At 46.0% G+C, this 144,179-nt stretch overlaps 2 protein-coding genes across 13 annotated transcripts in view; one reads left to right on the top strand and one right to left on the bottom strand.

The window, feature by feature from the left end:
• Positions 1-12,056, top strand: part of APBB2 (amyloid beta precursor protein binding family B member 2) — a 556,523-nt gene extending 544,467 nt beyond the window's left edge. For all 12 annotated transcript variants that reach the window (XM_075346992.1, XM_075346989.1, XM_075346988.1 and 9 more), the window contains 2 exons: positions 3,034-3,210; positions 5,317-12,056. In XM_075346992.1, the coding sequence (XP_075203107.1) occupies positions 3,034-3,210; positions 5,317-5,484 (345 nt within the window). In that variant the 3' untranslated portion in view covers positions 5,485-12,056. The remainder of the gene's footprint in view (positions 1-3,033; positions 3,211-5,316) is intronic.
• Positions 12,057-29,051: 16,995 nt separating this feature from the next.
• Positions 29,052-131,682, bottom strand: NSUN7 (NOP2/Sun RNA methyltransferase family member 7). The gene is made up of 12 exons (XM_075333909.1): positions 131,532-131,682; positions 94,966-95,270; positions 74,426-74,484; positions 66,527-66,657; positions 61,860-62,012; positions 61,390-61,573; positions 46,539-46,749; positions 43,086-43,229; positions 39,353-39,454; positions 39,098-39,215; positions 34,661-34,784; positions 29,052-30,138 (listed from the first exon to the last, which is right to left on the bottom strand). The coding sequence occupies exons 2-12, from the start codon at positions 95,264-95,266 to the stop codon at positions 29,548-29,550; spliced, it is 2,118 nt and encodes a 705-aa protein (XP_075190024.1). The 5' UTR covers positions 95,267-95,270; positions 131,532-131,682; the 3' UTR covers positions 29,052-29,547.
• Between the last annotated feature and the right edge of the window lie 12,497 nt (positions 131,683-144,179).

The raw sequence follows: 144,179 nt of genomic DNA, 5'->3' as shown, positions 1-144,179 counted from the left end.
TGAAAAGTCCCTTGATTACAAGGGGTAGTAATGGTAAAACCAATGGCAACAGTAAAGCTATGAGATAGATATGAGTAAGGATCCTGTGCGATCCGAAATGCGTCATCTGCTCTGATTTTAATATTTGTTCTATGGCATTTTACCCAAGATCTTGAAATAAAGGTTTTTTATTTTATTTTTTTGTGGGATTGCTGGACTTTTTCTCCTTAAAGCTTGCCAAATCCATTATATGTCTATCTATCTATCTCTATCTATCTCTCTCTCTCTCTCAATTTTTTATTTTTTTTCATTGAAGACAAATTAAATGAAGATAATAATACCAAAGAATTTGTGATTGCAATCATTTTCAAGAAGAAACTGAGTATTATCTGACAGAATTGCAAGGGTGCCAATACTTTTGGCCAGCACTGTATATTATATTATATTATATATATATATGGCCGAGTGTTCTTGTATTTTCCATGGGGAGAGGGGTATAACCCACCACCAAACACTTCTAGTGGTAGATCATCTCCTGGAGAACACAAGGACTGGACATGATGAAATACAATATGCCCATTCCTTTTTTCGAATGATATCTGCCATTGGGGTGTACTCCCATGCAAGTAAGATGGTTGGCCATTCCCGCTGACATGGGTTGGTTCGCTATATACAGCATATATATACAGTGCTGGCCAAAAGTATTGGCACCCCTGCAATTCTGTCAGATAATACTCAGTTTCTTCTTGAAAATGATTGCAATCACAAATTCTTTGGTATTATTATCTTCATTTAATTTGTCTTCAATGAAAAAAAAAAAAATTGTCATAAAGCCAAATTGGATTTAATTCCACACCAAACATAAAAAAGGGGGTGGACAAAAGTATTGGCACTGTTTGAAAAATCATGTGATGCTTCTCTAATTTGTGTAATTAACAGCACCTGTAACTTACCTGTGGCACCTAACAGGTGTTGGTAATAACTAAATCACACTTGCAGCCAGTTGACATGGATTAAAGTTGACTCAACCTCTGTCCTGTGTCCTTGTGTGTACCACATTGAGCATGGAGAAAAGAAAGAAGACCAAAGAACTGTCTGAGGACTTGAGAATCCAAATTGTGAGGAAGCATGGGCAATCTCAAGGCTACAATTCCATATCCAAAGACCTGAAAGTTCCTGTGTCTACGGTGCGCAGTGTCATCAAGAAGTGTAAAGCCCATGGCACTGTGGCTAACCTCCCTAGATGTGGAAGGAAAAGAAAAATTGACAAGAGATTTCAACGCAAGATTGTGCGGATGGTGGATAAAGAACCTCGACTAACATCCAAACAAGTTCAAGCTGCCCTGCAGTCCGAGGGTACAACAGTGTCAACCCGTACTTTCCGTCGACGTCTGAATGAAAAGGGACTGTGTGGTAGGATACCAAAAAGCCAGGCTGGAGTTTGCCAAAACTTACCTAAGAAAGCCTAAAACGTTTTGGAAGAATGTTCTCTGGTCAGATGAGACAAAAGTAGAGCTTTTTGGGAAAATCCATTAACATAGAGTTTACAGGAAAAAAAAAGAGGCATTCAAAGAGAAGAACACGGTCCCTACAGTCAAACATGGCGGCGGTTCCCTGATGTTTTGGGGTTGCTTTGCTGCCTCTGGCACTGGACTGCTTGACCGTGTGCATGGCATTATGAAGTCTGAAGACTACCAACAAATTTTGCAGCATAATGTAGGGCCCAGTGTGAGAAAGCTGGGTCTTCCTCAGAGGTCATGGGTCTTTCAGCAGGACAATGACCCAAAACACACTTCAAAAAGCACTAGAAAATGGTTTGAGAGAAAGCACTGGAGACTACTAAAGTGGCCAGCAATGAGTCCAGACCTGAACCCCATAGAACACCTATGGAGAGATCTCAAAATGGCAGTTTGGAGAAGGCACCCTTCATATCTCAGGGACCTGGAGCAGTTTGCCAAAGAAGAATGGTCTAAAATTCCAGCAGAGCATTGTAAGAAACTCATTGATTGTTACCAGAAGCGGTTGTTCGCAGTTACTTTGTCTAAAGTTTGTGCAACCAAGTATTAGGCTAAGGGTGCCAATTCTTTTGTCTGGCACATTTTTGGAGTTTTGTGTGAAATGATCAATGATTTGATTTTTGTTTCATTCTCTTTTGTGTTTTTTCATTGCAAGCAAAATAAATGCAGATAATAATAACAAAGAATTTGTGATTGCAATCATTTTCAAGAATAACCTGAGTATTATCTGACAGAATTGCAGGGGTGCCAATACTTTTGGCCAGCACTGTATATATATGCTGTATATAGCGAACCAACCCATGTCAGCGGGAATGGCCAACCATCTTACTTGCATTGGAGTACACCCCAATGGCAGATATCATTCGAAAAAAGTAATGGGCATATTGTATTTCATCATGTCCAGTCCTTGTGTTCTCCAGGAGATGATCTACCACTAGAAGTGTTTGGTGGTGGGTTATACCCCTCTCCCCATGGAAAACACAAGAACACTCGGCCACCCCAGACATGAATCCATATGGGGCTGGAGACGTAATGTCCGAGAAGTAAAGCTGCCAGCAGAATGAATGCTTGGTTGACCATTTTTGAAGTTGTTTAGACAATTTTACAAAAAATCTTTTTTTTGTCTACCAACAATTTGCACTTATGGAAATACATGAATGCGTCAGTCGTACATCATAACATTTCTCTAGTGAAGTAAGATGACGTAAATCAAAGTTTACTAAAGTCTTGGGGCAAACCCTTTTCTGAGTTACCCACCTGTCATTTCTTATAAGAAAATGATAAAACAAATAGCTTAATGAGATACCCAGATGATAGTGCTGTATTATAGACAATGTATTATTTTGTAAGTTGTTTCCATATAATACAACTTTATACATTTCCAAAGTAAAAGAGCTGTAAATTGCATCATTATGGTGTCTAATAGGGGAGACAGCCACGATGGTGTTTATGGGGTAAAGTCTGTTTGATGCTATTAATGATACAATAATATGCACTGAGAAGTAACTAAGAAATGTGATCTGTTCCTTCTCGGCAGGATGAAGAGGTCTTATTAGAATGTCGGGTGCGTTTCCTATCATTCATGGGTGTCGGCAAAGATATCCACACATTTGCTTTCATTATGGACACAGGCAATCAGCATTTTGAGACTCATGTCTTCTGGTGTGAACCCAATGCAGGAAGCGTTTCTGAAGCTGTCCAAGCTGCGTGCATGGTAAGGAAACTTTCCAATAAATGTCATGTGTGTGATGGAAATTGGATGATCCAATTTACTTAATTGGTACCAAGCTGCAATACCTAGCATAGACACTACATAAAGCATGGCCTGTGCACTACGACCAGTGTAAAACCGGCCAAGTACATTAGATTGTTCGTCCGACCGCTAGTTCTTCCATCTCCCCATACATAGAGAGGCTCGGCTTGACCAAATGGTCCTTTGTTCTGTATGAGAGAGCCATCACCAGACTTATTTCCATGTCAAACAGAAGGATCAACGATTAAAATTCAATAAGATTGTATGCAATAGCTGTACAAAATGACATGAAACCGCACATCCAAAAATCATACTTTGATCTAATGCGGCTAGGCAAAAAGTTAAGTAAGTTTTATTGTATTGTATCCTTTGGGTGATGTCAGAGAATTGTGAATCGCCCTCCACAAACACAAAATGGTCGGCTGATCCCGCCAAAATCATGTAAGAACTGAATAGGCTACAGCTCTGGACTAAGCACTGTGACCCCATTAAACATCTGATTGGCAATTCCAGTAAGAAAACTAACAAAAGTAAAAAAAAAAACCAACAAAAATGTGAAGTATGAAAAATAATCAAAACATATAAAGTTTGAATAACTACCTTTTCCCCCATTAATAGTAATGAAAAAATATACTTGTGCGTTATCGCTGCATCTGTGAAAGTATGATTCATCAAAAAATAATCTTAAAGGGGATGTCCGTGATTTTTTTTTTTTTTATTATAGGCCTAAAAGCTAACAAGCAGGTAGTTGCTAACTACTTGCCTGTTTTTCCTGGTGCATATTTCTGTTGGCTCAGGGAGGTCACACACAGAGCAGCAGTTTCTCTTCCGCTCTGTTCTGTTGATGGGGCATGACTGCCAATGCCATGCTGATAAGGAACTGGGCGTTGGCTGTCAGACTGTAGAGAGCTGGCTGTCAGACTGTAGAGAGCTAGCTGTCAGACTGTAGAGAGCTGGCTGTCAGACTGTAGAGAGCTGGCTGTCAGACTGTAGCGAGCCAAACTGCAGAGAGCTGGCTGTCAGATTGTGGAGAGCTGGCTGTCAAACTGTAGAGAGCTGGCTGTCAAACTGTAGAGAGCTGGCTGTCAAACTGTAGAGAGCTGGCTGTCAGATTGTGGAGAGCTGGCTGTCAAATTGTAGAGAGCTGGCTGTCAAACTGTAGAGAGCTGGCTGTCAAACTGTAGAGAGCTGGCTGTCAAACTGTAGAGAGCTGGCTGTCAAACTGTGGAGAGCTGGCTGTCAGACTGTAGAGAGCTGGCTGTCAAACTGCAGAGAGCTGGCTGTCAAACTGCAGAGAGCTGGCTGTCAGACTGTAGAGAGCTGGCTGTCAGACTGTAGAGAGCTGGCTGTCAGACTGTAGAGAGCTGGCTGTCAAACTGTAGAGAGCTGGCTGTCAGACTGTAGAGAGCTGGCTGTCAAACTGTAGAGAGCTGGCTGTCAGGCTGTAGAGAGCTGGCTATCAAACAGCATGACATTGGCAGTCATGCCCAATCAACAGAACAACCTGGAAGAGGAAAAACTGCTCTGTTGACGAGAAGCAGCACAATTGCCAGCAAGATCTGTCAGTGACTGCCCTGAGCTTGCCCCAGGCAGAACATGCAAGTAGTTTGCAACTTACCTACCTCCTAGTTTTTAGGCCCCATAGTAAGAAAATAAAATAGTCATGAATAAACCTGTTAATTAACCTAATGGGAAACACCATAGAGCGAAAAATAAAAGCAGAAAGATGGACTCCAAAACATTACTGTGGAATTATGAGGGGGGTTTGGGATTTTGCTGCAGTTTTTACCTATTTTCCAGTTATTGCACGGTAGTGTCATTAAAAACAAGAACTCGTTCCACAAAACAACAAGTCCTCATATGGCTTTGTCGAAGAAAAAAAAAATCCAAAATTTATGGATCTTGGAAGAAAGGGAGAAAGAAAAACAAAAATCCCAAAAAACGGAAAATTACTAGTTCAGGAAGGGGTTCAATATTTCGATAGATGTGTGTCGTATTGTGTAAGATTGTATGGGGAATATTGGTTGTCTTTCTTTACTAACATAAGGACCCCTGTGTTTCTTCTAGTTGCGGTATCAGAAGTGCCTGGTCGCCAGGCCTCCTTCCCAAAAGCCACAGCCACCGCCACCTCCTCCGGACTCTGTGACAAGGAGAGTCACGACCAGTGTAAAACGTGGCGTTTTATCCCTGATTGACACTTTGAAACAGAAACGCCCCGTGGCCGACATGCCATAGCTTCACCATGAATAAAGAACACTTGACTCTTATGTGTCTACTGGAGTAAAAGTAGCTGTGTATCGGAGTGTGCCGCGGCGCAGCCTTCCATTAAGCTGCTGCTTTTCTCCTCAGAGAATCTCCCTTAATCTGATGTTTGACAAGCATGTTCTCGTTCTGACACCATGGCGTACTGCAAAAGAAGCATGAATATAAATATATATCTACTCATACTTTTTATTTTTCTCTCTCCTATACGTGGTTCTTCTTACATTCATTGGATGGTCTGTTTCCGATTTGTAAATATGAGAAACATTTCATGACAAGGTGACATTTTCTGCACTCTCTAACAAATGCCATGGAGTCCATTGTTGTTAAGGATTACTAAGCATCCCATAGCTCACTGACTCATCCCTTCATTGTGGAAAGCCACCATCACAATCATTCTTGTGATCTGCACCCACAAAAGACGCTGCCATCCTGTGACTGTGACGGCACACGTGTCGGTGGAGCAGATTCCTGGGGTCTCTATTACCGGCGCTGCCAGCACTTAATCATTAATTGCACAAACACATCATGTCGTGAACTGATGGAGTCTGGTAGACGGGCTTCCCTGGGGTGGTCAGATAATTACGTACAGGATTTGGATGGCTTGTTAGTACATTTCATTCCACACCACCTCCTGCCTAACTCCATTATAGAGACTATCTCTTCTAATATTAGCGGGCAGCTCTCCGGTGTACCAGGCCGCACCAGTCCGCACCAGTGCTATAGGCTCGGGTCACATAGCACACTGATTATATAGCCTGGCAGCGTTATAGTCAATCACAACCTTATCTAGTCCTCATGCATTATTATTTGCTCTGTATATATCACTCATATTCCTATGTGCTAAACCATTTTAGGACTTTATATCCTTAGATCTTAGCCAAGGAACCTTAAATAATGCCAAGGAACAAGCAGCCAACAAAAAACGTTGTGTACAGACATAAAGTTGGGATATGTTAAATAATCTCCATCTTTGAACGCTATTATTTTTTCAGCATGTTCTTAATTTATCATCATTACAGTCGGAGCTCCCATTTTTTTTTCCACAGAACTTTAAATGATCTGCACAGTAAGGCTATGTGCCCACGGGAGCTTGTTTGTGCAGATTTTGCCGCGGAAAACCTGCGGATTTATCTTGATTTTCCAGATAAATCCGCAGGTTTTAGCATGTACAGTCACTCCCCATGTTATCCTATGGGACATGGGGAGTGCTGTGTCCAAGCTGCGGAAAGTGCAGCTGCCGAACATGCTGTGGATGTCCGCATCCGCAGGTATAATTGCATATCAATTATTCATGCGGGATGTCCCGGCCCTCCGCTATGGAGATAGAGGCCGGGACGTCCACAGGTAAGCCGCATGAATGTCCGCATGTTTCCCGCAGCTATTCCGCTGTAATCTCGCAGCTAAAAATAGCTGCGGACGCCGGCGGGCAGCTGCGGGAAACATGCGCTCGTACCTGCGGATACGTCCGCAGGTACGAGCGCCCGTGGGCACATAGCCTTAAGCTATACCGTATTTTTTGTTTTATAAGACTCACCGGATTATAAGACGCACCTCAAATTTAGAGGTAAAAAAGGTAAAAAAAAGGGGGGGGGGGCGGTTTTATCCCTTTTATACTCCGGTGGTGTCTCACCGGAGAGGGGCGGCAGTGGTTGTGGAGCAGGGTGTAGGGGCAGTGCTGGTTTAGAGCGATGCTGTGCTGGCTGCAGTGGGGGCTGTGCTGGTTGTAGGAACAGTGCTGGCTGTGTGGAGCTGGGCAGTGTGGTGGGTGTCACAGATGTCTGTCGATGGTGCGGACTTCAAAGAAATGGAGCCCAGAGTCAGCGCCTGTGCAAATTGAGCTCTCAGCCTAATGACAAGCTAACATCTCATCTGCACATGTGCCACTTCCGGGCGCCATTTTCCTTAAGTCTGCTGCTGAGAGATCAATGGGCCGAAGGCGGCGCATGTGCAGATAAGATCTTCAGCCGAGAACTCAATCTGCGCACACGCTGATTCCGGACGCCATTGTTTGAAGACCGAACAGCCGACAGAGCATCTGAGGCACCCGTCGTACCACCCACCTCCACATAGCCCCCACCGCCGCAGCCACCACAGCGCCCATTCTCCACCTCACGGTAAGCTACATTCGCATTATAAGACACAACCCTCATTTTCCTCCCACATTTTTCGGAGGAAAAGTGCATCTTATACTCTGCAAAATTCGGTAAAATTCTGCCACTAGAGGGAGCTTAGGAGCATTCCTCATACTGGTTTATTATTGTGTTTTATGTAAACACAGTATGCAGTAAGCTCCTGAGCTCCCTCTAGTGGAGGATGCAGGAAAACAAATATGCTATTATTAGAAAAGATAAAATATATATATTTTTGGATTTAGCATTGTTTTAAATTGTTTAACATGATCTGTGAGCAGTAAATAGCACCGGTCTTGTACTATATAGACAATTAGCTGATACTTAGTGATGTCCTTCAACAGGCTATTGGAGTTGCACATAATTTCGGTTCTTTCCAAGAAAGAAAAACTCATGTAATCGTACGCACAAATTCATGCAGCTCATTGCCAGGATAACTATATTGCAGACACAGTCAATGATTATATTAGCTATTAATTGTATTTAAAAGAATATTATTAGACATTTGATTTTTTTTCTCCTTATTTGCAGTGTATTGAGTTGCCAGTTCTCAGTTTTTGGCAGTTTTGTAAATAACAAATTGACTAGCCTTCCTGCTCTCAACCTTGGGTTTCTTTATCAGACTCTAAAGGGTGCTTTACACGCTGCGACATCGCTAGCGATTGCTAGCGATGACGCATGCGATTGCACCCGCCCCCGTCATTGTAACGATATGTGGTGATCGCTGCCGTAGCGAACATTATCGCTACAGCAGCGTCACACGAACATATCTGTGCAGCGACGTCACTGTGATAGCCAAATAATCCTTCCCTGAAGGGGGAGGTGCATTCGGCGTCACAGCGACGTCACTGAGCGGCTGGGCAATAGAAGCGGAGGGGCGGAGATGAGTGGGACGTAACATCCCGCCCACCTCCTTCCTTCCTCATTGCTGGTGGACGCAGGTAAGGAGATGTTCGTCGCTCATGCGGTGTCACACATAGCAATGTGTGGTGCCGCAGGAACGACGAACAACATCGTATCAGCAGCAGCAACGATATTCATGAAATGAGTGACGTGTCAACGAGCAACGATTTTTCACATTTTTGTGCTCGTTGATCGTCGCTCATTTGTGTTACATGCTGCGATGTCGGTAACGGCGCCGGATGTGCGTCACTAATCACGTGACCTCAACGATATATCGTTACAGATATCGCAGCGTGTAAAGCCCCCTTTAGTGTTATAACATGTGGAAGGTAGCAAACACTAAAATTAGGAAACTCCTGAATCTTATAAAGTTTCTTTATTTAACGGGAATCCATAACCAGGTTTTTTTACACCTAATCTGAGAGAAGTCTAATGTAGGAGCAGAAAACCTGATTCCAGTGATTTGTCACTTACTGGTGTAGTTTTGATAAAATCAATATTTTATCAGCAGGTAGTTATCACTAGATGACTAGTAAACCTGCTGCCAGGTCGTCCTCTCTGCACGCTATATAACCCTGCCCCCACCACTGATTGGCAGCTTTTTGTGTACACTTTTGTGTATCTGGGCAGAAAGCTGCTAATCAGTGCTGTGGGCGGGGTTATACAGAGCTCAGCATTCAGAGAACTGATCAATGGGCAGCAGATAAAGCAGTTTTTAATCAAAACTGCACTAAGCAGCCCAGTAAGTGACACATCACTAGAATCAGGGTCTCTGTCTCTACATCATGCTGCTCTCAGATAGGGTACCAAAACCTGGTGACAAATTCCCTTTAAAACTTTTTCATAGATAAATTGTATGGATCCTTTTTTTTTTTATACACTTTATGGCTACTGAGTCAGTAATTTTATTATTTTAAGAATTTGTGTTTTCCATACCCTTGTATCGAGGCAGATTTAGTGCTGAGATGCATTGTTTTATCAGCTATTATTTCAGTATCTATAGTCGTGTCCAACATAACATATCCATACTGCACTTGTACAATTCTGCTTAGGTCCTCCTCACTCAGAAGTCAGTATTATTATTTGTCCTGACCACTTCAGCTCGTGTTCAGACTATATCACTGCTGATATCTTCACCACCAGCAGATAGTTTGGCGACCCTGTATAGGAATACTGAAGGAATTGTATCCACGACTTCCAGTTCCCATTAGTCTCCCCTGTGGTTTCGAGCTGCACCACAGTCACATCAAATATGCTGAAAAACATGAATGTTTAGTGTATAGGGGTTTTTTTGCATGATTTTGTGAAGGTCTTTTTTTTATTACCGAAAAGCAATATGTGGCCTTTTATGAAAGAACATCAACTATATCAGAGAATGCGGTGACGAACAGGAGTGTCCACCCGTGACCTTTCTTGAAATGTGGCTGCGGTATAAAATTTGTCATGACACCAATTCCATACAATCTCACAACATCAATAAAGACTCAGAAAAGTGATTATGCCAGAATTGTAAAACGCTTTGAAAGGTGGCAAAATGTTTCGACTTTTGGTGTTTTCACACTGGTTTCACTCAACTCCACCAAAATGGCTATAGCTGGAGTGGGATGAAGACATAATGCCACAACTTGCCTAATTGAAGATGATTTGTGGCATTCCTGATACCAGAAATCTTACTGAAGGCCCTGACGGTAGTAATATTAGTGGGAGGCCGCACGCCACTCATCAGATGCTCCCGATTCATTAAGAACCATGGGCCTCTTATCAGGACCATCTGCTCCAACACGTCCCTCTCATCAACACTGGTGAGGAAATCGCCGGTCTTGGTGATTTGGGACCAATATGTGATGAACTCCTTTGACAGAAAGCATCCAACAGCCTTAGGTTACCATGTAAAGGAGGTATAAGTCATATTTCTTAGAATATGTAGACACAAGTGAAGGAAGGACACACCATAACAGTAACAATGCACCAAATTCTTGTCCAAGGGGCCAGTTTAAGTTGTACATTCTATGAAAATAAGGGTTTTTTTGGAATTTCAGACTGACCCACCACAGTCACAGGATACTATGGGAGATCCAGGCTTTGACACACTAAAGTATCCTAACAGAGATGAGCAATTTGATTTGCGCTGCCCTGGTCTGACTTCAGGTCTGGCATCCTGGGCAGCTCTGGGGCTCACAACACCAAGCCAATCATCGCAATGTGCCTAGTAAGCCCCAGATGCACCGAGGATGCAGGGGCGCAGACCTGAAGACCGAATGACACAGAAGACCATTGAATGGAATTTCTCAGCAGGTTTTTGTTACCTAATCTGAGAGCAGCATGGTGTAGACGAGGAGATTCTGAATCCGACAATCTATCACTTAGATTACTGGGTGTAGCCATTCTGCATTTGTAGCTTTAGGCATGTAGCAGAGTGCACAGAGCTGTCCCTGCCCACACCAGGTTCACTACAGAGATTGTACATTCACTGTGGGGTGTGAAACAGAAGAGGGGGCGTGCCGGACACCATGACACGAGCCAGCTAGCCACAGCAATGATAAGGGTACGGCTGCTAAAACAAACATAGAAAGTAAACAAAACATTGGACTGTAACAACACAGGCATGCCTGAACTTTCTGCCTTAACCCTTGCAACATGCTGGCTTAAGCTTATATAGAAAAAACCTGCTTACAGATTCCCTTTAAAGACGGCACCCCTGACCATAACAATGCATATTCAATTGTTCATGGCTATGTCCTAACAGTTGGAAAGAAAACATTCACATTTAGGGTTAACTCTAGCACCAAATACTTACCACCTGGGTCTTTTTTTATGGGGTTATGTTCAATTAACCTATTAGATCGTAATGATAATGTGAGCAATGATAGCTATCAAATGTGCAAAAAATAACTACAAGAAAAAAATAACCACTCCACACCTAGAGCTTATTAAAATTACAACAAAAAATGCCAAAAAGCAACATAAATATTGCATTAATGTGAATATGGAAAATGTTCTCTATTTTCAGTGGGTTCTAACATAAAATTACTAAAAAGGTTCCATGAAAAAAATGCCTGGGATAAATCCAGTCTCAAAACTGAAACGCCACAACCTTATAAATAATGGAAGCGAGTTGTTATTATCTATAGTCTCCCTACATGTTAACCTTACGCCTCGGTTCTGGAAAGATGGCTACGTTGTACATGACAATGACGCTTATGCCTAGGTATTCCATGACCTCTCTCCTGCAGCCGCACTTCACACATCTGCAGACATACGGTGGACGATGCAGTGATCTATGGGATATTACCGATCCTTTGCAGATATTTTGTTTTAAAAATAGCTTTGCATATTTTAACTTAAAGAATTATTTTGTAAAACGAATTGTAATTAAAAAGTCACTTTTTTTTACGGCCAAAAAGTATGTATGTGGTGTGTATGTATGACGAAATGCCAACGTGTTAGTAAGAGTCCATTTATCTATGCATTCTTTGTATGCAGTGGCTCTATAAACAGCCATGTTCACTATGCCTTGTATGTCGTGAGTTTTATTCACACCTCACAGATATTTTCTTTTGTTATAAATGAACAGCCATCATTGTCTTCTTCTCTGCCGCTTGTGTGTTTTGTTTTGTATATTAAGATTTAACATTAACATTCAAAGAAATGTAACCTAAAAGCTTCAATATTCATTTTACTCACTTATATAGCGCTATTAATTCCTTAGCGCTTTACATTCATCATCACTGTCCCCATTGGGGCTCACAATGTGAATTCCCTATCAAAAAGTCTTTGGAATTTAGGCAGAAACAACTGACTAAATAGTGTAGATAATATGGAATCCCAGAAATTAGAATTAACAAAGTGCGAAAAATTCCTTTTCAAAATGTCTAACTTTATTAGATATAACAAGATTAAACTCGCTCACTGTCCTATCGAGTGCTCAGAAAAAAAAAATAGAAACGTTTTACAGCATAATTCTGGCACACCATAAGTAAAAAGGCAATCTTGATGCAAAAATAAGTTCTTTTATTGGTTGACTCAGTGTAGGAAAATATCAAAATACCAACGTTTCGCCGTAAACCTTTTTCAAGGTATTATCTAAACATAACAAAAGTTATCAAAGAACTCAGTGTTACAATTCCTCCAAGGAAGTACAGACCAAATTAAACAATTTACGAACAAAAAAGAAACAGAATATCAGCATATTTCTTGCATAAGGTAATTTAACATGTGTACAAAAAACTTGTGGAAATATTGATGGGAAAAGTTATAGGAATAATACAAATAGTTCACAAAATAGAGGGAAAAAATAGAATACACAGGTAAGGCTGCTTTCACACTACGTTTTTTTAGCATGCGTCATGAACGTTTTTTTGCTGCAAAAGCGGATCCTGTTTTTGCAAAGAAAAACGCATGCAAACGCATGTGTTATTTTGCAGGATCCTGTCACTTTAAGTTTATGGGCGGGCATTGGAGTCATGTGATTGGGAGTGAGGGGAACTGAACGTGAAAGACTGGGAGCCGACAGCTGTGGAGGCTCGTAACCAAGGTAAACATCGGGTAACTTGCTTGGATACCCGATATTTACATTGGTTACGAGCGTCTGCAGCTGCTAGGAGCAGGGCTGCCTGCTCCCTGCACACGTAACCAAGATGAACATCGGGTAACTAAGACCGCAGTTACCCGATGTTTACCTTGGTTACAAGCGTCCTCCGCTCTCAGGCGGGGGAGAGTGGAGAGAGAGGGAGGGGGAGGGAGGGAGGGGGAGAGAGAGTCTGATCACGTGAGGCTGTTTTCTGGGCATGCTCAGTAGAGCAAGCAGATCCTGTCTATCACATGCCAGCGTTCACATGCGTTTGCGTGCAGTATAGTCAGGATCCAGCAATTTGCAGTATTTGGACGCAGCTCAAAAACGCTACAAGTAGCGTTTTTGAAAAAAGTTAAAAAACTGCAAGTCGCTGGATCCTCACTATAACGCACGCAAACGCAGGTGAACGCATGTTGACGTGAGTCCATTGGAAATGCATTGAAATGAAAACGCATTTGCACTGGATCCGTTTTTGCGTTAAAAAAATGTTCATGACGGATGTTAAAAAAATGTAGTGTGAAAGCAGCCTAAGTCCATTATACCTACGGGGCTGAGTCACGTGGACAACCGTACAACTTCAAGTATAAATGTGAATGGTTATTTCCGCCTCCTTCAGGAGACCTAAAGGGTGATTGAATGAGAAGAAAAAAAAAAGAAAGATATAAAATAAAAGTAAGAAATAAAATCATTTAATTAAACAATCTTCCTCACGAAATCTCAAATTAGATAGGCATTAATAATTCATATAAAATGCAGAGGTTTTCCCCTGTTGTATACAAAAATGAAGGGTAGAGGTTCACAAGCAATCTATAAGGCCCTAATATAGACCCTAATGAAATTACTCTACCTGCCCGTTGAGATTGTCACCCTAGATTTTGCAAGTGGCGCCCCCACTCAAGGTCTGCGATCCCTGCTATTTCCCTAAACTATCCTACACCAAAGCAATACAATAACCAATACACCGTATCTTCCACTCCATCATGAGACACCTATCCTCTTGATGAACCTGGAAAGCAGGAGAAATGTGTCCACCCTGAGTCTGTATTGAGGGGCTTCATTACATTATCTAGGTCCATAGTCATTTAATTTTTTAAGACATTTTTGTGTTCGCACTTTTCTGTATGCTCACATGTTTGTATCAAGGAATGGAGCTGTATAATTGAGGATCAGTGCAACATACTGCTGTGTGTTAATTTCAGGGTTTATATACAGCTCTGGCAAAAATTAAGAGACCACTGCAAAATTGTCAGTTTTTCTGATTTTTCTCTTTATAGGTATATTTTTGAGTAAAATGTAAGTTTTTTTTTATCCTATAAACTACTGACAACATTTCTCCGAACTTTGTGAAGGACGTATGAATCAAGCCACATACAAGGTTATCCTGGAAAAACAGTTGCTTCCTTCTGCTCAGACAATGTTTCTCAACTCAGAGGACTGTTTTTTCAAGCAAGACAATGCACCATGTCATACAGCTAGGTCAATCAATGTGTGGATAAAGGACCACCACATCAAAACCCTGTCATGGCCACCAGCCCAATCTCCAGACCTGAACCTCATTGAAAACCTCTGGAATGTAATCAAGAGGAAGATGGATAGTCACAAGCCATCAAACAAAGAAGAATTGCTTGCGTTTTTGCACCTGGAGTGGCATAAGGTCACCCAAAAGCAGTGTGAAAGACTGGTGGAAAGCATGCCAAGACGCATGAAAGCGGTGATTAAAAATCATGGCTATTCCACAAAATATTGATTTCTGAACTCCTCCTGAGGTAAAACATTATTAGTATTGTTGTTTCTAAATGATTAGGAACTTGTTTTCTTTGCATTATTTGAGGTCTGAAAGCAATGCATTGTTTTGTTTGTTATTTTGACAATTTCTCCTTTTCAGAGAACAAATAAAAAATGTGTTGCTTGGAAATTGGGAGACAAATTGTCAGTATTTTATAGAATAAAAGAACAATTTACATTTTACTCAAATATATACCTGTAAAGAGAAAAATCAGAAAAAACTAACAATTTTGCAGTGGTCTCTTAATTTTTGCCAGAGCTATATGATCCTTTTTTTTTTTTTTTTTTTTTTTTTTACTTTGGCCATCACAAACTGTTGTCAGTGGATTATTAAGTGCAATGTCTTTGGAACTTTTGGTTCTCAATATCTATGCTGCAATCGTATAGCTGTGGTTTTGATTTTTTACACGGTGTATTGTTATTGTATTGCATTGATGTAGGAATAGTTTAGGGAATTAGCAGGGATAGGAGGAAAGCAACACAAACGTTGAGAGAACGAACAAACTCCCTGCGGATGAGGTCATTGGTGGGATTTGGATCCAAGGTTGCATCGGCACAAAGCAACAGTGCTAACCACTGAGAAATCCAGCATGAGAGCCAATATACCCAGCATTGCCATGTGCACTGACCATATATTATGGTACAACCATAGTTGCCAACAGTCCTGAATCTGCTGGAATTATTCTGATTTTTGATAAATCCTGGCCAATTCAGTTCCTGGGTTGCCAAGTCTGTAACTTTGTGGAAGTCTGTAAAAATCATGTGGTTTCCTCTGTCGTCCAAAGCATCCGGCATAAAAAAAGCACCGTCTATGATTTTCTAATAACATTTTCTTAGAAGGTTTGTACTGTGCATACACTAAGGAGGCTGCCATGACAAGTATAAGTGTGACCGTACCGGAAGAAAAAGGATGTCACTGCGAGGAAAGATCAGCCAATCACCATCGAGCACCAGGACTCCATTTCAGTCTTTTGTCTTCAGAGTCACAGCCAACCGCAGTTGGTGAATATAATAAGTGGGTCTTTCTTCTGGTTCATATATAGCACCATACTGCATATACAGGTCCACACTATCCTGTATTTCTGTGTACAGTATTTCTGTGTATACTATATGTATATAGTGTGTAAAGAATAGTGCTGTGTATTCACTATATGCAGCCTGTATCCTCTATATTATATATACATACAGCCAGCAGCTTGAGTCCCCTATATTATACGTATATGCAGCCAGAAGCCTGGGTGTATATAGTATGATGTTGTATACAGTGTGTCCACCCATATCCTGTCCATCGCCATTAACTTGAGAACGGCGGCAGCTATAGGCATAGAAGTGGTATCTAGGTATAGTAAAGTAGCCATGCGCTACGCAATGAAACCACCTATAGCGCCACCTGGTGGAAAACAATGGAGTTAGCATTTTTATCTCAAAAACGGAACGAGATAGAGACAAAAAGTGAATTACAAAGTTGTAGGGCATCATCAATTCAATGCGAATCGACACCTTGCATACAGAAGTGTTGATTAGAACATGTAAAACTCACAAGGCTGTGGATTTGAATTGATACCTTCCTACAATTGGAGACCTTCCTACAAGTCATTGGGTATGGTGGCTGCGTGGAGTGGCCTCTCACCTGACCTGACCCCATTGGACTTCTTTCTGTGAGGTCACATCAAACAGCAGGTGTATGCGACCCCTCCACCAACATTGCAGGATCTATGACGACGTATAACAGATGCTTGTGAAAACGTGTCACCTACCATATTGCACAACGTGCAGCAAGATACAGTATGCTGCCCAGAGTCCAGATGTGCATTGCAGCTGACGGTGGCCACTTTGAGCATCAAAATTAAATGAGCGCCATATGCGTGACCAGCATTCAATGTTTTGGGGGGGTCATGGGTTTCATTTCATAGCATTTCTGTATGCAAGGTGTCGATTCGTATTGAATTGATGATGCCCTACAATTTTTTAATTCACTTTTTTTTCTCTCTCGTTCCGTTTTCGAGATAAAAATGCTAACTCCGTTGTTTTCCACCAGGTGGCGCTATAGGTGGTTTCATTGTGTAGCACATGGCTACTTTACTATACCTAGACACCACTTCTATACCTATAGCTGCCGCCGTTCTCAAGTTAATGGCGGTGGACAGGATATGGGTGGACACACTGTATACTGTGGTCATTGCACTATATATTTATTCACACGCCTCCTCAAAACTGAAATTGCATACCCAAGATGAAATGGATAGACATATTATCTAAATAATGTAAATATGGAAACAAAATTGATTAAACCTCTTGATCTATTCAGTGTGGAGTTTGAGCCACATGCAGAAATCCCCGCACTTCAAGCCATCACTGAGGTTATTAATGGTCGTCTGAGGAAGGTTCTGCTGCTGAATACACTTGGGCAAATCATGAAGATCCCCTGCTGACAGCTCCTGTCGCCCCATATGTGCATGATGGTAGACAAAATAATAGAATTGGCGGCACTTCCTAATCTTATGGTCTGAACTGATGCAAACTGAACATAACAAATTATCCAAAATAAAAGTTGCACTCAAGTAAGGGGAGGGGAAAAAACTGAAGGATGTAAATGTGAACACTGAAATGTGAATATGCATTACTGCCCAGAAAACATGAATAAAAATTGGGGAAAAAAATGAGTTACTTTACAAATAAAAATGGCCAAATTTACTTGAGCCCAGTTACCACACTAAGTGTAACTCTCATCTGGGTCCTAACCTAAATTTCTGCATCTCTTCGTTTCCAAACTGACCTCTTATATGGGCTAGAAAAGAACCTGCAAAGAAAATGTAACACACCGGAACTAACTGGGAGGAGTGCGCAGTACTCTCCTGTACTGTACACTGGGAGTAATTCTCAATTGAAGAGGTAATCCAGCTCACCAGGTGGAATTTAGGAGAAGGTGGTATATCAGGCGGGGCACGAACGAGCAGGTCGGCTATCGAGATCTAAGAATAAAAATCAGGTATGTCCAGCAACACGTCTTCAATGAAATCAAATCATTTTCAAGACTTGAAAAAGGACTGACTGTCCGAAACGCGTCTTTACCATGTGGCAGTTCATTCTATTTTTTCTTGCTTTTGGAATTTAATTTGTATGGAAAATAAAGCTCTTGGATTTTACCTGTGGATTATCCTGTGGTCGATGATGCTGAAATCCTCTTCATTCACCTGCATGTTGCCCTCTTTCAGATTCTGAGCACCGCCATGGGAGCCTACTTCTCTCAACCCTGGTGAGCTGGATAAACATTTGCTTTTCTCTTCATCTCGGTGTAATTCTCAGTATCTGTATTATTCTGTATATATACACATGTCACAGCACCACTTCTCCTGTCCTGTACACTGGTTGTAATTCTCAGTATCTGTATTGTTTTGTATATACACTGCACAGTACCACTTCTCCTGTCCTGTACACTGGTGTAATCCTTGGTATCTGTATTATTCTGTATGTATACATGTCACAGCACCACTTCTCCTGTCCTGTACACTGGGTGTAATTCTCAGTATCTGTATTATTCTGTATATATACACTGCACAGTACCACTTCTCATGTTCTGTATACTGGTGCAATCCTTGGTACCTGTATTATTCTGTAGATATACACTGCACAGTACCACATGTCCTGTACACTGGGTATAATTCTCAGTATCTGTATTATTCTGTATATATATACTGCACAGTACCATTTCTCCTGTCTTGTATACTGGGTGTAATTCTGTTTGGACATGAACTCTGTGTCCAATCAGCGCCAGCTTCCTTCTCTCGGCCTTCGGACCTAATGCGCAATCAACAGGAAGTGAGCACAGCTGCAGCACTCACTTCATGTTGATTAGTTGGTTTGGTATGAAGGAAGCCAGCGCTGATTGGACACAGGGCTCATGAGACATCACAAACCCACGTAAGCTCTGGCACCATGAGCCCGGACACCGCTGGAAGGGTGCCAGTACGGGAGGTGGGTATAGACCTTGTTATTTTACCTGGTGAAAACACGTGGAAACAAAAGAGATTGTTCTAGTAGTGGACAATGCCTTATGACACTTTTCATTTGTGCATGTGAAGGGTCATCATCCACAGAAAGCTTTGGGCACTTGTGGACACAGCTATGGGCATTCGTATCACAGTGACCTTCAATACAAGAGGGGGGGTGGGGGGGCCTTGAGACCTTTAATACAGATTCCGGATATTATACAATGGGCATTTAGCCATGAGGGTTGGAAATGTTTCCCATCTGTTTCTAGTCCGGTGAAGATCAATATGTCCACTTCATTTCTAGGCAGCTGTTTCCATAACATTGTTTTAGATACTTTTGGTGAAAACGATATAAAACTTCCAATGTCAGATGTAATTGAAAGTCGTAACATTACAGCAAAGGAAACGCTGAATTAGGGTTTTAATCAGGGCAGGATATTAATGGACTTCAGTCCGGGGCACCTCAGTGTGGGGGCTGCGGCTGCTGTCGGGGTCCATGCAGTGAAATGTTTCCTAATTGAAATAGAAATGCTGTACCTGACTGGAGGTGACGGGGGTTAATGCAAGAAACAAACTGCTGGCAAAATACACTAGGGAATGTGAAATGTATGCAGAGGAGCGAGCAAGCCGGAATTACCGTCAGGTCCCTGCAGAGACCTAGTCTACAATTTAGTCATTGAAAATGGAGACGTTGGATTCAAGTCTTCTGGTTAATTCCAATAAACGCTATTCTGAAATTATTATGTATATGACAACGCGATTGATAATGTAATTGAAAACTGAGATTTCTACACTTATTTGTTCTTTTGCAAACAAAGCCCCCAAAATCTGTGTGGCCTAATTTCCATATATACATTTATGGCAGTCAAAGCTGCATTAAAGCCCCTTCCCATATGCAAATAAATATATTACAAAGCTGCTCCTATACTTTCAATGTTAAACACGTGTAGCACACAGACTGTATATTGATGCTGTTCATGTGCTGTACGGATTTTTCATGGACCCATAGACTTGTATTGCCCCTAGTCATTCGTGCTGCTGGGAAAAATGGACATGTGAGCAGCTCCATAGGCTATAATGGGTACATGTAGTGTGACGCCCTGGACTAGCCAGGTAGTCACAGGTAGACCCCCGCATTACACCTGTAGGTATAAGGTAACATCAGCCAACCATAAAAAAGTTGTGAGTGGGAGTTCAGTTTGAGGAGTGGAGAGTAGTAGTCAGTGAGTGAGGAGTGAAGGAGTCTGACAGATGCCGGGGTTGGAGCCCGGGCACCTTTGGCTAGGAGGCAAACGGTGGCCTTAGCCTGCAGGAGCCGGGAAGATGGCTCGATGGAACCGTGGTGGACCGGGACAGGGTAGGGGCTCGCCGGTACCGACCCGTGGAACCAACTCGGAAACCGGAGCACACAGGGGGGTACTCAGACCCTGAAACGAGGTCCAGAACTGACTGGACTGAGTTAATTGACTGATTTCGGTCGGGACTATAGGTCCTTTCCCACCCAAGTCCTGACTGAAGACAACAGCCAACCGAAGGGGATAGAAAACCACCGCACAGGCAGAGAGATCCCACGGGCCAGCGTCTGTGGGCAAAAGACCTCTCCCGACATTCACACAGCCGGGGAGCGGACTCCCGTCGCTGAAGCGCAGGTAGTTTACATCTACACTACATGGTGCAGGAGAAAGGCAAAGACCACCGAACCGGGTGGGGGACCAGATGCAGCCGGCTGCGGGCACTGACCACCATCAACTTTGTTTACCAGAGACTTGTGTGTGTCAATAACAGTGAGTACAACAGTGTCAACCAGCCCCGCACCGCCCTGCACCACCCGGCTATTACCCCCAACGGTTCCTGGGGCCGTCATCCCTGCCAACGGAGGGGTTAACATCTTGCTGCATAACTATCTCCCCCGGGTGCCCCGTAACAGCAGCGGTGGTGTCTACACCTTCACCACATCCCGTGGGTGGCGTCACGAACTTAAGCACAGCTCCGGCCGTGCACCTACCTAACCCCCACCAAAAGCGCCAGCATCCCCTTTCAGAGCGAAGTGACCCCGGGTCCGGAGGCACTCGAGCCACCCACCAACGAGCCCGGATCTGAGCGGCTCGGGTGCAGCCGAGCGCGGGGCGGTACAGTAGAATCAGTAAAAAAACGGATGCTGCACATACTGGAAACAGGAACACTTGAAGGAGGCCTAAACAATACAGATCATGATCATAAAACCTACTTCACAGACACAGAGTTAGGGGTTTGTTAAGCAAATAAAGAAAAATTCCCATGTGCATATGTATTCACTCCTTTTGCTATGAAGCCCCTAAAAATTTCTGGTGCAATCAATTACCTTCATAAGTCACATGCTTAGTGAAATGAAGTCCACCTGTGTGCAATCTAAGTGTCCCATGGTCTGTCAGTATATACACAGCTTTTCTGAAACGCCCCAGAGGCTGCAACACCATTAAGAGGCACCACTAACTAAACAACACCATGAAGACCAAGGAGATCGCCAAACAAGTCAGAGACAAAGTTGTTGAGAAGTACAAGTAAGGGTTGGGTTCTAAAAAAATATCCCAGTCTCTGATGATGCCTTGGAGCACCATCAAATCCGTTATCATCAAATGGAAAGAACATGGTATCACAAAAAACCTGCCAAGAGAGGGCCACGCACCACAACTCTCAGCCCAGGAAAGGGAGGGCAGAGAGGCAGCCAAGAGACCAACAGCAAACCTGAAGGAGTTGCAGAATTCCCAATCAGAGAATGGAGTATCTGTCCATACGACCACAATAAGCCATATACTCTATAGGGCTAGCTTTTATGGAATATTGGCCAAAAAAGCGCCTTTACTTTCAGCCATAAATTGGAAGGCTCATTATGAGCCAGAACACATGTTTGAGACTCCCCAAATGTATGGAAAAAGTGCTATGGTCAGATGAAACCAAAATTTAACTTTTTGGCCATCAAGGTAATCGCTATATCTGGCGCCAAATCAACACAGCTCATCACCCCAAGAATACCATCCCCACAGTGAAACATGGTGGCAGTATCATGCTGTGGGGATATTTTTTGACAGCAAGGACATTGAAAATGGTCCTAGTCAAATGGGAAGATGGACGGTATGAAATACAGAGATATTCTTCAGGAAAACCTGTTTCCGTCTGTCAGTGATTTGAGGCTGGGACGGAGGTTCACCTTCCAACAAGACAATGACCCTAAGAATACTGCTAAAGCAACACTCAAGTGATTTAAGGGGAAACATGTAAATGTATTGGAGTGGTGTAGTCAAAGCCAAGACCTTCATCCATTTGAGATTTTGTGGTAGGCTTGAAGATTTCTGTTCACCAGAGGAAACCATCAAACTTGATAGAGCTGGAGAAATTTTGCCTTGAGGAATGGGCAAAAATTCCAGTGGCCAGATTTGGAAAGCTCATAGAAAGTTATCCAAAGTGACTTACAGTTGTTATCTAGGGAAGAATAATGTGAATAGTAGTCAAATCAGAAATCAAATCTGTGCAATCGACATCTTCCACGACAGTCAGTCGGCCTTTTCCCCCATACACATTAAACTGTCGGGCAAACCAGTCTACAGTATATCGGTGGGTTCAGCTGACATTAGTATAATATGCACTAGGGCACTTATCTCGCACAAAACAAAAGGATCAGCAGTCCAAAATCGAACAGCGCTGGATCCTTATCTTCTCCTGACAAAATTTGCCGGGAGGCCCCAATACACATTAGACTGTCGTCTGATCCTACCAACATTGACGGAGTTGTCAAAACTTAGTATGAAGTGTATGTGAGCCTTAAAAATGTTGACCACTGCTTAGACAACCACTTCTCAATCAAGATGTTTCCCCTTGATAAAATAATCACTCTTATACTCCACTGCAGTGCCGCCATTATTCCAGCGGTGTAGGTACTTTCCCTCCTGGAATTCATGTGACGTTTTTATGTCATGCGAGTCCTAAACTCAATGGCTTCCCTCTCTCCACCTTTGGACATATTAAACATCAAGAGGATGTGACCAGCCAACCACAGTCCTGACAATCTCTTGATGTTTGATTCGTCCGATGGCAGAGAGAGTAATGTCAGCACTGTTTGGGAGCAGGACTCGCGTGACATAATGTCACGCGAGTCCTTGGAGACCGAGAGCCAACACCACTGGAACGGCATCGGCACCAGAGGTTAGTATAGGTGTTTTTATTTTCCCAGGGGCAAGTGGTGGACAATCCTTTTAAGGATTTATTTAAACTATCTGTTCCCAACCATTAAACAACCACTGATCTATAATATACTGGCCAACCATAATTTCATGATGATAGGACAATCGAGAATACGATCATTCTGTGTACATAGATTAACATCGTTATAGGCAGCACATCTATGTGCACAGATTGATGTGCTGCCGAGAACAATGGTTTTAATGTCCCCATGAATGTTCCAATCACTGGATGAACCAGTGTTGTGTTAATTTATCAGGTGATTGCCGGCCTGTTTGCACAAGCTAATAGTCAGCTCATTCTAACATTTATTTCCAATTATGTAAATGGGCCTTAAGGCTTCATGCACACTGCGGTAGTACGGATCCATGCTGTAAAGATGACTAATACACAGAGCGTAATTGGTCCATCGTTACTGTGGGACAGCACTATGGTACTGAATAGCCCACAGCCTCTGAGCACATTGTGCTCTCCATATACATGGACAGCATGTGAGGATAGCATGATGTGAGGATAGCATGTGAGGATAGCATGCGAGGATAGCATGCGAGGATAGCATGCGAGGATAGTATGTGAGGATAGCATGTGATACTTGGTGGTAATTGCCACCCACTGTGTTTGTGACATTACTGGTGTGCAAGGAATACTCCGACAAAGCAGAGATTTGGGTTATTAGCTGCAGTAATTCGCTGCTGATTGCCTGCGTGCCTGGAGGACAGGTTCTAATGAGAACAATAAATTAAACAGGCTGGAAATTGTTCACTCAGAATATCAACTAATTATGTTTCATTCTTATTATCACCCTTGAAAAAAAAAATGGTTACATAAAAATAAATTCATTCATTACTTTTAAGTAATTTGACAAAGTACAGAATGAAATGTACATTGTTTACATGCCATGTTGCCTATAAGGGAGAAGATAAAACCGAAGAGGCGGCAGCTTCTTCTAATTCATTTAGTAAAAACCACAATTCGTCTTTACAGTTTAAATCGGCAAACAATAAAGGAATCAGACAGTGATCAAAAGCAACGCAAGTCATATTTTCATAAGTTGCTAATAAATATTAAGCGATCTTAGTACTCCCTGTATGGAAGTCTGTGAGGGGCAGCTACAGCCAAAAGCTGCAGAGCAGGAAGTCTGTGGGGGGGCAGATACAGCCAATAGATGCAGAGCAGGAAGTCTGTGGGGGGCAGATACAGCCAATAGATGCAGAGCAGGAAGTCTGTGGCAGCACCAACAGCCAATAACTGCAGAGCAGGAAGTCTGAGAGGGGAAATTACAGCCAATAGCTGCAGAGCAGGAAGTCTATTGGGGCAGCTACAGCCAATAGCTGCAAGGCAGGAAGTCTGTGGGGGGCAGGTACAGCCAATAGCTGCAGAACAAGGAGTTAGTGAGGGACACCTACACCCAATAGCTGCAGAGCAAGAAGTGATTGTGGCGCCCCTGAGTGTCAGGTGCCACAAGGTACTGCATCTAACCCCGGATTCCTGGAAGACCAGTGCTGGTAATTAACACAACACACACACAAATCCACGCCCTTTTCCCCAGACTGGGTGACAGACTAGAGATGGACCTAACAGCTGGTCACCTAGAGGCTGGGAAGCATCCAATCCACTAGTCAGAGACCTGGGAGGAGGAGGGGCTAGTTGATGCAGTTTCACACAGACAGGAAGTGACAGTCTGAGGAGGGAGAGGGGAGAAGCAGACAGTCAGTTAGCACATGTGAAGTGGCTTGTTGAGTAAAAAGGAGTACAGTCGCTGGGAGAGTACGTACCAGTACTCACAGGACTGAGCACCGACGGGGTACAGGGCCCTAGTTCAGGAAGACGCTCTAGGCTCACCTGATAAAGACCTGCCCGGTGAGGGGACTATCAAGAACCTTACCGACATTAGTGTTCGGGGCACAGCAGCAGAGAGGGAACCTGGGAATGGTGACAGAGGTCAGACCCAAGAGAGGTTCAAGCTGCCTGCCATACTGGCCAGGACGGAGACAACAGGAGGGGGACCCCTAAAAATACTCCAAGCCACGGGGACCCATTAACTACTACAGACTACAGGGTGCATGGAAGTAAAGCTCACCAGTTCACTACACCGGCACTGGAACAAAGGGAATACCGGATTGGTAAAGACCAGCACAGACCGGGTTGCAGCAACTCCAAACCAGTGAGTAAAGCACAAGTTAAATCGCAGCCCCTGTGTTGTCTGAATTCTTCCTCCACGTCTGCCCCAATATACTACAACCACCATTATTCTGCCCTGGGGCCTAGCTCTACTTGCGGTGAGCCATTATAGCCAAGCTGCCCAATGCCACCAGCCCCAGCAGTGAGAGAATTTGCAGCGGCGGCTTCTCCGATATAGCCGCATATTGCACGTGGGGTCACAAAAAACTCTTTATTTTTATTTATTCCCTTGAACATAACCCCCTTTTAAGCAACCGCCAGGGTCATGGAACCGGGCAATGGCCACCCAGTAAACTGTCCCAGTAAATTACAGCCTGGGACCGAGTATCCCAAAGCCCTGGGGTGAGGCATGATGTAAAAGTGGGTTTTGTTAACTTCTGCTATGTAATGCAGTGACATCCAGTTTTTTTTTTTCATTTTGTGTTATTTTAGGAGGTGTCTGTGTGTAAGATGCATGCAGGTCTTTGTAATATAAATTCAATGACACCTTTATATTTTATACATACACATAATACACATACTATTGAAATGTATTTACTTTTTGCAGAATATTTGGTCATTTGTTTTTATCCTAGATTTTGTTTGTTAAGGACCACAGTATGAATGTGCTCCTACACGATGCACTTATATCAACAAGTAAGCCAGCTCATTTTTTCAGTTTTGCTATTCTGAAGGGGGTTGTGATGCTGGATTTCTGAAAAGTTGGTGGTCCTGGTGATATATTTCTGAATAGTTGGTGGTGCTGTTGATGTAATCATGTACTGATACTACATTAACACCTCACCAGAACCACTGTCAGTACATGAATACATCACCAGAACCACAAACATTACAGAAATACAGCATCAACAAAACCATAATCAGTACGTGCTTACATCATCAAAACCACTGTTAGTACATAACACATCACCAAAACCACTAACAGCGGTTTTTTTTATGTCAGCACATACTGATTATGGTTTTCTTGATGCTGTATTTCTGTAATGTTTGTGGTTCTGGAGATATATTCTTGTGCTGATGGTGGGTTTGATGCTGTACTTTTGTACTGTTAGCAGTTCTGGTGATGTACTCATGTACTGACAGTGGTTCTTGTGATGTGTACAGAATCAAAACCAATAATGGTAGAAAAATACATGTAGCAATTTATCAGACAATGTGATACATGGCCATGTTAATAAAGTATTGTGCCATCTGACAAGTTATGGGTTACTACATTTGTAATTATGTTAGGGGCATTATGCCAGCATGTAATATATTCACTGTCAGAATTAGCTCTGCTTGCTAGTTTCAGTGGTCACCACATGACCAATTATATGCACTTTTCATACTTACAGTCACATGCCATCAAGCTTCTCTTCCTGCTTCTCTAAATGAAGCAGGATTGTAGGGTTTTTTTACTGAACATTGAGAGAATTGGGAAAAAGTAGCTAGTTGGCATGTGACTAAGTATGTAAATCACATATGAGCGGTCACATAACTACTACTTAAACCAGTTAGGCTGTGTATAGAAGAATTTTTGCACAGGGAGCAGTAAAATTTAGATTTGCCCCTGATGTGGGATCTGCTAAGTGATATAAGTATTGAGTAAAATGATCATCACCGAATTTGATAGATTGGTTAAAAGGTCTTGTATATCGCATCACGTCTCAAACTGATGCCCTAAAATCATATGGTCCTCGACGCCCAACAAAAAAGGCACCATAAATGCTCTATGACTGCGCTGCATGAGTAGGTACTAAAATTTAAAATAAAAAAGATAAAATGTTTTAACCTGTTTGTCTGTTTTTTAAATATATTAGTGTTATTGCAGCAGTTATAAAAATTACAAAAATTGTAACAAAGTAATGTGAGAAAGATGCTAAGAAAATTAAACTTATCCTACAAGAGAGGTCAAGAGACAAATCTAAAAGTAGTTAAAATGACCCAACCAGTAGGACGTCAGCTGCCTCTTTTCCACAAAATTTTCGAGAGTCACCTCAGGCAGATGAGAAGTCTGGGCACAACTAGCTTCTTGGCCCTATCACAATTGTGACTGCTGCAACCCCTATAGCTATAACACTGGTTAGGCTTTCCTTGCACTGGGATATTTACCTGCTCCAATGGGGTTCTGTTTTTTTTCCCCACAAGAATAGTATGTAGGAGAATTCTTGCAATTAGAAATTCCAGAACTCCAATGGAAGTGCTGGACCATCATACAGTCATATGAAAAAGTTTGGGCACCCCTATTAATGTTAACCTTTTTTCTTTATAACAAATTGTGTTTTTGCAACAGCTATTTCAGTTTCATATATCTAATAACTGATGGACTGAGTAATATTTCTGGATTGAAATGAGGTTTATTGTACTAACAGAAAATGTGCAATCCGCATTTAAACAAAATTTGACCGATGCAAAAGTATGGGCACCTCAACATAAAAGTGACATTAATATTTTGTAGATCTTCCTTTTGCAAAAATAACAGCCTCTAGTCCCTTCCTGTAGCTTTTAATGAGTTCCTGGATCTTGGATGAAGGTATATTTGACAATTCCAGTTCAGTTAAGTTTGATGGTCGCCGAGCATGGACAGCACGCTTCAAATCATCCCACAGATCTTCAATGAAATTCAGGTCTGGGGACTGGGATGGCCATTCCAGAACATTGTAATTGTTCCTCTGCATGAATGCCTGAGTAGATTTGGAGCGGTGTTTTGGATCATTGTCTTGCTGAAATATCCATCCCCTGTGTAACTTCAACTTTGGCACTGATTGTTGCACATTATTGTCAAGAATCTGCTGATACTGAGTTGAATCTATGCGACCCTCAACTTTAACAAGATTCCCGGTGCCGGCATTGGCTACACGGCCCCAAAGTATGATGGAACCTCCACCAAATTTTACTGTGGGTAGCAAGTGCTTTTCTTGGAATGCCGTGTTTTTTTGCCTCCATGCATAACGCCTTTTTGTATGACCAAACAACTCAATCTTTGTTTCATCAGTCCACAGGACCTTCTTCCAAAATGTAACTGGCTTGTCCAAATGTGCTTTTGCATACCTCAGGCGACTCTGTTTGTGGCGTGCTTACAGAAACTGCTTCTTTCGCATCACTCTCCCATACAGCTTCTCCTTGTGCAACGTGCGCTGCATTGTTGACCGATGCACATTGACACCATCTGCAGCAAGATGAAGCTGCAGGTCTTTGGAGGTGGTCTGTGGATTGTCCTTGACTGTTCTCACCATTCTTCTTCTCTGCCTTTCTGATATTTTTCTTGGCCTGCCACTTCTGGGCTTAACAAGAACTGTACCTGTGTTCTTCCATTTCCTTACTATGTTCCTCACAGTGGAAACTGACAGTTTAAATCTCTGAGACCACTTTTTGTATCCTTCCCCTGAACAACTATGTTGAATAATCTTTGTTTTCAGATCATTTGAGAGTTGTTTTGAGGAGCCCATGATGCCACTCTTCATAGGAGATTCAAATAGGAGAACAACTTGCAAGTGGCCACCTTAAATACCTTTTCTCATGATTGGATACACCTGCCTATGAAGTTCAAAGCTCAATGAGGTTATAAAACCAATTTAGTGCTTTAGTAAGTCAGTAAAAAGTAGTTAGGAGTGTTCAAATCAAGAAATTGATAAGGGTGGTCATACTTTTGCACCGGTCAAATCTTGTTTAAATGCGGATTGCACATTTTCTGTAAGTACAATAAACCTCATTTCAATCCAGAAATATTACTCAGTCCATCAGTTATTAGATATAAGAAACTGAAATAGCTGTTGCAAAAACCCAATTTGTTATAAAGAAAAAAGGTGAACATTAATAGGGGTGCCCAAACTTTTTCATATGACTGTATAAGTCAAGGATTAATTAGAAGTCACAATAGCTTTTCTCAGCATAGATTGGATAGTGTCTAGTGGAAGCTGAACTTTTTTCAACTAAAACTTCAGCAAAGTAAAGAGGGCCTGGCCTGAATGTATCAATCAAAACCAGATTTCATGGATAAAGAAACTTGGAATCAAATGGAAAGATCCACAATTTAGCAGAGTAATATGCCAGGCAATGTCTTTAGTATCAAATTCGGGACATTCATGCTTAGGCTATGTGCCATAGTCGTAATGTTTAAATGACCATCATGGCTAATTCCTTATACCCAAATGTAGTGTGATATGACAGAAGCATGAGATACAAAACCCAGCAATACAAATTAGTCATTTTAGTAATAATTAGCCCGGTGTTACTACAGAATACAACCAAATGTTACATTGATAATATGAACTCTTCAATGCCACGGCTTAGGATGTTTTACTGCTGTGGAAGGTGGTATGTGCTTGGGATGGCCAGTCTGAGGCATTGTTGGTATATAAGAGACTTGTGCGGAGCTGGTGATCCTGGTTACTGGATGCCAGCGCTGATAGAAATAGCGGCCTGGACTCTGGATCGGAGTCATGGATAATGGAGGAGTTACTGGGGGCAACAAAATCTGCACTGGCTTCAACTCAATCTTCTCGCCTGGTTTTGGCCTGATGATGCTTGGTTGTCTTCCTAACATCTTGTAGATGGGTGGTTGTCCGTTTGTAATTTTCATCGTTGTGCCGTTTGTAGGTATTGCCCCAAGCTTAGTTGGCTTTCTCATTACATTGCTTTTTGGATCTTGTTGTATTCTTGGGCTGATCATGTTATTTTCCCTGTTCAGGAACTCGTTGATTTTTGTCTGAGTTACTGATGGGCCATGAGCACTTTTCTGAGCTTTTCCTTTTGACTTTTTCTTCTCTTTTTTTGATGCTTTTGGAGCTTGAATACCATCAAGAAGTCCCTTAGAAGCAGCACAAGCCAAAACATCTTTAGAAGAGATGGATTCTGATGGGTTCTTCTAAGACAGATAGAAAAAAAATAAAATCTGAGATGCCATGGTTATATTTCAGTACAAAGGGGGTCATGCATAAAAGCTGTTACCTAAAACATTCAGATTATTTTCAAACCTGTTTTGGAGAAATAAATGTAACCTGGAATGTGAATGTATGTCTGGGAAAGCACTGATGAAGGAGCTCCATCAACTGATCTCTACGGAGGCAGATAGTCATTGCAGTCACACATCCACATTATGTATTTTCAGCACAATGTGACCTACAGAAACTATATTGCACCATATGAGAACTTGACATGGTAAGTGTGTACAGAATTATATTCATACACCTGCATTTATTTTTTTCAACCTTTCAGCTGTTGGCTTACCCTTCATGGACATTGAAATAATTGGGCTTTTATGTTGCTTGTCAGAAAGTGCAGTTGTGGATACATCGGGATTACTTTTTCCTTTGCATTTCCAAAATGTTAAAATGTAGCTGCCTTGTTTTAGATTTAAATCGGGAGCACCTTTTTAACTTTAACTCACAATGATTTTTCTTTTTTGATTTTTTTTCAACCGTTTTTCTCAGAGCCATAGCTTTTGTATTTTTTTCTTCAACATAGACATATGAGGGGTTGGTTTTCTGCTGACCGACTTATAGTTTTTTTTTTTTATAACATCAATCACTTTACCTCATAAATGTAAAGAAAAATGGGAAATAAAATGTCTAAATATGATAAAATGGTAAACCCCAACCCCCACCATTATTTTTTGGGTTTCATTTTTCAGTACTCATTGTGCGGGAAGAATAACCTGGCAATTTGATTTTTCTGGTAAGTAACATTATGCCGATATGAAACTTGCATATATTTTTATATTTTAGTGGTTACAAAAAGTCCAAACATTTGAAAAAACAAAAAAAATTGGTTTGTCTAGCTATTTTTTTTAATTTTTCTGTCCATTTGTGAGGCCTTGATGTTTCTGCGTTAAGCCGACATTTTTATTGATACAATTTGGTATACAAACATGTTTTGATTGCTTTTTATTTTGAAGAGAGGGGTGGGGACTAAAAACAAATTAATTTTAAATTTTCATAGATAGTACTTTTACAAATGTGGCGATATCAATATACCACATGTACAATCTTAAATATTTTTTTAATTGTTTATTTTGAAATTGGCTTTAGTGGGTACTTACACTTCTATCATATTTTAAAAAAATGTATACACACTTTGAACTATCATAGTAAATTTATTTCCCATTCTACAAGGTTAAATTTCAGGAAATGGAAAGCTTAAAGTCCAATTTAAAAAATAAATAAAATGTAAATAACATAAATGTACTTTATGATGAAAATATTAATAGTGTTCAAAATGGTGGCCAAAGTGTGTATACATTTTTTCTTGAGCCACTATATATACAGTTTATAAATGATAAAAATGTAAAGAAAATAAAAATGATACATAATATTGTTTCTATTACTTGTCACTTTAATTTTTTTGACCCCCTTAGATGGGTGCTGGAACAGTTGTTACTTGACTGTGCCGTTTAAATGCCGCTGCCGAAGATTGTCATTGAAGTTTACAGGGTAACCTTATTGTCAAGTAACTTTTCAGAATAATCTGTATATGTACATGAGCATTAACACTTGCATTTTCATCTTTCTTTTCTTCTGCAGATTCTAGCCCTTAATTTGCAATTGACTCTGAGCTGGTGGAGACCGGATGCTATGATGTCTCCCATACACACAACAGGATTGATTTCTGTTTTTTCATTACTTAGCACACAGAGAGAAGTAGCAGCATGGAAGAAAATATACAACAATACTGAGAAATGCAGATCTGATTTTAGATGTGATTTTAGGGTGAGGTAAAGAAAAAAAACAAAAAAAACAAACACTTTCTCGAAAGTTCAACAGAATCTTTCTGTGTCTCACACTCCTTTTTATTTCATTCTGCTCATCTCCCCTCTTCATAGAAAATAATGTCAGGTGGATGTAAACTGACACCTCGCTGTGCGGGCTGTCTATCTTGTCTCAGTAAGTAAAGGTGGTGTTACACATAGCGACGCAGCAGCGATCATGACCAGCGTTCTGACCTTATCAGGATCGCTGCTGCGTCGTTACATGGTCGCTGGTGAGCTGTCAAACAGGCAGATCTCACCAGCGACCAGTGACAAGCCCCCAGCCAGCAGCGACGCGTGGAAGCGTAACTAAGGTAAATATCGGGTAACCAAGAAAAGCACTTCTCTTGGTTACCCGATATTTACCTTAGTTACTAGTGTCCTCCGCTCTCACGCTGCCAGTGCCGGCTCCCTGTTCCCTGCACTCCTAGCCAGAGTACACATCGGGTTAATTACCCGATGTGTACTCCAGCTACGTGTGCAGGGAGCAGGGAGCCGGCACTGGCAGCGTGAGAGCACACCGCTTAGCGCTGGCTCCCTGCACTCCTAGCCAGAGTACACATTGGGTTAATTACCCGATGTGTACTCCAGCTACGTATGCAGCGAGCCGGCACTGGCAGCGTGAGAGCGGCGGACGCTAGTAACTAAGGTAAATATCGGGTAACCAAGGAAAGGGCTTCTTGGTTACCCGATGTTTACCGTGGTTACAGCTTACCGCAGGCTGCCAGACGCCGGCTCCCTGCTCGCTTCAGTTCCTCGCTCTCTCGCTGTCACACACAGCGATGTGTGCTTCACAGCGGGAGAGCAACGTCCAAAAAATGAAGCAGGACATTCAGCAACAATCGGCGACCTCACAGCAGGGGCCAGGTCGTTGCTGGATGTCACACACAGCGACAGCGACGGGACGTCGCTGCAACGTCACAGAAAATGGTGACTTAGCAGCGACGTCGTTGTCGTCGTCGCTGTGTGTGACACCACCATAAGAGTTCAGATGTTTATTCAGAGTGGATGACAAGTTAAGGCGATGGAAAAGGTGAAAAGCGGCTCAAAGTGGAGAAGGAAGCAGATTTCTCTGATAAGATATATAACAAAGTTTCTTATATTTTCCTGTATTATTAATTTATGCAACCTTAGTTACATTGTAGATTCTTAATCCATTTACAACCTTTGACATATTGGTATCTCAAAGGTCGTGTTCCTGTCTTTTCTGAGGGCTCACACGCCGAACCTGCATCTTCTCCTGCACATGATGGCTGACTTAGGGGCACATGGCGGCTAATTACTATCTGCGGGTGGATTGTTCTCAGCTGTATTCTGTATGAGAGAATTATCACAGCATAATGGGATTTGACTCCAAAATCGGTACAGTGCGAGAAAAAAACCCCCAAAAAAAACAAAAACGGATGCTAGGCAAACCATCAGTTTGGCATCCGATTTTAACGGATACATTACAGTTCTAGAAGATGGGAAATTCTAAATGGTTCTGTAATAGATTAATATCTGCAGAGTAAAAAATGGAATGCATATAGACAGCACACGCATGACAAGTGTTAGAAAATTGGTCCCATTCTCATCTAGAAAAATGTCACTTGTGCGACTAAGGCCTAATTCTGTTTGACCTCTATAACAATCTAAACATTTCCTGATTTAAAAGGGGTTATCTGGGACTTTTAGTATTTTTGCATACGAGGCTAAGAACTTACAGGTATGTAGATGCTAACTACCTGCCTGTTCTGCCTGGCATGGATGTCTGTGGGCTCAGAGAGGAGGACACAGACTGCTTCTGCTGGCAATTTTGTGACTTTCACTGACATCACCTCGACAGAGCAGCAGCTTCTCTTCTGCTCTGTTGGGAGGGCGTGACTGCCAACGACATGCTGATTGACAGCCGGCTCCAGGCTACCTAACTGCGGAGTGTCAGCTGTCAATCAACATGACATCTGCAATGATGCCTTGTCCACAGAGCAGAGCAGAGCAGAAGAGAAGGTGCTGCTTTGTTGATAAGAGGTGAAATTAAGCAGTAGATTTACCATTTTTACCACCAGGGATCATCCCGTGTAGAACAGGTAGGTAGTTAGTAACTACCTGCCTATTAATTCTTAGCCCAATATGCAAAATTATTAAAAATCCTGGATAGTCCCTTTAAGAGCCATTTTCACTTGCAAAGCCTAGTTAAAGGGAATCTGTCAGCAGATTTTTGCTATGTAAGCTGAAGCCAGCATGCTGCAAGGGTTAACACAGAAACCTCAGGGATGCCTGTCTTGTCACAGTCCAATCTGTTGTTATGCTCTGTTCGTTTAAGCAGCATGACCCTTATCATTGCTAGGATTACAATGTCAAGCACACAGCAGTCCGGCATACTCCCTCCTGTGATTGACACCTCACTGTCAATGTACAATCTCTATAGAGAGCCTGGTGTAGACAGGGACAGCTTTCTCAGCTTTGCTACATTACTAAGGCTAAAACAAAACCTCAGATAGTGTCAGAATGGCTGCACCCAGTAATCTAAGTGATACATCATGTGATTCAGAATCTCTTTGCCTACATCATGCTGCTCTCAGATGAGGTAACAAAAACCTGCTGACTGATTCCCTTTATTCCAGTACCCATTTCTTGAGCATTAAATATGCCGTTTCTTAGTTACCTCTCTTGTTAAGACTGCAAGAAAACAACCATTGGAAGTTTTTGAGGTCTCCATTTTAAAAAAGTTCTCAGAGGCCGATTCAACTTCTTTCGAAGAGCAAAGAGGTATAAGAGGAGGGCTGATCCTAAAATGTAACAGAGATCATTACTGGCTGAAATGTAACATTGACAGATGCGCTATACAATAGCATTGAGAGAAGAAGAGTCTGAACATCTTTTAATCTGAAGCTACAAAATTTGAAGGACATTAAATAGAGGAGTAACTGAGATGCTATGACCGCCACCATGCAGGACACCACTCGGTTCCCCCCCCACAACCATAAGCTCATCTGGGAGTGACTTTATGACACACTTGTTAGGCTGCTCTACCACACTGACTGACGTTGTGGACTGCAAGGAATGGTTATATTTCTTTGACTCAACAAGAAATATCTCTACGGTTTGATCCTTAGTACAAACTGAAGCTGCATTTGCACTGCAAGAAAATGTTGGATGAGCCTTGTTTTCAATTGTTTCACGATTATCTTACATTGTAGACAAACTGCAAAAAGCTTGTTCAGCGGGAGAAATTATCTTTTGTGCAACGCAAGAGATCATTGTTCTTGGTGGTGCATCATCTAGTGTAATCTGGACTCCATTACAGATCGCTCAGTGCACACTGTTCACTTTAAGGGTGCTTTACACGCTACGATATCGTTAATGATTTATCATCGGGGTCACGGTGTTTGTGACGCACATCCAGCTTCATTAACGATATCGTAATGTGTGACACTTATGTGCGACCTAAAACGATCGCAAAAGCGGCCAAAATAGTTTGCCGCGGACAGGTCGTCCTGAAACAAAAAATCGTTCTCTTCTAATTAGCGATGTTGTTCCTCGTTCCTGCGGCATCACACATCGCTATGTGTGACACCCCAGGAGCGACGAACATCTCCTTACCTGCCTCCACCGCCAATGCGGAAGGAAAGAGGTGGGCGGGATGTTACGTCCCGCTCATCTCCGCCCCTCCACTTCTATTGGACGGCTGCCGTGTGACGTCGCTCTGACACCACATGACCCGCCCCCTTAGAAAGGAGGCGGATCGACGGCCAGAACGACGTCGCAGGGCAGGTAAGTATGTGTGACGGGGGTAAGCGAGGTTGTGCGCGACGGGCAGCGATTTGCCCGTGTCGCACAACCGATGGGGGCAGGTACGATCGCTTGCGATCTCGCTAGCGAGATCACAGCGTGTAAAGCCCGCTTTAGTCTGCCAGGCATTTCAACAACTGCCAATAGGTAAAGGTTTGCCCATTGGTGGTTGTATTGTGCTGCTGGTCTCTCTGTGTAAATGGACCCTTACGCCGGCATCACACGGGACGATCTATCGTGCGATCGCACGAGCGATCATACCCGCCCCCGTCGTTTGTGCATCATGGGCAATTTGTTGCCCGTGGCGCACAAAGTCGTTAACCCCCGTCACATGCACTTACCTGCTGAGCGACGTTGCTGTGGGCGGCGAACATCCTCTTCCTGAAAGGAGGGAGGAGGGACGTTTGGCGTCACAGCGACGTCACACAGCGGCCGGCCAATAGAAGCGGAGGGGCAGAGATGAGCGGGACGTAAACATCCCGCCCACCTCCTTCCTTCAGCATTGCCGGTAGGACGCAGGTAAGCTGTGTTCGTCGTTCCCAGAGTGTCACACGGAGCGATGTGTGCTGCCCCGGGAACGATGAACAACCGGCGCACAGAAGAAGAAACGACTTTTTGAAAATGAGCGACGTGTCAACGAGCAACGATAAGGTGAGTATTTTTACTCGTTCACCGTGCTCGTGGCTGTCACACGCTACGATATATCAAACGATGCCGGATGTGCGTCACTTACGACATGACCCCGCCGACATATCGCCCGATATATCGTACCGTGTGACGCCGACATAAGACCAGACAGTTTCATACTGTTTGACAAACTTAGAGCATCTTCAGCCTGCCTCGTCAAGGTTTACACCAACAACCTATACTGATCTGTTGTTGGTGTCCTATTTTCATGTAATTATCAACAGAAGAAAATATTCCAGTGTTCACAATGGCCACAAGAGATGTCATAGTAGGATGACATTTTCGGTCTGTGTAGATCACTCGCTAGTTATGCTGTATAGACTGGGAGAAATAAGCAGACTCATTATCATCACTAGTGAGTGGTCAAGTTATAGGAAACCGGCCAAATGGATTTACAAAGTTTGTATAAAAGTATTTGTCAGCTCACCAACCCAGATACCTCCTCTGGTATGCCCGGAAATCCCGCTCTGATCAGACTACAGCAATCCAGAGAAAGAAAAAAGTGGCTTCAGCTCCAGTGGAAGGTAAGTAAAAACTATCATTTTATTCCATTTTCATTTATAAAAATTCAGTACTAAACATGGAGGGGGGGGGGGGAGAAGGAAACCGGTGACTAGTTACGAACAAAACTGCGTTTTTTAAGGCTTTGAGAAAGAACGCAGTTGCGCTCAAACGTGTCACCAGTTTCCTCCCCCCCCATATTTTGTACTGAATTTTTATAAATGAAAATGGATTAAAATGAAAGTTTTTACTTACCCTCCACTGGAGCTGGAAGCCACTTTTTTTTCTTTAAATGGATTTACGCCTATGTATTCTGCTTTATTAGGCTCCTAATAATGTCTTTAATAAAGGCTGTATTGTGAGTAAAAAATACTGCAGTCTTTATTAAAAATAATGTTTAATCCCAGCTTGTGTGTGACGCCCTGGACTAGCCAGGTAGTCACAGGTAGGCCCTTGCACAAACACCCGTTCCCTAACAAGGTAACAGCAGCCAACCTGAAAAACCCTGAGTCACCCCTTTCAGGTCTTAATGTTCACACCAGGGGTTGAGCCAGGTGGTTGGCCATGCCCACCGAGGAGTTCGGATAGCCTGAGGCGGGAAAAAAAGAAGCAGATGAAGTTAGGGAGGAGAAGGGATCAGTTTTGGAGGTGAAAGAGTGTAGTAGTGGAGAGTAAACGTCTGTCAGGGGTCTGGGTCGTAGCCCAGATACCCTGTGACCAGGAGGCTGATGGTGGTTGCCGCCTGCAGGAGCCGGGAAGACGGCTGGTGGAACAGTAAGGGACTGGGACAGGGTAGTGGCCCGCCCGTACCGAACCGGTGAACCAACTGGAAACCGGAGCACCAGGAGGGGTACTCAGACCCAGAACGAGGTCCAGAAGCCATTGGACCACATCGAATTTACTGATTGAGGTCTGGACCTTAGGTCCTTTCCCGTCCCAAGACCCAAAAGACGGCAACAGCCCACCGAGGGGGATAGAAAGCCACCGCACAGGCAGAGAGATCCCACGGGCCAGCACCTACGGGCAAACGGGTTCCCCGACATACATAAAGCCGGGGAGTGGACTACTGTTGCTGAAGCATAGGCAGTCGAATTCTACAAAGCGAGGTGCAGGAGAAAGGCGGGAACCACCGAACCGGGTGGGGGACCAAGCGCAGTCGGCTGCGGGCACCGACCATCATCCTTTTGGTTTACCAGAGACTCCGGTGTATTTGTCATAGTGAGTACAACAGTGCCCTCGGACTGCGCACCGCACCAACATGCCCGCACCTAACAACCACTGGGCCGGGACCATCACCCCCTGCCCACGGAGGGGTCAACACTAGGCTGCACAACACCGCCCCCGGGAGCCTAGTTAACGGCAGCGGTGGTGCCCACATTCACCACAACCCGTGGGTGGCGTCACGAACTTACATCCCTAAACACCACGGCCCCGGCCGTGAACATCCCCACCGGAGATCACCCTCCTTCACGTATCGCCAGCTTCCCTTCAGAGCGACGTGACCCCCGGTTGCCACCCACCGAACGAGCCCGGATCTGAGCGGATCGGCTGCGGCCGAGCGCGGGGCGGTACACATGTACCTGGACTAGTCCGTGTGTGCTATCACTCAGCCCTGCAGTTTGCTGGTGTCACACCCACAGCGACATGACTGACAAACCATCATGAGGAGGGAGGAGGAGAAGAGGGACTTTTCCTCCCTGCACCCGCTGTGGGTTGATACCAGAGAACTGCAGCAGGGATGAGTAGTGGCACTCTCGGACTAGTCTGGGTATCAGTGTTCCGAGATTAAACATGTGGGATCTGCACCAATTAGCAGAAAGGGAAAATGTTATCACTGTTACAGAATGGGGCAGCAGTGTACATGCTTGACCGCCGCCCCATTCAATATGTACGGAGCCTCATAAAGTGGATCGGTGGTTGGGCATCCATTCTGCAACAACAACAAAAAATCTCCCCAGACAGGGATAACAATTTCCCATTTTGTTGATCGGTGCTGGTTCCAGTAGCCGGACCCTCACCAATCAGTATCCCGAGGATAACTTATTTTCATTGAACAAACCATGTCCAAGTTCATTGAAATTGAGATATATGAAGTTACATAATGCCCATTATGAAAACCTACCTGAATGGCAGATCTTTGATTCCTTGCATCTTGAACTGAAGGGCTTCACTTATCACATTTTCATTTTCCTCTGGATAAACTGAGCATGTGCAATATACAATTGCCTGCACTTTATTGACTGAAAACAAAAGAAAGTAAAGGAGATGGTTTATCAGAGATAAACATACGTGGCTGCAATTAAGCAGACAGACTGCGATCCATGCCACCATGGCTTAGACAGCATGAATGCGAGACAGGTTCCCTTTAAGCACTTACATTTCATAGCATGGTTGAGGTTTGACAGTTGCTGTTTGGCCAAATTGTTGAGTTTGTCAGCGGATACAAATCCCTGGGAGAGATCCTGGAGCAGAGACGTGTCTGGATGAGAAAGGTTACACGTGGTCATTATGGGTAACATGCACCTCAACGCTACAGCTTTACTTGTATCATTGTACAGATGAGAACTTTCAGATTCCAACGCAAGACCAGAAATCTGCAAATAAGGAATCAGTAGGCAACACTGATGTGAACACACAGAGACGGAGAGACCTGTGGGACTACCCGAGCAAGTGGGAAGATACCATTGGAGATGGGCCTTTTGGAATAGTCACCTCACCTTCAACTATGCTTTCCTCTGAATGCTGCAGCATTTCAGAGAGAAACATACCGTGTTTTTCCAAAAATAAGACACTGTCTTATACTTTTTTTGCCCCGAAAAAAGCACTGGGTTTATTTTCGGAGTAGGTCTTATTCTTGGAGAAACATGGTTGGGAGTAAGTTTACCCCCCAAAAATGCAGACTCCCACTTTCCAGGAAACTCATACTTGCCAGACCCCAGATGTCTGCATGGCTCCCAGGTCCTCCTGTGATCTTCAGCGGGCACTCCCAGCAGGTAATTTCCATGTTGCATCCCCTGTTTCTGGCCAACACACTCACATAGATCATGTCGTGCATACACATATCAGATCGCGCACCCACACGCATCATATCGCGCATCGACACGCATCATATCGCGCACCCACACGCATTAGATCGCGCACCCACACGCATTAGATCGCGCACCCACAAGCATTAGATCGCGCACCCACAAGCATTAGATCGCGCACCCACACGCATTAGATCGCGCACCCACACGCATTAGATCGCGCACCCACACGCATTAGATCGCGCACCCACACGCATCAGATCGCGCACCCACACGCATCAGATCGCGCACCCACACGCATCAGATCGCACACCCACACGCATCAGATCGCACTCCCACGCGCATCAGATTGCACACCCACACGCACCAGATCACACACACACACTTCAGATTGTGAATGTGATCTGATGTGTGGGTGCACAAATCATACACCAGATCGCTTACACAATCACATCGCACATACACTCACCACATCCAGCAATACCGATTTCTTCCAGCCAGCAGAGAAAGATGAGACACAGTGCAGTGGAGCGTGAGGACCTGGCGGTGGAACGCATCAATGCGTTCCACCGCAGGTCCTATGCGTTCCACCGCACTGTGTCTCAGGATTCTCTGCCAACCAGAAGAAATCGGTATCGCTGGATGTGGTGAGTGTGTGTGTGTGTGTGCGATCTGATGTGATTGTGTGAGCGATTTGGTGTGTGATTGTGTATGTGATCTGATGTATGTGGGTGTGTGATCTGATGTGTGGGTGCGCGATCTGAGGTGTGTGGGTGTGCAATCTGAGGCATGTGGGTGCGCCATCTGAGGTGTGTGAAATCTGATGTGTGTGGATGTGCAATATTATGTGTGTGCGATCTGATGTGTGTGGATGTGCAATATTATGTGTGTGCGATCTGATGTGTGTGGATGTGCGATCTGATATACGTGTGGGTGTGCGATTCACTATGGATCCTCTCGCTCAGTGCCTGGTGAGTATGATTGTCCACTTTTATAATGAAGTGTCCTGCAATATTCTTACATTTTTAGCTTCATTATTGAACCACAACCAGGGCTTATTTTCGGGGTAGGGCTTATATTTAAGCCTTGCCTCCAAAATTGCTGAAAATCCCTGCTAGGGCTTATTTTTGCAAAAATACGGTAGAAGCTTAAAATGCAGGAGCCGGTCTCTACTAACTGTGGTTTGGGGAACATATATTCGCTGACAGGTTCCCTTTAAGAAACAAAGCTGATATTCAGAATGTCATCAAGCTGTTTATAGTAATGTTAATGGCATGTTACACTCCGAGATAGAAGATATATAGGAAATCCAAGGTTTTCCGTCAAGGAGGTGTTAGAACCTGATTCTTTTCGTGTCAACGCTCAATGCCTGCATGTCTAATAAAAAGCCAGAATCATCACCGTCCAGGAAACCCAGTAACAAGAGTGACACCTGCAGGATGCCAGAAAGTACTACATGGAACACAGAGCACGTATGTTTTCTAATATCCATCAGCAAAAATTGAATAGAGTATGTACTATCCCAAAATGATATCTATATATCAATCCATCGATCTCACATATATCGAATATCTAGTAAATTTACCTCTCTATGTAATATCTATCTATGTAAAGGTGAGCAGCACTCCAATATTAATGCACAAAAAGACGGACTCCTCATTGGCCCATAAAGTGCAATGCAACAGTTTCGGCTCATGCACAAGCTGGAGAAAGCTCAATGTGTATGAGCCAAAACGCTACCTTGACTTTTTATATATTAGCTCATAAAGTGCAATCTCTTTTATGCAGCAATATTGGAATGCTGCTCTCCTTTTTTTGTTAGATATTTGGCTTTTGGTAATGCTTGGAAGGTGCGCACTTGGCAATTTCTACTAGTGGAGCTTGCTTTTTAATTTTTAATCAGTCTATTATTATTATTATTATTATTATTAATTGCTTATTTAGTGGCATATTCCGCAGTGCTTTACAGACATCATCACTGTCCCCATTGGGGCTCACAATCTAAATTCCCTATCAAAATGTTTTTGCAGTGTGGGAGGAAACTGGAGAACTGGGAGGAAACCTACACAAACACGGGGAGAACATAAACTCCTTGGCTGATCTATCTATCTTCCTACCCCTGCTATATTTGGATATTAGGGTATGTGCACACGGTCCTGACCTGCAGGGCCGCGAGTCTCCTCTGTAAGGGACTGCAGCTGCTCATATCCACTATCCAGGCTCGGGCAGTTTCAGTCATGCGCTGTGTTCTCCCTGCGGAAAACGCTTGCGCCTCTGCAGAAAAAGGATTGACATGCTGTGACTTGGGATGCCGCACCGCAGGTCAGTTTTCACTGCGAGAAAAACAAGCACAGTGGACAGGATAGAGTGATCGATGCACCATTTATGACCAGCACCAAATCACTCGGTCTACCCTGCTCTCTTAGGCTATGTGTCCACGGGAGAATGTTGCTGCGGATTTTTCTGCATCAAAATCCGCACCTTTTCAAAGGTGCGGATTTGCCGTGGATTTACCGTGGAATTGCCGCGGATTTTGGTGCAGATTTTTTTTTTTCCCCCAATTTTAAAGCCAAAATCCGGATGAAAATCCGCAACAATAATTGACATGTTGCAGATTTTTCCGGATCAAAATCCGCACCAAATCCGCCGCGGAAAAATCCGCAGCATGGGCACAGCATTTCCAAAATGCCATAGAAATGGCTGGGAAGTGCCGCTGCTGCAGATTTTCGGGAAATCCGCGGCTTTTCCGCGAGAAATCCGCGGCAAAATCCGCGCATTTTCCGCAGCGTGGACACATAGCCTAACAGGAGATTTTTCAGCACTGTAGATCTGAATGTGATTATACTCCACTCTGCATGCGAAGAAGACTAGGATTATCCATTACACACACAAGATTTTGTTGGTGGGATGAAGCTCTATTTCTGATAAGCACAGGTAGAAAGTATCGGGTGAGAAGTATTGGAATCATTTTACTTAACCAGAGAATTCTTTTAGAAACATGATGTGAATTTAGCCCTAATTGATCTGTATGACACAAACAGCAGAATGTCAATAATGTAATAATGTAATGTATAAGATGGTTACCTCCATGTTCATGTATAATAAACTGCACCGGATCACTGATGCCGGACCCTGAACACTGCGGCAGGAGAAGAATGAGTTTTGCTTTCTGCAGCCTGGGATCAGAAGACTCGATGTTGGTGAAATTCTCCTTAAGAATTTTAATATCTGAAAAGTGAAGCATAACTGAAGCTGTGACATAAAGCACACTGGCAAGGAACAGGAATGCACTAAAGATCTGACAATACACAGTACAGACCAAAAGTTTGGACACACCTTCTCATTCAAAGAGTTTTCTTTATTTTCATGACTCTGAAAATTGTAGATTCACATTGAAGGCATCAAAACTATCAATTAAAACATGTGGAATGAAATACTTAAAAAAGTGTGAAACAACTGAAAATATGTCTTATATTCTAGGATCTTCAAAGTAGCCACCTTTTGCTTTCATTACTACTTTGCACACTCTTGGCATTCTCTTGATGAGCTTCAAGAGGTAGTCACCGGAAATGGTTTTCCAACAGTCTTGAAGGAGTTCCCAGAGATGCTTAGCACTTGTTGGCCCTTTTGCCTTCACTCTGCGGTACAGCTCACGCCAAACCATCTCGATTGGGTTCACGCCAAACCATCTCGATTGGGTTCAGATCTGGTGACTGTGGAGACCAGGTCATCTGGCGTAGCACTCCATCACTCTCCTTCTTTGTCAAATAGCCCTTACACAGCCTGGAGGTGTGTTTGGGGTCATTGTCCTGTTGAAAACTAAATGACGGTCCAACTAAACGCAAACCAGATGGAATAGCACACCACTGCAAGATGCTGTGGTAGCCATGCTGGTTCAGTATGCCTTCAATTTTGAATAAATCCCCAACAGTGTCACCAGCAAAGCACCCCCACACCATCACACCTCCTCCTCCATGCTTCACGGTGGGAAACAGGCATGTACAGTCCATCCGTTCACATTTTCTACAGAAAGACACGGTGGTTGGATCCAAAGATCTCAAATTTGGACTCCTCAGACCAAAGCACAGATTTCCACTGGTCTAATGTCCATTCCTTGTGTTCTTTAGCCCAAACAAGTCTCTTCTGCTTGTTGCCTGTCCTTAGCAGTGGTTTCCTAGCAGCTATTTTACCATGAAGGTCTGCTGCACAAAGTCTCCTCTTAACAGTTGTTCTAGAGATGAGAAGGTGTGTCCAAACCTTTGGTCTGTACTGTATGAATAAAATTTTATCTGAATGGAATCTGCCTTGAAAAAATATTTGTTATGCTCTGATGTCTCTGTAGACCCCAAAGCATAATAAATGGAGAGCCAGGAAAGGATTAAAAAATAAAAAACAAAAACACTAGAATAGCCTTCCTGAGGCCCATCCCTCATCTGTCCTGCTGACGCACCTCCTGGCCTGGTCTTCTGATCACTTCGGATTAGTTTTTAAAAAGGTATAAACGGTTAAAACACAACTCGGCTTTTTCCCGAAGTCCCATAGGGAATGAATAGAGCGGTGGTAAAGCATTGCGCCATCTTGTAACAGGAATAAAATTCCCCCAATCTGCCATTTATTGTGGGCCACCAATGAGTAAGTTATCACAGGTTTTATGGATAGGTGATAACCTAGTTGAAGTGGACAACAACGTTAAAATCTTTGGATCGGTCTTTGGTCCAGATCTTCCATGGCTGACTAGGCCCCATTTAGTTACATGGGATGCTATATCTGTTACTGACTTCAGTTAGCTTTGTTGTGCTCCATGTGATCATGTGAAGCTTAGCACCAAAAGATCTGAAAGGTATCGATCGCTGTGCACAGAAAGAGAAAGACCAGTTGTGGAGGTGCTGTGGTAGATCATCTGAGGGTCAAGCCTAAGGGGTACTTTGCACACTACGACATCGCAAGCTGATGCTGCGATGCCGAGTGCGATAGTCCCCGCAGCGATATGTGGTGATAGCTGACGTAGTGAACATTATCGCTACGCCAGCTTCCCATGCACTCACTTGCCCTGCGACATCGCTCTGGCCAGCGACCCACCTCCTTATTAAGAGGGCGGGCTGTGCGGCGTCATAGCAACGTCACACGGCCGGCGGCCAATAGAAGCAGAGGGGCGGAGATGAGCGAGACGTAAACATCCCGCCCACCTCCTTCCTTCCGCATAGCCGACAGGAGCCGCGGTGAAGCAGGTAGGAGATGTTCCTCGCTCCTGCGACTTCACACACAGCGATGTGTGCTGCCGCAGGAACGAGGAACAACATCGGACCGTCGCAGCAAGGCAATTATGGTTTTCGCCGACGCTACACCGATGATACGATTACGATGCTTTTGCGCTCGTTAATCGTATCATCTAGGTTTTACACTACGATGTCGAGAGCGACGCAGGAAGTGCGTCACTTTCGACATGACCCAACCGACATCGCACCTGCGATGTCGTAGTGTGCAAAGTACCCCTAAGGCTCCCTTCACACTTTCATGTAAAAAACCCGAACATTTTGCACTGTCTGTGGTGTAGGTATGTGTGTGTGTGTGTGTGTGTGCTTTCTGTGTGGTGTCCCTGGGCTATTCATGTGACATCTGGATAGCACACGGACAGCATAAACTTGTATAATTACCTATCCCCGACGCTGCTGTCACACTTGCTTCAGGATCCACAGCAAGTGCAGTGAATATTTATGAACATAATGAGCAGGACCCAGAAGGAAGTTTGACAGCAGCGCTGGACAAAAGGTAAGTATAAAAATACATTTTTTTCTCAGTGGCATGTGCTTCCTCCGGTACGTGTCACACTGATGTCACACGGATCACATCAGTGTGTTGTCCATGTGACATCCGTGGTGCCAGCAGAAAATGGATATGTTGCCCTGTGGAGCACATGGACATGCGTGTGCTCCACTCAGACACACGGTCCGTATCAAAACACGAATGTGCGCGCAAGTCCATTGATTTTAATGGGTCTACATTTGAACGTGTCTCCGGTACATGTGAAAACAGACATCATGCGTACCAGAGACACGGATGTGTGAATATGAAGGAGGCCTAAGACAGGTGAGTATAAACCCCTTCTTGGTGCTCAAAAGAATCCAGAAAAGTGGCCACCAACTTTAGATTTATGGGAGCTTAATACCCCACATTTTTGATTCCAGCAAATGAAAAATTTATGGCAAATTGATAGTCTATGTAATTTGTTATGAATCAATTTGTTCAGGTTTACTAAATGTCAGTGTCATAAAGTAGAATCTGTGTTTTTAGGGTTTACGGGTCTGTTCACACTTTCACTTCCACCTTTCAGGCAGTTCTGATATCTTTTTGATGGCACAGTGCAATCTACTACTCTGTTCGATCAATTCATGCTGCATTTGATAATTACCCTCAACATTTGCAGACAGAGCTCTTCCATACAGCAGAAGGCATATTACATGATATACCACTCCACCAACAGAGCACCACTTTGGTCTCTGTTGGGTAACTAGAGGGAACACAACTTAAAGAACTTACTTCTACATTCCATGTGGCGAAATAGGTCCATCATATCTTCTCCTTTGGATTCAGACTGAACTCCACACACATATATATTACTATAAAACTGACTGGCCAGCACAGAAACGTGAGCTATAGTGTAGTCTGCGCAAGGGTTGGCCACTATGATATCATCATCCTCATTGAGCAAGGCCTTTACTGAATGTGCCGCTAGGCTGTGCGACTTGTCCTGTAAATAAATGTGCAAGAACAGGTTAGAGGAGATATACAGAGGATCATTATTTAATATCATGTAAAGTCATTATATATTGCTAGGGTATGCAATCACCTTAAGGCCCCGTCACACTAAGCAACATCGCTAGCAACATCGCTGCTAACGAACAACTTTTGTGACGTTGCTAGCGATGTTGCTGTGTGTGACATCCAGCAACAACCTGGCCCCTGCTGTGAGGTCGCTGGTTGTTGCTGAATGTCCTGGGCCATTTTTTAGTTGTTGCTGTCCTGCTGTGAAGCACAGAGCGCTGTATGTGACAGCGAGACAGCAACAACTAAATGTGCAGGCAGCAGGAGCCGGCTTCTGTGGAGCCTGGTAACCAATGTAAACATCGGGTAACCAAGAAGCCCTGTCCTTGGTTACCCGATATTTACCTTCGATACCAGCCTCCGCCGCTCTCACTGCCTGTGCTGCCGGCTCCTGCTCTGTGCACATGTAGATAGCTGCAGGACACATCGGGTTAATTAACCTGATGTGTGCTGTAAGTAGGAGAGCAGGGAGCCAGCGCTAAGCATTGTGCGCTGCTCCCTGCTCTGTGCACATGTAGCTGCAGCACACATCAGGTAATTAACCCCATGTGTGCTGTAAGTAGGAGAGCAGGGAGCCAGCGCTAAGCATTGTGCGCTGCTCCCTGCTCTGTGCACATTTAGCTGCAGCATACATCGGGTAATTAACCCGATGTGTGCTGTAGCTAGGAGAGCAAGGAGCCAGCGCTCAGTGTGCGCTGCTCCCTGCTCTCTGCACGTGTAGCTCCGTGCAGTGGTAACCAAGGTAAATATCGGGTTGGTTACCGATATTTACCTTAGTTACCAAGCGCAGCATCTTCCACGCTGCGCTGGGGGCTGGTCACTGGTTGATGGTGAGCTCACCAGCAACTTGTGTAGCCACGCTCCAGCGATCCCTGCCAGGTCAGGTTGCTGGTGGGATCGCTGGAGCGTCGCAGTGTGACAGCTCACCAGCAACCTCCTAGCAACTTACCAGCGATCCCTATCGTTGCTGGGATCGCTGGTAAGTTGCTTAGTGTGACGGTACCTTTAGATTGAAGGTCTGACCTCTGAGACCCCCTACTAATCCTGAACATTAAAGGGATACCGCTTTTATGGAAGGCTAAATCCACTTAAGTTTTTACTGCACAGCGACACTCCTATCCACTTGGTTCTATTGAAAACTGCACCTGGCCCCACTCATTTGGGGGTTCATATGAAGTGTTATCTATGCATTTCCATAGGAAAACAGGTATATGCCACAAATACCAAGGGCCCACTAATAACATTGATTCTCGGAACCCGGTCTTCAAATTATATGCAAATATTATTAGCTAGGGATGGAATATGCTATATAATTTGTTGCTGCTCTTTCATGTAATTGCAGCCTATACTTCCATAAATTAATAAAATAGTTAGTTTGTTAAATAAATGAAATGCTGTTGTGGCGCCCCTGACCTGGTCAGGCACCACTGAGTACTGCACCCATGCTGGGTCAGTACAACACAGGTAATCCCAGAGGCTGACTAGGGTTGAACACTAGTAACCAGAGCACACGCACAGCTAGAGGGGACCCCTGAGCAGACTCAGGTAGGGGACGTGGCCCTCGCCTCCCGGCTAGTGGTGGGTGGTGTCACTGGGAACAAAAAAGAGTTGTGCAGAGGCAGCCATAGGAGAAGGCGGTGGAGGAGTCGCTTCTGGAGGGCAGACCAGTGGAGCAGGGCCCTTCCAGACACTGCAACGTTCATGGCTGCTGGCGGGGGAGAAGGGCTACTGTTTAGTGCTGCCTGAAAACCACCTAAGGCCGGAGTGCAGAGAGGTGGCTGAGTAAGGGGACTGTCTGTAGACCCAGCCCGCACGGGTACAGGTCCCCAGAGCAGGGGCCCATTCAGTTGGCCTGCCCACCCTGCCGGTGAGTGCACTTTATGTGCCTCACCAACCTACACCGAGTCCACAGCTACAGCAGCCACGAGGTGGCCCATAAGTGACTGACGGCAAGCAGCCAGAATTACTTGGTCCACACTGCCCGCAAACGGGCCAGAAAGGGGAAAACGGCGTATGCGACTTCCCTAGGTGATCCCAACAAGACTTTAGGTTGGGGTCACCTCAAAACACGAGGGGCTAGGAAGGCGAGTCAGCAGTCACCCCTACATCAGCCGAAGGGATACCTGGTTCCACCTGGTCCACCATAGCATCGCCCGGTTTAACTCACCCCTGCCACCTGAAAGTGAGTAAAAACTCTGAAAGACATTGTTGTTTTGTGTGTGAGTTCTTCTGCGACCTGTGGTACTACACACTTACACTGGGCCCTGGGGCCAGCCTCACTCTCGGGAGGCCACAACAACTTACTGCATCTAACATCAGCCCCAGGCGCTCCCCAAACTGCAGTGGCGGTTACCCCCCCGACCGCAAATACCAAGAGTGGCGTCATGAATCCCATTGAAGTTAACCTACCTGTGACTAGAAGATTTCCAAGCCCGTGGAGGCCCTGCGGCGACCTGCACCAGAAGATAATGCGGGGCTCCACACTGTATGATGCCTTGCCTGCATAGAGTTTATCAAGTGTACTGTGCTCATATGGGGGGGCCCACCGGGGAATTCACCTGCGCCCTTGTGGGCCAGTCCAAGTCTGGTCATGAGTTTTGGCAGTATATGTAGGGTTGGCACTGTTCAGAAATTCCGGGACAACTTGTATAAATAGGGTACTTTTTTCTCATCCGCAAAAGAAAATAAATTGATGTGTCTGATTTTTAACTTGTACAAAATATTACAAATGTTATTTTTTTTGTTTGGTAATTTTTAATAATCATTTTCACACCAGAATTATGGGCTGTAGACATATAGAACTTAAAATCCTAACATAATGTGGTTTTCTAATGTCTCCATAAAAGAAGTTGGTTGTCTAATTTTTTGAGTAGCTGCACACTCAAACTAAAGTTGGCAACCTTGATTGTATGAGGGGTTTGGCTTAGCTGTTGATGTAAGCAGTCTATCGGCCCCCTTTACACACAGCTTGGTCAGGTACAAGCCACAAGATGTCACATGGAGTCCAGCTCTGAACTCACCTGGTGTCATGGCGATTTCTGACCCTGTTCACACTGCATAGCATGGCATGCCACCTAATGCTTTTGAGTTGCATAGTCAGACTCAAGCATCGACCAGTTGTGTGCTTACTAGTGATCAGTCTAACATGAGTTAATTTCTGCCAGCCTGTGTATTGCTGCTAGGGCCACAGGTTACAGGAGACCTATCAAAGTCGCCTCCGCCCTTTAAAATATTGTGGAGCCGGTTGCTCCATGCTGTTTATAGCTTCCTGTTGCGATACCAGTCCTTATGCTGTGATGAACCTATTCTGGTGATCTCCTGTGCATTATCTGGTGTGTTGTGGAAATAACCTTGTTGTCTATTTATTTCCTCCTGAGCATGTATTATTTTACCTCTGTGTGTGCAGTGAGTCTGAGTTTTGGTTTTTCCCTGTCTGTCTACTTGTGTGGGATAAACCACTCCTGCCCCGGCCCTCCCCGGGGGATATAGATCAGGGCTATTCAGGAGCTAGGGTTATTTAGGCGGCCCAAAAATAGTCACCATTAGATGTAACTTAAGGAACAGGGACAGCAAGATCCCCCCTAGCCCAAGGGCCAGTGTAGGCACCCCTATTTCAAATTACCTCATCACACCCTGTGACAGAAGAAGACCTGCTTGGGCCAAAGCTGCTTATAGCTGAATATTGGAGCAGCACATTTACTAATGGAGCACCCCACGGGGCCTGGGAGAATGCTCGTCGCGGGGCCGGTGAAGGGTCAGGGGATGTCACGGGTTGCCCTGCCCGGTTTCGTGACCCCGATGTGTCCACGGAGGGGATGGATGGATAGGTGATGGTGGGGGTGATGATGAGGATGAAAGGGGGTTGTTGTCTCGTGACGCCGCCTGCGGTGTGCGGCCAGGAATTAGCTGCCGCTGCGGGTGCTGTCCTCTGGGGTGGATGGTGTTGCAGCCGGGATGGTTCGGCTCCCCACAGGTAGAGCTTGGGCGCGAGGGGAGGATGATGGTGGTTGTAGTGGCCAGTTGTACAGAAGCACAGGACGCCGGCAAGGACGGGCTGACACAGTCTTTGCGGTTCAAGGCTTCTTTACTCACTGTTCAGTGACTACCCTGGACTACCGATGTATAGCCCCGTACGCCGTTACCTATAGGTTGCCTCAGGGTCTTCAGGGACTCCACGTATGGGATTCTTCTGGTCACAGGTAGGTTAACTTCAATGGGATTCGTGACGCCACTCTCGGTATTGCGGTCAGGGCAACTAAAGCCCTAAACTAAAGACTGATCTAGTAAATTAATTAATATATAACTATTATTTCAAAATTTTAATCCTAGGGACATACTATTTAAAAGCACAGAACACTGTGGTCTGTCTTTAAATGATATATATAATCATTCCTTGGTGGAAAGTTTCTTATTCGGACTGATTAAATGTCTGTAGTTAGTCTCTATATCATTCTAGTCATGAATGACCACTAATGTTTGCTAGTTAAAAGACAAGAGGCAGTAGCCTCACCAACATGTTTCACCACACTGGCGTCATCAGGGGGCTGAGGCTAATATTTAATCAGTCTGAATAAGAAACTTTCCACTAAGGAATGATTATCTATATCATTTAAAGACAGACCATAGTGTTCTGTGCTTTTAAATAGTATGTCCCTAGGTTTAAAATTTTGAAATGAAAGTTATATATTAATTAATTTACTAGATCAGTCTTTAGTTTAGGGCTTTAGTTGCCAATGGCAAATTGTAAATAGATGATTGATTATCCCTACGCTGACTGATAGAACGAGTTTTTCAGTAGCCACTGCAGTTTAAGGGACACCAGGGGCTGATGGTAGGCGCAGTTAGATGTGATAGCCTCCCGAGAGTGAGGCTGGCCCCAGGGCCCGGCATAGGTGGGTGGTACCACAGGTCGCCGAAGAACTCACACCCAGAGCAGGAATGTCTTTCAGGGTTTTTACTCACTTCAGATGGCAGGGGTGAGTTAACCCGGGCGATGCTGTAATGCTCCAAGAGGGGAACCAGGCTCTTTCAGGCTGACTTAGGGGTGGCTTCTGACTCGCCTTCCTAGCCCTCTTGTTTTTGTGGTGACCCAGATTTGAAGTCCTACGGGGTCACCCAGACAAGTTGCTTCCGACTGTTCTCCCCTTTTCGGCCCATTTGCTTGTAGCCTGGACAAGGTAACTCCGGCTGCTTGCCTCTTGTCACCTATGGGCCCTCTCATTGCTACGTGGCTGCAGACTCTGTGTTGGTGAGGTGAAGGGCATGAAGTGCCCTCACCAACAAGTTGAGCAGGCCAACTGAATGGGCCCCTGCTCTGGGGACCTGTAACCCCGTGCGGTCCTGGTTCACCTGGCAGTCCCCGTACTCAGCCACCTCTTTGCACTCCGGCCTCAGGTGGTTTTCGGGCGGCACTACAAGGTGACCGTTCTCCCCCGCCAGCAACCACTGCACCTGCGGTGTCTGACTAGTGACAGCCTCCAGGTTCCCTCCTTGCGACTGCTCTCTCTCTCGCTGAGCTTCACTAACTAACTCGGCTCACTACTCCCTCCCCTCTGTGCCTGCCTCCGCAACTTAGTAAACAGACTCTCTACCACACCCCTTGAGTGGAGATGGAGGCCACGCCTCCTGGATTCCCCAGGGGTCCCTTCAAATGTCAATGTGGGAGACCTGGTTACTATGTGCCTGCGTGTCCACACCCCGGTCAGCCTTCGGGATTACCTGTGTTGTACTGACCCAGCATGGGTGCAGTACTCAGTGGTGCCTGATCAGGTCAGGGGCGCCACACCAGTTTCTGCCATGATGGGCCTCAGCCAATCCCGGATCCTTCAGAGGTCAGAATGTGTGCAGTAGTCTGTGGGCCCTTCCTCCTGGCACTTTGTGTGCAGGCCCCTGGGTGTGAAGCTACTCAGGGTCCCCTTTTGTGGTTGTTTAGTTCCCGTCCCGTCTCCAGGTAGCGCGAGTTCTTGTCAGGGGCCCGACCGTAATAGTGACCCCGGCCTCTATTTGCCACTGTGTTCCGTGATCTGTGGTGGCCAGAGGGACCTGCAATCACCCTGTCCGGCAGATTCTAGTGGCGCAACCTGAAGAATGTGCCACCTTAGGGCTCTGCACCCTAGACTGCGCCGGCCCCGAGGGAATAATCAAGCTCACCCCTCGGCGACTGTTTCTCCAATGTCCCACAGGAGATACTGGTAACCAGCTGCTTCACTCTCCACTGCTCTGTCTCTACTCTCTGATTATGTGTTGTTGCTCCTAATCCCCTAAGTGGTCATTCCTCCCCCGAGTCCTCATTGCTAGTGGGTGGAAGCCCCAGTGTTTGGTTGGCAACCTTAAGACCCGACCCTAGCCCGGTCCCCAGTGGTGAGGGCAACCTACTGTATGTATGATATGGATGTGTGTGTGTGAAACCAGAACTGACCTCCTGTGGACCCAGAATAAATACTGCACCTTAAGTGAAATGCGGTACCCTGTGGCGACTGAAGCTTATGCCAATTTGGGGACAATTTTTTGCACTTCACAACTCCTTGAAGTGGGTATAAGTGGCCACTCTGCCAATCTGGAAGCTGTAGCCCCAGAATACAGCTAATAACAGTTTCTTATTTGCATTTATGCAATTTAATCACAGTAATCCGCAAAACTACTCGTCTTTACAAGCAATATCAAAAACGTTTCAAGTAGATCTCAGACTTCACACGCATTTAAGGTATCAGAAGTTCTTCCAGAGCAAAAACCTTTTAATGTGTCCTTAACAATGCTGTACATGGTGTATACATCCCTGGTGATCTATGACTTTACACCAGTTTCCATGGCAATTTATTGTGCTTCTTCACTATCTATGTTCATGCAGCAGTCAAACTGCCCAGAGAAAGGCGCAATATTTTATGTTGGGATTGTCCTTCTAGGGATTAAAAGATCAAGCTCCTAAAGCGGGCAGATTCTGTTCGCCATGATAAACTGCCTGACATAAACATGTTGCCACGCAACCCTCTCACTCCTGCAATGATATTGTTCTCAGCGTTCTCCGAGCCTCCAAGTCTGGAGAGAGCGCACAATGGAGATATAAATCACTCTCCGCTCCTGTGAATCTCCCTTTATGTTTGGTTTCCCAAAGCAGATAACAAAAATGCTGCCAAGACAAATATCACTTGTAGGATGCGAAAGGGAATGACGCAAACTCCACTGCTTGTTAATCATGGTGTCACTAAGTAGCAGAATAACAATCACTGCCCATTCCCAATATGTAGTCACATCACTATATGTTATTGCTAGCACAATGGGTCCAACCGGTGGAAAATCGACTTGACTTTTATGGAAGTTCCAGTCTGACAACGGGTGACATTCAGTGTTAGTATGAGCTCCCTAGGACTGACCACTCTCCAAAAAATACCGATAAGTGGATCAGCATCCTGTGGAATCGGTCCAAGTGTGTGTCTGGTGTAGGGAAATTACATAGTGTACCCTACAGGAGACAGGGATGGATGTGAGTGATAACCAGCTGTTTACAGCTCTGTGGAATATATTGGTGCTGGAGATGAGCGGATCGCTAAGTGTAACCTGTCCAGGTCAGTGCCATGGTTCCCCCGCCTGGTGTGAGGTCATCTGTGTAGTGTGCAGCCTACAGGTTATACCTTGCCTGCCAGGCCATCATAAGTGGACATTGGGATACTGGAGGGTAAGGAAATTTGCACAGCTAGTCCACAGCTAGAGAGCCCTGACCTAGACCATGGTTGAACCAAGCGATCTGCTAATCTCTAATTGGCGCTATATATGTGACAATAATCAATAAATTGCAGACACCAGGGGCGAATTTACCAATGGCGATACTGCACAGGGACCAACAGTTCTGTCACAGACACAAAGGGTGCATAACAGTGAGCTATTGAATTGCGAAAGGTCCATATATTGTTCTTGCACAGGGGCCCTCTTCTACAGTGCCTTGCGAAAGTATTCGGCCCCGTTGAATTTTTCAACCTTTTCCTGGTGTCCCACTTGATGTTGATTCTTCACCATAACATTAAAATTTTTATCTTTATGTTTGAAGCCTGAAATGTGGGAAAAGGTTGAAAAATTCAAGGGGGCCGAATACTTTCACAGGGCACTGTATCTGCTACAGGATACAGGATACAGAATATGCCAGAAATGCATTATAGGTCACACTGTGAAGACTTTCACCTTATGGACTAATAGGCATAAGGCTACTTTCACACTAGTGGCATCCGTCACAATGGGTTGTGTGATGCATGTGACTGATGCGTTGTAAATAGTGTGATAATAAAGGCAACGGATTCCTGTGAAATAACATGTTGCGTTCTTTTAGTTTTCTCTAGCCGAGGGAGAGAGCCCCCAGCATCACCGCACACATGCAGGCACTACCGCACCCATCATCACCGCACACACACACACCAGCACTACCTCAGTGATGTCCCCGCTGACAGCGCGACTCACTTCAGTTTCTGCGTGGAGCTGAGAGCGAGCGGTGGTGTTCTACGGCCACTCCTGTCAGCTTTCGATGTATCAGAGCTGAAAGTGTCGTGGGACCTCGTGTGGATTACGTCGGACCTGGAGGGGGATTTGGGGATTAAAAAGTGGTGAAAGAGGGTGTTTTTTTGTCTTTTATTTCAAATAAAGGATTTTTCGTTTTTTGTGTTATTTATTTTCACTACAGATTAATCATTGGGGGTGTCTCATAGACGCCTGCCATGATTAACCTACGACTTAGTGGCAGCTATGAGCTGCCATTAACTCCTTATTACCTCGATTGCCACCGCACCAGGCAATTCGGGATGAGCCGGGTAGAGTCCCGGGACTGTTGCATCTAATGGATACGACGATTCCGGGCGGCTGCTGGCTGATATTTTTAGGCTGGGGGGCTCCCCATAATGTGGGGCTCCCCATCCTGAGAATACAAGCCTTCAGCCGTGTGGCTTTATCTTGGCTGGTATCAAAATTGAGCCATTTTTTTTTTTAATTTATTTATTGTACTGCACGATATAGACCCGCCCACTGGCGACTGTGATTGGTTGCAGTGAGACAGCTGTCACTCAGCGTGGGGGCTTGTCTGACTGCAACCAATCATAGGCGCCGGTGGGCGGGGGAAGCAGTGAATACAAGATGGAATAATAAGCGGCCGGTATTTTCAAAAGCAGGAGAAGCCGCCAGAGCAGAGTGACAGCTGTGCAGCGCCGCGCCGGTGATCGGTGAGTATGAGAGAGGGGGTGAGAGGGAGAGACCGAGAGAGAGACCGACCAACAGACCGACTGACAGAGAGATAGACCAACCGACAGAGAGAGAGCGAGACCAGGAGTGCTTTTAAACGATTTAGAACGTTCTGCTGGACATGCTGAGTATGCTCAGTAGAACGTGATGGAATCCTGCACTGGAATCTGTCGCCAAACGCATGGCGACGGAATCCGGCACCATAGACATTCATTATGCCTCTTAACAGATTCCGACGGAATCCTGCAGAGTGAGTTTTTTTTACACAAATAAAAATGTTACATCATGCGTTCCTTCCGCCCGACGGACACTGACGGTCACCGACAAAACAACTGATGCACTGCGGGGCGGATGCAACGCAAGACCATCCTTTGCAATTCGCCCTTAACAGACGTCTATGAGGAATTAACGGATTCCTGCAACGGTTACCGTAATTCCTCAAGGGGTCGAATTGCAACAGATGCCGAACAACGCAAGTGTGAAAGTAGCCTAAATGATATCATTTGCTGACTTTGTATAGTCACTTTCCCCATTAAAGTCACTGGAGAGCTGACCCTTGTGCAAAATGCTTATTTTCCAGAAACTACACAGACTCGAACACAGAGGAACTTCTCTTTGTTAAGAGTCTGTGGAGTTCATGGAAAATAAACATTGTGGATGTTCCTATATTTATAGCAGCTGTCTTTGTGCATATGGTTATATGTAGGCTGAACGGTGCCCAGTGCAATATTGTCCTTTAGTGGCCTTCAGCTAATTTTTTTTCTTAGTTCCTCCAGGACATGTAGGCAGAAGGTCAATACTTATCATAGGCTAATTCTTTGGCTTTATTTTTTTTCCTCTTACAACTAAAAAACCCAGACCCAGAGCTTGCTGCAGTTTTAAAAATAAAAAAAAAAACGTAATGAAGGCAAAAACACCATCAAATGTTCATATTGCTTTTCATAATTGTCCATAATTAATGTGTAACATCTGGATGCAGCCTGCAGAAGGGGTGTCTGCTCCCTCCATCACATGCCACCCTATTTTTGATAGCCAGCCTAGGTAAAGCAGACAGCTGGGGACTGGTATTATCAGGCTAGGAAGGCCTATGATTATGTTAAATGTTAATGTAAATTTTCAGCCTTGTCAGCAATCTGTGGTTGCTGAATGGGAGCTGTGGGAGCTGCCTCCTACTTGCGGACAGCCATGGCCCTTTTTTTGATAACTGGCCTGGACAACGTCACGTGTGTGGTACGCTGTACTGATACCGTTGTGCCTGGCTGGCTAATCAAAATAAGAGATGTGGATGGCAGTAGGTAGGCAAGGTAGGAGGCAGTTATTAGAGCTGCCGTCCATCAACCACAGATTATCAGGCCATGTCAGTAATCGATTCACACCAACTCTGGTATATACACAATCACAGAATTAACTACTCCAGCACATCTGGTTGGTGGGAAAATATAAATCCCTAGTATAATCATACATGCCGTATGACAAAAGGTCATGAAATCATTAACACTAGCGTTCGCACACAGGCAACATGCTTTGCGCAGCAATTCTTTCTTACAGGGGTATTCCCATCTCCAAGATCCTATCACAATATTTAGTAGGTGTAATAATGAGAATAATATTAGCAAATACCTCCAATTAGAAATGTAGTATAGTTCTCCTGATTAGCCATGTCTCTAACCTCATGTGCAGGGCATTGCAGTAACAGGTATACATGGTTACGACTACTGATAATAATGACCGTTATTTAGTTGCTAGTGTTTGTAACCATTGATACCAAAACTACTGCAATGCCCTGCACATGAGGTAATAGACATGGCTAATCAGGAGAACTATACTACATTTCTAAATTGAGGTATTTGATAATATCATTATCATTATTATTACACCTACTAGATATTGTGATCGGATCTTGGAGATAAGAATACCCCTTTAAGAAAAAATTGTTGTGTGAAATGTGTTGACTGCGTGTGAACGTTAGTGTTGACGATTTTATGACCTTTTATCATATTGCATGTAAGAAATAATGAGGATTTATATTTTTTCACCAACCAGATGTGCTGGAGTAGTTCATTCTGTGAGTGTGTACAGTATATACCAGAGTTGCTGTGAATCGATTACTGACATGGCCTGATAATCTGTGGTTGATGGACGGCAGCTCTAATAACTGCCTCCTACCTGCTGCCATCCACGGCTCCAGCCAGGCACAACGGTATCAGTACAGTGTACCGCACACGTGAAGTTGTCCAGGGCAGTTAATCAAAAGAAGGGCCACGGATGTCAGGAAGTAGGAGGCAGCTGCCGTTCAGCAATCACAGATTACTGACATGGCAGATAATTCGCATTAACATTTAAAATAACCATACAGTGCTGGCCAAAAGTATTGGCACCCCTGCAATTCTGTCAGATAATACTCAGTTTCTTCTTGAAAATGATTGCAATCACAAATTCTTTGGTATTATTATCTTCATTTAATTTGTCTTCAATGAAAAAAAAATAAAAAGAATTGTCATAAAGCCAAATTGGATATAATTCCACACCAAACATAAAAAGGGAGTGGACAAAAGTATTGGCATTGTTTGAAAAATCATGTGATGCTTCTCTAATTTGTGTAATTAACAGCACCTGTAACTTACCTGTGGCACCTAACAGGTGTTGGCAATAACTAAATCACACTTGCAGCCAGTTGACATGGATTAAAGTTGTGTCCTTGTGTGTACCACATTGAGCATGGAGAAAAGAAAGAAGACCAAAGAACTGTCTGAGGACTTGAGAATCCAAATTGTGAGGAAGCATGAGCAATCTCAAGGCTACAAGTCCATCTCCAAAGACCTGAAAGTTCCTGTGTCTACGGTGCGCAGTGTCATCAAGAAGTTTACAGCCCATGGCACTGTGGCTAACCTCCCTAGATGTGGAAGGAAAGGAAAAATTGACCAGAGATTTCAACGCAAGATTGTGCAGATGGTGGATAAAGAACCTCGACTAACATCCAAACATGTTCAAGCTGCCCTGCAGTCCGAGGGTACAGCAGTGTCAACCCGTACTATCCGTCGGCGTCTGAATGAAAAGGGACTGTATGATAGGATACCCAGGAAGATCCCACTTCTTATCCCGAGACATAAAAAAGCCAGGCTGGAGTTTGCCAAAACTTTCCTGAGAAAGCCTAAAACGTTTTGGAAGAATGTTCTCTGGTCAGATGAGACAAAAGTAGAGCTTTTTGGGAAAAGCCATCAACATAGAGTTTAGAGGGAAAAAAAAAAAAAGAAGAGGCATTCAAAGTAAAGAACACGGTCCCTACAGTCAGACATGGCGGAGGTTCCCTGATGTTTTGGGGTTCTTTGCTGCCTCTGGCACAGGACTGCTTGACCGTGTGCATGGCATTATGAAGTCTGAAGACTACCAACAAATTTTGCAGCATAATGTAGGGCCCAGTGTGAGAAAGCTGGGTCTCCCTCAGAGGTCATGGGTCTTCCAGTAGGACAATGACCCAAAACACACTTCAAAAAGCACGAGAAAATGGTTTGAGAGAAAGCACTGGAGACTACTAAACTTGCCAGCAATGAGTCCAGACCTGAATCCCATAGAACACCTGTGGAGAGATCTCAAAATGGCAGTTTGGAGAAGGCACCCTTCAAATCTCAGGAACCTGGAGCAGTTTCCCAAAGAAGAATGGTCTAAAATTCCAGCAGAGCATTGTAAGAAACTCATTGATGGTTACCGGAAGCGGTTGTTCGCAGTTATTTTGGCTAAAGGTTGTGCAACCAAGTATTAGGCTAAGGGTGCCAATACTTTGTCTGGCCCATTTTTGGAGTTGTGTGAAATGATCAATAATTTGATTTTTTGTTTCATTCTCTTTTGTGTTTTTTCATTGCAAGCAAAATAAATGAAGATAATAATACCAAAAAACTTGTGATTGCAATCATTTTCAAGAAGAAACTGAGTATTATCTGACAGAATTGCAGGGGTGCCAATACTTTTGGCCAGCACTGTAAGCCTTCCCAGCCTGATAACCAGCCAAAGTAAAGCAGACAGCTGGGGGCTGGTATTATAAAAAATAGGGTGGTATGTGAGGGAGGGAGCATAATCAGGAGAACTATACTACATTTCTAATTGGAGGTATTTGCTAATATTATTACATTTACCACATAACAGGATCTTGAAGACCCTATTGAGCATCTGAGGGGCCTACTAAAACGTAAGATGGAGGAGGGCAAGGTCTCTAACGTCCACCAGCTCAGTGATGCCATCATGGAGGATGTAAGAGGATCCAGCGGCTCCTGTGAAGTTCTAGTGACCTCCATGCCCAAGAGAGTTAAGGCAGTGCACCACAAAGGCACAGCAGAGTATAGGGTAGGGCAACCTGATGAACGCTTCGGCTGAAACACGTGTTGGTGTGGCTCAGCAGCAGTGAATAATGGCGACAGGTAACTACCCCGATTTTGGGAATCTATGATTGTGCTACGCCTGTCTTTTCTAGCATGCATTTATGGATAAGCAGTCTGTATATATGCCTTCTACCATTCTAGGCTATGGCTATACAATCATTGTTACTGGGTGATTTACTATTTACTCACCCTTTTGAATTCTGGCATAATGATGCATTTTTGTACACCTTTTGGAATATAAAAGTTGTATACCTATATAGGGAAAAATTTTTGTGGTGCTATTTGCATTTTTCATTGCTTCATTCCTTGCAGTTTTAATATTTTTATATATATATATATATATATATATATATATATATATATATATATATATATATATATAAAGATTTTTGGTTTAATACAAATATTTCTGTTTTACTACCTTATTGTCTCATCTGGCTATTTTTTCTGTTTTGGTTTGTTGGTTTGATTGTATCAAAGTTTCATATCTTCAGTTTTGTTCAATCAAAATATAAAATATTATATTTACAAAAATGTGCGGGTGTACTGACTTTTGTGATATACTGTAAGTAATGTGAAATAAATGCGCTTTCCCCTTTGACATGTATTTCCTCACACTGTGCAAAAAACCTAGTTCTTCTTATGATTTAGGTGTCTAAAATGGAGGATGCTGACACAGTAATGTCTTGTCTCGGCTCCGTATCAGGGAAGGGCAGTGCGGAGCGGAGACCCCAGGGGCTGTTTCTCTGTGATTCATACAGTCATACGTAAAAACGTTCAAACAGAAAAGGACAAAGTAGAGATTTTTTTTTCACTCTTTATGATTTTTCTTTTTTTCCTTGCTATGCTGAAACTGTGGCTAACGAGATACCTACTGTGCCATGGTGCCCAGGAGAATATAATCCATCCATAAAGGCTAAATGATACCATGGAATGGACTAGACAGAAATATAGCAAAGTTAAAAGGAAAAATCTACCTGTAATATCAACTGATTCTTTACGACCATCTCCATGTTGCCAATTTTCTCTTTTAGATGAGGAGGAAAAATGAGCAAATCGGGGCAATGTTGGTCCAGACAGTAGGTAAACCCATCCAGTCCCGAGGTAGAGTTCATCTGGGTGAACCCTTCGCGCTTTAAGGTGTTAAAAACATCTGTAAAACTGCAAGAACAAGAATTAAAACCCAAAAAGGTCCAAAAAACTTGGAAAACAATGTCAAATAGAGTTCAGGTGTTTGCTGGTTAAATACCATCTTTTTGTCGGGAACAGTTACCGTCCTCTTGTGACCTATAGAATACCAGAAGGCAGGATCTTACCCAGCTCCATAAACTCTACTGCGTGAAATTGGGCGGTTTCCAGCCCTCGGCTACTATATAATGCTGACTTTCCAATGATTTATGTCCCAATAAACCAAACTTTTTTTATTATGGTTTCTACTAATAGTTACCTGACTTTGGCTGTGTTAATCCAGGCATAAATTGGTATTGTAGAAGCTCTTTGTTCTTGTTTCCGGACAGTCTCAGGTAATGTATACTCAATGGTTGGAGCTGCATACTTAATTCGACATTTTGCAAGTGCTGCAGCCAGTTTGGTCTTATAGCTAAATGAAACAACATAAAAGCATTAAGCTCTAGAAAAATAAAAGCATGAAGGCGTTGTACCGACATATTTTCTAACAAAGGAGTTATATCATGTGGAAACAAAGCAAGTGTTCATGGTTTTAAAAACACAAAACAGAAAAGTACCTGGGACATGCAAAATCCGGCTACATGTTCGTTGTAATTACATAACCTGCACGTAGACCTACTATGTACTATTATGCCCCAGGCTGCACAGATAAGCTAATTCTGACCCCTGCCAAAATATAATATGAGGCTATCCTTCCTGATTATATTAGATGTCCTGCAACTTGGGGGAAAAAGGAAGACTTGGGTGTATTTGTTACAAGTACGGTAAGCTAAGCAGTAATGCACAATGTCAGGCAGCACCTGCAAAAGCAGTCGTTGTAAAAAGATAAAAACATGTAATTCAAATGTAACATGGCCCATCCCTTAATACAAAAAATGGCAAGATTACATCTATAATACAAAATCAGTTTAAGGCGCCATTAAAAAAAAAAAAAAAAAGGAAAAAAAAAGAACAAATATATGAAAATGGACAGCAAGAATCCCCCTTTTAACTAGCGGTCACAGCAGGAATTCCCTTTTTCACTAGCAGTCACAGCAGGAATTCCCTTTTTCACTAGCAGTCACAGCAGGAATCCCCCTTTTCACTAGCAGTCACAGCAGGAATTCCCCTTTTCACTAGCAGTCACAGCAGGAATTCCCCTTTTCACTAGCAGTCACAGCAGGAATTCCCCTTTTCACTAGTGGTCACAAAAGGAACCCCCCTTTTCACTAGTTGTCACAACAGGAATTCCCCTTTTCACTAGTGGTCACAGCAGGCATCCCCCTTTTCACCAGAGGTTACAGCAGGAATTCCCCTTTTCACTAGTGGTCACAGCAGGCATCCCCCTTTTCACTAGAGGTTACAGCAGGAATCCCCCTTTTCACTAGAGGTTACACCAGGAATTCCCCTTTTCACTAGTGGTCACAGCAGGCATCCCCCTTTTCACTAGAGGTTACAGCAGGAATCCCCCTTTTCACTAGCAGTCTGTCAGGTTTCCGGGTTTTCCAGTTCTCTTTTGAAAGAGCTTGCCCTCGGTTAACATGGAGTTTTATGTTCTGTTGCCCTACTTCCTGTCCAGCTGCTTAAAAGGCCGCCTCTAAGCCTAGTCCAGTGCCTGAGTATACTGCTTGCTGTGTGCTCCTGCTTTGCTGCTGCTCCTTCTTGATTGCCTTTGGATCCTCCTGAAAGTCTACCGACCGACTCTGGACCATACCCCGGTTTCTTCAAGCTGTGCCCGGACTCCGTCTGCCGTCTTTGGTCAGCACGTCTGCCCGGTTTCTTCCGGTTCGTAACCATTCTGGACTTTCATCCCGTACGGACACTTCTGGACTTTACCACTTGCCCCTTGTGTCCCGGCTGCTGCGCATTTAGGCCTTCCAGGGTTGATTGCCGGACAGTCCCTGTATAGGGGTTCGCTCTGGTGGTCTCCCTGGGGGAGTCCGGTGCGTGGTCCCGGGAATCCCCTTCGCTCCGTTTCGGGAAGGTATTTTCATGTGTTTGTTATACTGTGTATTTCCGTTGTGTATCTACCGTGGTTACATATTATAAACATCTTGTACCACAAACTCGTCTCTGGTTGTCATTGCCCTAACGCTATCGAAATCCTCAGAACATACAATAGTATTACACAGTCACAGCAGGAATCCCCCTTTTCACTAGCGGTTACAGCAGGCATCCCCCTTTTCACTAGCGGTTACAGCAGGCATCCCCCTTTTCACTAGCGGTCACAGCAGGAATTCCCCTTTTCACTAGTGGTCACAGCAGGCATCCCCCTTTTCACTAGTGGTCACAGCAGGCATCCCCCTTTTCACTAGTGGTCACAGTAGGAATCCCCCTTTTCACTAGCGGTTACAACAGGAGTCCCCCTTTTCACTAGCACTCACATCTAGGCTTTGATCTGGTTTCTCCAGTGGTCTCAGCCAGGCTCTCTGCTTCTCCCGTTTTTGCTGTATGGCCGCTTTCACACTGCGCTCCTCTACCCACTCAGTGGTCCCGGAATACTCCCAAAAATGGTGCACGATAGGGCACATGGTGACTCCGTCTGCACTATAAGGCTATGTGCGCACGCTGCGTTTTTTTCTCACCACAAAGAGGCAGCGTTTTTGGCCCCAAAAAAAATGCACAAAAATGCATCCACGGAAAAAATGCATAAAAAAAGCATGAGTTTTTGTGCGTTTTGATGCGTTTTTTTTCCCTTACATTCAATGGGTGAAAAACACAGGGAAAAACACAAAAAGAATTGATATGCTGCATCTTTCTGGTCACCACAAAAATGCAGCAAAAAAAATGTTCGGACAGCAAAACCTAAATCTCAGACTTTGCTGGGGAATGAAATTCATGCAGTTTTGAGACCAAAACTGCACCCAAAAAATGTGGCAAAAAATGCAGCGTGCGCACATAGCCTAATAGTCAATGGCCCCATCGGTGCATATATGACGCCCCTGCGGTAACCAGGTGTCACAAAAATAAAGTAACAATTAAGGTAACAGCCCAAGTCCAACATAACTGTGCCAGCCACGACACATACACTAGCGCACCAGGACATTTACACTTGCTGTACCCGGCTAGGAGCCTCACTTAGCCAGATGACAGGGCTGGGGACTGTTAGATAACAGGCAGCCAACTGGGAAGAAGAGACCAGGGGAGGAAAAAGTGACCTGAGGTGTGTGGATAGTCTGCAGAAGACAGGAAGTGTTAGTCAGAAGAGTTTAGGCAGTGAAAGAGGAAGGGTGTCAAGACAGACCAGAGGCTCTTGAGACACATAGAATGAAGGAGAAAGAGACTGCAAAGAACCTGAGTTGTAAGAACAGCCACTTAGAGGATGAAAGTAGCTGTGTAGTGAGAGAGCAAGACCCAAGAACAGAGGGACCCTGTGCGGTGGACATCCAAAGCTCACAATACTTTGCACGCAGGGGTGCATATCCCCAGAACAGACACGCACTTTAAGCCCTCTTAACTCTGCTAGGCGTGTGGGTTTCCAGGACTCATCTGCCACTCTTTAAAAGGGAACCTGTCACCACTTTTTTGGCCTATAAGCTGCGGCCACCACCACAGGGCTCTTATATACAGCATTCTAATATGCTGTATATAAGAGCCCAGGCTAGGAGTATAGAGTATAACATAAAAAACACTTTATAATACTTACCTAATGGGCGCGCGGTGGGCCTAATGGGCGTCTCCGTTCTATGGTGCGGGCGCCTCCCCTTTCGGCCATCTTCGTCCTCTTTCTTAAGCCTGTGTGCATGACGCGTCTACGTCATACACACTCGCCGGTCCTGCGCAGGCGCACTACAATACTTTGATTTGCCCTGCTCAGGGCAGATCAAAGTGCGCCTGCTCAGGACCTGAATGCTGGCGAGTGTGTATAATGTCGGACCTGTCATGCACCGCAGCTAGAGAAGATCAAAGATGGCCAAAAGATGCTGCGCCGGGAATCGGACAACAGAGACGCCCATTAGGCCCACCGCACGACCGTTAGGTAAGTATTATAAAGTGTTTATGTTATACTCCCGGCCTGGGCTCTTATATACAGCATGTTAGAATGCTGTATATAAGAGCCCTGTGGTGGTGGCCGCAGCTTATAGGCCAAAAAAGTGGTGACAGGTTCCCTTTAACGTCCGAGGCATCAGCAGCAAAGCGAGACCGGGACACATACCCTTAAATAGTCCAAGCTGCCTGCGGCGGGACCCAGAAACCAGGAGGACCTCCAAGTGCTCCACGCCAGGGAGGCCCCACATACACAGGAGTGCACAGGTGGAGAGTGGCACCAGGTTGGCAGGCACAGCCATCAGGACAAGGGCGCAACTGGAATCCAGTGCGTCTCAGGGCGTCGAACCAGTGAGTAAACACCATCAAACTGCCCTCTTTGTCTGGACTGCTTCATTGCCGCGCGCCTCCAAGTTAACCCTTCACTTACCCCTGGGGAAAAGCCCTGCTCGCAGAGGGCTCCACCATCCACGCTGCCCCTATTCATCATCCCCCGTGGGAACCCGCAGTGGCGGCCCTACTATCCCTGGCCGCAAACCACGAGTGGCGTAGTCGGACTTTTATTTTTATTTTTCATTTAAAAACTGTTCGACGGTGCCCCCAGGTCCGAGAACCCCTCGAGCCACGAACTGCCCGGATCCGAGCAGCTTGGTTGCCCCGGGGTGCGACACATACATTCGAAACCAGTTTTGCAGAAGGTTCGGATGGAAGCCCCGACGAGACCACTGAACGGGGAGAGGAACACAGTGTGAAAGCGGGCCTATGGGGAGCCCCATTGAAACACCTGTTTATAGCAGCACTAAGTGTGTTCTGGGAAATCCAGCTCAAATTACATATGGTAACTGCATTTTGGAACATATGACCATTACATTGCTCACTATTTTACCAGTATATGCATGAAAAAAAACCTGAATATAAACAAATAAGCTTACATTCTCAGATTTGGACTCTTTGACTTACCTGCTAAGCAGTTTTTCTACTTCTTGAACTTCCTCTATAGCATCACCTTTATTGGACAAATACCGTGGCTGAAATTTTCGATTTTGGAAGTCATATAACATAACAACAACCAGACTTGTCATTTCATCAGGCTAAAAGGAAAAGGAAATTATGAAATATTTTATGTATTTTACGGACATACTTATGTATTTACATTTTATTTTACATTAGGCTGCTTTCACACTACGTTTTTTTAGCATGCGGCATGATTGTGTTTTTTTGCTGCAAAAGCAGATCCTGTTTTTGCAAAGAAAAACACATGTGTTATTTTGCAGGATCCTGTCACTAAGTTTATGGGCAGGCATTGGAGTCATGTGATCGGGAGTGAGGGGAAATGAACGTGAAAGACTGGGAGCCGACATCTAACAGCTGCGGAGGCTCGTAACCAAGGTAAACATCGGGTAACTTGCTTGGATACCCGATATTTACATTGGTTACGAGAGTCTGCAGCTGGTAGGAGCCGGGCTCCCTGCACAAGTAACCAAGGTAAACAGAGGGTAACTAAGCCCGCAGTTACCCGATGTTTACCTTAGTTACGAGCCTCCGCAGCTACTCAGGCGGTGGAGAGAGGGAGGGTGAGAGAGGGAAGGGGAGAGAGAGACTGATCACACCAGGCTGGTTTCTGGGCATGCTCAGTAGAGCAAGCAGGATCCTGTCTATCAGCATGCCCGCGTTCACATGCGTTTGCATGCAGTATAGTCAGGATCCAGCAATTTGCAGTATGTGGATGCAGCTCAAAAACACTACAAGTAGTGTTTTTGAAAAAAGTTAAAAAACTGCAAGTCGCTGGATCCTCACTATAACGCACGCAAATGCATGTGAACGCATGTTGTCGCGAGTCCATTGCAAATGCATTGAAATGAAAACGCATTTGCACTGGATCTGTTTTTGCGTTAAAAAATGTTCATGACGCATGTTAAAAAAACGTAGTGTGAAAGCAGCCTAATACATGAAATTGGATAAGGATCTGACACCCGACACTTTGTTGATAACCAGAAAGTCTCATTCCCCATTCACTTCAATGGAGCTCTGCTGCAATAAACAGACACAGACAGTGCTGGGTACTGCAGTGAAGTTACTGTGACATTACAGCAAGCTGTATTCCCTTCCGGCTGCTGGTCTGTGGGCGTCATCTCAAATCATGATGACATGACAATTTTAAAAGCGGGGATGTGACTATGCAGCCTCTATAAACCAAATATAAGCCAACATAGATAAATTTGAAGTATATAGTAAATGTATTAATTAAAAACAACCTAACAACATTTGTGTAAAGGTGCCTTTATGCTGAGTAAATCCTCACTTGTCTTGTAGAAATTCGTTTTGTTGTTCTAGAGAAATCAATAATGAAAATGTTATGCTAATGAGTCACAAGTGCAGTGGGCGGGCGCTGCACTTACAGCTCTCCTGCCTATCTCCCTATTCCCCGCCCACTGCCTGCCTCCTGTCAATGACTGACAGGTGACTCGTGTGTCAGTGAGTGGTGAGCCAGAGATAGGAGACAGTCAGGAGGCAGGGAATAGGGAGAGAGGCTGGCGAAGCTGGAAGTGCAGGGCCCGTCCACTGCACCTGTGACTCATTAGAATAACATTTTCAACTATGGATTTCTCTAATACAATAGGACAAATTTCTACAAGATAAATCCTTATCTATCAGCATAATAGAACCTTTACATATACAGTCATGGCCGAAAGTGTTGGCACCATTGAAATTGGTCCAGGAAATTAAGTAGTTCTCTCAGAAAATTATTACAACTACACGTTTTGTTATACACATGTTTATTTCTTTTGTGTGTGTTGGAACAACACATAAAACCCCCAAAAACTGAAAAATTTAACATCATTTCACAGGAACTCCCAAAATGGGCCAGACAAATTTGTTAGCACCTTTACATTGTGGGTAAACAACTTTGTTTCAAGCATATGATGCTGATTCAAACTCACCTGTGGCAAGTAATAGGTGTGGGCAATATTAAAATCACACCTGAAACCAAATAAAAAAGGGGAAAAGTTGACTTAGTCTTTGCATTGTGTGTCTGTAGGTGCCATACTTATCATGGAAAACAGGACTTGAGAACCAAAATTGTTGAAAAATATCAACAATCTCAAGGTTACAAATCCATCTCCAGAGATCTTGACGTTACTTTGTTCACGGTACGTAACATAATAAAGAAGTTTACAACCTATGGTACTGTACAACCCATGTAAACAGCAGAGAAACATTGGTGTAAGGTTGAAACTCAGGATAGCCTGGATGGTGGATAAAGCAGCCCCAAACCAATTTCCAAAGAAATTGCTGTCTAACATAATCAGGGAGGGTGCATCACTGTCAGCACAAACTATCCATTAACACCTGAATGAAATAAAAAAACACTATGGCAGGATACCCAGGAGGATCTCACTGTTGACACAGACATAACAACCCCCCCCCCTATACTGCAGTTTGACCAAATTTATGCGAGGAAGCCAAAATCCTTCTAGGGAAAACATCTTGTGGCCAGATGAGAACAAAATAGAGCTTTTTGGTAAAGCACATCATGCAATTGTTTATCAAAACAGAATGAGGTGTACAAAGAAAAGAACATAGTACCTACAGTTAAATATAGTGGAGGTTCAAAGATGTATAGGGTTCTTTTGCTGCCTCTGGCACTGGGAGCCTTGACTGTGTGCAAGGCATCATGAAATCTGAAGATCACCAAAGCATTTTGGGTTGCAATGTGGTGCCCAGTGTCAGATGGGTTTGTGTCATAGGCCATGGGTCTTCCAACAGGAAAATGACTCCAAACATACCTTAAGAAGCACCCAGAAATGGATGGAAACAAAGCGCTGGAGCGTTCTGGAATGGCCAATAATGAGTCTGGATCTAAATCATTGAACACATATGGAGAGTATAGATGAGCGAATCCAAACTTTAAACTTCGGTGCTCGTACCGAACACAGGCTTCACGAAAAAAAATCAGTTTGGAGTTCGGGTGCTTTAGGTATGCTAACCATTTAACCACTAGAGCAAACATCACTGTGCATGGATAAGGTGGGTGCTCGGCCTAGTGCGAGACGCTTGCAGTGTTTGAATGGCTCGCACTAGGGGTAAACCCTGCGCTATTGGATGTAGTGTATGCAAAAAAGAAAAATGTGCAACCAAATATTAAGTTGAGGGTGCCAACAATTTTGACAGGCCCATTTTTGGAGTTATGTGAAATTATGGCCAATTTGGTTTTTTTCCTTTATTTATGTGTTGTTCCAGTAGACACAAAGGAAATAAACAAGTGTATGACAAAACATGTGTAATTTCAATAATTGTCAGGGAGAAATACTTCAATTTGAGGAACAATTTCAAGCGTGCCAACACTTTCGGCCATGACTGAATGATATTAGTTAGGAGTATAAAATGCTAACCCTCTAAGTTTTACCTGAACTAGTAGACCATAAAATAATAACTACTTACCATATTTTTCGCTTTATAAGACGCACTTTTCCTCCCAAAAATTTGAGAGGAAAATGGGGGGTGCGTCTTATAAAGCGAATATAGTGGTACCTGGGGGTCCTGTCTGTGCGCTGATCGGGCGGCCGTGTGCCTGTGGCTGCGTGCAAGCGGCCAGGTACCTGTGCTTGTGTGCGGGTGGCAGCCGGGTACCCGTGGCTGCGTGCGGGCGGCAGCCGGGTACCCGTGGCTGCGTGCGGGCGGCAGTTGGGTGCTGTGTGCGGGCTGCGGCCGGCGGCCGGGTACCCGTGGCTGCGTGCGGGCGGTGGCCGGGTGCTGTGTGCGGGCGGTGGCCGGGTGCTGTGTGCGGGCGGTGGCCGGGTGCTGCGTGCAGGCGGCGGCTGGGTGCTGTGTGCGGGCGGCGGCCGGGTGCTGTGTGCGGGCGGCGGTTGGCGGCTGGGTGCGGGCAGCGGCCGGGTGCTGTGTGCGGGCAGTGGCCGGCAGCCGGGTGCTGTGTGCGGGCGGCGGCCGGGTGCTGTGTGCGAGCAGTGGCCGGCAGCCGGGTGCTGTGTGCGGGCAGTGGCCAGCAGCCGAGTGCTGTGTGCGGGCAGTGGCCGGAGGCCGGGTGCTGTGTGCGGGCGGCGGTTGGCGGCTGGGTGCTGTGTGCGGGCAGCGGCTGGGTGCTGTGTGCGGGCAGTCGCCGGCTGCCGGGTGCTGTGTGCGGGCGGCGGCTGGGTGTGGGCAGCGGCCGGGTGCTGTGTGCGGGCGGCGGTCGGGTGACTGTGCGGGCGGCAGATGGCTGCCGCCCGCACGCATGTACAGGTACCCGGCCGCTTGCACGCAGGGTGGGAGGGCAGCCTGCTGGCTGCCACTCTGTGCGTGCGGGGCGGGCGGCTGTGCAGCAAGTTACCGAGTTTGTCCACGGTCCCAGTTTCAAAATGATGGTAGCGGGCGCGTGCGCAGATGGAGCTTTTGAATGAGAGCTCCATCTGCGCATGCGCTCCCCCGGGAGTCAGCGCGTGCGCAGATGGAGCCCTTGGATGAAAGCTCCATCTGCGCAGGCACCATTATTTGAACCGGGACCGCGGACACTCACTGCACCGGCCTGCTGCATGACTCACCCGCCGACGCTTCTGCTGCCGCCGCCGCCACCACCACGGGCCCCGCGGCTCCTGCCACCATGGGTCCCCCGGCTCCTGCCACCCCGGACGCCACCTGCCACCACGGACCCCGCTGCCACTGACCCGCCGTGCCTGCCAGCACAACCTCTGCCTCCTGTGACCCCGCTTCACCACCACTGCTGCCCCCCTCCGGTAAGAGAACACCGGATTATAAGACGGACCCCATTTTTCTTTTTTTTACCTTTTGTTATGTCTAAGTTTGGGGTGCGTCTTATAATCCGGTGCGTCTTATAAAGCGAAAAATACGGTACTTCATTAAAGGAATTGGTAAAAATATATTTTTCAAAATGTAACAATAGTCACTAATATATATATTAGTGCTGCTAAGAGCAGTTCTACTATTTCATATGTGAGGCCGTTTGGCACATTTTATAAAAATATTTTAGTGTTAGGACTGCCCCAAATGAGATTTGCCGTGGAGTGGCGGGGTGGCTCAAGAAATTGCAATTTTTTGCTAAAAATCTCAAATTTATAATAAGTACAGTTGGAATTTTTAGTGCTGTAGTGCACATTTAGTGCTGGCTTTTTTGTTTTTTCTTCATTGAATTGGTCGGTGGTTGACCCCCACCTTGCTATGTACCCCATTTTGGGATGTATTCCATCTGTCTAGATTTTGGCGATTGGTGACTGTTCACATTCAGTCATCAGGCCCTGTCCACAGGCTATTTACTCCATGCAGCATTTGCTTGGACCTGTCCCATCCACAGCCATGATTTAGTCATGGGTACGGGATTGAAATAGACCAGGTGAGTGCTGCTAAGAGCAGTTTTTAGTGTTAGGACTGCCCCAAATGAGATTTGCCGTGGAGTGGCGGGGTGGCTCAAGAAATTGCAATTTTTTGCTAAAAATCTCAAATTTATAATAAGTACAGTTGGAATTTTTAGTGCTGTAGTGCACATTTAGTGCTAGCTTTTTTGTTTTTATATGTATATTATATATATATATATATATATATATATATATATATATATATATATATATATATATATATATATATATATATATATATATATAATTTAATAGAGGTGAGCAAAATCTTTTAAAATTCCAATTTTCCAGGTTTGCCAAATTTTTCTAAAAAATTAGATTTGTGACAGATCTATCCGCAGACTTGCAAAACCTCCAATTGCCTGGAAGAGATGTGTGTAAAACTATGAGGTCTCCTATCCCTTTTAATCCATATAACACAATATAGCTGTATTTCAAAGTGGCCTCACCATATGAACGGATGATAACTATATCAGAAGGAAGCTTACAGCATGTTTAATAACAGACTGCACTGTCCAGACCTGTAATGCTTTTTAAAATAAAAAAGCGGTCCAAAAATTATCCCTGCTCGGTGGACTTCTAAAACTTACACCTACCTAGGCCTGTGGTCCAAGCCAAAACTAATTTAACTATATATTTTCTAAACAATGCATGCAGGGGCAAGGACTTGAGGATAACCATGAGTACTTGTGTCCTATCAACTTTGTATGTTGCTTTCTAGGTCTGCCATAGTGTTCATACCACAAGAAAACAGGTCATGGTTTGATTCCAGATTCAATAACACCTGCAACTAGTGACAAACATTAATAGTACAACAGCTTTTTAGGTTTTCAGTCCTAGGCAGGGGCCTATCTCGAGAATTCACAACAGAGAGTAGTAGAGATGGGTTTCTAAGCCGCGCCAATGACCGACAAATCTCGGAAGTGTAGGATTAATGTTACTTTATTTTATGCACAGGTCAACATGTTTCAGGAGACTCAGCTCCCTTCCTCAGGACAGACTGGCAAAGAACATCAAATCCCTTCACAACAGACTTTGCACCAAAAATTCTTAGTTTTGTACAAAAGGAAGATGGTAACCGGTCTTACAAAAAAAAAAAACTAATACTGTGCAGGATCCTATCGGAGGTAATTTACACTGATTAAGGCTCAAAAACTCCAAATATTCACAGAAAATAATGATGATGATAAAGAATATATTAGTTATGTAAGACATTGAATTTTGCACCCAGCTCTGTGCAAGGGCCCATTTCTGCCCAAGGTCTTACCAAGGAGGTCACACCAATGAAGACATAAAAACTACTGATTTTCATAAAAAATTATGATTGTAAAGAAAATAGTATAAATAGAAACCCTTGAACTTGTTTTAAAAAAAAAAAAATAGAAAAAATGCCTTTTTCTGCCCAGCTCTTTGCAGGGGTCCAATCCTGTCCAAAAAAATCTTAGTCAGAAAAAGTAAGAATGATTTTAAATAAATAATCGTGGAAGCAATGGCTTATTTTTTCTCGCACCGGCCTTTTCAGCTTTGCCCATAAATTTTCAATAAGATTGAGATCAGGGCTTTGTGATGGCCATACCAAAACATTGACTTTGTTATCCTTAAGCCACTTTGTAACCAGTTTGGCAGTATGCTTCTGGTCATTGTCCATTTGGAAGACCCATTTCCGCTCAAGCTTTAAGTTCCTGGCTGATGTCTTGCGATGTTCTTCAGTATTGCCGCATAATCTTCTTTCCTCATGATGACATCTATTTTGTGAAGTGCACCAGTCCCTCCTGTAGCAAAACAATTCCACAACCTGATGCTCCCAACCCCATGTTTAACAGTTGGGATGGTGTTTTTAGGCTTCTAAGCTTCTCCCTTTTTCCTCCAAATGTAACAATGATCATTATGGTCAAACAGTTCAATTTTAGTTTCCTCAGACCACAGGATAGGTATCTGGAAGTTACACCCAAGGATGAATTAGACTTGTGCAAGTCCATAATTCTTTTCTTGAGATTTTGGCTCATTTCTTCTCTCCCTCCTTATCAAATGCATTTCTGTATTATTCTCTATTCTTTACATACTACACAAATTTTCTTCAATACTGCATTTATACAACATACATTATCTGTAGAATTTGCTCACTGTTTTATGCCTTTCTTATTAGAGATTATTGCTAAACTGCGAGTTCCTCTCATTATACAGATTCACCCCAAAATGGCTGCTGCATTCCCTCCCTCTGCTTTCATACAGCCTATTAAAGGTCCCTTCTGATAGCTGCAAGGTATTATGAGGAAGCTTGGCCAAGAATATGTGAGCCTTCCTTGGCTGAGGCAATCTTCTGCGCTGTGCAAAATGATGGTGGCTATTTTCTGCAATTCACAAAAAGCAAATCTCAAATTGTTTGAATTTGCTGTGTTGAAAAAAATCTGAAAAATTTGACAATTCATCTTCAATATATAATATAACCAGATTATTACACAGTATTTAGTCTACAGTAAATGGTACTCACTAGAGGTTGGGAATGATAGAAGCCACTGACCAGTAATATCGTCTCAAGAAGATCTTGATCTATAAATAAGAAATAAGAAATTTCAGCCATTCAAGGAATGTGTATGGTTTATTTATATTGGAAATTTTAATCCCAAAGTATTTTGTTTGTACCATGAAACTTCCCTTTTAATCCCTATCCCCTTTGTTGGCATGTACTTGACAACTTTTTACTGCTTTCCACTTATTACAAAAATAAGGTTGAAATCAGACGGTGCGTCTGACCGTGTGACCGAAACGCTATCTACCCGCAGTGAGCAATGACTGCACAAACATGAAACATTAAATGTGTCACCAATGGCCCTGGGTTGACTTTTTTCCGCATATCCGCTTGACAAGATGCATCGTCCGATCTTACCCTTACCGGACAATTCTATGCTGTGTATTTCGGTAAGTAGCACCTTCTCAGATATTTATTTTACTAATATCCTATATGGCAAACTTACTTATAAAAGTAATGCCACACATAGAGTATAGCATGCCATATAACATATTGCGCCCCCTTAGGTGGTGCTAACAAAGCTACTGGTGTTCAAGCATTTCCATAAAAGAGAACACTCATTTATCACAAATAGATTTATCATCACGTCAAAACAAATCGTTGGAGAAAACTTTCCCGTTATACTGCTAATTAGCAAAATATTGCTCATCATATTCCCCAATGTGGTAAACCAATTAGTTCACTGTAAAGTGGACTGATCTTTGGGAAGTCCATCCTGGCCATACACATTGTTCACACAACCATTACAGTGTTGTCACACTGTACAAAGGGCTAGTAAGATGTAGTACAGTGTATTCCACACTAGGTGTCAGCAGAGTAGTGAAGGAAATACAAAGTAACACTGTTACAGAAAGACAGATGAAGTACAGCAAAGTAACTTCAGCAGGCAGTTAACAGGCGAACACCAGGGGGCAATAGAGTAGTCAAACAGTCAGGGTCTAGCCAGGAAAGTCAATTCACTGCAAAGGGAGGATCAAAATCAAATCAGAAAACGGAACTGAGTCGGAAGTCGGGAAATCAGGTATGCAGAGGGAAACACAAACAACAGACAGGAGCGGGAAGTCAGGGACTGAGACAGGCAGGTGAACGGGGGAGGGTATAAGTCAGGATACAGTAGCAGGACAGATCAGGAACACTCAGAGCCAGTATACACGCTGCAAGGCAGAAATATCACTGGCACTGAACCATAGGTAGAGAGGCAAGATATAGCATCCTGGGATCTGGAACGAAGCAAGGGAAGTTAACCCTTGACATGACCAGGCCAGAGCTGGGTGTAACCACAGCAGGGAAAAGCCGGCCTAGATCATGACAAGTGTATTGTGTATGGGGGTTTATCCTGACTCTTTTTTAATGGCAATTGTGAAGGTAAAGAAGGGTTGGGCATGTCAGATTTCAGCATGGCCAATCCTTTGGTCTCTAGGAAAAGTTATCATTATCCTTCCTATTGAAAATACATATATGCACATTTGGCCAAACAGATTTTCTGCTTACATGAATCTAAGTGCGTTCCTCATTCCTATGTCTCCATTCTGGAATGAAATGGGTTTGTTTGGAAACAATAAAAATATATCTGAAGCCAATTCAAATGTACAATCATTCAGTATTATCAGTATTTGTAAAGTCTTATCACTCTGATCAAACACACAAATGAACTGGTAGCTAGCAACAAATATGGTTACTACCAGATAACCTCTTCACAAAAGTCCCTCATTGTAGCAACTTTTCCACTACAATGAAAGTGTTACGGGCAACCTGAGATAATGTAACTGATCTGCTGCTAAAGTACTCCACCATAATCACATGCTGCAAACTTCACTCATGTGAATCAACCTTTACGACTTATACTTGCACAAGACACACTTGGATAGAAGTAAATGGGGGAAGTCACCTGCTGTTTACCTTCACAGGACTCGCTCATGATGACAAGAACTTTTCCAAAATAGAGGTTGGACCACAAATTGGTAGATCGACCTTCTATTCCTGGAAACCAGTGGTTGTTTTTACAGTGGCCACTACTGGGGAAGTGCAGCATTACACTCAGCCATTTAAATGAATGTCCAAGACATTACTGAACTTGAAAGGGTTCAGAGGCGGGCTACTAAAATAATAAATGGAATGGGTGCATTACAATACACGGAAAGGTTATCAAAATTAGGTCTATTTACTCTAGAAAAGAGAAGACTTAGGGGAGACCTAATAAACATGTACAAATATATCAGAGGGCCATATAGAGATCTCTCCCATGATCTGTTTGTACCAAGGACTATGACAAGAACAAGGGGGCATTCTTTTCGATTGGAGGAAAGAAAATTCCTACATCAGCATAGAAGAGGGTTCTTCACGGTAAGAGCAGTGAGGCTCTGGAACTCTCTTCCTGAGGAAGTGGTGATGGCCAACTCACTGAATGAATTTAAGAGGGGAATGGATGCATTTCTTATTAGCAAAAGTATAGAAGGTTATAAATAGCATAATCTTACAGGTAGATAGAAGAGCGACCTAGATTATTAGAGGAATGGGTGGGCTGCAATACCAAGATAGGTTATTAAACTTGGGGTTAGTTAGTTAGGAAAAACAAAGGCTTAGGGGGATCTAATCACAATGTATAAATATATGAGGGGACAGTACAGAGACCTTTCCAAAGATCTCTTTACACCTAGGCCTGCGACTGGAACACGGGGGCATCCGCTACGTCTTGAGGAAAGAATGTTTAATCATAACCACAGACGAGGATTCTTTACTGTACGAGCAGTGAGACTATGGAGCTCTCTGCCGCATGATGTTGTAATGAGGGATTCACTAGTAAAATTTAAGCAGAGCCTGAACGCATTTCTTGAAAAATATAATATTACCAGTTATGTATATTAGATTTTATGACAGGGTGTTGATCCAGGGAACTAGTCTGATTGCCGTATGTGGAGTCAGGAAGGAATTTTTTTCCCCATTGGAGCTTATTTGACACATTGGGGTTTTTTTGCCTTCCTCTGGATCAACATGTTAGGCTACGGGTTGAACTAGATAGACTAAAGGCCCTGTCACACACAGAGATAAATCTGCGGCAGATCTGTGGTTGCAGTGAAATTGTGGACAATCAGTGCCAGGTTTGTGGCTGTGTACAAATGGAACAATATGTCCATGATTTCACTGCAACCACAGATCTGCCAAAGATTTATCTCTGTGTGTGACAGGGCCTTTAGAGTCTCCCTTCAACCTTAAAAAAAACTATAAGAATGTAATATGTGATCGAGATCTGTCCACCAGAGATGAGCTTTGTCTGCCTCATAGTGGTGGGTCCCAAACTGGGGAAACTCCTCTATTATATCCATAGGATTTTTTAAAGCACATGGCGAAGGGACTGCCCTTAAAGGGAAGGTATCGCGTTTTTTTATTTTTGTATTAAAAATAGTGATTATGAAATCAAGTATTTCTAATACAAAATGAAAATCGCAGCTTATTTAGTTTTTATGTAATTCTTATTTTACTGGAGACACTGGGGGCTGCCATGCTGGATTTGCCGTGTGTGTAACGACAGTAACTCCTTCCTTTATGGCAGCCCCTGTGCATAGACTCTGATAGTCGGGCTCCGACCCCATGAAGTACGTTACAGTGGGCGTCTGCTGTGACCTGGACGCGCCCCCTGGGCTGTCCAGAACACAACAGAGGGAGGAGACCAGCGCCATCATTGTGGAGCTCACAGCGTGTGCTGTTTGCTCCACTTTACCCCTGTCACCCGCCGGGATGTGTGAGTACGGGCCGCCTCCCCTCCCCTCGTTACTGTCTCCGATGACATCCCATCCCTTCGTTCTCCCCAGCCCCTGCTCTGCCCCAGCTACTGCCGCCGCCCCTCTCCCCCGCCGTTACCCTCTCCAATGACACCCCCCTCCCTCCGTTCTCCCAAGTCCCCGCTCTGCCCGCTGCCGCAGCTCCCCCAGCTCTGCCCGCCGCTTCTGTGTGTGTGTGTGTCACAAGGTCCCCATCAGAGGTGATTGATAGTGTGTGTCGGCGCCTGCGATGCTGTGCAGTGAGCTTCCAGGACCTGCGAGAGGATCACATGGGAAGCATGTGATATCTCCGGTTTTGTGAGTGTGCACGCTATTGTACAGGTATGTGCGATATCGTGAGTGTGTGTGAGTGTATGCGATCGGATGTGTGAGTGTATGCGATCGGATGTGTGAGTGTATGCGATCGGATGTGTGAGTGTATGCGATCGGATGTGTGAAATGTCGGCTGGACGCAGGGGAGCATGGCATGCAGCACAGCTGCCTGGAGCGCCCACCGGAGGTCACAGGGAGGAATGATGTGAAAGGTGCGTGTGTGTGTGTAAGTGTGTGTGTGTGTGTGTGTGTAAGTGTGTGTGTGTGTGTGTGTGTGTGTGTGTGTGGCACAAGGTCCCCATCAGGGGTGATTGTGTGTGTGTAGCACAAGGTCCCCATCAGGGGTGTGTGTGTGTGTGTGTGTGTGTGGCACAAGGTCCCCATGTGTGTGTGTGTGCGCGTGTGTGGCACAAGGTCCCCATCAGGGGTGATTTTGTGTGTGTGTGTGTGTGTGTGTGTGTGTGTGTGTGTGTGTGTGGCACAAGGTCCCCATCAGGGGTGAGTGTGTGTGTGTGTGTGTGTGTGTGTGTGTGTGTGTGTGTCACAAGGTCCCCATCAGGGGTGATTGTGTGTGTGTGTGTGTGTGTGTGGCACAAGGTCCCCATCAGGGGTGATTATGTGTGTGTGTGTGCGCGCGTGTGTGTGGCACAAGGTCCCCATCAGGGGTGATTGTGTGTGTGTGTGTGTGTGTGTGCGCGCGCATGTGTGTGGCACAAGGTCCCCATCCGGGGTGATTTTGTGTGTGTGTGTGTGTGTGTGTGTGTGTGTGTGTGTGTGTGTGTGTGTGTGTGTGTGTGTGTGTGTGTGTGTGTTTACGCGCGCGCGCGCCACTGCATGCGAGTACCTGTGTGTGTACCGGTGATACTGTCTGCAGGGTTGTGTATCTAATCCTATCCTGTGTGATACTGTCTGCTGAGCTGTGTATCTAATCCTGTCCTGTGTGATGCTGTCTGTTGAGCCGTGTATCTAATCCTCTCCTGTGTGATACTGTCTGCTGAGCTGTGTATCTAATCCTATCCTGTGTGATACTGTCTCCTGAGCTGTGTATCTAATCCTATCCTGTGTGATACGGTCTGCAGGGCTGTGTATCTAATCCTATCCTGTGATACTGTCTGCTGAGCTGTGTATCTAATCATATCCTGTGTGATACTGTCTGCTGAGCTGTGTATCTAATCCTCTCCTGTGTGATACTGTCTGCTGAGCTGTGTATCTAATCCTCTCCTGTGTGATACTGTCTGCACAGCTGTGTATCTAATCCTATCCTGTGTGATACTGTCTGCTGAGCTGTGTATCTAATCCTATGTTGTCTGATACTGTCTGCACGGCTGTTTATCTAATCCTCTCCTGTGTGATACTGTCTGCAGGGCTGTGTATCTAATCCTCTCCTGTGTGATACTGTCTGCAGAGCCGTGTATCTAAGGGTACCTTCACACTTAGCGATGCAGCAGCGATCCGACCAGCGATCTGACCTGGTCAGGATCGCTGCTGCATCGCTACATGGTCGCTGGTGAGCTGTCAAACAGGCAGATCTCACCAGCGACCAGTGAACAGCCCCCAGCCAGCAGCGACGTGCAAGCGACGCTGCGCTTGCACGGAGCCGCCGTCTGGAAGCTGCGGAGACTGGTAACTAAGGTAAACATTGGGTATGGTTACCCGATGTTTACATTAGTTACCAGTGTGAGCAGGGAGCAGGGAGCCGCGCACACTGAGCGCTGGCTCCTTGCTCTCCTAGCTACAGTACACATCGGGTCAATTAACCCGATGTGTAATGCAGCTACATGTGCAGAGAGCAGGGAGCCGCGCACACTGCTTAGCGCTGGCTCCTTGCTCTCCTAGCTGCTGTACACATCGGGTTAATTAACCCGATGTGTACAGCAGCTACATGTGCAGAGAGCCGGAGCCGGCAGCACAGGCAGCGTGAGAGCTGCAGAGGCTGGTAACTAAGGTAAATATCGGGTAACCACCTTGGTTACCCGATGTTTATCTTGGATACAGCTTACCTCAGCTGTCAGACGCCGGCTCCTGCTCCCTTCATTTGTCGCTCTCTTGCTGTCACACACAGCGATCTGTGTGTCACAGCAGGAGAGCGGCTTTGAAGAAAACGAACCAGGGCTGTGTGTAACGAGCAGCGATCTCGCAGCAGGGGCCAGATCGCTGCTCATTGTCACACACAGCGAGATCGCTAATGAGGTCACTGCTGCGTCACAAAAAGCGTGACTCAGCAGCGATCTCGGCAGTGAGCTCGCTATGTGTGAAGCACCCCTAATTCTCTCCTGTGTGATACTGTCTGCTGAGCTGTGTATCTAATCCTATCCTGTGTGATACTGTCTGCAGAGCCGTGTATCTAATCTTATCCTGTGTGATACTCCTGCTGTCCTTGGTGACACTTTAGACATTTCTGGTCACCAGGAAAATGGCTGTGCATTGTGTCCTTACATGTCATTCTATGTTATCTGTTGTAAACACTCAGATTAGGAGAGGGGAGGCGTGCCATCACACATAGGAGAGCAGACTCCGCCCACTTTACGGCAGGCTGTAATCAGCTTTTTATACAGTGGAAATTCAGTAGGATTTCAGAAGCTGCTCCCCCTAGTGTTTAAAGGCCCAGTCCCACACAACGACTTACCAGCGATCCCGAAAACGATGCGACCTGATAGGGATCGCTGGTAAGTCGCTGGGAGGTCGCAGGTGAGATGTCACACAGTCAGATCTTACAAGCGATGCAGGAATACTACAGGTCACAGTAGCGATCTGTATAGCGAGCTTAGCAGTCACTGTGACCCTGTCACACAGTGTCAAACACAGCAATGTGTCCTGCACAGCAGGACGTCGCCTTTGAAGAAAATGACCTGGACCATTCAGCAACAACTAGAGATCTCACAGCAGGGGTCTGATCGCTGGTAGGTGTCACACATAACGAGATCGCTAACGGGATCGCTACTGCATCACAGAAACCGTGACTCAGCTGCGATCTCGTTATGTGTGACAGTACCTTAACAGTGGAAAATATCAAACTTTTTATTTTTTTTTTATGTTTTGCAGAATTAAAAAAAAAATAAAAATATTTAAACAAAACATTTAAACATTATTACTTTATATTTTTTCAGTTATTATTTTTTGACGATACCTTCCCTTTAAAAAAACTATTCTTTTAACTACTACCCACAAAGATAGTATGACTTATCCATCATGTGCACCTGTACATTAATACTAAATGTGTGTGGACCCTAATTTTTCTTTGTTGTAGGACATATACATGTAATTCTCTACTAATTGGTCCCCCCCTCACTAGACTCTCTCCTCCAGTCCATCCTTAATGCAGCAGCCAGGGTCACCTATCTGGCTAGACGCTACTCGGACACTTCCTCTTTGTGCCAGTCATTGCACTGGCTGCCCATACATCATAGCATCCAATTTAAATTGCTTGTTCTCACCCACAAAGCTCTTCACAACATGGCACCACTGTACCTCTCCACCCCCATCTCTGTCTATCACCCTACGCTCCGTAAACGACTTTCGACTAACATTCACGCTAATCCAAATCTCTCACTCTTGGCTCCAAGACTTCTCCCTAGCTGCACCAATCCTCTGGAATGCTCTACCACAAGAAACTAGAATGATCCACAGCTTGCACAGCTTCAGGCACTTCTTAAAGACACATCTTTTTAGAGTGGCCTATCACCCTCCCTAATCGAATTCATATATAACCCCTCCACTATTTCTCAGAACATTAATTCTCCCTCAATCTCCACTGTACTCAAAGCATTACAAAGTTCAGCTGATGACTGGTTCATGCAGCGTTTATCTGTCACATTTTTTGGAAATGCCTGGACCGTCGTTGTAAATAAGCACTTGAAGCTACTCCACTGTAGATTGTAAGCTCCATCATCAGGGTTGCCTTCATTTTTGCTTTAATTATTGTATCTTCTAGAACTTTTACTTATGAATGTTTGTCTATGAACCTCTGAATTGTAGAGCGCTTCTGAATATGTTGGCGCTATAGAAATAAAGATTATTATTATATCGGGGGGGCCTTCAGGGCTTAGCACCCTTATCCGCCCGCCTTTCCCATTCAAGGTTTTATTTGCGAGCTCTGTCTGGTTTCACGCCCCATTCAGAAGAGACTTGGTTTGGCACATAGAAAGTTAGAACATTAGTGTTTAGGTACCAACCATAGTAAAGGTGCACCTTGATGTGGTTAAGTACCTTATGTTTTTAATGCACTTTTGGAGTTCATCCGCAGTGTTCAGACGCACAGTCAATTTATAGGTTTATACGAGCAAAGAAGCTCAACTTATATTTTTTTTGGCACTATCAAGTCTAAATTGGCAGGGGTTCATATAGAAACTTGTTGACTTTAAAGCAAAGGTCCAAATTGGGTCCCCTGGCACCCTTGACGATTTCTGTGATTAAGTTGCGGGGGTCAAATGGTGCTGCCCCTCCAACGATGTCTAATCACATGAATGCCATTGTCACTGGTCTAAAGTCATGCAATCAGAGCTAGCTCTTAAGCGGGCTTTACATGCTGAGATATCGCTAGCAATGTCGCTGGTGAAAGCACCTGCCACCGTCGGTTGCGCGTCAAGGGCAAATCGCTGTCCGTGGCGCACAACATCACTTACACCTGTCACACTATTTACCTGCCTAGCGACGACGCTGTGGCCGGCGAACCGCCTCCTTTCTAAGGGGGCGGTTCATTCGGCGCCACTAAGCGGCTGCCCAATAGAAGCGGAGGGGCGGAGATGAGCGAGCAGAACATCCCGCCCACCTCCTTCCTTCCTCATTGCAGGTGGCCGCAGGTACGGTGATGTTCCTCGTTCCTGCGGTGTCACACATAGCGATGTGTGCTGCCGCAGGAAGGACGAACAACCTGCGTCCTGCAACAGCAACGATAATTGGAATTAGAACGACTGGTCAACGATCAACGATTAGGTGAGTAATTTTCACACGCAACGACGTCGCTAACGAGGCCGGATGTGCGTCACGAATTCCCTGACCCCCAACGACATCTCGTTAGCGATGTTGTTGCGTGTAAAGCCCGCTTTACTGGTGGTTGCCTATGTTGTTAAAAAACCATAACCTACCCAATATGAAGCAGGCTCACCACTTGAGCCTATTCCATACAAATCCTCCAGACTTCGGCTGTATAGGACCAGGTCAGGGCCATTTGGAAATGGGCCCCAAAGCTCATGAGCCCACAGCAGTTGCTTGACCTGCTACTATTAGTGTTACACCCACCACTGAATAATCGTCATATAAAAGAGAAAACGTTATATCTATGGCCAAACTGCTTAACCAAGTCAGACGGATAACGACAAAGACACAAGGGAATGTTCGTCCGTCTTTCATATTTGATGTAAAAACTCTTGGTTGTCCTAGTTTTACCTCTATTTTAACATGAACGTCTTGTGAATGAAATATGGACCTTATAAAGTGCAATATGTGAATGAAATGAGGCAAGAAGTCACAGATAGAGGATAGTTAGGGAGCAACACAGACAAATGTCCCTAGGGAAGCATAAGCTGTCATCAAAACGGAGCTGTGAAATGAAAAATAAATCTTTTTTTCAGTTCTCATTGTGCATAGGTCAGATGAAGAAGAGGGAACATTATCCTGTCAGTCAGAGCCATACGCATGGAGTAATAGACAGAATTCAGCATCGGACTACAAGAAATTGCTGGAAAATGTATATTTAAATCTGCCATCAGTTTATAGCTTCACAAATGGAACATAAAATGGAAGTAACAGCACAGATAGCAGGTGTGTGCAGGTGAACTATTTCCATTAGAAGTTATCACTAATGTTGGAATTTCTTTGAATTGGCCAACTCATTTTTAAAGTTTCGTACAATAATTTTAGGAGCTCTCTGATATTCTCTGCTGATTGATGTACTAGACGCCACAGAGCTCCAAATGTTTTGCAAAGACAGTGGAGCTTTCAGACACCACTAGAGGGAGCTAAAGGGGTATTCTCATCTCCAAGATCCTATGCCAATATGTAGTAGGTGTAATAATATTATTATTATATTATTATTATTTTTAATAATAATAATAATAATAATAATAATAATAATGATAATAATAAACAACAACAAATACCTTCAATTCAAATTGTAGTATAATCTCTTGTTTAGCTATGTTGCTTACCTCAAATGCAGGGCATTAAAGTAGCTTAGGTATCCACGGTTACGACCATGCATATAGTGACAGTTAGTTGCTACTGGTTGTAACCATGGATTCCTAAGCTACAATGCCCTGCACATGAGGCAAAAAACATGGCTAATCAGGAAAACTAAACTATATTTCTAATTGGAGGTATTTGCTCATATTCTTATTATTACACCTACTACATATTGGGATAGGATATTGGAGATGTGAATACCCCTTTAAGAGCTTACCGTATACTGGTTACACAATAAAATGAATCATAAAACTGTACGCACTAAGCTCTTAAAGTCGAAATTATGACCTTATCAACTGTATATTGCTGCACATAGTACCAGGAATGTAGATGTAAACCTGTTTCCTTTTCTATTTCTTCTCCACTCCGTTGTTGACATACAGGACCAAAGTTATTGGCATTAAATATGCTAATTTTCTTCTCATTCAACTTTTATTTCTGTCAGCTCTGTGGGAATCTCCTTTCATCCCCCCTATGATGTAGTAAAAAATAAGCGACTACAGTTCTTACCCAAATGAAACGCCTGTAGAGAAGGTCAGAACTGAGCCAGCATGGTAACTGTTTGACTTGACCACACTGACAGTAATACTTCAATGCTCCGCCCTTCCGGCGGCTCCCGCGATGCTCCGCCCTTCCGGCGGCTCCCGCGATGCTCCGCCCTTCCGGCGGCTCCCGTGATGCTCCGCCCTTGCGGCGGCTCCAAAGCTGTGATGCTGCGGTCTGCCTCCTCTGACAGGACTATACTAACATTAAGTGCTGGTAGGCAGTCATTGTCAGCGAGGCCACATCAGACAGCTAACGTATCACATGACCATGGTGGCACAGTTCTGATCTTCTCTATGGGCATTTCACTTCTGGTCAGAACTGTGGGCATTTACTATTTCTTCTCTATGTTGCTGCCTTTTTATAATTGGACAGCATTATAGTGGGCTAAAATTAACACCCACAGAGGAGAATGAAATAAAACACCCAGTTGAATAAAAATAATATACTGGATGGTATGCTTTATATAAGAGTCCAGGCCGTTGTGTAGAATGTAAAAAACATTTTTATTATTTTAACCAAGGGGGTGTCCAAGTCCAATGGGTGTCGCTGGTCTCGATCCAGTGCCTCCTCCATCTTGTGTGGTCGCCATCCTTCTGCCCAGTCCCATGTACACAGCGTATCCTGTATTGTGCTCTTGCACATGCGCACTTTGATCTGTCTGGCTGAGGGCAGATCAAAGTATTGTAGAGCACATGTGCGGGTGGTCTTTGACCTTTTGTCGTGCCTGCACATTACAGTACTTTGCTCTGCCCTCAACAAGGCAGATCAAAGTGCACATGTGCAGGAGCACAATAACAACCTCTATGTGGATGACGCCAGATGCGTCATGCACATAGGGCTGGGAACAAGGACGGCGACTGCGCAAGATAGAGGAGGTGCTGGACTGAGAGCTGTGACGCCCATCAGACCAGACCGTAACCTAGATGAGTATTATAAAGGTGTTTGTTCAACAGCGTGGCCTGGGCATTTATATACAGCATTTCTGGTGGTGGCTGCAGCTTCCAACTTCTTCCAACCTTGTGATGTATTTTAATGTTAATGTGTCGCCCTGGGCAAGCCAGGGGACACGGGTCACAACACCACCACACCCCACACTCCAGGTAGGCACATCACAGCTAACCTACAAATCCTTGTTGCCTTCCTCCAGGAGTTTGATGATGCACACCAGGGGGTGGGCCAGGCGGTTGGCTCCGCCCACCGAGGAGCTCACAACTCTGGAGGCAGGAAGAAACCAGGCAGATGAGTCCAGGAGGAGGAAGTGGAAGGAGTGGAGGAGCAGTCTAGACAGGGTGAAAGTGAAAGTAGTAAAGGAGGAAAAGCAAGTAAAGTGACAGAAGAGAAAGACAGCCTGAAGGGTCCAGCTTTGTGAGGGCCAGAACAGCAAGGTCAGCAACGACGGTGACTGTCTGGAGGGGGACCGTTTGGAAGTTCCTGGAAGGACCCCGTTGGCTGTGTGCCCGGTGGTCTGGAGCAGTGTTCCGAAGGACAGTCAGCACCAGGGCAGGGGCCTCTCGGACCCCGGCAAGGCTAGGAGTCGCCAGATTTGCCAAATCCGTCAGTGACGGGGACGCAGATCCCCCAACAACCAAGTCCCGATTGGAGGCAACAGCCCAACCTGTATTGGAGAGACACCGCCACCGCCACGGCACCAGTTTCTCAGGGCCAGCGCCTGCGGGCAAAGTGTAGAGCTCCTCCGGCCCAGATTGCAGTCGGGGAGCGGGTAACCGGAGGGAATCCACCGCTACCATCAGTCAACACAGGTGCAAGGAAGAGGGACATCACCGTCACCTACCGGGAGTGCAGGTGCAGCCGTCTGTGGGACCATCCTACCAGCCGTTGGTTTACCGTACAAACTGTGTCCGTGTGTCAGGCTGAGTGAGTACCATAGTGCCGCAAGGCACAGCGCTGCCCCCGCGTCCCTGCGCCCTCCAGGCCCTACACTCTACATCTCATCACCGGGCCCCGGGATCACCAGCCCCTACCCACGGAGGGGCAACACAACACCTGGCTGCTCCGCATCACCATCCCCGGGACCCCCATACTGAGCAGCGGTGGTGCAATCACCACAACCGTGGGTGGCGTCACGAACTATAACAATTCCCACACCCAACAAACACCCCCTTTCACTCACGGGCGAGGAGTGTCGCTCGAGAAACCCCGGGATCCGGCCCACAGCTCGAGCCACCAGGAGCAGCTGCCGGACCCGAGCAGAAGGGGTGAGCGCGGTGTGCTGACACCCTCCTCCCCGCCCGCGACAACTTGGCGTCACGAACAGGATCCTACCGCTCTGCCGTCAGGTAGAGGTGCGCCTTGTTACCGCCGGAGGCATCCGGCAGAAAAATTTCAGAAGCCGCCATCTTTGGCGCGAAAAGTTCCCGCTCGAGCGTCTTCTCGAGCAGTAGAAGCGCGAAGGCCAAAACTCCGCCCCGAGAGAGGAGGGGCCGGAAAGAGCTAAGGGGGACGCGATGGCGGCTGGACGCATGTAGCTGCGGCTATAGAAGCAGGGACGCCAGGACCCTGCGGCCATTGACTGGTTCCTGGAAGAGGCCGCTGCTAAAGATGCTGAGTCCGACCAGCAACACCGTGGTCCCCGCGCCTGGCATTGCAGCGCGGGTGGAAGTCCGGACCGTCCAGCTAAGCAGCCGTCTGCAGGTCCGCATGCAGCTCCTCCTGGAGGAGTGGGAGGCCGACATGGTGGAAGCGGTGGCTGCTATGCGGAGATGCGAGGTGGAGGAAGATTTGGAGGAACGGGTAAGAGACCCACGTCCCTGTATTCCTGAGGGATCGGCCGCTGCGGCTGAGGGGCCCGGCCTACACCCGTTCACCCTGCTGCCTCTCCCGCTACCCGCGTTAGCTGCTGCTGCCCCGCCACTAGGCCCGCTACCACCACCAACGGTAGCGGTACCCTGCCAATCCGCCCCGGCGGACCGACCTGCAGCAGAAGATCGTGACCACCCTGATCCGCTTCAATGGAAGAAGCCGGAGGCTGAGGCCGTCAGCAAAGATGCACCGGAGGCACGGCGGGGATGCAGCTGCCAGGAGGCAGAGCAGGCCATGTCACAGCGGGGTCCCTCATTACTGAAGGTGCCGGTCGTAGCCGACACGGAGGGACTCTGGCTGGGCCCGTCCCCCGCACACGCTGAACCGGAGCAAACAGAAAGTGCTCCCGGCTGGGAGCGACGGCAACAGCAGCTGCGCAGGGAGATCGATGCCCGAGAGGGGTGTAGAGCGGATGTGCATGCCCGCATGAATATGGAGGAAGATGACCCGCAGCTAGCTACCATCGGGGTCCACGGCGGTGCACCATGTGAAGGTGGCACTAGAGCCCCGCGATTGAGGATGGACTGCTAAGCCGGCGGTCCTCCGACTAAAAGTTGTCCCCGTTGGGACCAGAAGTCAGTGTGTTGTTTAAAAGTTGAAAATGATAAGAAAAATGATACCGAAGTTTAACCTGATTTGCTTTTGTGATTGAACCGGCAGGAGCCGGCACCGTTGTCCCCGTGGGGACCGTTTAAGTGTTGCATGGGAACTATCCATGGACAAGCCCGTGAACTTGCAGGGCACCACAAACGTTAAGTGGCTTGTAAATATGTTGGGTACCGTTACCGTTTCCGCAATGCCGCCTCCGGAGAGGCAGGTTGGAGGGAGGGCCCTGAGCAGAGCAGGCCAGGGCCCAGCCACCAAAGGAACCGGTGGCCACCCTCTGGAGGGGAAGGACAGATCCCGCTCGGGTAACTTGTGCTGGACTGTGGGTCAAGGGGTGCTGCCTGGGCTTTAGGGGCAGCATCAGGGCCAGGTTGCTTGGGTGGGAGAGAGCGGAAACCGTGACCGTACACCATTGCAACGTTTAAGTAAATGTGCCTCCCGTCTTGGGAAGAGTTTTGATTAAAAATGTATTTATGTTTGCTTAACCCTGTTATCCCCTTTTTACAGAAAAATAAAACCGGTGTAGGACGGCAGCCCGCGGACGGTCTGCATTTTGCTAAGGGGGAATGTGTCGCCCTGGGCAAGCCAGGGGACACGGGTCACAACACCACCACACCCCACACTCCAGGTAGGCACATCACAGCTAACCTACAAATCCTTGTTGCCTTCCTCCAGGAGTTTGATGATGCACACCAGGGGGTGGGCCAGGCGGTTGGCTCCGCCCACCGAGGAGCTCACAACTCTGAAGGCAGGAAGAAACCAGGCAGATGAGTCCAGGAGGAGGAAGTGGAAGGAGTGGAGGAGCAGTCTAGACAGGGTGAAAGTGAAAGTAGTAAAGGAGGAAAAGCAAGTAAAGTGACAGAAGAGAAAGACAGCCTGAAGGGTCCAGCTTTGTGAGGGCCAGAACAGCAAGGTCAGCAACGACGGTGACTGTCTGGAGGGGGACCGTTTGGAAGTTCCTGGAAGGACCCCGTTGGCTGTGTGCCCGGTGGTCTGGAGCAGTGTTCCGAAGGACAGTCAGCACCAGGGCAGGGGCCTCTCGGACCCCGGCAAGGCTAGGAGTCGCCAGATTTGCCAAATCCGTCAGTGACGGGGGACGCAGATCCCCCAACAACCAAGTCCCGATTGAAGGCAACAGCCCAACCTGTATTGGAGAGACACCGCCACCGCCACGGCACCAGTTTCTCAGGGCCAGCGCCTGCGCGCAAAGTGTAGAGCTCCTCCGGCCCAGATTGCAGTCGGGGAGCGGGTAACCGGAGGGAATCCACCGCTACCATCAGTCAACACAGGTGCAAGGAAGAGGGACATCACCGTCACCTACCGGGAGTGCAGGTGCAGCCGTCTGTGGGACCGTCCTACCAGCCGTTGGTTTACCGTACAAACTGTGTCCGTGTGTCAGGCTGAGTGAGTACCATAGTGCCGCAAGGCACAGCGCTGCCCCCGCGTCCCTGCGCCCTCCAGGCCCTACACTCTACATCTCATCACCGGGCCCCGGGATCACCAGCCCCTACCCACGGAGGGGCAACACAACACCTGGCTGCTCCGCATCACCATCCCCGGGACCCCCATACTGAGCAGCGGTGGTGCATTCACCACAACCGTGGGTGGCGTCACGAACTATAACAATTCCCACACCCAACAAACACCCCCTTTCACTCACGGGCGAGGAGTGTCGCTCGAGAAACCCCGGGATCCGGCCCACAGCTCGAGCCACCAGGAGCAGCTGCCGGACCCGAGCAGAAGGGGTGAGCGCGGTGTGCTGACACCCTCCTCCCCGCCCGCGACAGATGCAGTTCCCGTAAAGTGATATAATAGTGTATCACAGTACTATTGCTGACAGATGCTGGCTGTTTTGCAGAATCTTCTTCTGCCTGGACTCTGCCCCCCTGAATTCACCAGATATTGTAATATAAGGTTGTGGGATGACTAAGAACGTAAACACGATAATGTGACACGTCAATCAAGTCTGATTTGGGGGCAAAATGTCCTGATCAGTGACAATCCTGAATACTGTTGCTGTACTGTTGCTGTATTATGTTCAGGACCTCTGGGTACATTTAGCAAAGCTTCCATTAGGGTCAGTCATACCGTTTCTTCTGTGCATCTGCCCTTGGAGGAAAGTCCCAAAAACATCTAAGGTAACATAAGCTCTTGAGCCTCAGAATGGCAAAACGCCTGGATGTGTCATGGACATGTATAGAAGGATAAACCCCAGGGGAATAACAACATACTGGTGGTTTAGTGGATAGAAACCTAATGACAGGTTCCCTATAAAAGCAAATATTGACTCATTAAATATAGGAACATCACAGTGATGAAGAATGGGTAACACAAAGACGGTGATAACGATGTCCACATACCATTACAGCCACAACAAAGGTTCAGAGAATTTAACTTTACAAGTGGGTACAACTACAGCCTACAGGACTGACATCAGAGAAGAGGATGAAACTAATCCTGGCAAACAGTGAGATAGCGTAATGCCCACTCAAACATGGACACCAAACATTGCACAACTTCTCCTATTTGCTCTCTCAATATGATCTGACTTTTTATTTGATCATGGGACACTTTGCTGACACAGTTTCTTGGTGTCACAGAGATAATTCACTAGATGAATCTGAACTATCTGATACTGGCACCTACAAGTACAAGCATCTGATGGATGGTGGCACACCCAATAAATAATGAACCAAAGAAATCATAATATCAAGAAGTGGGACCTGAAGATCTTAGACCTCAGTACTTGAAGGACTTGTCTAACTAAAGTCACCTCATGAAATGTCCCCACCAGGGCAATATTATAATTGGTCCCTTCTGACACCCTTTCCGATTTTACTAAAGCCAGACCAACTGCACAAGGCACATGTTACATGGAGGCCACTGAGATGGATAATCATCCATCTTATATGAGAACAGCTTGTGTCTGCCAGAACGGAAGCTGCCCCCTGTATTCTGATTCATAGAAAGGGGGCCAAGGAGTAAACATCTCAATGACGTCCATGTGCCATAAACTTCAACAAAGCCCTCACATCACTGCTCTTTTGGACCCCTTAAGTTCACCCATAAAACTTAGATTGCTGTCGGCAGAACAATGATCCAGACTGTTGTTCACACAGCAGCTATCTTGGCTTTCTCGCTTGCTCTGCCAAGTGCTCCCGTATTCTCTGTGAAAGGCATAGTCAGGCATTTCAAATTGGACATGCCAGATTCTTAGTTCTCCCAAAATCATCTGTCAGGAGCCCCCAAACACATTAGACTGTCACCCAAACCAGTCAGTATTGGCAGGTTTGGCCGACATTACTCTAAAGTGTATCAGGGCCTTTAGGTGGTGAACTAAATCCATAACCAATTCACTGCCTATAGCTAACCACTGAGAACAGTGTCCACATTTATGGCCATATACTGTCCTATGATCATGTACAGAATTTCTGGTCAGTAGTTGCTATCCAAAAAAATACCACTAAAATTATAAAAATATTCAGTTTAATTAGCTGAATCACCATCAAAGACAACTCATCTATCCACATAGACACCTATCTATCCACCAAAGGATTCTGGTGATTGACTGGAAATCAATGTTAATAATGTGTCCAACCCTCGGGACTCCTCACCTATATGTTCCAATCACTGAGATGTATGGTTTGTTTGCTCTAGTCTATTCATTCTTGGGTTGTTGTATTATGTATTTGACGCTTATTATCTTATTCTAAAGTGACTTGTTTGCTTTTTTATGACGTTTCTTATGACCCTTGTAATGTACTTGGAAGAGCAGGCTTAACCACAACCTCACATATGCCACCGGTTCACCTAAGATTGTAGGCAGGGGCTGATGGTAACACAAACCTATGTGTGTTTTTAAGTGTTTAAAGATATTTTTCTGTGTTGTTTTCAAGTTAGTGATTTTCTGTGTGGATTTTCTTATGAGTTTTCTGAAGTGGCCAATCTGCCACCGTCTCAGCTCATCCAGTGGTTCAGTGTTTATTCTTCGCCTTGTTCGAATTGCATACAGTTACACAATTGTAGGGAATATCCATTGCTGAAAAACTCCTAAATAATGGGCCCAGAGAGGTGAAAAGAAAAAAAAAAAAAAAAAAAAGAAAAAAATCACCTCCTGGACCAGCTGCGCTCCTTCATAGGTAGCACGGCATCCCCCATTGAGGTGATGGGGTCAATATATGACGGAGGACATTGTCTAAAGTGATTACCAATAAATACTCACCCGCTTGCATGAAACGGGTAGTGTCGTAAACTTCTTGATTGAAAAGTCCTGGATTTGTGGGCTTTATGCAATAGAGCCATCAGAATGTTGACCTCCAGCTCTATTGACTGTGATAACAATTTAGCACTGTGCCACCCAGTTGTACAATTCAGCAGGTACAGTGTAAAGTGGGCCTGCTTGGCACTTGCTAGATTATAGACCACTTTACATACAGCGACATCGCTAGTGATGTCGCTGGTGAAAGCACCAGTCCCCGTCGGTTGTGCGTCACGGGCAAATCGCTGCCGGTGGTGCACAACATCGATAGTTCCCGTCACACATACTTACCTGCCTAGCGACTTAGTTGTGGCCGGCGAACCGCCTCCTTTCTAAGGGGGAAGTTTGTTCAGCGTCACGGCAGCGTCACTAAGCGGACGCCCAATAGAAGCGGCGGGGCGGAGATTAGCAGGCAGAACATCCCGCCCACCTCCTTCCTTCCTCATTGCTGGCGGCCGCATGTACGATGTTGTTCCTCGTTCCTGCGGTGTCACACAGAGATGTGTGCTGCCGCAGGAACGATGAACAACCTGCGTCCTGCAACAGCAATGATATTTGAGATTAGAACGACGTGTCAACTATCAACGATATGGTGAGTAATTTTGATCGTTAGCGGTCATTCGTGCGTTTCACACACAACGACGTCGCTAACGAGGCTGGACGTGCATCATGAATTCCGTGACCCCAACGGCGATGTTGTTGCGTGTAAAGCCCCCTTAACCCCTTATGGAGATCTCAAAGATTAATCTAAAAACCTTCTCAAAAGAGGCATTTTATTATGATATACTAGAAAAACACACACACATACATATTATATATAAATTTCTGTGCTTCTTTGAATAAATACTATACTACTTTTTCTGTCTTGGGATACTATTATATTAATCTGCTATATTTGCATACTGCACATGCAGTTTTTATGTAGTATACACATATTTATAATATTCATGTATATTTAATTTTCTGCAGTTCATTTATTGGTATATCCCAGGATGATGGTATTGTTTTACATGATTATTATTTATTCTGTTATTTCCTTCTGCTGTGCCGTTTTTGTGGTGCTTGTGTACTTTTTCACTATTTTTCGTCTTGCAGTATATTTTAATTGAATTTATTAAATAAAATAGATATTTTTATGGATATCGGTATCTTGGCCATTTTTTGTGTATAAGTTAATACTAATTAATACTAATACTATTATTAATTAATATTAGTACTCGGAATGGCCTTTTCCATGCAACTATCAGGAGTATAATGGTGTATTTAACCCATTGAGCACTGTTGCTTGTATCTCCCTTTGTTTGGCATATTATTGGTTATAATTTGACTTTTACATCAATAAAAGGGAGTCTGTTAGTAGAATTAATCCTCCTAAGCCGTCTATATGGGCTTTTAGGTCATTGTGAGCTGAACAAAATGAGACCTTGATATCTGTAATCCAATTATTCCAGAGTCATTCACAAATTTCTAAGTATATTAATAAACTGTTAAAATAAGCTCTGATGGCATATTCTCAGAGAGATCTTAAGTAAAAAATTGTGTAAGACATGTAGTGACTGACAGTCTGCTCTCCTGATCTACTTGTCTCACATTGCTAATGCCACTTTCATTAAAAATTAGACCCTGGATAAAGATTCTCAAATAGATACATCCCCCACATATAGCTCTTAACAGTTCATTAACATATTAAAGAAAATGGGGATTTCTCTGGAAAAAGAGCATATCGGTGGGTGTGTCCGACATTAGTCTAATGTGTATGGGGGATTAGGTCTGCTGCACATCCAATAATAGATCAAATAACATCAGCAAGCAAACATGGGCCCAGATGACATCTAATTGAACATTGCCCAATCCACCCACTTACCAATAAAATCTCGGTTCCACTAGCATTTTTACCAGTTGTTCAAAAAGTTACGAAACCTGGTCCAGCCGGGCCTTAAAAAGACATTTCCATATAGTATATGCAGTAATATAACCAGACTATTAGAGGTGACACTTACATTTCAGAGCATTGAAGGCCAGCTCATAAGACCACCTTTGAGATTTTTCGTCCTTGAATTCTGGTGCGGCTTGCTCTTTGTCAGAACCATAGTTCACCAGGATTCTGTCAGGGGGTTTCTTCCGATAAATGCCTTGGAAGATCTTGCCGGCATTGATGAATACCCAATCAGGATAGTTCATCGTTTCAGTTATGCAGGATGTGTTGTGTAAAACTGAATCTTTAGGGCTGAACTCTGCCATCTTCATTGATGCTGAATAACTTGACATCTCCAGGTCAAACTTATTTCGGAGGTTTAACATGTGCCTAAAAATATAATCAAATGTTAAAACAACTTTAATGTAGTGCAATCACCTTAAGGCTATTCAGTTATTGTGAAACTATGGCTCCCTGCAACAAAATGGCTAAAGAGACCCAAGGTTTGAGACCACGACCTGAGAAAGCATATACTGTGCTATCGATATTTTTTTTTTACAATGAAGCTTTAATATTTAGATGAGTTGTAAAATCTTAGCTTGTGACAGGGTAACAGCAGTATAAGGGGTACTTTGCACACTACGATATCGCAGGTGCGATGTCGGTGGGGGTCAAATTGAAAGTGACGCACATCCGGCGTCGCTGTCGATATCGTAGTATGTAAATCCTTTATGATACGATTATGACGCTTTTGCGCTCGTTAATGGTATCATCGGTGTAGTGTCCGACATTTCTATAATGTAGCTGCAGCGATGGTCCGATGTTGTTCCTCGTTCCCCTGCGGCAGCACACATCGCTGTGTGAGAAGCCGCAGGAGCGAGGAACATATCCAACCTGCGTCACCACGGCTCACCCCGGCTATGCGAAAAGATGGAGGTGGGCGGGATGTTTACGTCCCGCTCATCTCCGCCCCTCCGCTTCTATTGGCCGCCTCCCGTGTTACGTCACTGTGACGCCGCACGACCCGCCCTCTTAGTAAGGAGGCAGTTCGCCGGCCAGAGCGACGTCGCAGGACAGGTGAGTGCATGTGAAGCTGTCGTAGCGATAATGTTCTCTACGGCAGCTATCACAAGATATCGCTGCTGCGACGGGGGCGGGGACTATTGCGCTCGGCATCGCAAGCATCGGCTTATGATGTCGCAGTGTGCAAAGTACCCCTTAGTACCAGAGTCATAAAAGTTTGAAAGTTGCAGAAACTTTTGCACAAGCTGAAGTTGCACAATTTTTTTTTTATTTTTGGATTTTCACGCCAGCTCTGCTAAAGTTTGCAAAGCATGGGCAGGACATGGCTAAGCCTACCTGATAGTGGCATCCAAAGTTGTGGCGTAAGAGACACCATAAACGTTACTCAGATAACATACATCTAATTCATTACGTAGCGTGTGCGTGTCATAATGAATTATTTGCATCATACTCCACCATGACAATGATTAAAATTTAAAGGGGTGGCCTGAAGGCTGAATACATTTTCATCTAAATCCATATCTGTTTATTGCCCTAATCTAAACTAATTTGGAATATGGCTACATTAAAAATGTTCTCTTTCCCTCACTACTCTATCTAGATTCTATTGATTTTTTTCCTAACTTCCTGTGAGGACATTTAGTTTAAGAATACCAGTGCATGCTGGGATACTCAAATGAAGCGTCATCAGGGGCAGAGGCTGAGATCACTGCCACAGTCCCCTCCCTGAAACAAAGCGCCATCAGTGAATATCATTTCAGGTGCTGCTGTGGTCCTGGTGCGCTGTCATTGTGTAATTTGCAGTGACTGTGTTCTCTGTGTTGCTGACTCAGAAAAATAAAGCCAGCAAAAGAGCAACAAGCACTGATTTTCACAGTACCCAGCGGCATTCAGAGACCAGCGCCACCCCCACAAGTGACATCACTTGCAGTGGATGCGCTGGTTTCTGACTGCTGTTGGGTGCTCTGACACTGTGAACTGATTGTGCACACTGCTCTGTTGCTGGCTCAGATGAGTAAATGACAGTGCGCAGGGACCAGACCAGGCCCTGAAATGAGGGTCACTGATCAAGCTTTGTTTCAGGGATGGGGCATACTGTGTGCAGACAGGAGAGCGTCCAGGTGCTCCTGCAAACACTTCTGGACATGCTTCTGCACAACATCTTTTAAAGGAGTTGTCCGACAAACTCAAAAATTTTTGGTAAACTAATCTGTGCTGTATTGTCATATAAATCACCCCTACATTGTTATTTTTTGTTTTCTAACTTTTGTTCCTCTTGAATTCACCCTTTATTCTCTGCAGCTCCTTGTTTACATTCAGCTCCAGCAAACATGACCACTTCCTGTGCAAAACCTCAGTCAGAGCTGGCACCGCCCGGCCTCAGTGTCCAGCCTCACCCTAGTGTCCAGCCTCGCCCCCTGCCCGCCCCGCTCCCTGCACATGACTCGCCCACCCCAGGCTATGGGACACCCGGTGCCGGGCCGGACTAGTCCGGTGGTAGTCAGTGGTGGCTGGGCCCGGCTCCGTGGCCCTGGTGGGTGTCAGTATAATATGTGGCTTGCTTGTTAATGGTTGTGTTCGTGACGCCACCTGTGGTATGCGGCTAATAAGCCGCCGCTGCTGTGTGAGGCCTCCGGGATGATGTTACTGCAGCAATGGTGGTACTGCTCCCCACAGGTGGAGCAATGCCAGGGCCACAGTTAGTGCTTGTGAATGTCTATGCAGCGGAATAACAGAGACCACTCCAAGGGTGCAGTTCAAGTTCTTTACTCACAGTTCTTGTCACAGCTGTAGGGACCCTTGGAGTGCTAGGACCACTGTCAGGGACCTCCGCCGTTTCTGGGTGATTCTGAGAGTGAAAGCCGGTGCCCTTCTCTTAGTGTCTCTTTCTTCTGCTGTCTTCCTTAGCCTTGCCTTTAATAGGATAAACCTGGCTTGGCCTCCACTACAGCCTCCAGGCTGGGGGTCACCTGTCGGCTGATTACCCCTTTTCTGGAAGTCTGCTATGGGTTCTGGCCCTGGGAGCTTACAACGTCCCTGGGCCTCGGTTTTTACTGTTTGGAGATGATTTTGCACTCCTCCAGTCTCTAGGGACCGTCCCCTGTCGCAGCTTAATCCCTCCACCGATGTTACTGTGGAACAGGCCACCGCAGCCTACAACTACCCGTGGCACTTCTAGGGCCCTCTCCTTGGTACCTCTAGGCCTGCTCGTGATACTTCCAGGACTACCCGCGGCCCTGCGACTCCTTCTGTCTCTTACGTGGTGTCACCTGGACCTCTGGGTCCCAGGATCTTCACCAGGAAGCGTCTCCTTCTGTTTCTCTGCTCCTGACTGACTTGGAGCTCTTTTTCCTTCTTTCTTTCTTTCTTTCTTTCTTTTCTCCTCCTTGCCTGCCTCCAGCAGGCCTCCTCCTCCCTCCTTTCTCTCGTTCTTCTCCTCCAACTACATGCTCACTCTCTGTCTCCCTGAGGTAGACTGACTTCACTAGACCTTCCTCTCTGTCTCTGCTCTCAGATGGCTCCTCCCACCTCCCAGTTGCTAAGCTGTAACCTATAGGAGCAGGGATGGGTCTTACGGCCCCTCCCAGCATGTAGCATGGGAGGGTTGCCTGCCACTTTCCCTGGTCCTAGTATGTACCTAACAATGGGTGTAGTGTGGATTTACCAGGGGACCGGAGTTCACTCTCTTCCTCTCCCAGAATGGGGCATCACACCGCTGATGGGGTGCAATGACCTGTGGCGACGGAAGCCTCAGGGGCGCCACACACACACACATTCCCTGTCAGTATTCTTCCCCAGCACCTGACCTGTTATCACTACAGCATTGCAAATAACAGCCCCACATCAGGCTCTGCACCCCATACCACATCGGGCTCTGCACCCCATACCACATCGGGCTCTGCACCCCACATCGGGCTCTGCACCCCACACCACATCGGGCTCTGCACCCCACACGCACATATGGCTCTGCACCACACAAGCACACACACACACGGTTCTGCACCACACACACGCACGCACGCACGCACATCGGACTCTGCACCGCACACTGGACTCTGCACACGCACATCGGGCTCTGCACCACACACGCACATCGGGCTCTGCACCGCACACACACTCATATGGCTCTGCACCGCACACACACACGGCGCTCTGTACCGACCCCCCTACCCCCATAGGTAACACATGCAGGGAGTACATACTCACCCGTCCTCGGTCCCCGCCGCTCCTGCACGTTCGCACGCTGTCTGTGCTCTGGACATATCAGCACAGTAGTGACGTTACCGCTGTGCTGAAGAGAGCACAGACAGCGGGAGGGACAGTGATGAGAAGCAGCGCTGTGCTGCTTCTCATCAGCGCTTTCAAATGTACCGGCATCTGTGATCTGTGATGCCGGTACATTTGAATGTGTGATCCTGAGCAGGGGGCCCGGTGCTGGCGCTGACACCACAGCAGCCGCCGCCAGGCCCCTCCCCCAGGTCACGGACCCCACAGCAGTGCAGGGGGAGGTTGCGGGGAGAGTAAGAGGAGCGGGGGAATGTGTGGGAGGGTGCAGGGAAGGGTGCGGGGCTCATCGCACTGTAGCCGCCCAGCAGGGAAGCGACATGCTGTTCCAGATTTGCATGTCAACATGGTCCTGCCCATGTTGACATAAAATGACCGGAAGCAGCAAAATTGCGGCAGGAGCGGTCACATGACCACTCTGAGTCGGGGGAGAGGGGCTGACAGCAGGGCAGGTAAGTGGTCTATATCTACTTACCTGCCCCAATGTAGCCCAATAGGGAAATAAAAAAAAAAAAAAAAGTCAAAAGAAGCCGGATAACCCCTTTAAGGGGGATCTCAAGCCTGGATCCATGGCGTTTTTTTAGTTCCTTGTGTAGCGCCCAGAGAAGGGCGATGTTATGAGCCACGGGCAGCAATTTGCCCGTGACGCACAACCGACGAGGGCGGGTACGCTCGCTAGCGATATCGGTACCGATATCGGTACCGATATCGCAGCGTGTAAAGTACCCTTTAGATTGTGTATTGGTGGAAAAGGCACTGGTACTGCAGGTCCCAGGGGATGGGGGGGTCCTGCATCCCCAAGAGGATGCAGTTCCCTGTAGTGCCCTGAGGGTCTCAGGGGCGCTACACTTGGGTCAATGGTCCTGGTATCATGTTCACTGTTCCGGACTCCTGTATCCTGGATAGAAGTAGTTGGTACATGGGCCCTGCTCTTCTTATTAGATACCTTGCAATACCCCATTTCTCCCCATATCCTCTTACCCAATCCTCATTCAATGCCCTCTAAGTGACCTAACTATCTACCCACGCCCCACGTGCTGCATACCAAAATACCAATTCACTCTTTCCTGGCCTCCTACTTTCAAACTCCGGTCATGTCTGAGCCTACAATAGCTGTATCCATTCCAACCTCATCTTTACATATGTTACAATTAATATAGAGTAGGAAAATTCCTTGGATTATTTTGTATATTTCCACTCTTACGTGAATTTTTACCACTTCTAAAGAGCTTGTGAAGGCGTGCCTTTTTCACTCTGGATTGTATAGACTAGGAGATCTGTCATCTGTAGTATCTGCTCAGAAAGACACAATCTTGGTTTTATTACTTAAAAAAAAAAAAATTGAAATGTTGGATCCTCATTAAAAGAACAAACAAATATTTGGAGTCCGTTTTTTAATCATATTAAACTTAATTATCTCTCTCTATTTTATTGTGATATTTTTAGATGAAATAAAGCAGAATGAAATAAGAATTTTTCTGAAGATCTCTCAAGTGCTGGTTTACGATTGACCTTCATTAATTTTGGTTGACTGCTCCAAGGTTCTGGCAGCATGTCCCCTCCTTATTCCTCTAGATTCATAGCCTTCTGTCTCTGTGTGTGTATAGGGAAAGGCCTGTCAGGGATGTAGTGTGGAGCAGAAAGATGCCACCATTGACCTGCCGTGGACTAGTCATCCCAGACACAGTCCCTGAGGAGTCCCAGCTCCCAGCCCATCAAGTAGTTTACACCAGAAACTCTAAATTGTGCAAACATGTTAGGACTAGTGATGAGCGAGCATGCTTGTAACTACTCGGTACTCGCACGAGTATCGCTGTACTCGGGCTGCTCGGCGGGGACCGAGTAATCTCACGATACTCGTGCTGTACTCGTGGTCTTCATTTCTGCATGTTGGCGCTCTTTTGAGAGCCAGCCCTCATGCAGGGATTGGCTGGCAGACCACTGCAATGCCACAGCCCTGTTAGTTGTGGAATTGCAGTGATTGGCCGGCCTGCACAGCGTGACCGAGCCTTTATACCGGCCGGCGCGCTGTGCTCTGCTCACAGCTATCCAGACAGTCAGTGCAGGGAGAGTGTCGCTGATTCAGGGAAAGCTTTGCGGCCCTTTATAGCTTTTTCAGTTGCAGGGCTGCAAACAGTGTGACCAAAAGTCCTTCTCAGGACTATTCTAGTTGTATACAGGCAGGCAGGGTATAGCCAGGTCGGAGTACAGTAGCAGAGTCCTTCTCAGGACTATTGTTGCTATATACAGGCAGGGTATAGCCAGGTCTGAATACAGGCTAGTGACCAGAAGAGTCCTTGTCAGGACTATTGTACCAGTATACAGGCAGGCAGGCAGGCAGGGTAGTGGTGACCATATACCAGCCTTCATCATATCTGGGGCTGGTGTACACAGTGTAAAACAGTCCAGATAGTGTCTGACTTGTCTGTAATTGTCGCTCCCCAAAAAAACCTGTTAGGTTCTTATTGCGTCCGTGCTTGGTTTTTAAAACCGCACGTGTGTGCCTGTTGGTGGCAGCGTACAGGTGCACTTGTGTGCAATTTCCACAAACTTTGATATAACGCACAAGTAGTGAATATACACGTCAGCAGTGCACAGCATTGCAAAATGCGCAAGGGCATTGGCAAGGAACAAGGAAGTGGACGTGATGGTGGTGCAGGCAGAGGCCGAGGTCGTGGGCAAGCTCTAATTTCGCCACAACAAAGGGCCACATCTAGTCGCTCGCACGTCCTGTCCCAAATTCTTGGGGACTGCAGCAGTACACCGCTCTTGAACCAAGACCAGTGTCAACAGGTTGTTAGTTGGATAGCAGATAATGCTTCCAGTCAGATTGGCACCACCACAAACACTCTGTCTTCCACACGGTCAAGTGTCAGTAGCCGTGATACTGCACCGCACATTTCTGAACCTGATCCTCCTTCCTACCACCAGGCTGAGTACACGTCCTCCTCGGACATTAATGATCCCACACTTGGACACTCGGAAGAGCTGTTCACGTTTCCATTCACACATTCTGGCCTCTCGCCAGCTCATATTGAAGTGGGTCATGAGGAGATCGTCTGTACAGATGGCCAAATATTTGAGCAGCCACGTTCTCACGAAGTTGGCAACGTGTCTCAACAAGTGGTGGACGATGATGAGACACAATTGTCAGGAAGTCAGGAGGAGGAGCAGGGTGCGGAAGAGGAAGACGACGTGGTGGATGATCCAGTAACTGACCCAACCTGGCAGGAGGATATGCAGAGCGAGGACAGCAGTGCACAGGGGGAGGGAGGCGTAGCATCACAACAGGCAGTAAGAAGCAGGGTGGTGGCCCCAGGCAGAAGTCAGGCAACCGTTCCCCGGAACAACACGACGACACAAGGTGCCTGTACAAATGTTAGGTCTTCCCGAGTCTGGCAGTTTTTTAAGTTGGATCCAGATGATTCTAAAAAGGCCATTTGCAACACCTGCCGTGCCAGCATCAGCAGGGGTACCAAAACTAGCAGCCTGACCACCACCAGCATGATCAGGCACATGTCAGCCAAGCACCCGACTTTGTGGGAAGTACAACAGAGTCGAGGAGCAGTGCTTGCTGATGTCACTGCTACGTCTTCGCTGGTTGTGCATGCGAGCCAATCCCCTGTCCATGCTGCCTGCGAACAAGCCTCCTCCACTCCTGCACCTGCAGTTGCCTACGCAGAAAGAACACCATCATCAATCACGTCCTTGTCCCAGCGCAGCGTTCAGTTATCCATTCAGCAAACCTTTGAACGCAGGCGCAAATACACTGCCAACACCCCACATGCCACAGTTCTAAATGCTAACATTTCGTGACTGCTTGCGCTGGAAATGTTGCCTTTTAGGCTGATGGAGACAGAAGCATTCCGTGACCTGATGGCGGCAGCTGTCCCACGTTACTCGGTCCCCAGCCGCCACTATTTCTCCCGGTGTGCCGTCCCCGCGTTGCATAACCACGTGTCACAAAACATCACACGTGCCCTGAACAACGCTGTTTCACCCAAGGTCCACCTAACCAGACACGTGGACAAGTGCTTGTGGGCAAGGCCGCTACATCTCGTTGACGGCACACTGGGTTAATATTGTGGAAGCTGGGACCCAGTCTGAGCGAGGGACGGAACACGTCCTTCCCACACCAAGGTTTGCAGGCCCTACCTCAGTCAGTGTTTCACCCACACTCTACAGCTCCGGAATGTCATGCTCTTCAGCCTCCTCCTCCTCCTGCGCATCCTCATCCACTGTACCCTCCACACCAGTCCCAAGCTGGAAGCACTGCAGCACTGCCTCGGCGAAGCGGCAACAGGCTGTGCTGAAGCTAATCTGCATAGGTGACAAACCCCACAATGCAGAAGAGCTGTGGACAGCTCTGAAACAGCAGGCAGATCACTGGCTCACACCTCTGAACCTAAAGCCAGGAAAGGTCGTGTGTGACAATGGCCGGAACCTGGTGGCGGCTTTGAGGCGAGGCCAGCTGACACATGTTCCATGCGTGGCCCATGTGCTCAACCTCGTGGTTCAGCGGTTTCTAAAGTCATACCCAGAGCTATCTGATCTGCTGGTAAAAGTTCGCCGCCTGTCTGCACATTTTCGAAAGTCACCTACTGCTTCAGCCGGCCTTGCCGGCTTTCAGCGCAGTTTGCATCTTCCGGCTCACAGACTGGTGTGTGATGTCCCCACGCGTTGGAATTCAACTCTGCACATGTTGGTCAGGATATGTGAGCAGAAGAGGGCAGTTGTTGAGTACCTGCATCACCTAAGCCGTCGGGAAATGGTTCAAATTCCACACATAACACCTGAGGAGTGGAGATGGATGTCAGACCTATGTACCATCCTCCAAAACTTTGAGGACTCCACCAAGATGGTGAGTGGTGATGACGCCATTATTAGCGTCACCATACCGCTACTCTGCCTTCTAAAACGGTCTCTGCTGAAAAACAAACATGATGCATTGCAGGCGGAGCGCGATGAGTTGCAGCAAGAAACAGTAGTGGGTGTGGGTGATGATAACACACAGCCCAGCCTCGTCTCATCACAACGTGCAGTGGAGGACTATGACGAGGAGGAGGATGAAGACATGGAGCAACTCTCCGGCCAAATTGAGGATATGACATGCACACCAGTCATATCCTCGGTTCAGCGTGGCTGGCCAGAGGACAGGGTAGATGAGGAGGAGGAGGAGGAGGAGGAGGAGGAGGACAGCATGTTCAGTCATCTTGTTGGTCAGGCTACTGAAGTCCTGGCTGTTAAGAGTCTGGCGCACATGGCTGACTTTATGGTAAGCTGCCTGTCTCGTGACCCTCGCGTTAAGAACATCTTGGCCGACAATCATTACTGGTTGGTAACACTGTTAGACCCACGCTACAAGGAGAACTTTTTGTCTCTTATTCCCGTGGAGGAGAGGTCAACCAAAATGCAGCAGTTCCGGAAGGCCATAGTCACGGAAGTAGGCAAAGCATTCCCCTCACAAAACGCTAGCGGCATAGGTCAGGAATCATTGGACAACCGAGGCGTACAGCCGAGAGAGGCACAAGTCCAATCCGCCAGAGGTAGGGGAACAGTCTTTAAGATGTGGGACAGTTTTCTCAGCCCCTCACGTACCACAGCCCCTGAGGTGCGGGGTAGTGCCACAAGAAATCCTAAGTTTGCCCAGATGCTGAAGGAGTACCTTGCAGATCGAACAACTGTACTCCGACATTCCTCTGTGCCTTACAATTATTGGGTATCCAAGCTGGACACGTGGCATGAATTGGCTCTCTACGCCTTGGAAGTCCTGGCCTGCCCTGCTGCTAGCGTTTTGTCAGAGCGTGTTTTTAGTGCCGCAGGTGGAATCATTACAGATAAACGCACCCGCCTGTCAACTAAAAATGCTGACAGGCTGACTCTGATCAAGATGAACAAGGGTTGGATTGGGCCAGACTTCACCACACCACCAGCAAATGAGAGCGGAATTTAAAGTTTGCCATGTACCTCCACTCACCCATGGGTACACACTTCTGGACTTTGGATAATCGCTGGACTGCTCCTCCTTCTCCTCATGCGCCACCATGATGACCGTTACAAATTGCAATACTTAGGCCTTTGTTTCAGGTATACCCCCAGTGGTAAATTTTTTCGCCCATTCTTTGCAGAATGGACATTACAACGACAGGAGACCCGCTCCTTTGCAATGGGAACAATGTTTTGAGGCCCTCATGCACGTCTCTACCCAGGGACAACGTGGAGCCTCCCAATTTTTGGCTGCCCTGCCTAAGGGCTATACTACAATAGACCCACTTCCTTCCAATGGGCACTTCAGGTTTACAGGCCATCATGCACGTCTCTATCCAGGGACAATGTGGAGCCTCCCAATTTTTGGCTGCCCTGCCTAAGGGCTATACTATAATACACCCACTTCCTGACAATGGACACTTAATGTTTTGAGGCCCTCATGCACGTCTCTACCCAGGGACAACGTGGAGCCTCCCAATTTTTGGCTGCCCTGCCTAAGGGCTATACTACAATAGACCCACTTCCTTCCAATGGGCACTTCAGGTTTACAGGCCATCATGCACGTCTCTATCCAGGGACAATGTGGAGCCTCCCAATTTTTGGCTGCCCTGCCTAAGGGCTATACTACAATAGACCCACTTCCTTACAATGGGCACTTCAGGTTTACAGGCCATCATGCACGTCTGTATGCAGGGGCATTGGTGAACCTCACAATTTTGGACTGCCCTGGCAAAGGAAAATACTACAAAGACTCACTTCCTCAAAATGGGCACATTAGACTCAAGAGGCCTTCATGTACGTCTCTTCTCAGGGACATCGGAGTGCCACACAATGTTTTCACGTAAAATCTTTCATGTATTAATCTCAAAAAGTAACATACACCAGCTCTATCTCACTATTGGGTATGTGCCCTTAACATTTCCGCCATGAAAAATCATTTTGGGGTCATTTTGGAAGCTTTTCTGGTGAGTCCGTAAAAATGGCGTAAAACGCGGACAAAATTGTTCACAGCTGTGACTTTTCAGTGATAAATGCTTCAAGGGGTCTTCCCCATGCTGTTGCCATGTCATTTGAGCACTCTTCTGAGACTTTTGTGACATTTTTAGGGTTTCTCCATGCTGCCGGGGGGTCATTTCACAAAAATACTCGTGTCTCCCATAGGATAACATTGGGCTCGTTGCTCGGGCCGAGTACACGAGTATCTTGGGAGGCTCGGCCCGAGCTTCGAGCACCCGAGCTTTTTAGTACTCGCTCATCACTAGTTAGGACTTTTGATGTTTGCACTTTGTCAAAATTGGGCAGTGTTTAGGCAGTATGGGGCATGACCAAGGATGCTCAAATTCATTATAATTTACCTAACAAAATTCATGCACAGACGTCTGGCGGTGGCACATGGCAGTTGAAAGATGCCTCAAAATCATTAAAGTAAATCTGTACCCACTTTGACCTTTTTAAACCGTTAATATTGGCATACAGGTTATAGAATGCTTAAAAAATCCATACCGTTATGTCTCATATCAGATGCCTTGATGTGGAAAAATCATCTTTGATCACTTAATGTAAATGAGCTCTTCCAGGCTATGGGGCGGATGCTGCCTGGAAGATAACTCCGCCTCCAGAGATAATTTTAAATAAAAGGGGCGTTACCAGTGTGAGACAAGTGACTGACACAGAACTGGAGAAAGGAAATGTGTCTTCTTTCAAACACATTATTTGCAGCTCCCTGGGCTCTGCTTCATTGCAACAATATTGCAACACACTGTCTGCAAGCTGGAGGCTGAAGCTGAGAGGATCCTGCAGAAATGTCAGTTATAATCACACACAGCTCTGCAGTGAGAGCAGAGAGCGGCCATCACACATCACACTGGTAAAACCCCTTTTATTTAAAATATCTGGAGGCGGAGTTATCTTCCAGGCAGCATCCGCCCCATAGCCTGGAAGAGCTCATTTACATAAAGTGATATAAGATGATTTATCCACAACAAGGCATCTGATATGAGACATAAAGGTGGGCCATTTTTCAGCAGTCTATAACCTGTATGCCCATATTAAGAGTTTAAAAAGGTCAAAGTGGGTGACAGATTTCCTTTAAGAGGTGCACACTTCCTCATGAATTTTATGCATCTTATTCCAGCGCTCCCTTCATTAATAATGCTCTACAAGTACAAAGTGCCAGTCTGAATGGATCAGGGACTCGATTTTTTCTAAAATACTGATGCATTTAAGAGTAAAGCACAAGCAGCTGTAATAGCCCAGCCAGTGTCTGATTCATGCTGCTGGTGGTTCGGATATCATGAATCAGATTAGAAGATTCTCTTTAACCCCTTCAGCCCCCGGGCACTTTCCGTTTTTGCGTTTTTGTTTTTTGCTCCCCTTCTTCCGAGAGGCGTAACTTTTTTATTTTTCCATCAATCTTGCCATATGAGGGCTTGTTTTTTGCGGGACGAGTTGTACTTTTAAATGAAACCATAAGTTTTACCATATAGTGTACTGGAAAACGGCAAAAAAATTCCAAGTGCGGAAAAATTGCAAAAAAAGTGTGATCGTACAATAGTTTTTGGGATATTTTATTCACCATGTTCACTATATGGTAAAACTGAGGTATCTATGTGATGCCTCAGGTCGGTGCGAGTTTGTAGACACCAAACATGTATAGGTTTACTTGTATCTAAGGGGTTAAACAAAATTCACAAGTTTGTCCAATAAAAGTGGCACACGTTTTGCGCCATTTTCCGAAACACGTAGCGTTCTTATTTTTAAGGATCTATGCCTCAGTGATGGCTTATTTTTTGCGTCTCGAGCTGACGTTTATAATGGTACCATTTTTGCGCAGATGCTACGTTTTGATCGCCTGTTATTGCATTTTGCGTAAAACTTGCGGCGACCAAAAAACGTAATTTTGGCGTTTGGAATTTTTTTGCGACTACGCCGTTTACCAATCAGATTAATTGATTTTATATTTTGATAGATCGGGCATTTCTGAACGCGGCGATACCAAATATGTGTATATTTATTTATTTTTTAACCCTTTAATTTTCAATGGGGGGAAAGGGGGGTGATTTGAACTTTTAGGTTTTTTGTTTTTTTTTTTATTTTTTAAAACTTTTTTTTTTACTTTTTTTTTTTATTTTACTAGTCCCCCTAGGGGGCTATAGCGATCAGCAATCCGATTGCTGATCGCTATCTGCTGATCACAGCAATACCGCTGTAATCAGCAGATTCAGTCACTTTGGTTTTCCCTCTGCTCTCGGCCGAGGGAAAATGAAAGTGAAACATCGTAGCAGCAGGCGTCATCACATGACCCTGTGCTACGATGGCAACCACCGATAGTCACGTGATAACACACGTGACTTCCGGTGGGGGCGGCGGTGAGTAACAAACATGGCCGCGCGCATTTAAATCTTGCTGCCAGACTTTGGCAGCAAGATTTAAGGGGTTAATGGCCGCGGGTGGAAGCGATTCCACCCGCGGCTAGCAGGCACACATGTCAGCTGTTGAAAACAGCTGATATGTGTGCCGATCCACGCCGCCTGCCCGCGGCAGGGGGCGGGGCTTAACGGGACACGATCCTTGACGGATAGATCCGTCCAAGGTCGTGAAGGGGTTAAAGGGACTCTGTCAGCAGGTATTTGCTATGTAAGCTGAGGCCAGCATGCTGCAAGGGTTAATACAGAAAGTTCAGGCATGCCTGTTTTATCATAGTCCAATCTTTTGTTTATTTGCTATGTTTGTTTAACCAGCAGGATCCTTATCATTACAAGACTAGAAACTCACTATGGCAGTCCAGCACACCCCCTGCTGTGCTTGACACCTAACAGTCAATGTACAGTTTCTATTGAGAACCTAGTGTGAGCGGGAACAACCCTCTGCACTCTGCTACATAACTAAGCCTAAAAATTCAGATTCTTTCAAAAAAGCTTCAGCCAGTAATCTAAGTGATACACCATTGGATTCAGAATCTCCTTGCCTAACTCGTGCTGCTCTCAGATGAGATAGCAAAAATCTGCTGACATATTCCCTTTAAGGGTATGTTTTAGGAAAATTGTATCAGTTTCTTCAGTTAGAGCCTATACTAGCAGAAACGCTGACCTGTTTAATAAAAAGCACTGGAATAATGTGAAGTTCTCAGCTAAAAATCCTCAGCGTGAAACCCTGATTTACACTAGCAGGATTGCTGGGAGGTCACAAGAATTTACAGCTCAACCTGACACTGGTACCTCCAGCTTCACTGACAGCTGTGAATGGGATTTCAGATGAATTGAAGGCCTATAAATGTCATGGCACATACATTTTTAATCTTATCAGATACCATGGGTATAATGGCATGGACTGAAACATGCTTTCTTCTACTCTATAAAGCTTAAAAAATAAATGTATACTTTTAATCCTCAGCAATGCTCAACCTTTTGAGATGCATATAAATCTCTAAGGTTACAATATTAATTTGATCAGAGTCGACCTTGCAAATTGAAAACATTGCACCTTGAGACCGCAACTATTAATTGGTTCTGAAGATCGAAAAATGTAAACATAAAATAAAATAAGAGTAAAGAAAATGAATCACAAAACGAATACACACAAAGCAAGTTCTCACATGTAAACAATATAAATCAGCTGATGGAACCTGGGAAAGAGTGTACAGAAAGGATAAAATGGTGCAGGTCCTAGCAAAAGGTAGAGAGCAGTGCAATAAATATCGCAATCAGAAAGCAGTATAGCAGATGGTGTACAGGTAGAAAGCAGTATAGCACATGTAATACAGGCAGAGAGCAGTATAGTATATGTCATACAGGTAGAGAGCAGTATAGTACATGCAGTACAGGTAGAAAGCAGTATAGTACATGTAGTACAGGCAGAGAGCAGTATAGTATATGTCGTACAGGCAGAGAGCAGTATAGTACATGTAGTACAGGCAGAGAGCAGTATAGTACATGTAATACAGGTAGAGAGCAGTATAGTACATGTAGTACAGGCAGAGAGCAGTATAGTATATGTCGTACAGGCAGAGAGCAGTATAGTACATGTAGTACAGGCAGAGAGCAGTATAGTACATGTAGTACAGGTAGAGAGCACTATAGAACATGTAATACAGGTAGAGAGCAGTATAGTACATGTAATACAGGTAGAGAGCAGTATAGTACATGTAGTACAGGTAGAGAGCAGTATAGTACATGTAGTACAGGCAGAGAGCAGTATAGTAGTACATGTAGTACAGGCAGAGAGCAGTATAGTACATGTAGAGAGCAGTATAGTACATGTAGTACAGGTAGAGAGCAGTATAGTACATGTAGAGAGCAGTATAGTACATGTAGAAAGCAGTATAGTACATGTAGAGAGCATTTTCCATGATCAGATTCTCTCGTGTGTGAGGAGAATGTAGAGAACTTAATTTCTCCATTATCTGTGTTGGCGTTAATCGGACTGTACTCGGATAGTATCCAAATGCAGTCCAATGTTTCACATGCCATTCGCAGCATGCTCCACTTTTTTTCCTCATGCACAATCAGTGTGAGAAAGAAAGCACTGGTCAGTAGAGTATAACATTGGAGTACAGCGCTTTACAGATCATCGCTGTCCCCATTGGGGCTCACAATCTACATTTCCCATCCGTATGTGTACCGCCCCGGGGCTCGGCCGGCTGCCGAGCCGCTCGGGTCCGTGCTAGTCGGTGGGTGGCTCGAGCTCCTCCCGGACCCGGGGGTCACGTCGCTCTAAAAAGGGAGTTGGCGCTACGTGTAGGGATTTTGGTGGGGAAGGTTCACGGCTGAGGCCGTGGAGTTTAAAGGTGTAAGTTCGTGACGCCACCCACGGGTTGTGGTGAATGTGGACACCACCGCTGACGTTAACTAGGCTCCCGGGGATGGTGTTATGCAGCCTGGTGTTGACCCCTCCGTGGGCAGGTGGTTGTGAGGTGCGGGCAAGATGGTGTGGTGCGGTGCGCGGCCCGAGGGCACTGTTGTACTCACTATGACAGATACACCGGAGTCTCTGGTAAACCAAAAAGGATGGTGGTTGGTGTCCGCAGCCGGCTGCGCTCTGCCCCTTTCTCAGGTTGGTGGTTCCCGCCTTTCTCCTGCACCTCTGTGGTAGAACTTGACTGCCTATGCTGGCTTGATGTGTGTCGGGGAACCCGTTTGCCCGCAGGCGCTGGCCCGTGGGATCTCTCTGCATGTGCGGTGGCTTTCTATCCCCCTCAGTGGGCTGTTGCTGTCTTTCTGGTCTTGGGACGGGAAAGGACCTAAGGTCCAGACCTGAATCAGTGAATTAGACGTGGTCCAGTGGCTTCTGGACCTCGTTCTGGGTCTGAGTACCCCTCCTGGTGCTCTGGTTTCCAGTTGGCTCCCCGCTTCGGTACCGGCGGGCCACTACCCTGTCCCGGTCCCTTACGGTTCCACCAGCCGTCTTCCCGGCTCCTGCAGGCGGCAACCACCGTCTGCCTCCTTGCCACGGTACCAGGGCTACGACCCCGGCACCGGTCAGTGTTGTTGCTGCAGACTTGAACCCACAGGCCTGCTGCACTTGAACTCCACTCCACTGTACAGACTGAACTACTCAACACTGTGCTCCCTACGGGGAACTGCACACTTTTACCTGTCTCAGGCCCTCTGGACTCCTCCGTGGGCGTGGCCAATCACCTGGTGTGACCATTGAGCACTGAGAGAGGTGACAAGGGTTTTGTAGGTTGGCTGCTGTCACCTTATTAGGGGCTGGTGTTTGTGCAGGGGGTCTACCTGTGACTACCTTGCTAGTCCAGGGCGTCACATATGTCTTCGGAGTGTGGGAGGGAACCAGAGAACCCGGAGGAAACCCACACAAACACGGGGAGAACATACAAACTGCTTGCAGATATTGTCCTTAGTGGAATTTGAACCCAGGACCCCAGCGCAGCAAGTCTGCAGTGCTAACCACTGAGCCACCGTGCCGCCCAATATGAAGCCTTATTCTCAAGGCAGTGCTTCATAGGAAAATATCTTTAGCATATTAAATGAGTTATATAATATAATGTGATGTGATGCACACAGGTAGAGAAGGTAAGATCCTCTGTGTCTTTTGTCTGGTTATCTGTATACATAGGAACACAATTATTGCTAAGGAAATTCATTTCACGCTGGTATGAGTTTTTGGACATGTAATAAATCACAATTAGTAAATGTCTAAATTGATTTATGAATATTTACCATGAAAAGGACCCCTGGAATTCATAAAAGAAGAGGCTCCTTAGCTCACATTGGCACTACCACCTTTTTTGTGTGTTGGCTCTGCAGTCTAAATACCCAACTCCACCATGGACATGCACACTTGGCTAACCAAGGCAAAAAAGCGGTTGGTGAGTTACACCTCCATAAAGCTGACCTTCTTCGTCAAGTCATCGGCTCCAGCAAACGCTGCTACTTCTTGGAGCGCAAAGTAAGTGTCTGTGTGACGCCCTGGCCTATCAGGTCGTCACAAGGGTGCCGTGCAATCTGCCCTTCTCCATGGTACCCGCTCCTCCTTGGTTACGGGTCCTGTCCCTTTGGTGTTGCTACCAACAGGTATACCTTAATCCTGAGAAACACACTGCACCACACCCACCAAACACCCATTGGGCGGCCTGAGGGGAATAGGGCCACCCAGATGGGGGGATGGTAGAAGGAGGGCCAGAAGTGTCAGAGTAGTCGGAGAGAGTCAGTGAGCCATGACAGGACAAGGTCACGCTGTGGAGCTGGGCTCCTGTACCCGTCCGAGATGCCAGACGTTGGCCTGGCCTGGAAGGAGCTGGAACCCCGGTCGCAGGGGGTAGTGACAGGGGGCACGGTACTGCCACGGAAGGCAGACCAGCGGCCTTGTGCTACAACCGGGCAGGGGTCAGGGCACGACGCGGTACGCGGACCCTAGGCTGGGAAGGAGCTTTATGCAGCCCAGTAATTCACCCGATGAGGACGGAATCTTCACGAACCGTTCTCCACCCGCTCCAAAATTGGGGTACTAGCGCAACGAGGGGGGATAAGACTTCCCAAAACCGTCTAGAAAATCCCAAGCGTGAACCCAGAGAGCAAGCTCACCTTGCTAGCCACGCAGGTGAGCTGGACCCAAGTAGTTTCAGGCAAAAGGGATTCACACAGAGAAAGCACAGTGCCAAGGGACAAGGCTTCAGACCAACCAGCAACGCCAAAAGGGCATGGACCCAGCGTGCTCACCCAAAGGTTGCAAGACATTCAAGACTTTGGTTTACCCGGTGTCAGTGTCAGCATCTCTGGACTGTGTGAGTACATTGTGCCCCTCTACCCCTGACGGGTCCCCAGCCAACCATCACCAAGCCCCGGGACACCATTCCCCTGCCCACGGAGGGGTTAACATCACAAGCTGCCATCCCATTGATCCCTGGAGCTCTCCCCCAAATGCAGCAGCGGTGGTATCCCGCCTTACCACGACCCGTGGGTGGTGTCACAAACACTATCCAATCCTTTCACCCCCCTTTTGTAAATATCTTTACCCCTTTTTCATTTCGAGCGGCTGCGCGATCCCGCCTTGGGTCCGGAGACCCTTCGAACCACTGCGGATCCGAATCCGAGCAGCCCATCGGCTGTTGCGGGGCGGCACATCTGCCTAGAGCGGTTTATGCAAAGCACAACAGGCGGCTGCTGTGCTCTGCATAGGCAGTGTAGAGTAGCATGGGGTGGTAGTCATGGTCGTGGGATTTTCTCTGGACCCTTCAGCATGCTAAATGAAAAAACAGCTAGTGGTTGGGTGTGTGGACTTGTGAAGGGTGGGCCGTTCACTCGTGCAGGCCAGATGTTGCCACTGATGGCCACTGGCCAGGACCAAATGACAACTCTTTTCCACATGGAGATCACCAGTCCATTTCAAACAACAGTATTTTTTTACTCAATGTTTCATCTTCAAAACAACTTTATACACCAGATAGCGGACACATATCTTCCAGCACGTTTCTATTGTTGAAAGCATATTAAGACACATTCTCAGTTCCCACTGGGTTGTTTCCAATCATGGTCTTATGAGTCCTAGCACAACCCAGCCCAAAGCTACAGTCCAATTTGTGATGGTCACTTTACCTTCCTGCGGCCCCACATCCAGAATCCTCATAGAGAGAGGGTGAGAAGTTATGCAGCTATGGCTACTTTCACACATCCGGTTGTAGCAGTGCAGCACAATCCGGCGCTCTGCTGAAAAAACAAAACAGTTTTTTTTGCCGCCGGTTTAGTTTTTTCCAGCATTGACGCCACACTGACTTGCGTTCCGTCCATTTTTTGTCGCATGCGGCAGATTTAGCCGATGCGGCGGCCGGATGGAACGTTCCCTGACACGTTTTTTGCTCCGGCAAAAAAAACGCATCGCGCCGTATCTGGCCGCTGCGGCGCATTTTTCAATGCATGCAGTTTCTTCCACTGCGCATGCACAGTAGCGTGCCGCAACCGGGAAAAAACGGATGGGCCGCATGTAAAAACTTATGCAAAAGATGCGGTGTTTTCCCCGCATCCGTTACATAGGTTTCACAGCCGGATTGAGCCGCAGTACTCAAACTGGATGTGTGAAAGTAGCCTATGGCTAAAGAAGAGCCTTAGGCTATGTGCGCACGTTGCGTACAGTTCACTGCAGAAATGTCTGCAGCGATCTGAAGAGCACATGTGCGCTTTAAATCGCTGCAGAAATGTCCGTAGTGAAGCCGATTCCATGCGCTCTGCCTGCAGCTCCTGCCATAGACAGAGCAGGAGCTGCCGGCAAAGCACAGGAAAGAAGTGACATGTCACTTCTTTTTACGCAGCGCTTCGGCAGTAGCCGAAGCGCTGCGCTCTAAAACGACACGTGCGCACGGCCCCTGCACAATCTCCATAGACTGTGCAGGGGACGCAGGACGCATGCAGTTACGCTGCGCTACAAAGCGCAGCGTAACTGCATGTATTTACGCAACGTGCGCACATAGCCTTACACTCTTGGAAGCATATGGAGACCCTGTTCGGAAAAGGAGACTACGCTCATGGAGCATTATTGTTATAGTCCTCTGTGCCCTTCTGCCTGGGGCCAGTTTGTTAGCCAGTCTCTAGCCTTATCGTTGTCTTATATTCGGTGTCTTGGTCAACACTATAGGATCAAGTATTCTCCTACCACAGATCACTCACTGCATGCAGCCTCGTTGAACTGCAGACTATACGAGTGTTTCTGTCTTGCAGTGAGTCTTCACTAATTTTCTTTAAGGAACCATCACTTTCTCTATCAGCAAACCTCTACCATTGTGGGCTAGTCACAACACTTAAGGGGGCTTTACAAGGTAGCGATATCGCTAGCAATTTGTAGCGATACTGAGCGTGTAAGTACCCGCCCCCGTCGCGCATGCGATTGTTTGTGATCGCTGCCGTAGCGAACATTATCGCTACGGCAGCGTCACACGTACTTACCTGGTCGGCGGCGTTGCTGTGACTGCCGAACAATCCCTCCTTTAAGGGGGAGGGACGTTCGGCATCACAGCGACGTCACCGCAACGTCACACAGCGGCCGGCCAATCAAAGCGGAGGGGCGGAGCTGAGCGTGATGTAAACATCCCGCCCACCTCTTCCTTCCGCATTGTGGCCGGCGGCAGGTAAGCAGACGTTCCTCGCTCACACGGTGTCACACATAGCGATGTGTGCTGCCGCATGAGCGATGAACCACAACGCTAAACAACCCTTACCGATTTTTGAGTTTGGGACGACCTCTCCATGGTGAACAATTTTCACCATTTTTGAGGTCGCCTAAGGTCGCTGGTAAGTATCACACGCTGCGATATCGTTAATGACGCCGGATGTGCGTCACTAACAACTTGACCCCGACGATCAAACATTAACGATATTGTAGCGTGTAAAGCCCCCTTTAATCTCTTATCCTACAGTGTGACAACTAAACGATTTATGCAATATAGATCAAGCTGAACCACACAACCTTGCTGAAGATTATACAGAAACACATAATACAATGAACATAATATCTACAAAAGGCGCAGGACACAATTCACATTACAATACAATAACGCGACTGGGGTCTTCAAGGGAAGGACTGCAACAGCAACAGTCTACCTCCTTAGGGTACCGTCACACTTTAGCGACGCTCCAGCGATCCCACCAGCGATCTGACCTGGTCAGGATCGCTGCTGCGTCGCTACATGGTCGCTGGTGAGCTGTCAGTCAGATCTCACCAGCGACCAGTGACCAGCCCCCAGCCAGCAGCGGCGCGTTGAATCGATGCTGCGCTTGGTAACTAAGGTAAATATCGGGTAACCAAGCACTTGGTTACCCGATATTTACCTTGGTTACCAGCGCACACCGCTTTGCGCTGGCTCCCTGCACTCCTAGCCAGAGTACACATCGGGTTAATAAGCAAACCGCTTTGCTTATTTACCCGATGTGTACTCCGGCTACTTGTGCAGGGAGCCGGCACTGACAGCCTGAGAGCGGCGGACACTAGCAACCAAGGTAAATATCGGGTAACCAAGCAAAGGGCTTCGCTTGGTTACCCGATATTTACCTTGGTTACAGCTTACCGCAAGCTGCCAGACGCCGGCTCCCTGCACATTCAGATTGTTGCTCTCTCGCTGTCAAACACAGCGATGTGTGCTTCACAGCGGGAGAGCAACGTCCAAAAAATGAACCAGCACTGTGTGTAACGAGCAGCGATCTCACAGCAGGGGCCAGATCGCTGCTCAGTGTCACACACAGCGAGATCGCTAATGAGGTCACTGGTGCGTCACAAAAACCGTGACTCAGCAGCGATCTCGCTATGTGAGAAGTACCCCTTACAAATGAGAAGATTTAGTATAGCAAACTGAGCTTTCTATCGGTCACTGCTTATGCAGAGCGCAGCAGCTGATTACAAATTCATGTCCACAACGGCATAAGCAACAACCAAGATGATAGAAGATGGACAGCATTGACTTAAGTGCATTGTACATGGTTCTTGGGCTTGCCTTCCCCAGGAATCAGCAAACCAAGTTAAGGGTGCTTTACACGCTGCAACATCGTTAACGATATATCGTCGGGGCTACGGTGTTTGTGATGCACATCCAGCGGCGTTAGCGACATCGCAGCGTGTGACAGATAGGAGCGACGATCAACGATCGCAAAAACGGCAAAAATTGTTGATCATTGACACGTCGTTCCTTTTCATAATATTGGTGATTGTGCATGCCGCTGGTTGTTCGTCGTTCCTGCAGCATCACCGCTATGTGTGACACCGCAGGAACGACGAACATCTCCTTACCTGCGTCCACCGGCAATGAGGAAGGAAGGAGGTGGGCGGGATGTTCCGGCCGCTCATCTCCGCCCCTCCTCTGCTATTGGGCGGCTGCTTAGTGACGTCGCTGTGACGCCGAACGCACCTCCCCCTTGGAGGAGGGATTGTCAGCGACATCGCTGAACAGGTATGTGCGTGTGACGCTGCCGTAGCGATAATGTTCGCTACAGCAGCGATCACCACATATCGCACCAACTACGGGGGCGGGTGCTATCGCTTGCGACATCGCTAGCAATCGCTAGCGATGTCGCAGCGTGTAAAGCACCCTTTATAGCACTGTGGCCAAGCTATTTACATAGGGACAAGGAAATAAGCTGCTCACAGACACCTCTGCAGCTCCCATAATATAGTATTAGGGATGATGAAATCCAAAATGTTTGATCCTTTTTTCCTCACCATTTGCCTTCATAGAAGAGTCTGATGTATATTGCTAACCGACTAAAATGTGTGGGTCTGCCATAATCATATATTGTATTGTGGGTGTATGTGGGCATTTTTATTGCCTTGATTATTTTTTTTCTATTTAATGGAATTTTGTTTTATATACATACAGTATATCATAAAAGTGAGTACATCCCTTACATTTTTATAAGTATTTTATTATATCTTTTCATGGGACAGCGCTGAAGATCTGACACTGATACAATGTACAGTAGTCAGTGTACAGCTTGTATAACAGGGTAAATTTGGTACTCTGTAAATAACTTAATACACAGCCATTTATGTAAAAACCGCTGGTAACAAAAGTGAGTACACCTCTAAATGAAAATGGCAAAATTGTGCCCAATTAGCCATTTTCCCAACCTAGGGACATGTGACTCATTAGTATTACAGGTAAAGATGATCGGATACGAACTTTAGTGTTTGTACCGAACACAGATTTCACCCCCCTTCCCAGAAAAAAAAAATCAATCAGTGATGGAGTTCAGAGTTCGGGGGCTTTACATATGCTAACCACTTATGCGAGCATCGCTGTGCTTGGGTACACTCAGTGCTCGGCCCAGTGGAAGCCGCTTGCAGAGTTTGAATGGCTCTCACTGGAGGTAAAAATCAGATGTAGTGTGCACAGAAACTAAAACAAAAAATAAAATGCAAAAACCCAGTTCTCCCTACCCCAGAAGTGCTCTGTTTATGGCTGTTTGCATGTGGGTGGAGACCCAACTTGCCCCAATCATTGACTTCCAATGAGGTTCAGGTCAAGTCCAGGTCCCAAACCAAACTTTAGGTAAAGTCCAGCTGAACCCATCAAACCGAACTTCCACAGGTTCACTCATCTCTAGTTACAAGGTCTCAGGTGTGAATGGGGAGCAGGAGTATTACATTTGGTATTATCGCTCACACACTCTTTCTTGAGAAAATGTGCATGTCCATTATTTTCCGCAGGTACCTGCGGAATACCCCCGGAATTTCACTCCATTCACTGTAATGTAATCGCGAAATACCGCGGGTATACCGCAGGTAGCAAATGATGTGCAGTATACCCCCGGTATAGCCGCGGTAATGTTCATCACTGCCTGCGTTTTGCAGGGTAGTGATGTCATTATGACAGGAAGAGCAATCAGAGCAGAGAGTAAACACACACATATCACACTTCCTGGACACCGCACAGAAGCCCTTCTGTGTGACCTCCAGGTGCCCGTGCAGTCTGTGTCTTGCTCCAGCCCCGCGGCTGCCTGCACTGCCGTGTCAGTGTCTGCCCGCAGTATCGGCAGCTTCTCACGCTGCAGTGCTGGCAGCCGCGGGGATGATGAGCGCTGCTGTCAGGAGGTTAGATGAGATCATTACCTGCAGTGACGATCTCCTGCACTCCTGACGTCAGCGCTGTCACTGCCTTCTATGCCCGTCTCACGGGCGGCCCGAGACTGTCACTAGCGGTGACGTTACAGGCTCTCGCGATACTGCTGAGAACGTGGCGGGTCCAGAAGTCAGTGACAGCGCTGACGTCAGCAGTGCAGGAGATCGTCACTGCAGGTAATGATCTCATCTATAAAAAAAAGCAACAAAAAGAGGATAATGTCCTCCAAAAATCAAGTATTACTCACAGCAAGTTGGGCTGCAGTGTGTACATCGCCCTGGCCAAAAACTGATGCTCTAGCAGGATACAGCTAAACCCCCACTAAGTGGAGGCATCACAGGTGCAGGAGAAGCAGATCACACACACACCTTCATGGAATGGAGGGGAGGTGACTGCTGGATGATAAAACTGCACACAAGTGGCTTGCATAGAGCGCTGTTCACATGCAGATGACACAGTCACAAACCCGCAGCCTATTAGGTAACGCCCTTCTATTAGATCAGGCGGGCTGCCAAGCCGTACTCCACTGTATATCATGCACGGACAGACACTCTACAATGCAGGGCCCAACAGAAAGGGGCCTGGCTGTATCCTGTACAAACAAAAAAATATGAGGTTTTTGTTGGTATTTATGGCCATAAAACGTAAGCCTACACCCAGGGTCATTGACTGGGACAGTGACTATGGTATGAATGATCGTGGGACCCCCCTTATTGGATTACGCCGGACCTGGAATTGATTGTTCTTGGGGGAGTGTTTTTTCAAATAAAACTTTGTTTGTCTATTTTTTATTTCTTACTGACTGGGTTAGTGATGTCGGGTATCTGATAGACGCGTGACATCAATCACCCCAGGGCTTGATGCCAGGTGACATTACACATCTGGCATCAACCCCATATATTACCCCGTTTGCCACCACACCAGGGCAACGGGATGAGTTGGGGCGAAGCACCAGGATTGGCACATCTAATGGATGCGCCACTTCTGGGGCGGCTGTGGCCTGCTATTTTTAGGCTGGGGAGTGTCCAATAACAGTGGACCTCCCTAGTCTGAGAATACCAGACCACAGCTGTCTGCTTTACCTTGGCTGGTGATCCAATTTAGGGGGAACCCACGTTTTTTGTTTTAAATTATTTATTTAATGTAAAATAACAGCGTGGGGTGCCCTCTGTTTTGGATTACCAGCCAAGGTAAAGCTGCCAGCTGTGGTCTGCAGGCTGCAGCCATCTGCTTTACCCTAGCTGGCTACAAAAGATAGGGGGGCCCTCACGTAGTTTTTTTTTAATTTATTTATTTTTTGGCTAAATACAAGGCTAAGCACCCTTTAGTGCCACATGAAAGTCACTAAAGGGTGCCAGCTTAGAATATGCAGGGGGTAGTGGAACATTATATAGGTCTTTCTCATCTATCTATTCATCTATCCATGATGTGTCTATCTATCGATTATCTATATTATTTATTGCAGTTACAGCATAAAAAAACCACAGGGACCAACCTGCGGAAAAACTGCGGCAACATCACAGCAAAGACGCATGCGTTTTTCCCACGGTTTTGGTGCGGTTTTTTTACCACAGGTGCGGTAATCTTCAACTCCCAGAAGTTTCTCAAGAAATTTTCTTAAGAAAAATCACTTTTCTAGTGCGCACATAGCCTAAACATGTTTGCTATATATGAACTTTCACGGACATGGAAAAATCACACTGCCAAGTAAGTTTTACCATATAGTGAACATGGTAAATATGAAAAAAAAACAAAAAAAAACCCACACAAATTGTGGAATTGCACTTTAGTTTTGCAATTTCTCTGCACTTTGAATTTTTTGCCCATTTTCCAGAACAATCTGTGGCAGAATGAATGCTGTCGTTCAAACAAAAGTACAACTCTTTGAACAAAAAACAAGCCTTCACATGGCTATATTGATGGAAAAATAAAAAAACTATATTGAGAACCGAAAAAAAATAAAATAAATTATATATTAGACACACACACAAACACTATATATAATAGATAGATAATCTAGAACAGAAGGCTTCATGTAACAAATGTAGCTCTCACGGTAAAAATAATTAAAAAAAAAACCCTCATGTTAGTTCTACAAATATTAATAAGTTAACAAGTGACTTCTAGAATATAGGTAAAATAAAAAAAAATTACATAAACACTGAGAAAATCAAGCTATATAATTGTATAAAATAATAAGGATTTGCAGGCGTTGGCTATGACTTTAGGAACCTTTTCTAGCCTATTTAGAAGTGCAGATAAGGCAATGATGTAATTTTGTGCCAAAATAGAGCAACTTTTTAAAAGCTCTAAAAACATCTTTCAAAGCAAAACACCATCTACGTTCAGAGGAAGAAACCATACTGATAGCCCTAGGTACCCAGAGTGTTAGCAAACGCTCAATATTTCGTGAACAGAGAGAGAAAAAACCCAAACCTTTAATTATAGAAAAAACAAAATCATGGGCTGGCACACCAGTTGGTATAAGTGCAATGTGTAGGTGTATATGTAGCACCCAGGGGGTAGGGGGAATCAGGCACGGGGTCTCATACCTGAGTAAGGCCATGTGTGCACGTGCACGTTGCAGGTTTTTTTTGCGTTTCTGCAGCGTTTTGAGCAGCAGCATCACATTATCAAAATGCATGCGTTTTGGTTCCCCTGCAAAGTCTATGAGAATCATGCAAAATCTGTGCGCACGATGCTTTTTGATCAAGGAGTTGAAGAAAAACGCTACCAAAATGCTAAGCAGTGCGTTTTGCACTGCATTTTTGTTGCGATCCACATGTTCTTTTTAACATAATAAACACAGGTCTTTCGGTCTCTCTCTCTCTCTGTCCATGTCGGTCTTTCCCTCCCATCTCCTCTCTCATACTCACCGATCCACGATCACCGGTGCGGCGCTGCACGGTGTTCACACTGTGGCGGCTTCTCATCTTTTGAAAAAGCCGGCCGCTCATTAATCCATCTCATATTCCCTGCTTGCCCAGCCCACCGGCGCCTATGATTGGTTGCAGTCAGACACGCCCCCACGCTGAGTGACAGCTGTCTCACTGCAACCAATCACAGCCGCGTGTCTATATCGAGCAGTAAAAAAAATAATTAAAAAAACGACGTGCGGTCCCCCCCAGTTTGGATACCAGCCAGGGTAAAGCCACACGGCTGAAGGCTGGTATTCTCAGGATGGGGAGCTCCACGTTATGAGGAGCCCCCAGCCTAACAATATCAGCCAGCAGCCGCCCTGAATTGCCGCATCCATTAGATGCGACAGTCCCGGGACTCTACTCGGCTCATCCCGAATTGCCCTGGTGCGGTGGCAAACGGGGTAATAAGGAGTTAATGGCAGCAGCCCATAGCTGCTACTAAATCCTAGGTTAATTATGGCAGGTGTCTCCCCGAGATACCTTCCATGATTAACCTGTAAGTTAAAGAAAATAAACACACACACATCCAAAAAATCCTGTATTTGGAAAGAAAGAAAAAAAAAAAAAAAAAACAAAAAAAAAAAAACACCCTCTTTTACCACTTTATTAACCCCTCAAAAACACCTCCAGGTCCGATGTAATCCACGCGAGGTCCCACGACGCTTTCAGCTCTGCTAAATCGGAAGCTGACAGGAGCGGCAGTAGAACACCGCCGCTCCTGTGAGCTCCATGCAGCAACTGAAGTGAGTTGCGCGATCAACTGTGCTGTCACTGAGGTTACTCGCGGCCACCGCTCTCAGGTGGAGGACTGCAGCTGTGGCTGCGAGTAACCTGAGTGAAAGCACAGTTAACGGCCGTTTGTTGGTGTCACACGCAACAACGTCGCTAACGATGCCGGATGTGCGTCACGGAATCCGTGACCACAGCGATATATCGTTAGATACGTTGTTGCGTGTAAAGGGGCCTTTAGGCTATGTTCGCACGTTGCGTTTTTTTCCGCGTTTCTGCAGCGTTTTTAGCAGCAGCGTTTTTGCGCTAAAACGCATGCGTTTTTGATTGCCAGCAAAGTCTATGGGAAAAGCAGAAATCCTGTCTGCACTTTGCTTTTTTTTCTGCAGCGTTTAATTTGCATATTTGTGGTCAAAAACCATGCTGAAAAAGAAGCAGCATGTCAGTTGTTTTTGCCATTTCTGCAGCGTTTCCTTAATATTGGAGTCAATGAGAAATGGCAAAACGCAACGAAAAACACAATTCCCGCGTTTTTCATGCTTTTTACCTGCTTTTCCACTGCGTTTTTGGCTCCAAAAACACATGCTTTTCTGGACAAAAATTAATGGGTTCTAATGTTCCTTTACACACACAGAATAACCGAAAATTTAAATGTTAAAAAATTAGAAACTTCACCTATTTTTCTCATAAAATGTGCATAACCACTATTTTTTCATTAACATTGATAATTTCCCATATAGTTTTATTAAAAGTTAATTTTATACTTTTTTTCTCTTTTTTCATTCTTTTTGACTAATTCAACTTTATTTCTCAGTGTCTTGATCTAAAAAACGCATCTGCAGAAACGCAGGTGAAAACGCGGGTAAAAAGCGCTAAAAACGCGGTAAAAACGCATGCGTTTTTAGCGCTAAAAAATGGTCAAAAGCCATTTGGTCAAAAACCAAGGGAAGGAAAACGTGCAGAATAAACTGCAGGTACTCCGACGCAACGTGCGCACATAGCCTAAGGCTAAGTATGGCCTAGCTCTGACTGTCTCACACCTGCCCATGGAAAACTACAAAGACTAGATGCACAGCCATGTTAGAATTGTTTCTATCCTAGGTGTGAATGTGCATGTACATATTGCACTTATACCAACAGGTGTAGAAGCCAGGATTTTGGTTTTACATTAGTTACTTGTACTTGGTACGTTTAGGTGGGCTGCACATTCAGCTGAAGCATATAGCGAAGCGTAGACATGTCGGGTACCTGCAATATACACGCAACTGGCCAATCAGAGAACAGCAGCTAAAGTCGGCGTGGCCGTGACTAGAGACGCATGTCACTGTCATGCGCCCCTAGTCACAGGCATGTCGGCGTCAGCTGCCGACGTCTGCACCGGCTATAGAAACCGATGCCGGGCGGCAGGGGAGCAGAGTAAGGCGAGTAGAATGTTGGGGGAGTTTTTAGATGCAAAACAGGGAACTTATCTACCATGAAGGGCCCATTATGTGGACATACACCTCTTAAAAAAATTAAGAGACCACTGCACAGCTTTATAAAAATCATCTTCTCTACATGCCTGACAGCCATTATATTCCAGTATCAGTTGAATTCCAACCAGAGTGCACCTCATTCTACTTAATGTGCGTCTGATTAGGTGATCATCTGAGCCAAATCTTACTTAACGAGGGAAAGTATAAAAAACACTGCTGTGGTCTTCACAATCCTATTGCAATAGAACAAGCTGTATGGCAAAACAAGTGCTAGTAATATCCCAAATGTAATAGGAATGAAAAAAACAAAGGTTATCCTGGAAAAACAGTTGCTTCCTTCTGCTCAGGCAATGTTCCCCAACTCTGAGGACTGGATTTTCCAGCAGGACAATGTTCCATGCCACACAGCTAGGACAATTAATGTGTAGATGAAGGAAAAATCAAATCAAAACTCTGTCATGGCCAGCCCAATCTCCAGACCTGAACCCCATTGAAAACCTGTGGAATGTAATCAAGAGAAAGATGGATAGTCACAAGCCATCAAACAAAGAAGAACTGCTTACATTTTTGTACCAGGAGTGGCATAAGGTCGCCTAAAAGCAGTATGAAAGACTGGTGGAAAGCAACCAAGACGCATGAAAGCTGTGATTAAAAATCATGGTTATTCCACAAAATATTGATTTCTGAACTGTTCCTGAATTAAAACATTATTAGTAAGTTTGTAATCCTTTAGAAACAACTATGTTTTCTTCGCATTATTTGAGGCCTGAAAGCAATGCATTGTTTTGTTATTTTGACAATTTCTCATTTTTAGAAAATAAATACAAAATGTATTGCTTGGAAATTCGGAGACGTTGTCAGTAGTTTATAGAATAAAAGAACAATTTACATTTCACTCAAAAATATACCTACAAAGAGAAAAATCAGAAAAACTGAAAATTTTGCAGTGGTCTCTTAAAATTTCCCAGAGCTGTATATACCAGTATGGGCCAAGGATGGGGTATGGGGACATATACACTGCAGTTCAAAAGTTTGGGGTCACCCAGACAAATTTTGTCTTTTCCATGAAAGATCATACTTTTATTTATCAAATGAGTGTCATAATGAATAGAAAATATAGTCCAGACATTGACGAGGTTAGAAATAAAGATTTTTACTTGAAATAATAATTTTCTCTATCAGACTTTGCTTTCGGCACAGAATGCTCCTTTGCAGCAATTCCAGCTTTGCAGAGCTTTGTCATTCTAGCTGATAATTTGCGGAGGTAATCTGGAGATATTTCACCCCATGCTTCCCCCCCCCCACAAGTTGGATTGGCTTGATGGGCACTTTTTGCGTACCATACGGTCAAGCTGCTCCCACAACAGCTCAATAGGGTTGAGATCTGGTGACTGGGCTGGCCACTCCATTACAGATAGAATACCAGCTGCCTGCTTCTTCCTTAAATAGTTCATGCATAATTTGGAGGTGTGCTTTGGGTCATTGTCCTGTTGTAGGATGAATTGGCTCCAATCAAGCGCTGTCCACAGGGTATGGCATTTCAAAATGTAAAAATGGAGTGATAGCCTTCCTTAAGGCTACATTACATGCTGCGACATCACTAGCGATCTCGTTAGCAATGTGAAATTCTAGATCGCAAGTGCGATCTTTCGAGATCGCACATAGGTCATTTTACGCATGTGCGATCTCGAAAGATCGCACTTGCAATCTGGAATTTCACATTGCTAATGAGATCGCTAGCGATGTCGCAGCATGTAAAGTACCCTTTATTCAAAATCCCTTTTACCTTGTAGAAATCTCCCACTTTACCAGCACCAAAGCAACCCCAGACCATCACATAGCCTCCACCATGCTTGACAGATGGTGTCATGCACTCTTCTAGCATCTTTTCAGTTGTTCTGCATCTCACAAATGTTCTTCTGTGTGATCCAAACACCTCACACTTCGATTCGTCTGTCCATAACACTTTTCCAATCTTCCTGTCCAATGTCTGTGTTCTTTTGCCCATAATAATCTTTTCCTTTTATTAGCGAGTCTCAGATATGGCTTTTTCTTTGCCACTCTGAAGGCCAGCATCCTGGAGTCACCTCTTCACTGTAGACGTTGACACTGGCGTTTTGCGGCTACTATTTAATGAATCTGGCAGTTGAGGACCTGTGAGGCATTGATTTCTCAAACTAGAGACTCTAATGTACTTGTCTTGTTGCTCAGTTGTGCAGCGCGGCCACCCACTTCTCTTTCTACTCTGGTTAGAGCCTGTTTGTGCTCTCCTCTGAAGGGAGTAGTACACACCGTTGTAGGAAATCTTCAGTTTCTTGGCAATTTCTCGCATGCAATATCCTTCATTTCTAAGAACAAGACCAGACTGTCGAGTTTCATATAAAAGTTTTCTGGCCATTTTGAGAGTTTAATGGAACCAACAAATGTAATGCTCCAGATTCGCAACTAGCTCAAAGGAAGGTCAGTTTCATAGCTTCTCTAATCAGCAAAATTGTTTTCAGCTGTGCTAACATACTTGCACAAGGGTTTGCAAGGGATTTCTAGACATTCATTAGCCGTCTAACATAGTTAGCAAACACAATGTACCATTAGAACACTGGAGTGGTGGTTGTTGGAAATGGGCTTCTATACACCTATGTAGATATTGCATTCAAAACCAGACGTTTGCAGCTAGAATAGTCATTTACCACATTAACAATGTATAGAGTGGATTTCTGTTTAGTTTAATGTTAGATTCATTGAAAAAAAATATGTGCTTTTCTTTCAAAAATAAGGAAATATCTAAGTGACCCTAAACTTTTGAACTGTAATGTATACCAGGATGGGCCAAGGATGAGGGACATATATACCAGGATGGGGACATATATACAAGGATGGCTGACATATATGCCAGGATGGGGACATATATGCTGTATATCAGGGCGGGGGACATATATACCAGGGTGGGACACAGATATACCAGAATGGGCCCAAGATGAGGGACATATATACCAGGATGGGGGGGACATAAATATACCTGGAAAGGGTCGAGGATTAGGGACATTAGTAGATAGAGGGGGGAATAAGGGGTGGGTAGTGCAACACATGTCTTTATAGTATGTAGAAAGCTAGAAGGGCCCAAACATCTGACCAAAATGCAGAGGGGTTTGAAGGGGATGGGGGGACTAATCCATATCTTGCACCAGGACCCATTATACTGTATAGAGGGGTGTGTGTGAAGGGGTAATAGTTGGGGATGGGGGGATCATCGTATGTTGAGGGTCACCATACTTTACGTGTAGAGAGTACTGTGGAGGAATTCATTATGGGTGTATCATACAGTGTTTGTGGGGCACTTTGTTGGCATCATACTTTATGGGTGCAATGAGTGGGGAATCTAGGGGCTTCAATAGGAGGAAAATCGCCCCCTAAAGGGCAGCAAAGTTGTGAGATATGCTCTTATGTGTCCCAACCAAATAATTATTTATTCTTTTTTAAAAGGATGGGGGGGGGGGCAATTAGATGTTTTGCTATGGGGCCCTATGATCTCTATGTACACCCCTGATAGAAAGACTAACGGGACCTCTTGGCAGAGAAAACTACACTAGAAATTGGTTAGATTTTATATTAAATTGCAGCGTGTTGGTGTTTTTCGCCAAAGACTTCTCTACACGGCTGCGAAACCTGCTGCGTAATAACACTGCACACATCATAGGGTGTAAGAATGTACATGCACTATAACACTGCACACATCATAGGGTGTAAGAATGTACATGCACTATAACACTGCACACATCATAGGGTGTAAGAATGTACATACACTATAACACTGCACACATCAGAGGGTGTAAGAATGTACATGCACTATAACACTGCACACATCATAGGGTATAAGAATGTACATGCACTATAACACTGCACACATCATAGGGTGTAAGAATGTACATGCACTATAACACTGCACACATCATAGGGTGTAAGAATGTACATACACTATAACACTGCACACATCATAGGGTATAAGAATGTACATGCACTATAACACTGCACACATCATAGGGTGTAAGAATGTACATGCACTATAACACTGCACACATCAGAGGGTGTAAGAATGTACATACACTATAACACTGCACACATCATAGGGTATAAGAATGTACATGCACTATAACACTGCACACATCAGAGGGTGTAAGAATGTACATACACTATAACACTGCACACATCATAGGGTATAAGAATGTACATGCACTATAACACTGCACACATCATAGGGTGTAAGAATGTACATGCACTATAACACTGCACACATCAGAGGGTGTAAGAATGTACATACACTATAACACTGCACACATCATAGGGTATAAGAATGTACATGCACTATAACACTGCACACATCATAGGGTGTAAGAATGTACATGCACTATAACACTGCACACATCAGAGGGTGTAAGAATGTACATACACTATAACACTGCACACATCATAGGGTATAAGAATGTACATGCACTATAACACTGCACACATCAGAGGGTGTAAGAATGTACATACACTATAACACTGCACACATCATAGGGTGTAAGAATGTACATGCACTATAACACTGCACACATCAGAGGGTGTAAGAATGTACATACACTATAACACTGCACACATCATAGGGTATAAGAATGTACATGCACTATAACACTGCACACATCATAGGGTGTAAGAATGTACATGCACTATAACACTGCACACATCATAGGGTATAAGAATGTACATGCACTATAACACTGCACACATCATAGGGTGTAAGAATGTACATGCACTATAACACTGCACACATCATAGGGTGTAAGAATGTACATGCACTATAACACTGCACACATCAGAGGGTGTAAGAATGTACATACACTATAACACTGCACACATCAGAGGGTGTAAGAATGTACATCCACTATAACACTGCACACATCATAGGGTATAAGAATGTACATGCACTATAACACTGCACACATCATAGGGTGTAAGAATGTACATGCACTATAACACTGCACACATCATAGGGTATAAGAATGTACATGCACTATAACACTGCACACATCATAGGGTGTAAGAATGTACATGCACTATAACACTGCACACATCATAGGGTGTAAGAATGTACATGCACTATAACACTGCACACATCATAGGGTGTAAGAATGTACATGCACTATAACACTGCACACATCATAGGGTGTAAGAATGTACATGCACTATAACACTGCACACATCATAGGGTGTAAGAATGTACATGCACTATAACACTGCACACATCATAGGGTGTAAGAATGTACATGCACTATAACACTGCACACATCATAGGGTGTAAGAATGTACATGCACTATAACACTGCACACATCATAGGGTGTAAGAATGTACATGCACTATAACACTGCACACATCAGAGGGTGTAAGAATGTACATGCACTATAACACTGCACACATCATAGGGTGTAAGAATGTACATACACTATAACACTGCACACACACCGTACACTACAACATCGCACACTATAACACACCTTGTATACTATAACACCACACACAGTACACTACATCGCACACTATAACACAGACTATATACTATAACACCACACACCGTACACTACAACATCGCACACTATATCACACACCGTACACTAACACCACACACTATAAAACACCACACACCGTACACTATAAAACACCACACACTATAAAACACCACACACTATATAACACCACACACACTATATAACAGCACACACACTATATAACAGCACACACACTATATAACAGCACACACTATATAAACACCACACACCGTACACTATATAACACCACACACTATATAACACCACACACCGTACACTATATAACAGCACACACCGTACACTATATAACACCACACACTATATAACACCACACACTATATAACAGCACACACTATATAACACCACACACTATATAACAGCACACACCACACACTATATAACAGCACACACCACACACTATATAACAGCACACACTATATAACACCACACACTATATAACACCACACACTATATAACACCACACACTATATAACAGCACACACTATATAACAGCACACACCACACACTATATAACAGCACACACCACACACTATATAACAGCACACACTATATAACAGCACACACTATATAACACCACACACTATATAACACCACACACTATAACACCACACACCGTACACTATAACACCACACACCGTACACTATAACACCACACACACCATACACTATAACACCACACACACTATACATTAACACTGTACATTATAATACCGCACACACTGTACACTAACACCGCACAGACCATACATTATAATACAGCACGCATTGTACACTAAAAAACTGCACAGTACGACACTGCACACTAACACCATAACACTGCACACTATTACACAGCACACAATAACACCACACACCACACACACTGTACACACAGCACACTATACAACGCACACACTGTACACACAGCACACTATACAACGCACACACTGTACACACAGCACACTATACAACGCACACACTGTACACACAGCACACTATACAACGCACACACTGTACACACAGCACACTATACAACGCACACACTGTACACACAGCACACTATACAACGCACACACTGTACACACAGCACACTATACAACGCACACACTGTACACACAGCACACTATACAACGCACACACTGTACACACAGCACACTATACAACGCACACACTGTACACACAGCACACTACAACGCACACACTGTACACACAGCACACTATACAACGCACACACTGTACACACAGCACACTATACAACGCACACACTGTACACACAGCACACTATACAACGCACACACTGTACACACAGCACACTATACAACGCACACACTGTACACACAGCACACAACACCACACACACTGTACACACAGCACACTATACACCGCACACACTGTGCACACAGCACACAACAACACCACACACACTGTACACACAGCACACTATACACCGCACACACTGTGCACACAGCACATTATACACCGCACACACTATACACCGCACACTATAACACCGCACACTATACACCGCACACTATACACCGCACAGCCCCACCACAGTGCAGTTTCCCCCAGTGCAGGACTCCAGCTCCGGTACCTGCCGGCTCCAGTTGTGCTGGTGTCTGCGGGGAGATGCCGGTCGGTGTCAGTGCGGAGCAGAGAATCCGGCCGCTCTGTGGCTGCACAACATCCCGGGCTGCTCCGGTCTGGACGAGGCGGGCACTCCGCGGGTAAACGCTGATGTATCACCATGACAACCAGCTGTGCGTCCCAGGATTTATCCCATAGTGGGCGGGGCGGCTCTGATTGCGGTGGGCGTGGCCCGGGACCCATCCGTCCACAATGCCCGGTATACGGTGTCCTGGCCGCTCCCGCCCTCACAACTTATTATTGCACGTATTTCATCTTTTCTCTGTGTATTTTTTGGTTACAATTAATTTCATGATACAGTAATGTTTATATTCTGATTTTAAAACAAAACAGAAGCTGAAGTGTGAAAATAACAGAAATCAGGAGTCACATGAGGGAGCCTTACATAGGAAAGCCCGAGTTCCCCCTGAGGATCACCTCTGTGGGGCGCTTTCTGCGGATCACCTCTGCGGGGCGCTTTCTGCGGATCACCTCTGCAGAGCGCTTTCTGTGGATCACCTCTGCGGGGCGCTTTCTGCGGATCACTTCTGCGGGGCGCTCTCTGCGGATCACTTCTGCAGGGCGCTTTCTGTGGATCACCTCTGTGGGGCGCTTTCTGCGGATCACCTCTGCAGGGCGCTTTCTGCGGATCACCTCTGCGGGGCGCTTTCTGCAGATCACCTCTGCGGGGCGCTATCTGCGGATCACCTCTGCGGGGCGCTTTCTGCGGATCACCTCTGCAGGGCGCTTTCTGCGGATCACCTCTGCAGGGCGCTTTCTGCGGATCACCTCTGCAGGGCGCTTTCTGCGGATCACCTCTGCGGGGCACTTTCTGCAGATCACCTCTGCGGGGCGCTTTCTGCGGATCACCTCTGCGGGGCACTTTCTGCAGATCTCCTCTGCGGGGCGCTATCTGCGGATAACCTCTGCGGGGCGCTATCTGCGGATCACCTCTGCGGGGCACTTTCTGCAGATCTCCTCTGCGGGGCGCTATCTGCGGATAACCTCTGCGGGGCGCTATCTGCGGATCACCTCTGCAGGGCATCACTGCTGTGGGGATTTTCAATGCTTTAGGGTGAAAACTGCAACCAAATCTGCAATGAAAGCCGCAAGCATCACTGGTGGATTCTGTCCGCAGATTTACTGCCGATTTGTGACTAATTCTGCAGCACAAATGTTTTACAGGGGCTGTCCAGCCTCATGCACCTCATTCCCGACTCTCCCACACCACAAATGTCCTTGGTGGAGACTGGCTGATGGACGTCTTCTTGGCGGATCAAAATAAAATATTCACTTTTTGCTCAAGATCTCTTTCTGTCATCATTTTGGTGCTGAAGTTTCTATCTGTTTTAAGACATGGACACAAATACAGAAGGAGGAGGAGGAAATGTTCCACCTGTTTACGTCTTCTTCACCTCCCGGAGGAGCAGCCCTGGTGGCCCCATAGCGCAGTGTGCAGAGGAAACCCCAGGTGCCCAGATGAGACCAGAGGCAGCCGACTAATCAGACTAAAAAATCTTCCTAATATTTTATGTATTTTCTGTGTAATAACATCCACGTGTAGAAATGTAGATTATTTCTGCCTGTAGCTGTCTCATATCTGCCTTATGGGACTGCATCTTGTAGCCTGGATGCCACATAATGATTACAGCAGTCTGTACCTTGTTGAAGGAGTGGAAATGAAATCTTGTGGGCCTGTACTGTTCCCTAGAAGGGCGAGCACCAAGTACCGATGAGCATGCTCGCCCATCGCTAGTCACCTATAAAGTACCTAGCCTTTAAATGTTTATTTGCGGTACTGACTAATTCTCATTAATACTTTGGTTTCTCTGTATGGTCCACAGTCTTATAATGGCTGGTAACAAAAACTCCCAGTATCTCCTTACATACTAGGAGCTGTAGGTTAATGCAATACAAATGTATATGGGTCTGATGTGACATTACAATTGATGTACTATGTACTGATGGTGGTTCTGGTGCTGAATTCAAGTTCAAATGGTGGTCTTGGTGCTGTATTCATGTAATTGGGGCCCTCTGCTGCTGCTGTCTGCCCCTGTATATTTACCATCAGGAGCCCATGCATACGGGCCCTCTGCTGCAGCTGTCCAGCCCTGTATAAATACCATCAGGAGCCCATGCATAGGGGCGTACTGCTGCAGCTGTCCAGCCCTGAATAAGTACCATCAGGAGCCCATGCATAGGGGCCCTCTGCTATAGCTGTCCAGCTCTGAATAAGTACCATCAGGAGCCCATGCATAAGGGCCCTCTGCTGCAGCTGTCCAGCTCTGAATAAGTACCATCAGGAGCCCATGCATAGGGGCCCTCTGCTGCAGCTGTCCAGCCCTGAATAAGTACCATCAGGAGCCCATGCATAGGGGCCCTCTGCTGCAGCTGTCCAGCTCTGAATAAGTACCATCAGGAGCCCATGCATAGGGGCCCTCTGCTGCAGCTGTCCAGCCCTGAATAAGTACCATCAGGAGCCCTTGTTTAGGGGCCCTCTGCTGCAGCTGTCCAGCCCTGAATAAGTACCATCAGGAGCCCATGCATAGGGGCCATCTGCTGCAGCTGTCCAGCTCTGAATAAGTACCATCAGGAGCCCATGCATAGGGGCCCTCTGCTGCAGCTGTCCAGCCCTGAATAAGTACCATCAGGAGCCCATGTATAGGGGCCCTCTGCTGCAGCTGTCCAGCCCTGAATAAGTACCATCAGGAGCCCTTGTATAGGGGCCCTCTGCTGCAGCTGTCCAGCCCTGAATAAGTACCATCAGGAGCCCATGCATAGGGGCCATCTGCTGCAGCTGTCCAGCTCTGAATAAGTACCATCAGGAGCCCATGCATAGGGGCCCTCTGCTGCAGCTGTCCAGCCCTGAATAAGTACCATCAGGAGCCCATGTATAGGGGCCCTCTGCTGCAGCTGTCCAGCCCTGAATAAGTACCATCAGGAGCCCATGCATACAGGCCTTCTGCTGCTGCTGTCCAGCTCTGAATAAATACCATCAGGAGCCCATGCATAGGGGCCCTCTGCTGCAGCTGTCCAGCCCTGAATAAGTACCATCAGGAGCCCATGTATAGTGGCCATCTGCTGCAGCTGTCCAGCCCTGAATAAGTACCATCAGGAGCCCATGTATAGTGGCCCTCTGCTGCTGCTGTCCAGCCATGAATAAATGAGCATTTATTTTGAATGACAAATCTTTGTCTTACCAACTACACTACCATAGTACTACTCTTTTTTTCTAGTTTTGCGGCTCTGCCACATTAAGCTTGCTTTAGTCTGGGACTCCACCCTGGCCAAACAGTGCTAGAGTTTTGTGTATCGCCCCTGAAGCCATCAGGGAGCTACAGGGTACTGCATCTGTGACGCCCTGGACTAGCCAGGTAGTCACAAATAGCGCCCCACACAACACCAGCCCCACAGAGGTAACACCAGCCAAACACATAAACCCTAGTCCCCTCCCTCAGTGCGTAATGGAAACATCAGGGGGGCGGAGCCAGGCGGTTGGCACGCCCACCGAGGAGTTCAGAGGGCCTGAGGCAGGAAGTGCAAAACAGTTAGAAGTCAGTGACAGGAGTGGAGAGGAAGCAGGCCTGTGTAGCAGGTCTGCAGGAGACTGACAGGTGTGAGGGTCGTAGCCTGCACACCTTGACTAGGAGGCAGACGGTGGCCTTAGCCTGCAGGAGCCGGGAAGACGACCAGGTGGAACCGTGGTGGACAGGGTAGTGGCCCGCCGGTACCGACCCGGGGAACCGACTGGAAACCGGAGCACACAGGGGGGTACTCAGACCCTGAAACGAGGTCCAGAAGCAACTGGACCCCAACGGGTCCCGGGGCCACCATCCCTGCCCACGGAGTGGTTAACATCTTGCTGCATAACCATCTCCCACGGGTGCCCCGTAACTGCAGCGGTGGTGTCTACACCTTCACCACATCCAGTGGGCGGCATCACGAACTCAAACACGGCTCCGGCCGTACACTTACCTACCACCCCCTACGTAGCGCCAGCACCCTTTCAGAGCGAAGTGACCCCGGGTCCGGAGGCGCTCGAGCCACCCACCAACGAGCCCGGATCCGAGCGGCTCGGCTGCGGCCAAGCGCGGGGCGGTACACATCCCCACTGGGATGCAGGGCCTACCCCCTAGGGACCCAGAAAACCAGTTCCGGTAACACACAAAGACTCCAGATAATCCCTGTTTTTCCCCAATCATCCCCCATAGAATGGTACTAGGCTAGGGTCGGACCAATGGATGGCCGTCTAGAGATGGAGCCAATCCAGTCGACTAGACAATCAGGTGGGAGGGGCAGACAGAAGAGTCAGACAGAGGAGACAGTGGAGAAGACACACAGTAATGGTGGAAGTAGAGGAAAGACCGAGAAAGTAAGCAGACATAGCCGCAAACCGCAAGTGGTGTCACGTATAAACTTTATTCAACAATCACCTGTAAATATTCCTCTTTTCAAAAAGCTCCCAGGGCTTGGAACCAGGCAACAGCCACCAAAGTGACATTCCCCAGTTATACACTGCCCGGGACCGAGTACCCCTTAACTCTGGGTATCACATTTGACCTATTAAACATTTTTGGAAAGTCTTCTTGATCATTATTCTCAGGGTACTGCACAATCATTGCAGCAAGTGAATCATGATTTATGTCTATGTATATAGTCTGAATAGGATAACTGAAGTGAGCACTAATATATATATTCTGAGTGCAATGTATGTATATAGTCTGCACTGTGGTCTATGACTGCCCTCTGCTGAGCGCGTGTCAGTGCTATGCTGTAAAGATAAGGATTTTAAAGCTTTGTTTTCGTTATTTACTGGTTTATGTGCTACGTAGAGATGAGCGGATCAATTCATGAAACCCTGATCCAGCGATCACATTAGTATTCTGTAGCTGGGCAGGAGTCCTGTGAACTACATCTGCCAACAACCCTGGCTAGTCTTAAGGCGGTGTTACACAGTACGATATATAGTGCGATCGCACCCGCCTTTCGTTTGTGCGTCACGAGCAATTCGTTGCCCGTGGCGTACAATGTCGTTAACCCCCATCACACGTACTTACCTCCCTAACGACCTCGCTGTGGGCGGAGAACATCCTCTTCCTGAAGGGGGAGGGACGTTCGGCGTCACAGCGACGTCATACAGCGTCCGCCCAATAGAAGTGGAGGGGCGGAGATGAGTGGGACGTAACATCCCGCCCACCTCCTTCCTTCCTCATTTCCGGCAGGACGCAGGTAAGCTGTGTTCGTCGTTCCCGGGGTGTCACACGTAGCGATGTGTGCTGCCTCAGGAACGACGAACAACCGGCGCACAGAATGAGGAACGACATTATGACAATGGACGACGTGTCAACGAGTGAGTATTTTTGCTCGTTAACAGTCGTTCGTAGGTGTCACACGCTACGACAACTCTAACGATGCCGGATGTGTGTCACAAATTCCGTGACCCCGACGACATATCGTTAGATATATCGTAGCGTGTGACGGGGCCTTTAAGATTAGCTGCCTTCTGCAAAATCATCATTGTGGCAGGATGCACCCACAATGTACCAGTAGGCCAGCTAGCCAAAAGGAGATGGCTCGCAGGAGTCCTTTCCAGTGGCCAAGTCAATTCTACCATGTTCATCCACATGAGAAATTCCCATGAGGCAGATATCAGTTGCCACATATTAATAAAAGACATTTCTTCCTGATCCAGATATGGCCACTAGACCTGTCTCTAAAATTACTGTCCAAAATAATATGTTTTTCAAGAAAGGCATCCAAGCTCTCCTTGAATTTCTCCAATGAAATAACCATCATATCTTATGACAGAGGGTTCTGTAGTCAAAATAATCTCTATCAGTTATTATGGTGAAATCTTCTTTCCTCTAGGTGTGGAGGATATTCCCTTGTCTATATTGTACTCTTAGAATAATTTTGTGTTGTTTGGACATAAAATTATCGAAATAGGCCTAGGGGTAAATAATTATTTCTACGGATCTCTGAACTGTTCATTCATATGTAACTATATTTTAAATAATAGTAATATATATACAGTATCTATATATATCTATATATATACTTATATACTGTATATCTACTAGCTGTAGTACCCGGGCGTTGCCCGGGATAGTAACTGTCTCTCTGTCTCTCTCCCAGTCTCTGTCTGTGTGTCGCTGTCTGTCTGTCTCGCTGTCTGTCTCTTTCCTTGTCTGTCTGTTTCTATATCTCTGTCTGTATTTGCATCAGTCTGTCTCAATCTCTGTATCTGTCTGTCTCTCTCTCTTTGTCTCTTTGCCCGACTGTCTCTTTGTCCAGCTGTCTTTTTGCCCGTCTGTCTTTTTTGCTCGTCTGTCTTTTTGTCCTTCTGTCTTTTTGCCCGGCTGCCTTTTGGCCCGGCTGTCTCTTTGCCTGTCTGTCTATTTGTCCGGCTGTCTTTTTGCCCGGCTGTCTCTTTCCTGGTCTGTCTCTTTCCTGGTCTGTCACTTTCCTGGACTGTCTCTTTCCAGGTCTGTCTCTTTGCCCATCTGTCTCTTTGCCCATCTGTCTCTTTGCCCGGCTGTCTCTTTCCCGGGCTGTCTCTTTCCCGGGCTGTCTCTTTCCCGGGCTGTCTCTTTCCCGGGCTGTCTCTTTCCCGGGTTGTCTCTTTCTAGGGCTGTCTCTTTCTAGGGCTGTCTCTGTCCAGGGCTGTCTCTTTCCTGGACTGTCTCTTTCCTAGACTGTCTCTTTCCTAGACTGTCTCTTTCCTAGACTGTCTCTTTCCTAGACTGTCTCTTTGCCCGTCTGTCTCTTTGCCCGTCTGTCTCTTTGCCCGTCTGTCTCTTTGCCCGTCTGTCTCTTTGCCCGTCTGTCTCTTTGCCCATCTGTCATTTTCCAGGTCTGTCTCTTTCCAGGTCTGTCTCTTTCTAGGGCTGTCTCTTTCTAGGGCTGTCTCTTTCCAGGGCTGTCTCTTTCCAGGGCTGTCTCTCTCCAGGGCTGTCTCTCTCCAGGGCTGTTTCTTTCCAGGGCTGTCTCTTTGCCCGTCTGTCTCTTTGCCCGTCTGTCTCTTTGCCCGTCTGTCTCTTTGCCCGTCTGTCTCTTTCCAGGGCTGTCTCTTTCCCTGGCTGTCTCTTTCTGTCTCTTTCTGTCTCTCTCTATCCATCTCACCACCGACATCTTTTTACCTCACACATAAACTTGTTATACTAACAGTTTATTTTGTTCCTTTAGCAACCACTGACAATTGCTATTTATAGCCTGTAGCTCCTACCTCCATTCAGTTTAATGGCTGCAGGATTTTTGTAGAGTAACTGGAAAGCGCGGGGTTAAATTTTCCCGGCCAAACATAGTCTATGACGTTCCCTGAGTCACATGGAGTGTCTGTGCAAAATTACATGATTGTAAATGCGACAGTGCGGATTCCTTTAGCGGACATACACACACACACACACACTCACACACATACACAAATACATACAAGGAAGGAAGAGAAAGTTCAGCTCACCCACTCTGATGGAGACCCAATTGCAGGACAGGTGCACGGGAAGAAAAGCCGGCCAGGCTGTGGATTCCAAGGAGGGAAGGAAGATTCCTGCATCCACGTCCAATGGTTATATAAAAAGTATTTCTTTATTGAAAAAACATTAAAATAAAGATGGAGACTCACATCCTGAGAAATAAAATCCCTATGAGGACAAGGGTATGGAGATGGTAGGCGTTTCGAGCGATTAGATCAGGGGTCTCAAACTCGGCTGGGTGTATGGGCCGCACACAGGAAAAAAATAATTTGAGGGGCCGCATTCTTTTCAGGACAAAGTGACATTGGTAGTGGTACCATTTTTTCTTTCTATACACCCTTGGATCACTGTTTTTGAACATTTTTCATTTGTCCATTATAACAAATGTGTAGTGTGTGTGTGTATATATATGTGTACACACTTTTTTTTTTTTTTACACTTTTTCCCCTTTTTGTAAGTAATACAGTTTTACAACAATTACCGCATAGTAATTTTGGCCAACATCTTGTAGTAATGTGCCCCATCCTGTTTCCCATTCTGTAAAAATGTGTGCATCCTTGTCCCCTTGTAGCAATGTGCCCCAGCCTCAGCTAGCAAAACACCCCCCCCACCATGTGCAGCCTCAGCTAACACCTCCCCCACCCTGTGCAGCCTCAGCTAACACCCCCCCACCCTGTGCAGCCTCAGCTAACACCCCCCCCCACCCTGTGCAGCCTCAGCTAACACCCCCCCCACCCTGTGCAGCCTCAGCTAACACCCCCCCCCACCCTGTGCAGCCTCAGCTAACACCCCCCCCACCCTGTGCAGCCTCAGCTAACACCCCCCCCACCCTGTGCAGCCTCAGCTAACACCCCCCCACCCTGTGCAGCCTCAGCTAACACCCCCCCACCCTGTGCAGCCTCAGCTAACACCCCCCCCCACCCTGTGCAGCCTCAGCTAACACCCCCCCTCCACCCTGTGCAGCCTCAGCCAGCAACAGAAACACACACCACACACACAAAAGCATTCTTCTCACCTGCCGTCAGCGGCACGTGGACCCGGTGCAGCCTCAGATAACACACACACACACACACACACACACAGTGCAGCCACAACACACACACACACTTTTTTCACCTGCCGTCAGCGGCACGCAGGCACGTGGACCCGGTAAGGCTGCTTTCACACATCCGGTTTTTCTTCTGCGGCACAATCCGGCACTTTGCAGGAAAATCGCAACCGGTTTTTTTTGCTGCCGGTTGCGATTTTCCTGCATAGACTTTAATTAGTGCCGCATGGCCTTGCGCTCCATCCGGTTTTTGCCGCATGCGGCAGATTTAGCCGATGCGGCGGCCGGATGGAACGTTGCCTAGCACGTTTTTTCGTGCGGCAAAAAAAAAACGCATCGCGCCGCATTCGGCCGATGCGGCGCATCTCTCAATGCATGCCTATGGCGGCCGGATGCGGCAAATACCGCATCCGGCCGCCGCATGCGGTTTTTGCCACTGCGCATGCTCAGTAGCATGCCGCAAGCGGCAAAAACCGGGCGGGCCGCATGGGAAAAACTTATGCAAAGGATGCGGTGTTTTCACCGCATCCGTTGCATAGCTTCCACAGCCGGATTGAGCCGCAGAGCTCAAGCCGGATGTGTGAAAGTAGCCTAATGATCACAGCTGCAGTTGAAACGCCCACGCCGGGGCTTGCAGGGCTCGCACGGTCACCGGGCCGGTGGTATTCGGGGTCAGGCTGTTAGTGGCCCGACCCGGCTTCCGTGACCCCCGGCGGGTTTCAATAAAAAGGAAAGTCCGACCGTCAGTCCGGTATTACAAGGGGGACGGAAGGAGGGTAACTGGGTCCCTGGGGGGGGCTTGCCATCGCTCTTCCCCAGGAAACGGTACGGGACGGGGGTGCTTGCAGCGCCACCCGTGGTTTGCGGCCAGGTGTTAAGCCGCCGCTGCACGGTCTCTCTCCGGGGCAGGTGTTACGGGCAGCCGGATGGAATCGCTCCCCACGGGTGGAGCGGGGGAGCCCCGGGAGGTTAATGAGACCCAGGGCAACAGTCCTCAGGGACACCGGGGGCACAGGGCGGCGGCATTACTCACAGCAGTCACGGTGTGCGGTTCCAGTTGTTCTTTATTTAAAGTCCGTTTCACATCGCACCCGGGTGCTGGTCCTCGCCGCCTGTAGCCTTTGGTCGGTCCCGGGCAGGTAGGAGGAAGGGGTGTCCGGTGAGGTGTTCTGGGGGTCTCTCCCTTTCGGTGCGTTAGTGCCGTCCCCGTGGCATAGAGCATCTTGGGAACTCGCCGCCTCTCTCCTCCCCGGTAGCGGACCTAACACAACCGCCACCGGGTACAACTTGCTCCAAGGAACCCCAGTCCTCAGCTCCATTCCCCTCCTCTAGGTGTTATCAGCCCTGGTCTCGTGGCATCTCCTCAACAGGAGCGGTTCTCTGGACGTCTGCTCTCCTTTGCAGCCCCTGACGTTCTGCCTAAACTTCTGTGTGCTCTGCACTAAACTCACTCCTTCAGGCCCCCCTCCCCTTGGTTGTCATGGGGACCTGCCTGTGTCCAGCCACCTGCTCATTAAGGAGACAGGATGAGTCATGGACTCAGAACAAACTTCATGCTGCAAATGCTGTTAACTCCTTCCTGCCAGTGTGATGTTAGTGTGTGTTGTGGGGACCCTTCTTCCTCCTGCCCGGGAAAAATGGGGTAACATTTAATACCCTGTAACGACCTGTTTACAGGGGCATTACACTGTCATCGCTGAACTTTCTGCCGGCGCGTGCAGAGCAGTTCTCACTGCACAACAGCCACTGGCCAATCACAGGCAAGTATCTGAGGTCATATGCAGCAGGTGCTTGCCTCTGATTGGCAGGCGGCTGTTATTGCGTTCTGCAGCGAGAACTTCACTGTGCGCGGCAAAGACAAAACTGTAGGCTGAAATAAATAGCTGGCGGCTGCGGCCCCTGCACCCGTCGCCATCTTTACCGGGTCCACGGGCCTGCGGGCCGCAAGAAGCCACCTGAATGGCCGCATGCGGCCTGCGGGCCGCGTGTTTGAGACGCCTGGATTAGATGCTTTTAGTCCTGATCCAATGGACTCATGCAATACACACATACATACACTGAGCTTTATTTATTAGATATATATATATACTAACTGTAGTACCCAAGCGTTGCCCGGGATAGTAACTGTCTCTCTGTCTCTCTCCCAGTCTCTGTCTGTCTCTTTCCTTGTCTGTCTGTGTCTATGTCTCTGTCTGACTATTTCTATCTCTGTCTGTATTTGTATCAGTCTATCGGTCTCCATCTCTGTGTCTGTCTATCTCTATCTCTGTGTCTGTCTCTATGTGTGTGTGTCTGTCTCTTTCCCCGTCTGTCTCTTTCCAGGTCTGTCTCTTTCCAGGTCTGTCTCTTTCTTGGTCTGTCTCTGTGCCCGGCTGACTCTTTCCAGGTCTGTCTCTTTCCAGGTCTGTCTCTTTCCAGGTCTGTCTCTTTCCCCGTCTGTCTCTTTCACCGTCTGTCTCTTTCCAGGTCTGTCTCTTTCCTCGGGCTGTCTCTTTCCCCGGGCTGTCTCTTTCCCTTGTCTGTCTCTTTGCCTGGGCTGTCTCTTTGCCCGTCTGTCTCTTTCCCTGGCTGTCTCTTTCCCCGGTTGTCTCTTTCCCCGGGCTGTCTCTTTCACCAGGCTGTCTCTTTTCCCGGGCTGTCTCTTTCCCCATCTGTCTCTTTCCCCAGCTGTCTCTTTCCCCAGCTGTCTCTTTCCCTGGCTGTCTCTTTCCCTGGCTGTCTCTTTCCCCGGTTGTCTCTTTCCAGAGCTATCTCTTTCCCCATCTGTCTCTTTCCAGGTCTGTCTCTTTCCAGGTCTGTCTCTTTCCAGATCTGTCTCTTTGCCTGGGCTGTCTCTTTCACCATCTGTCTCTTTCCTCGGCTGTCTCCTTCCTCAGCTGTCTCTTTCCCCGGCTGTCTCTTTCCCCGGTTGTCTCTTTCCAGGGCTATCTCTTTCCCCATCTGTCTCTTTCCAGGTCTGTCTCTTTCCAGGTCTGTCTCTTTCCAGATCTGTCTCTTTCCCTGTCTGTCTCTTTCCAGATCTGTCTCTTTCCCCGTCTGTCTCTTTCCCCGTCTGTCTCTTTCCAGGTCTGTCTCTTTCCAGGGCTGTCTCTTTCCCCGGGCTGTCTCTTTCCCCATCTGTCTCTTTCCCCGGGCTGTCTCTTTGCTCGGGCTGTCTCTTTGCCCAGGTTGTCTTTGCCCGGGCTGTCTCTTTGCCCGGGTTGTGTCTTTGCCCGGGCTGTCTCTTTGCCTGGGCTGTCTCTTTGCCTGGCTGTCTCTTTCCAGGTCTGTCTCTTTCCAGGTCTGTCTCTTTGCCCGTCTGTCTCTTTCCCCATCTGTCTCTGTCTGTGTCTGTCTGTCTTTTTCTGTCTCTCTATCCATCTCTCCACCGACATCATATAACCTCACGCATAAGCTTCAACTAACAGTTTATTTTGTTCCTATAGCAACCACTGACAGTTGCTATTAATAACCTATAACTCCCACCTCCATTCAGTTTAATGGCGGCAGGATTTTAGAGACTAACTGTAAAGTACGGGGTTAAATTTTTCTGTCAAAACATAGTCTACGACGCTCCCTGGGTCACATGAGGCGTCTGTGCAAAATTTCGCGATTGTAAAGTTGACGGTGCGGATTCCTTTAGCGGACATACTGTCACGCTCCCAGTGTCCCAGCACCACTCCTTACCCACTGATCCACTCCATGTGTCCACCAGTCATGGCTGCCGCTCCCGCTCCTGCTCCCCTGACTCCTGCTCCTGGTCTCAGGAGTCTGACTTTGAGTATTGGCCTCATGGTTCTGTATAGGACCAGGCCGCGCCCACTCTCCTGGTCTTATGGGCCCAGCACACCTGATGCAGGTAATGACATGGGGCTGTGCTGGGTATATAAGACTTGCCTTTCCATGTGGGCGGGGCCTGATCAACGTGTCCTTTTGCTTGTCTTTAGAGCTAGGTGCTCAGGTCCCCTTGTGCTGTGTCCTGTGTCCTGTTACTGTTTGTCCTTTGCTACCGGGTACCTGTGCCTGTTTCCTGCAGTATCCTATAGAACTCTGTGACCCTAGTGACCCGGTTATAACCGTCCCGGCCACGCCAGTGCTCCGGCTGCCGTGTACTCTG

This window comes from Anomaloglossus baeobatrachus, chromosome 1 (assembly GCF_048569485.1).
Source record: "Anomaloglossus baeobatrachus isolate aAnoBae1 chromosome 1, aAnoBae1.hap1, whole genome shotgun sequence".
NCBI lineage: Eukaryota > Metazoa > Chordata > Amphibia > Anura > Aromobatidae > Anomaloglossus > Anomaloglossus baeobatrachus.
This window is presented reverse-complemented; position numbering and strand designations above follow the sequence as displayed.

Excerpts from the sequence above, each read along its gene's own strand:
- NSUN7 (XM_075333909.1), bottom strand. The coding sequence starts at position 95,266 with ATGTTAAACCTCCGAAATAAGTTTGACCTGGAGATGTCAAGTTATTCA. Across the intron at positions 39,455-43,085 it reads TATTATACATGAACATGGAG|ACACGTCTCTGCTCCAGGAT; the intron begins GTAACCATCTTA and ends TTTCTCATCCAG. Across the intron at positions 39,216-39,352 it reads CCTCAACCATGCTATGAAAT|TCAATAAAGTGCAGGCAATT; the intron begins GTAAGTGCTTAA and ends TTTTGTTTTCAG.